Below are 144179 nucleotides of genomic sequence, written 5' to 3'. Positions count from 1 at the left end.
AACGTCACAGACCAACGAATATCAAATTATTTTACAAATTTTAATATGCAAATTATGTGCAAGCTAAATAACGAGATCGCGTTTTTTCTGCATTTTGGCTTTAAAATACTCTAATCTAATTTTATCGTGAATCGTTTCTTTGTGTAAGTAGAAAGAAAAAAACATTCCCATGGGTATTCATTAAAACCTTAGAAGAACGACGCAAATGTAAGTAAAGTGACAGGCTGAGATATTCCTGTGCACGAAACACTTTCTATTGATTACGAACAGTTAAATATGAAAAATAAGATAACTGCTTTTGATGTCCGACGAACTTTTTCTGTAAGGGAACAAAAGTGAAATCATTTTTATATTCCCACGTGAATAAAAAAATTGAATACATTTGAGTGAAATTAACTTACATCGTTCAAACGCAAAGTGACAGATAGTTACGTATTTGTGAAATAATATTTGCCAATGATTGGTTTCTTATGTCTAGGCCGTATTCGATTTTGCTTTGTATGCCTGTTACGTTGGGTACGCCAGGCATGAAGACTTGCTGTTGTTTTTCCATAAAGTATTTTAAAACGGTTTATATAGGTGAAAATAATATTTCGCTTGTATGGTCAATTTTATGATGACAGTTTTTTTACTACATCTAAAATTGCGAAACAATATTTATATTACAATTTACAGTTTCAAACTATTCGTACCTTTGTACCAAAATAGTTATTAAAATTACTGAAATGAACATAAGTACCTGCTTCATGTGAAAGTGAACTATAAAGTAATGATAAACCAAAGTGGAAAGAAGGTCGTTAGGACCTGAATTCTTAATCGTAGGGTCGCGGGCTCAAATCCCTGACACTGAACAGGGGCGTTGTATCAAACTGATTTAAGTATCTTATTTTATTTTGTACTAATCTCTCAAACGTATAATGATTTCCTTTCGTACAGCTTCTATCTTCAGCTATCTACATTATTCAGTCAATATTGTTCTTGTTTCGAAGGAAAGTCCTAATGGTGCCTATTTAGGCCTAGGCTTTAATGCACATTATATGAACACATCAGGAAAAGAAAAAATAGTAGTAGCAGGCTTGAAAACGTTTATGGCAGATAGGAGGAAAAGGAGATTTGATACAACTCTTTCCAACATGTCTGTAGAATGTGTAGTCAGACAAGTACAATGAGAAAATTAGATATGATACAAATCTTTCTGACCTGTCTGTAGAATGTGTAGTCAGACAAGTATAGTGAGAATATTAAATTTGATACAACTCTTTCTGACCTGTTCGTAGAATGTGTAGTCAGACAGGTACAATGAGAAAATTAGATTTGATACAAATCTTTCTTACCTGTCTGTAGAATGTGTTGTCAGACAAGTATAGTGAGAATATTAAATTTGATACAACTCTTTCTGACCTGTTCGTAGAATGTGTAGTCAGACAGGTACAATGAGAAAATTAGATATGATACAAATCTTTCTGACCTGTCTGTAGAATGTGTTGTCAGACAAGTATAGTGAGAATATTAAATTTGATACAACTCTTTCTGACCTGTTCGTAGAATGTGTAGTCAGACAGGTACAATGAGAAAATTAGATATGATACAAATCTTTCTTACCTGTCTGTAGAATGTGTTGTCAGACAAGTATAGTGAGAATATTAAATTTGATACAACTCTTTCTGACCTGTTCGTAGAATGTGTAGTCAGACAGGTACAATGAGAAAATTAGATATGATACAAATCTTTCTGACCTGTCTGTAGAATGTGTTGTCAGACAAGTATAGTGAGAATATTAAATTTGATACAACTCTTTCTAACCAGTCTGTAGAATATGTAGTAAGACAGGTACAGTGAAATATATTCAATTGGCGAAGAATATTTAATTTGTTATAGGGGTCATGATGAACATGGTTTTCATTTTAAATGTCTGGTAGATCGCGGGAAGAGGCTGAAACAGGTGAAATTATTTTTTTAGAACGTAATCGCACTGGAATATTTGATGTTGATACTGCTGATGGTTCTCCTGTACCCAGTGTGTGTGAGGATATGTTACATTAGGTAACAGTTGAACAGATTCTTGGTACATATAAATGACAATACAGGAATAAGATTCCTGTTTCATACAAATGACTATACAGAATAAAGGTTCCTGGTACGTACGATTGATTATACAGGACAAAGATTCTTGGTCAAAACAAATAACTATACAAAGTTAATTCATTTGAAATTTACTCGACGTTTTAAGATTGTATCTATGTAAGATAAAGAGTGAATCTTGGGCTTTCTAACCTAGTAAAAAATTACACACCACTACACTTACAAAACACTAATTACTATGTGATTCTAGTCAAGATGTTATGTGCTGTTCTTTAATGATATTATAACATTATAGCTTTTCTAGTTTTACTTAAAAGAGAAAAGATTGTTACTTTGTTTATTCATCAAATTAAGGTACTACGTCTTATAATTGCCTCTTACCCTCACTTTTCTCTTGTAATACTACAGGTTTACTTAGTAGAAAAACAGTGTAATGCAGCTAATGTAAATTAATTTCTATTTAATTTTTGAAACAAAGAATAGAGATACGACGTTAGCCTGCTAGAAGCCCACGTATATTGTTTGTTTGAATGACTTTGCGTGCTTTTCAAACGTCAAACTTATAAATGAATTATGATCAACCAGTGTGAAACGCTGCTTCTTTACATTCATATATAAACCAGTAATAATCAAGGTCCGTGAAAGAAAGTTTTTTTTTTTACGGTGAGTTATAAATGAATTATCTATTCTAGATGTGAAAATCAAAGTTGCAAACTTGATGTTAACATATTGCATTGTGCACTTGTTTTTAGTGTTCCTAGAAATTGTCTAACATTAGTCTCCGGGTAATTCTGTAACTTGAGTTTCTTTAACAGACAATTTGTTGTTAAGGGAGATGTCAAACCTGTTTGTTGTGAGGGGAGCAGGGCGTAAAGTAAAAAGTGATTAATCTAAAAGTGTTTTACAGACTGATTCTGCACGAGCACGTGATCTATACAACAGTATTCAGAGTATAGTACATGTAGATAAGCGATTATTGCCAAACATTCTATAACTCTAAGGATAATTTCACGCTTAAAGTAATAAACTTTTCCATCTCTTTAAAATATGATATTTAAAAGCTTTTAGAAACAGTGGTTTCTGTTTTATAATTATCATCTCATGAGAACACCAGACGAGTTTCATCACAGACAAAACAAAGAAATCATCAAATTTCTTAAGTAAAACATCTGCTTTAAGTTTTGTAGAGAAATAAATAAATAATAAAAAATACGAGCATTATGTGGAAATTATATGGAGGACCTATACAGTAAATATTTATATGTGGAGGACTTATATAGTAAATATTTATATGTGGAAGACCAATGCGGTAAATATTTTTATATGGAGGACCTATATAGTAGAAATTTATATTGTATCTATAAGTCCGAATACCTATCTACATTTCTATTCTACATTTCAGAAATTTTTAATTATTTTTAGATGGCCTGACATCAAATGAACTTCACTAGTACATTTTAATAAACAATATATTGACCAAGCGTTCAAGGTTTCGAAGGAGAAACTTATTAATTTCTAACAATATTATTTAATTTTACCCTTATATAAATATAAGATAGTACTAGTAATCTCGAGTCTTAGCAAAAGTTATAGTTTTAAACTTTTCAAACACTCAACTTATAAAAAAAATAGCAACTGAGCATTTAATGTAAACGTTATCTAATATTTTTCAGTTCCCCTTCTTAAAGACATGAAATTCACCAAGTCTCTTTATAAGCGAACGATAAATAAACAATAATATACGGACTATCCTGGTCCACTGTTCGCTTAACAAGATTATAAAAAAATCTGTATTTACTATACACCCATGAGGACAAAATCCCATTTACAGATATTCTGAGTAAATATTAATTTTATTTACATGTGCAAAAACACAAGAGAAATTTTGTTTAAATAAAGTTCTATGTTATATATATATGTGTGTGTATATATATAGAGACAGATATATGACCATTTCCATCGTAAGATAAGTAAATATATATTATTTGATTTCACAGATATCTCAACAAACAACGTAGAAACAAAGCCATTAAAGTTTACCACCAGGAATGCGACAAGGGGGTTTGTAAAATATTAAAATCTACCATACCCAATCTATTTTACGTTTCAATTCTCCAGAGAAACGTCACAGACATCACTTTCACGATAAAAGAATTTGGTTTCAGTTTTTACTTTTTGTGAAATTCTTTCGTTTCATTCCTATTATTTGTTGTATTGTTTCTCTTTTTTCACAGTGTTTGTTTCAACTCTAAAGAGACTAGCACGTCTTAATTTTAACGGCGCCTGTTGCTTCTATGTTACCTCGGTGTTGAAGTTGGCCATCTGCAGCACTACGTAATTGGTGGAAGGTTTGGTTTGAATTTCGCGCAAAGCTACACGCGGGCTATCTGCGCTAGCCATCCCTAATTTAGCAGTGGAAGACTAAAGGGAAGGCAGCTAGTTATCACCACCCACCGCCAACTCTCGGGTTACTCTTTTACCAACGAATAGTGGGATTGACCGTAACATTATAACGCCCCCACAGCTGAAAGGGCGAACATGTTTGGTGCGACGAGAATTCGAACCCGCGATCCTCGGATTACGAGTCTAGTATCTTAACCATCCGGCCATACCGGAAAATTGGTGTAAGTAAAATTTGTAAATTTTGTGAGTAAGTTGTGGTAAACTTTTATAAAACAACTATTACATACAGATTCTTATGATGAAAAGCAAGCTAGTTATGAAATGAATCAATACGTTACGACTATAGCTTGTCGCTTAGTTTAATGTATGTTGAAGCTCCCGGCATTCTCTTATATCACCAACTTTCTAATTATTGTTTTATCCGACTTCACTACGCCGGTGTGATAAATATTGTAAAAATAGAACGAACAAGTGCAGAAAGTCAATCCACGGGCCTTTTTGTTAGTTAAAAACTTAGCTAACTCACAATATATTAATAAGTATATTTCTATTTAATGACAATAAATAAAAATGGTTGCAATTTTTTTTTCAGTATTGTTCTAATATACCCAGTATCATAAGTTGGTATCACATAAATAGGTTTTGAATGTTGAATGTCTAGCCGAGCTAGAGAGGTGTGGTATTAAAAGACAGTTACCATTGTCAACAGAAGACGGCACTGAAGTTGTTACAGTATTCTTACTGTAAACCCGTATAGGTCTAGTAAAGATTTTTTAAAAATTATCAGACACATTTTAATGTCATAGAAAACTATAATTTATTGGTGTTTTCTTTATCTTTATATCTGGCAGTGTATGTAGCTTACTAATAGAGTATATTCAGTACAATATAACTTATATTAGAAACACAGGGGTAAGTGAATTGAACTTGTATTAAAAACATAGGGGTGAGTGAATTGAACTTGTATTAGAAACACAGGGGTACGTAAATTGAAATAAAAGGAAAATAAAAGTACGAATTTCAAATTAAATTATGGTTATATGATTAGGCACTGAATACATATATGCAAATCCCTAGAATATACATCGAATAGGATCTGCTTTTAGCATGATGTGCATTGTAATAGAGTAATATAAATATCACTACAAAAATCAGTGATTTTAGTAGCCCCAATAGCTGTTTACTGGTAAACCTGGGGGCTTAAATACTCGTTGTGTACATAGCCCATTGTGTAGCTTTGTGCTTAACAACACACAAATTACAAATTAGCCAAATTTAACAAAAACAGCTCCCCTCCTGTGGCACAGCAGTATGTCTGCGGATTTACAACGTTGGAATATGGGTTCCAATACCCGTGGTGGGCAGAGCACAGATAGCCCGTTGTGTAGCTTTGTACTTAACTTGAAACAAAGACAGCTCGCTTTCATAAACAATTTATTTTTTCTTTCGAACAGAATATCTTCTACAAATGTGTTAATAACAAAACCAGAGGATAAGTCCTCTTCATAAACTGTTTTGTTTTTTCATATTTAATCTCTAACAGATTGTATTGTGCCTTGTGTAAAATCAAAAACAAAACCTATAACTGTTGTCCTTGACTTAATTTGCAGAGATATTATTAGAATAAGTATATCCCCAAGTTTCTGTTTTCCTGCGATAATGGTCATGTAGAAAAAAATATTTCCCATCGTTGTGTAAAATCAACGGCTTTCGAATACTAATATTTCTATGGTAAGAAATAAAATACTTTCTTGTCCCAATATAATGTTTATTCTATAGAGTCTCAAGGGTTTGTAAACGCATAAATAGGTGATAAAACGTAGTTTATCTTACTTTCCTTCAAATAATAACAAAACAGTTACTGGAAAAGATGAAGAAAAATATAGAAATGAATCAGGACAAGACAAATCTGTAACTAATTCAATGATTTTTGTTATATTGCTAAAAACAATCCCTATAGTACATGAATGTACCTTATTAATCCGTATCACATGTTACCATATGTATGGTCTCAATACTTTCTGTAGTGTATTGTTGCCATATGTATGTATTTTAACTAATCACTGAAATACGTTGTTGTCATGTATATTCGTGTGTTTCTAATCGTTGTAGTATGTTGTTGTAATATGTATGTGTCTTATTAATCCATGTAGTACATTGTTGCCATATTTGTGTCTTACTAATCGCTATATCACATTGTTGCCATATGTATTTGTCTTATTAATCCATGCAGTACATTGTTGCCATATGTATGTGTCTTATTAATCTCTGTGGGCCAGAATGATTTTCAGTAGTTAGCTTCCAAACTGTAAATTTGAGGGTCAATGTTCACGTGTCTTTGTTGCAGTATATAATTAAAAGGGCAATGTGTGTGCATATGTGGGAAGTTTTTTTTAACTTCATTAAACTATGGAAGAATCAAATTATGAGACGCACGACGTAACCATATGCCTGAGGAAGGGCTGGGTGTAGATAGTGTGGAAAAAGAAGGGTATTCGGGGAATAGAACTGTCATCTCTGAAAACCATATCTCAAACACCGTTGTTTTGAACTGAGAGCTAAACCTGATGTCTCTTAGTGGACAAGTCGCTCGGTTTATCAATTTTTTTATTAACCATTCGGTTCAAAGTTCTTCGTATACTAAGCGTATTATTACGTATTATAGAATAAGTTTAATCTCACAGTCATTGAAACGCCCGTACCGGCCATCAGATTCGCCTATAATTCTACAAAACCAACCCCATACGTGAGATTAGTTTAGACAAGTCACTTAACTGTTTTAATTACTTTAAATACACTGCACTGCCTTTACATTTTATCAGCTTTTTACCTTCAAATGTAAATAAATACTAGAAACAAAGAAAAACATTTTGTATGTGAATCACAAGTTTTAGGCCTAGTTTATATTTTAAAATTTTGTAATAATATATTCACTGTTTAACTTCTTCACTACATTTATTATTTATTTCAGAAGCTAAATTTGTCTATTGGCAGTAGATATATTTCTTTATCTTGTGATTTATCAGATATTTGCCTCCACTTCTGGTGTTTAAGTCACTGTCACAGTTACTGTCCGAAATAATCGATGTTTTTTCAGAATTGTTTGACTAAAGTGATATAAACTCAGTTCTTACTTCTGAAACTTTCATAGGGCTACAAAATACCTTAAGTTATTTTTCAACTATAAGTTGAAAGTATCTCATCATTACTAACTGTTAAATATTTTTATTATTTAAAAAAAATTGAAATGTAAACATGTTGATTTTTTAGAACTCATATAAATGACTAAATAAACATTGACATCAAGACTTCTTTGGCACACTTATATAATCTTATTTTTATATCCTGGATATATTTTAACTTCTGATTTATTCTTGTTTGTCTTATTTCACACAAATAGAACTTACAGGGAAGACTCTTGGTTTGTCGTTATCATGTTCTGTGGTTGTGCTGGTTGAATAAACAGGAGTTTAATCTTTGTATCAGACATTGAAAGTTAAACCTAGAAAAATGATGTTATTCTTAGCTTTGAAGCTTTAGTTTAAGGTACTTGTTTATTTGTGGGTAGCTTATGTTAAATATAATTTTGTAACACTCGCACTTGCTTTTACCTTCCTTATAAAGATGTATAATTATTATCAGATATAGTTATGCCTAACTCTTTTTCCTAACAACCTTCCAGTCGTAATCACTCTAAAGGAAGTAAATCCTGAACATCTCAGTTCTTTTATAAAAAATATGGAAACGGTGAATAAAATTGGTATAAAATACAAATATTAGGGGATTGCTACCAGTCTTAGTAGTCCAGTCACATATATGAATAACTTATGCTGTGATTGGCTATCATCCAACCAGCCAGCCAGTGCCATGACAAATTAATATAAAAGTACAATCATGCTTTTCCTAGCAGTAGCGTACTAAATACATTCAAGGTTCTAGGATTGAAATGTCTCACGACAAACGTGCAAAGATCAAAGATTTGGTTGACGAAACTAAGACAGAATTTCATGATTTAATAAGAGTTGTATGGAAACTCTGAATAGGGTATGTGAAAGTAGGGTTGATGTTAATTGAAGAGGTTACAGTAGAAAGTCCAAAACTTTAGGTGATGTTAACTAACTCAGGATATGTTTGTTTTTCTTACATGATATACTAGAATTCAGTAAGTATTGGCCACTGACTGATAATCGTAAGTATACATTTAAATATTGCCTCCAGAAAAGTTGGATTATACATTTACTATAAGTGGCTTCAACCAACTAGTCCACTGTTTAAGACGGATATCTAAATCAGAAACTCAAATGTGGATCAAACTTCAATTCACTGGATGAGTGTACGCTTTACAGATCTTGTCTAAATTCAAATTATTTGTCACCAATCACCGATATTTTTCTCAGAAAGGAAAACGGTACCACAATCAAGACGATGTAAACATGCTGGTGCACCATAGTTTGGGCTACATCTCAACCAGTGGTGTTGAAGATCTTTTGTTGACAGGTATTTCTTCAGGAATAAGACCTGTTAGGTACGGATTCATCTAAAAGATGGAGATGCAAAAAATAAAGTCCTGGCTTGTCCTGTTTGAAGTTAATGTATAAGTGTTTTAAGGGCTCTTTGAGTTTATTTGAAAAATGTGATGGTAAACCAAAATCAAACAACAGTCGCTGTATTGTGTGACGTAATTCAGATAACATGGAACAATATTTTACAATCATATATTGACAACTTAAGGTAGTATAAAAACAAACACAACCTAGAGTATTGTACAACACATTTGTGCCATTTTTGTATTATCTGTGGTAAATTTCGTTTCAACGGTAAATTGCTCATTTAAGTACGGTTACCAACTGTTTGTGATTTGAGTAGTTTCTGTATTTCAGTAGCATTGTGAGAAGAGAACGTTGTTAACACTTCCAGATCTCAAGATATAAAACAGGAGCATATAGAGGGCCGAGCATGACATAGTGATAAGGAAGCTCGTGTGCAGACAGTAAGGTCAAGGCTCGAGCTCGCGACCTGCCACTTTACATTTTCAGTTGTAAAAAAGGTAAACAAATTTACTCTAGTCTATTATGTGTCACTGCACGACAAGTGATACCGACCGTTTTTAGAAGCTAAAAATTAGGTGTAGCTATTCGTGCCTGAACTCTTTAACCATACCTTGTGTACAGACAGGTCAAAGCTCAAGCTTGCGATCGACCACTTTGCATTTTGAATTGTGGAAAAGATACACACAACCGTATCATACCTTAACAGTGATATTTACTCAGAAAGGAAAACGGTACCACAATCAACACGAAGTAAATATGTTGGCGTACCACAGTGTGAGCTACATCTGAGCCAATGGTGTTGGAGATCCACTCAAAACTGATAGCACACTGACTGTTGGCAGTATTTCTTCGAAAATAATATCTGTTAATATATTCATGTGTTTGTTGTCAATAACAGGATTGATAGAAGAGCTTTGAGTGTCTTTGACTGTTCTTTTATATTCTAGAATTAGATTGACTAAGATATTCAAATGTTTGAGTTACACTAATTCTTCTTGAAACAGTTAAAGTTAGGTGTTGCTAGTAAGATTGGAATTGTAACAAAATCCAAACAATTATCAATACCATTAGAACAAAGAAACTTCATTTTATTGTAAAATTGCTGTTTACATTATTCTTTACAAAATTATGTGTATGACAAAAATCTTATGATTTTTGACATCTCTGAATTTACAATAGAAGTAATATTTACATACTTTACTTGTTTAAAACGTATGAGAGGTAATAAACCGGTAAACTAAAAGCTACTTTCTCTGATGACTTCTAAGAATCAAATCAACTGTGTTCACTGATTGAAAAGATTTAACCCTGATATTTAGGGTTATAATGCCTCAAGTTTACCAACGACAAGTTCAAAGTAAATGTTATCTCAACCTTGATTTCAACAACTTAAATATTTAAAAGAATTTTTAAAAAAATTATTACATTCTATAAGCTTTAATTTATTAAACCTAAGTTGGAGTACCGGACCCATGGACTGAAGTTATGTAAATTCTTGATTAGTGAAAGATTATTTTAGGACATGAAAAGTTACTTTTCCAAAAACGACCATAAAATCTGCAAATCACCAAATATGAAACCGCAACTTTTGCATATACCTCCGTATGGATCCAACAAAACTTCATATAAAAATTGATGAAGGTCCATCAACAGAGGGAGTAGTAGTAGTAAAGAAAACTATTCGCAGAAGAGAGCGGAGGTCCGATACGTATTTGATGCACTGAAGTTCTCGTCTTCCAGGAGGAAACAGATTTACCAAAAAGCTTATCTGGCTGCTTCTTTTCTTGACAACTTAGCCTGCTATTCACCTTAAAAATGAAATTACAGTGAAACACTGAAGCAGAGAAATGAGTTCAATCAGTTTCTGTTCTTTCAAACATTTTGATCTTTTCATTAATTTGAAGATCGCCCACTGGCTTTTTTGTACATCAAAAGCTGTTAATATAAATGATTTTTAATCAATAGTAATTCTATGAGTGTTTTGGAATTTCATGCAAAGCGACACGAGGGCTGTCTACGTTGGCCGTCCCTAAGTTTGCAGTGTAAATCTAATGGTGAGGCAGATAGTCATCACCACTCACCGCTAACTCTTGGGCTATACTTTTACTAACGAATAGTGGGATTGACCGTAACATTCTAACGTCCCCACGTGTTGAAAGGGCCAACATGTTTGGTGCGACGGGGATTCGAACCCGCGACCCTCGGATTACGAGTCGAGTATCTTAACCACCTGGCCATGCTACGCAATTGGTGTAATAACGCGTAATAACACCCACACGGCTCAAAGGGTGAGTACGTTTGGTGTGACCGGGATTCGAACCTGCGACACGCAGATTGCGAGTCGAACGTTCTAACCACATAACCATGCCAAGGTATTATTCTACGAATATACCATGAATTATTTTAATGAAATATCTTAATTTTGATTGGCTCACAAAAGAGTCTGTTAACGTTTGATTGCATCGACTGTACTTTTCTTCCTCTTTGTCGGTCAATCTCGAAATCTCAAAATTTGTTTATTTCAATTTGCTATGAATACCTCCATGGACACAATAAACCTCCATACCAAATATGGTGAGGTGATGGTAAAAAACGCATAAACAGCCATAAAAACCGCAAAACGCGAAATTGAAAAAAAACATGTGTATGCATCCTTATGGACTCAGTGAACTTCCATACAAGTTTTAGTGAAAATCCATTTACATCCTGTTACGTGGACGACAACAGATAGTACTATTATTTTTATAAGTACTGAGTGAAAAAGAATATTTATTAATCATTACGTCAAATAACAAAAATTCAGTTATCTAGAGAATTATTACTCATCAAAGAATATTTTTTTTTTTTTTTAATTTTGTACAAAGCTATTGGCAGGCTATCATCCCACACTACATGTCCCTAATTTAGCTTTGATAAGAGAAAGGTAGCTAATCACTAACTGTCAATTTTTGGGCTGCTTTTTTACCAACCTGTTGTGGGATTCATTGTCACATTTTAACGTGCCAATACCTGAAAAGGCAAGCATGTTCGTTGATGGAAAATCGCACTCGTGAGTCAACCCCCTAGCCACCAGACCTAGTAATCACAGGAAGTATTATTCATGTGCTGATGTTCTTACTGTATTTATGGGATGATTCAAGACTCACCAATGACAAAATAGTACAACTCATTGGGAATATATGTTGCCTCAGTAAAACAGATACAAATCACATAAAATATTATGAAGAAAATAGATCGAAATAACCTCGTAAATGTACTGCAATGAAGTTTTGAAAATGTACAAACGAGATTTCACAGTTGAACACATCCGCTCTGACCCTGATACTTGCTCAGCTTTGGTGTTTGTATGCATTTATTTTCAGTTTTAGTAACAGTATTTGCTTAAACATTAATTTGGAAATTTAAATGTGTTTGTTTTTGCTTTTTGAATTTCGCGCAAAGCTACACCAGAGCTCTCTGCGTTAGCCGTTTCTAATTTAGCAGTGTAAGACCAGAGGAAAGGCAGCTAGACATCACCACCCACCGCCAACTCTTGCTATACTCTTTTACCAATGAATAGTGGGATTGGCCATCACATTATAACGCCCCCACGCCTGAACTGGCGAGCATGTTTGATGCGACGGGGATTCGAACCCTCGCCCTTCATATTAAAATACCGAGACTTTTAAATATAATAACGGTTAGTTCGTTAACAACCATTTTGTATAATACCTGTCATGCCTAAATATCCCATGCATTTTGTGTAGTACACCTTGACAAAACAAAGCCTTACTGTCATACCCAATTCAAGAGAATTATTAACTTAAACCAGATCCTAACTTGACTATTTTAAGTAGCGCTAAACCTAAACTGAACTTTAAATAAAATAAATAATGATAACAAAAGAACGTTTCCTTATATCTAACAGTTTGCATTCCTTATTTCTGATCTCCGAACACGGGTTAGCTCCGAGTTCGAACTGGTTCGCTCTCTGCGTTACAACAAAATTTTCCCTATACTTAAAGTTATGGAGGCTATTATAAAAATGACTTTGCCATAAGTACAAAGATACATTCATATGATATTAAGATTCAAGATTATCTTATAGAACTTATAAATCGAACGAAAATTTATTTGTTGTGATAGCTGAATAATTGTAACGTTAGTCAAATAAGTGTTCCGTCTTGAACTTTAGAGGGTAAATAAAATTCAACAATATTTAATTACATCATTTTCCACGTTTTACAGGAATTTCTTGGATTTATTAAGACGGTAAAAATCGTTTCTGGTTTTATTTTATTTTTATTATTTGTTGTAACACTTCACTGAGTGAACGTGTGAGATGTGTGAACCAAAGAAAAAATACTCGAATACTATAGGAATTCCTCCTCTGGTTCATATTATCGTCAGCCTAGATGAATTGGAAAAAAAGTTTCTCACATAAAAGTCGGACATCTATAACCACAATTCTATATCAGCACAGTTTTCACACTTGAATCTCCAGTCGTTAGTCGAATAGAAGATATTGTTTTGTTTTTTGTGTATCGACCATAGTAGATTGAGTCTCGCTAACTTCGACGACCAATCTCGCGATCAAAGGGACGCTAGAAATAAAAGTAAAGACGAAGATAAAGTAGGACAAGATAGTGAAGCGAGTGACAAAGTAAAATTGGTAAACTCAATGTTTAATGTGTGGTTTCGGTAGAGTTACATTATATTAAAAGGTTTGTTATAAACTAAGTTGGAAGTCTTTTTAAAAACTAAACAAGCCTACAGCATACCAACACTTCATATGGGCATACTTAATATTTTTTTAGTCTTTTAAGCCTCCTTCTTTACATGAGAGGTAATTAGTATCAGAGCAAACCATATATATAAATATGTATGTGTGTGTCTCAACACATTTCATTAAGGCTTAAAGTACGATGTAAACATCATTCATACAGGCCCGACATGGCCACGTAATTAAGGCACTCGACTCGTAATCTGAGAGTCGCGGATTCGAATCCCCGTTGCATCAAAAATGCTTGCCCTTTCAGCCGTGGATGCGTTATAATGTGGAGGTCAGTCCCACTATTCGTTGGTAAAAGAGTAGCCCAAGAGTTGGCAGTGGGTGGTGATGACAAGTTGCCTTCCCTCTAGTCTTACACTGCTAAATTAGGGACGGCTAGTGCAGATAATCCTCGTGTAGCTTTGCGCGAAATTCAATAGAAACCGTTCATAGATTTCTGCTTAGTTTGTATTGCAAAATTGATAAGATTTATGGTGCTTATTCTCGTTATCAAGATTAGTTTCTGTTGCCCAGCACCACAGTTTCCATTCTAAAAACGACGTAATATTGTCTAGTAGTTAGTGTGTTGGACTGCGGGTAAAAAGTTCTGGTGTTCGATATGTAATGAAGCTTAACATTAACGTTTGTTGACAAAATTATAGATGGACCGTCGATCCCAGTACTTTATTCACAAAACCAGACAAGGCCCTTTAAACGGCGAGTGCCGCTAGCTGGTCAGTACTTTAAAATTGGAGACGTCTATATCTGAATCTTGGAGTCTCTGACTCGGCCATGTAACCAACGTGAGTATACTGTTTATGTTGAAAAGTCCAATTTCGTTGTGACAAACTTCTACGAAGAACGGTGAAGTCAGTTTAAGATCACACATCCAGAGAAATTTTCCACACATTATCCAATGTATGTAGATATCGATATCAAATAATACATTCAAGCAATCTAAAATTATTGTTTGTTACCTTATTAACGGTATCAGTGGGTGCGTCCAGTTCTATTACAATTGTTTTGGAATCGAAACATTTTCCATAATTATGGACTTTGACAATGACGTTATTGCTCCGGGTTGGTTTGGTTTCGGAGCTCCTTCTAAACCAGGGGCGGTCAAACAATTAATATAAAAGGTATATGAAAAAATTCAAGCTTTATAATTATTTACTAGGTATAAAATGAGAGTCCACTGGATTAAAACATAAGATTAATGTTCATTGTGAGTAAATATATTTAAGAATTTAAATCCTGATTTTAATTCTAGATTTGAATCAGAGTTTAAAGAAATTTCAGATCAGCAAGGACTACAGAGGAATTTTATTGAAAAATCAGTAATCGTACATGACGGTGCTGACAATGTTAGTTTTAGTGGGCGTGGCTTGCAATTGCACAATTGTGGCGTGTGTGGCTGTGTTGCGGGCAACGAATTTAGCGGAATGTAAGTGTGATACTAGGCGTTGTAGCGTTTGGTTGCGTTGCGCGTGTTAGAGCTTATTCTTTCTGTTCACTTGATACAACGACTGAAGCTAGTTTTGTTATATCATGGAATACTGCTCGTGCTAAACACCCATATTCTGCTGGTGAATTTGTTAAAAAGAATATAGTTGGAGTTGTTGCAGTGTTAGATCCAAATAACACAAAACTTCAGCGACTAATAGCACAAATACCAGCTTCACACCACACTACAGAGAGATGCATCTCCCAGATCAGTGCTGATGTTGCAGACAAAATGTAAAATGATTTAAAGAATTCCCTTGCATTCAGCTTAGCCCTTGTCGAATCTACAGACATACAAGACAACCCACAACTGGCGGTATTTGTTTGTTATGTTTCCTCTGATGTAACTGTGAAAGAAGAGATGTTGGATTTAGTGGCACTAAAAGAAACAATTTGTGGTGTTGACATTAAAAATGCGCTTGACAGAGCCTTAACAAATGCTGATATTTCACTGGATAAACTCGTCAGTGTTACAACACCTGCAATGGTGGGGAAAATGCAAGATTAATTGCACTAATGAAAAGTGATCCCAGCTTTCCAGAGTTTCTTCCTGTTCATTGAATTATTAATCGTGACGACCTGGCAGCCAGATAATTCCAATATAAAGATGTTATGAAATTTGTTCTTGAAATTGTCAGTTTCCTACGCTTAAATGGGAAGACCCACCGACAGTTCAAAAAAATTATTAAAGAACTGGAGCTTGAAGATAAGCCCAGTGATGTCTTTTTCTACTGCATTGTAAGGTATATGTCAAACAGCAATGTCTTAAATAGGCTTCTGGAGCTGTTGGAGCCTATCATTACAAATAAAAGATGCTAACCTACCTGGAAATGATGAATGGATGCAAGATCTAATATTTCTTACTGGTATAATGAATCATCTACAAACTCTCAACTTGACACTCCAGGGAAAGGACAAGATTGCTTGTGATCTTCATCAGACAATTTTCAGCTTTCAGAATAAAATAACATTTTTCGAAAGAGACATATTATCAAGAAACTTCAGTTTCTTTCCCAATCTCAAAATGAAAGTAAATACATTGACTGATATTGAAATAAAAGACTACAAACTGGAAGAATACAAAGATAAATTACAAGGACTACTTGATAATTTCCTGGACAGGTTTAAGGACTTGCAGAAGCTGAAGCCCTGCTTCGTCTTTCTTGTAAATCTATTCATGGTTGATGTGATCAATGACGGTTGTGCAATTCTCTAACTTCTGGTTACAGAATCATTTGTTGTGGAAATGGAACTAATAGAATCTCAGGAGGAACTTGGTTTTAAGATGATCCATAAATCCCATTCTACAATTGAGTTCTGGAAGCAAGTTCCAGAAATAAAATATCCTGAACTGAAGAAAACCACTGTGCGACTCATTTCAATTTTCAGCACAACTTACTGCTGTGAATCACTCTACTCTGTAATGAAGTGTGTAAAGTCGAAGCATCGTGCAAGGAGGCATCTGATTAAAATATCTCTAATTTTATTGTTTTACATATTTTCCTCCATGTTTTGACCAGATATTCACTAAGACAAATAAATATGATTAAAAATATTTGTTTTTACGCCTTTTATATTTGGCAGTCTCATTTAATGTTAATGAAAAGCAAATTTGCATATTTTTCTCAGATGTTTCTGTAGTTCATTACCGTATTAAATACGGTCAATATAGTCAAAACAATAATCAGCCAGGATTTTAAAAACATTTAGTATATATATGTGTACTTTGTGATTATTGAAACTAATACAAATTAACAGTTTAGAAACTACGTACATGAACAAATATTATTACGTACATGTATTTATTAATATTTATATAATATTTGTGTAACAAAATGTACATGTAACAATAAAAACGTGTATAATATTTGTTCATGTCTTTTGGCTCTCAAACATCTGAAGTTTGTCATATCTGACTCTTACGTTAAGCAAGTTTGCTCACTCCTGTTACAAACTCTATGTACGTTCTATGAACTTACAATGATAAAATCGGGGGCCTAACTCCCCGCTGTGGACACAGCAGATAGCCCAGTGTGACTTTGAACAAACAAGCTTTGTATACATGTTATGTTTTATTGTGGCTCTGCTAAAGAGGTAGAATAAATTTAATACTGTTTCTATCTAACGTTTACATGAACCAAACCTGCCCTTCTGTAGGATGTCACTCGGTGTAAGGACGTTCTAATTACATTTGATAGAGGACATAAATGTTCACTATTCGAAATCGACACCGAAAAAAAAAATGATTTCACATTCCACGTTTAGCGCAGGTACTGCCTCATTCAGTATGTCTGCGTGACACCACAAGCACGTGCCGTTGCAGTATCCTTGACAAGGCAACGATTTAAATGTTGGACGAGAAATGGGTTCTGGGATTATGCATTCAAATTGATGAACTGACAGCAGTTCATAGTTAATTTTAACCGGCTTTTAGATCGACTGTCTTATGATAAAGTAGTGATAACCCAGTTATATTTGCTCAATCATGCACAAAAATGGGTTGAATTAGGATGCTGTTACACCCAGTTTGTTCTAAACTTTAAATTTTGCTGTCCAGTGACCATTAGTAAGCGCGTCACACAAAGATCAGTAGGATATATCTTCCAAATTGAAGCCGTTCTTCGAGTAGCACGATGTTTAATTATCTAAATTGACAGCAGACATGGAACAGTAGAAAAGAAAAGAACAGGTCTGAACACAATCTTCCTAAATCCCTTTTTACTTTATTGATTTTGGTTGAGCTCGCCTAAATCCCACTTTTTGACGTGGTTTCACATTCTCTTTTTCTGTTATGCTCCAGACGTTAAGATATTTCCATTGCACTCCAATATAATAAAACCACTCGTATACTAACAATTGTCTCGTGTATCAGGAACTCTGTAAGGTTCTCAATCTCTTGAGTGATAACCGAAACCTGTCGCTGAAACGATCACTCTGTTTGTTTGTTTGCTTTCAATTTCGCGCAAAGCTACATGAGGGCTATCTGTGTTAGCCGTCCCTAATTCTGCAGTGTAAGACTAGAGGGAAGGCAACTATTCATCATCACCCACCGCCAACTCTTGGGCTGTTCTTTTACCAACGAATAGTGGGATTGGCCGTCGCATTATAACGCCCCCACGGCTGGAAGGGCGAGAATGTTTGGTTTGACGTGGATTCGAACCCGCGACCCTCGGATTACGAGTCGAGTGCCTTAACCACCTGGCCATGCCGAGCCCGATCACTCTGTCAATCATGGTAGTGGTAAAAAATTGATGGTTGGTGGTGTTCGCTAGCTGCCTTCCTTCTGGTTCATCACTTCAAGTCCCCAGTGGCATAGTAGTATGTCTCTGAACTTGTACCACTAAAAACCGGGTTTCGATACCCGTGGTGGGCAGAGCACAGATAACTTTTTGTCCAACTTTGTGCTTAATACAAACAAACAATCATCACTTCAAAATTAGGAATTGCTAGTGCATATAACTCTCGGGTAGCTTTACCACGAAATTAAAGGAAAATGAATAAACTCTACAAGAAACGATGAAGCAGAACAAGGCTTCGAATGTTTTGTGTACTGGAAGATCACGTGTAATGCTTGTATCATATATTCATTTATGGAACTGTTTTGTCTTTGTATATGTAATAAAGTTCTATTAATGGAGGTGGTATTATTTCATTGGAATATACTGTTTATGTAGATATTGAGCTATCACATACTCTTACTTTCAGAGGTGGAATATAGGTGGCTATACTTTCACACTGTTAAAACTATTTTATTAAAAACATATCCCTAATTTTAGTTCAAAGATAAGCAGGCGTACCGATAACTTAGGTGTAAAGATAGATAAGCTACAAAAATATGGTCTTGAAAAAGGTATCAATATACGTCAAGTATTACTGAATGTATTCCACTTCAAATTCTACACGTTATATGTTTCAATTGCATCACAAGCAGGCAGAAACTAGTTATTATGCTTGACGTATTCGTGGTAATTATTGCTGATTATAGAGGCAGAACTTATAACGTGAAACAGACGAGAAAGATGAAAAATCACATTGGTAAGCCGCGTCTGGTCCTTAAATATAAAGACTGAACTGAGGATTTATCTGCTAAGTAGTTATTAAAGTATTGTACATAACATATTGAAAGCAGGCGGTTTATTGTACATTTTATTGCAAAGATACATTATACAATAGCGAAAGGAACGAAGCTGGATCCTTGAATTATGACGATTTTATACAATAAACAGTTAAAATCATTATTCACATTTGTAACTTACTCTCAAAGGCAAACTAAGCGAAGAATAACTTGCTGAGTTATTTAAATACACGAGAAAGAAAATAACCCGTACAAAGCTGTAGCAATATAGGCTTGTTTACTAGTGATCTATATCATTAGATTACTTTTGATAATAAGGTATTAGTAATTAAACGTTTCTACCCTGTATTCTGTATTACTATTTAGATATCTAATCATACACAGTAAGCCCCTTTGGGTTCAAGAACAACAAACACATGAACTGGATAAGTATTACCAAGATTTACTGGTCTGTGATTTTAGAAACTGCTTTGTTTATTTAGTAGACAGGTTTCTTTGAATTCTAAAAGTCTACAGAATATTGCATTAATTACAAAACAAGATTATAACTGATGTTTAGTAAGAACTGTTTTATTCGGATAACGTTTATCTCCCTTTTAATTAAACATTGTGGGAATTTATCATAGTTAACAAAGGTAATAAAACACAAACAAAATTACTACGAGATAGAGAAAAAACATAAAAAAACACAAAAAATTACTCTGAAATATTTAAAGAACAAATATGATAAAATTATAAAAACCATTGTAAGATATTTGTAGAACAAAGATGATAAAATAAAAACAAAATTACTGTGAGTTTAAAAATTAGAGTCAAATTTGGATTCCGATATTCGCGTAGTGCAAAGCGCTAATAGTTTATTGTTGATTTTGTGATTAATAAAATATTTCAACTATAAGAATTATTCTATGATTTTTAAATCTTTTGCTCTTTTTCGCAAGTAAATCACTCTGTGAAAAATTCAAAATAAAGTTCACTAGAAATTGTGAAATACTAGTTTCACCACTTTATCTTCTTTATTTTCCATTAAACATAAATTAATAAATTAGTACATAATTAACATTACGTGCGAAATAACTAATTAATCAGTTATTCAGGAAGACAGTAAATTACTTTATTGTAGATCGATTTGGTTCAGGATATAACAATGCTTAGGAAGTACAGCAAAGTTCATTGTTGATGGTCGGTTTCATTCAAGATGTAACAATGCTAAGGAAAAACAAACTTTTACTATTGGGATCGGTTTGGCTTAAGACGTAACGGTGTCACATTTCATTTGATGGTGCTCGAGAGCACTTAAAACATGGGATGATAAAATAGTTCAACAACTTGTAATCTGAGGGTCGTGGGTTCGAATCCTCGTCTCACTAAATATGCCGTGGGACGTTGTAATATTATGGTTAATCCCACTATTCGTTGGTAAAGAGTCCGGCATGGCCAAGCGTGTTAAGGCGTTCGACCCGTAATTCGAGGGTCGCGGGTTCGAATTCCGGTCGCACCAAACATACTCGCCCTCCCAGCCGTGGGAGCGTTATAATGTGACAATCAATCCCATTATTCGTTGGTAAAAAAGAGTAGCCCAAGAGTTGGCGGTGGGTAGTGATGACTAGCTGCTTTCCCTCTAGTCCCACACTGCTAAATTAGGGACGGCTAGAGCAGATAGCCCTCGAGTAGCTTTGCGCGAAATTAAAAAAAACAACAAACAAATCGTTGGTAAAATAATAGCCCAAGGGCTGGCGGTGAGTGGTGATGACTGGCTTTCGTGTTGTCTTGCACTACGAAATTAGGGACGGCTAGCGCAGATAGTTCTCGTTTAGCTTTGCACGAAATTAAAAACAAACAAAGAAAACAGCTCAAATACCGCGTCTAGCTGACTTGTATCACAACCATCAGATTTCTCAAATGTTTAAACTAAACATTTTCCAACAGACTATCTCGATTTTCAGGATAACTTCAGTACTGTCTACCAAGACTAGTGGTACAACACCTATCTTAACAAAGGGGAAGTATGCAAAACTCTTATTTTGATTTAAAGGGTCTTGAAAGGAAATTTTCCTGTATCTGAAATAGCAACCTACTCTTAACATGGTGCAAGTTATAAGTATCAAAGGCAAATCAAAGAAAAATATTTTAAGTTGTAAGAGAATTATCTGTGTTATGTAATAATAAACAAGATAAATGGTTGTTAATGAAATTTGAGGGGTGGTCCTTCCAGAGATGAATATCTTCATTTTTTCGTTAAGTTCACTGAACTTTGTTTTATCTATGTTTTATTATTACCAAACCACCATTGTTCAGTTAAGTTTCTATTAGAATTTATCTTCTGCGTTGTTGGTGTAATCTCAGCTTTACGAGTTTCCACGGGATATGTCATAAGACTGCTTTGGTAATGTACAAAGAATTCGTGAATTATTAGCAGAAGCCAGTAGGTCTTCGTGTAATGACGGATCATTACGAAGGGATACTTTAACCTGGTAGATTTATTCGTGAAATCGCAGCAACGTGTTTTGTTTGTTTGTTTTAAGTTTTGCGCAGAGCTACACAAGGGCTATCTGCGTTATCCGTCCTTAATTTAGCAATGTAAGACTAGAGGGAAGGCAGCTAGTCATCACCACCCACCGCAAACTCCTGAGCGACTCTTTTTTTAACGAATAGTGGGATTGGCCTAACATATAACGCCTTCACAGCTGAAAGGGTGAGCATGTTGAGTTTGACGAAGATTCTATCCTGAGATCCTCGAATTAGGGGTCGAGCGCTCTAAACCACCTGGCCATGCCGGGCCTGCAAAATGTTTTAAAACAAAGGGCCTTAGATTATTACGAATTATTTGTTTAGTGAAATGTTAATCGTGTGTTTCAAGACTACTTTTAATTATTTGTTGGTAATCAGTGATGCGTTTATTACTTTCTAGTATATTACAAAATGCCGAAGTTTAATAACTCCATCGCGAACAGTTTTACTCCATTTCTAACTTTATGTTAAAAAGCTGCTACTCTGTTGTACAATTAGTTATCTTCTAATGTACTCTATATCCTTCTAGTTTAGAATCAGTTGAAATATTCCAACAAATCATGGCTCGAAAATTCTTCCTCATATCTCGAAGACTGCGTCTCAATTTAACTTGAATTCTAAAATTACTCTTTGTCGATCAACAAATAAATCAAAGGCAGATAGTTGAAAACTGAAAAAAGGGGTAGATAAATTACGTCTTTCTTTGTTTTTTGTAAATTGTGCCGTAAAGTCAGGAAGAGATGTATATTTTAATTTCGATATGCCAACATGTTACGTTGACATGAATTCACATTTTGTAAGCCGTATTTTCAATTTTGTTAGATTGACGAATAAGAATTACTTACAGTTTTCTTTCGAGAAACTTTTTAACCGACAAACGTTTAATCTATTTTTAGCCATAAGTCTATTGTTCACAAAAAACAATTAAATAGCTATTCGTTAAAAACAAAATTCTCAGATGTCAAGAGCAGACGATTTTGTATTAACGACTGTAGATAATATTGATTCTGGAATTTAGAACAAAAACACTCCTTTGCGACCAAAAACAGAACTAGTACTAGTTCTAAATTATTTTCAGATTATTTCTAAAAAGTAGTTGAATTTTGGGTTGTTATTTTTATATTCTTGATTATTTCACTATAATAATTAATTATATTTATGGGTCGTTATTAATATGTACAAGTTGTTTTAATTATTTTCACTGAAACAGCTTACGTTTAATATCTGTAATAAAATTTAAATGAACAAAGACAAACAAAACTGAAACTACAATTTTGATACCATTCCTGTTTTACAGTCCAAAAGTACCCAAGTGGACCAAGTTTATAGACATCCAACGCTAAAATCCATGATTGGAATCTCTATGGTACACAACGCAGATAACCTATTGTGCAACATTGCGAAACAAAGAAATACGTTCTGTTATCATGTTAACTGTATTAAACTGATTTAATTTAAAATGTCTTCGTAACAACTTCAAATAATTAAATATACGTGTAACTTTCAGTTATTTTAAACTGAGCTAGATTGTATTCGCTTTCAGGATTTGATTTTCGCTCTTGAGCGAAGGACAGATTGAAAAAATCACTTGGAATAATTCAAACTTGAATTTTAGTGTTCATATCTAACAGTAGCCTTGGGGTATAATTCCGCTCGATTTACTCAGAACCACTAATAAGAAAACTTTCATCTTCTACACGCGTGTTGTACTTTTCTGCGTTTCGTTATTCGAATAACGACATAATTCTAAGTTGGTAAACTGAAACGTGTAAGCTTTGCATATATTTACAATGAGCATGACGAATGTAGGTGCGAATATTAATGGTTTGCGTTCCGTTGCTGAAAATAAGTCGTTCTCTCACCTTGGAACCCTAGGTGAGCTAAAAAAATGACACTAAAATTTCACTATTCCAATGTAGTAGCACAACAGTTGGCGGTAAGTGTTGTTGTCTAGTTGCTTTTCCTGTATTATCTCAGTTCAGAATTAGATGTGGTTAATACAGATAGTAATGTCTAAATCGTAAACACTCTCAAAGTTGATACTCTATATAAAATGTTTATGACACACATATATATTTTTAGTTAACCTATCTTGAACTTATCACTCAAAGCAATTTTTTTTTTTCTGTTGCGCCTGCACTTCTTCTATATATTATATAACGCTGTCATATATATCACATATACCTGGTGCCAAATACACCAATATGTTTAACATGTTAGTTCTTTCTTACATCTGTTTCCAATACTGAAGAACTTATTCTAATAAACACTCATTTCACGCCACGTGTTTGTTGAGACAAGGTGTGTAGAGGTTAACCTCTTATAAAGATATCTGAGTACCTCATTTATTAAAATATTTTTTTACTAAAGCTTGAATGAAAAAATTAAAGAATTGCTCTAGTAATTACGTACCTGACCTATTCTAGAAGTTTTAAGCCTTGTTTGTATGTAAGTATATAAGATACCTGAAGCTATGGCTAATGCGATGTTTATTCTGGAGTACATAAGACACTTGAAGCTTTGGATACTATGATTTTGAATGGGAGTGTATAAGATACTCGATTCATTTGTTAATGCAATATTGTTGGTATGAATATGTATAAGATACTTGAAGCATTTTTTAAGACAATATTGTTCGTATGGGAATATATAAGCTATTTCAAGCCTTTGTTAATACAATACTGTTTGTATGGATATATATAAGATACTTGAAGCTTTTGTTAATATATTCCCATACAAACATATAAGCTACTTCAAGCTTTTGTAAATGCAATATTATTTGTATGGGAATATATAAGATACTTGAAGTCTTTGTTAATACAATATTGCTTGTATGGGAATATATATAAGGTACCCAAAGCTTTTTAAATACAATATTGTTTATTGAGAGAGTATACAAGATACTTTAAGCCTTTGTGAATATAATATTGTTTGTTGGGAACTATGTCGAAATGTCTCCATGTAAAGACGGAAACTGAACTTCTAAGAGAAAGCTGTGTGTGATAATTAGTCAGTAAAGAGAATGTGTTCTGGTAATTATTAAATGATTTATGACTAGTTGAAGCAATAAGGTGAATAAGACTTTTATGAAGAGACATAAAAGAATGTTTAATCATATGTAGAGATGAAGTAAAGAGGTAAGAAATTCGAGGAACATCTTGTAGTTTAGATCATATCTTTTTCAAGTAAAGAGGTAAGAAATTCGAGGAACATCTTGTGGTTTAGATCATAACTTTTTCAAGTAAAGAGGTAAGAAATTCGAGGAACATCTTGTAGTTTAGATCATAACTTTTCCAAGAACTTCTAATACAATCTATCCTTCTTTAGGGTCAGTACTCCTGAAACCTTCTACACACTTAGTAGTAATGAAGATGTATCCTTAATATAATTTTCATCGACTGTAACAACCAGTCTACAAATGTATCTCAGAACGGCTGCTGTGAGTATTATCACTTTTATTGATAAGGAGAGAACAACTTTTCGACCTTCCGAGGTCATCTTCAGGTTAATAAAGAGAGAGTTTGCAAGTGACCGTTGCCGGTCATATGTCTTAGGGACAAGAGTATAAATGGGTGCGGGATTGTAGGAGGCGTTGCAATTGGATGTTACGTTATTAATTAGTATAGGTATAAAGGTGTTCCTTTATATTGGTTTAATTGTGGTTTTAGTTGTTGTATAAATATAGCTTCTTTCATCAGTCAGCCGTTTTGAGATGTATTTTTGTTTCAAGTGGATTTCTCGTCATCAATAATTAATCAGTCTAAAGCCTGTTATATCCATTGATTGTGGTGCGTGGATTGATTGCTGCATCTGTCAGACACTGGTTGGAAAAACGATATCGTTAGCTTCTGGAAGACCAAAGAGGAGACTAGGCATATGTATAATTAACTGAGAAAGAAGCTTATTTCTACACTTTTTAACTAAACACCTAATATTGTATATCCAGTAATAGTCTAAGACTCCTTACAGATGTCATTAACTATATTAACTATATTGGTAATATAAATGTGTCAATTTAACCAAAAGTTAGATAAAATTTAAAACTTCAAAAGAGATGGAAACTAAAAAGTAAGGAACAGGCAACAGAACGTATGTAAATACAAAAAAAAATATCTAGTAGTATATGAGTTCCTACTGATGTAAGAGGTACATTGTTTGAAATGTTTTAAATGCTTAGTTTTGTGGATTTAATCAGGCATTTAAATACGACATAACTGTTGATATTAGGAGTGTGAGAATTAATTGTAAGATTCATTTAGTATAAATATTAATAAGGAGTGGTAAGTTATTTAGTTTACCTTGATGTGAATGAATATACTTCGAGAAGCGTAACGCTGAATTCGAAGTGAAAAATTCACATTGGATCACTTAGATAATAAGTTAGATATTACGTTTTGCTTACATTTAATTTGAGTTATTTGGAAACAGTTAATACATTTATGAAAAGGAACAAAACAAACATACCTTTATCAAGACGTTTCGTTTCTTCAACAAAGATTTGTCAGTTGGTAAAAATGAAATAGAATAGAGTGTTTTTTTTCAATGTTTCAAATGGAGTCAAGCACCTTACCCCATCCCTAGTGTCACAGCGATATTTCTGCGGATATATGGCACTAGTAACCGGGTTTCGACACTCGTGGTGGGCAGAACATGGGTAGCCCGTGGTTTTGTAGCTAGTTTTGTTATTTTTTCCTTGCTTCCCAGTGGTTATAGCGCTCGCCTCGCAATTTGAGGATCACGGGTTTGAATTTCCCTCACAACAAGCATATTCCCCTTTTAGCCATGGAGGCGTTATAACGTGATGGTTAATGCCACTGCTATCGCCTGTAAATAAACATATACTAAGCTTAACGTAACAGTAAAATAAGTTGCGCGGATATAAAGACATTGTTGTCGAACAAGACGAACCCACACCAAAAATTAAAGAAGTGGTAATAATAAAAATACACTAAAATATTATCTGAATATAAAATATGGCCCATTTACCTTTATTTATCGCCCTTTAACATACGTGATTTCTCTTTAAACAATACAAGGCCCAACATACATTGTATCCTTTCTTTTTACCCCTCAGTGGCTTAGCGGTAAGTATAAAGATTTATAACGCTAAATTTTGGATTTCGATACCTGTGGTGGTCACATCACACATAAAGCTCACATTGCTTCCCTCGATGAATACAGCAGATAGCCCGATGTCGCTTTGAAATAAGAAAAACACACAGATAGCCCATTACTTAGCTTTACAATTGAAAGCATAAAAGGCACAGGAATACTTTCTCTTTGTCCAACTTAGAAATCTTTGTTGAAAAACGAAACATCGTGGTGTAGGATTTAAGAAATAATCGGATTCCTTAGTTAAAAGTACTAATACGGTTACTCCCGTAGTTAATGTACGAGGCCCTCGCTAGTACAGCGGTATGTTTCCGGATTTACAACGCTAAAATCAGGGATTCGATTCCACTCGCTGGGCTCAGCAAATAGCCCGATGTGGCTTTGCTATAAGAAAACACACACACACGCATCTTAATGTACGTTATAGTATGTGAATATTTCAAACAACTGCAGTACATGTGTGATCAAATATATTTCACTTTTTTCTATCAATGTATACATTTACGACATTTTGAACCACTTCATGTAGCCATGAGACACTTCAGCACATATACATCAAACATGCTGTATAACAGAGAATCTAACATAATCCACCCTGTATAGTGTAGAAATTTTCTAAATGTGCAACTTTAACATAAAAAAATAATTGGATTTATTTTTCTCAGTGTATGTAGTAATTTAATCGACCTTTGAAGCTAGATCTGTAACACGGTTACTCTAGAGAAAAGTATATATATATACTGTCTTACATTTACTAATAAACACAAATTATTACCCGCTGTAGGTGCAAGGTATCGATATATGTTTGCAAATATATTGGTTTATATTTACAAACAAACCCAAATTATGATCCGCGAAAAATATAAATTATCGAGTTGTTTTTACAAATATACTAACTTACATTTTTCAGAAACCCAGATTATGACCTGTATAGATCTAAGGTATCGAGTTATGTTCAAAAATATTTGAACTTACATGTGGTAGCAAAACCTTTCCCCCAGCAGTATGTCTCCGGACTTACAAAGGTAGAAACCATGATTTCGATAACCGTTCAATACAAGAGTACACACAGATAGCCCATTGTGTAGCTTTGTGCTTAGATACAAACCAACGGATAGCAAGCCCTATAGTATGACAGGTAATTACTTTGCTTTCATTAATTCAGCTAGTTCTAGAAACAGTTATTACATAACAATGTATTAAGAATATTGATCTAGTCTTAGGCATAAAACAGACTGCTTTTAAAGTACAGCTTACCATTTAGTTTTCTTAAAGTTACCATGTTACATCTGAATGATATAAATATGTTTAGAACAAATTGTGGAATAAATATTACATTTAAATTGTTAATATGATTTTTAAACCACCAGGGAGAATGAATCTGGGTGGGATAGAGTGAAATTTGGGGGTGCGTAGCTCACCGCGAGCACCCTCATCCCCAGCACAGACCCTGTTAATTATATGTCAAGCTATATTTAGTAATCAAAAATAAAAGAAACTTGACTCGTTGGTTTTTCCCACATTCTTTTCGTCACACTAATATAACAAGACAGGTAATATGAATACAGTATCTTAGTTTAGCCTGAAACCTCTTCAGTTGTCTGGATTGAAATTTAACTACTACTTTTCACTCACTGAATATTTTGTCACGTTCCTGTTTGACTGACGGAAGTGAACTAGTTATAAAGTAAAGGTTCAGTCACTCACGTATACAGGAACATAGAACGAATGGCTCTCTGAGGAACTTGACAAATAACTTTATGTTGAGGGCTGTATCCATGGCGACAGTAATATTACTTGGGGAATGTTATGTTTCTTTTTAGCTGCCACAACCTAAGGCTGACTGGTACACTTAGACTGTCCTCATTGCTTTCAAGACACTTCTCAATAAGGCAATTACTGCACCGAGACAGCTCTTGATATAGTGTGTTCATTTCAAAACTAAGAGACGACGTAAGTTTTCTGTTTTTAAATTTCTCTAAGGTTAGCTTTAAGTACTCACACGATGAAGAATCAATCTAATGTAAAGCTCTCATTATTCTTATTCTAGCCTTCCTCCCCACTCGATGGATAAGTCGTAAATTTGAGACATCTAAAAACTGAAATTTGTGGTTCTATTCCCCGCAGTATATAGAGTGCAGATTACCAATTTTGTAGTAACTTTATGCTAAGAAAACATTTAAAGGAAGTTTAATGATCATGAAGTATTAAAAAAGGACAGTTGAAAGTTAAAACAGTGTTCATACACACTTTTATGGAAAAGTTTAGTAAGCTGTACCTCACATACGTTATTAGAAACCCTGATTAATGATATGCTATCAGTGTTAATACACGTTTTTGTGCAAAAAAAGTTTTGTAAAGTTGTTCTTCACACACGTTATTAGAGACAATGATTTAAATATTTATTATTTGTTCCAATTTGTCTTGGCTTTCGTGTTTCTTTTCACACGCTTTAGAAAATGAAAACTTGATTTACAAAGCTCTTAAACTTTCTTTATATATTATTGAAATTATTTACATTATATAAGATATTTCATGATTCACGTAACTTTTGAAACTTTCATAATATATAATTAAGATATATCACATTCTATAAAATATTCAAATGTTTATGTGGCCCTTCAAACCTTCTTCATATATCATTTAGATTTATTACATTCTATAAGATATATTTCGTAGTTTATTTAGTTTTTCAAACTCAACATATTGTTGAATGTTATTATTGTCTGGAACATATTCCGTAGTTTAAATAGCTTTACGAACTTTCTTAATTTACGGTTAGGTTTTATTCTACCTTTTCAAATCAACTTATTATTAAGAACATAATACAAGCACAGAACACAATGTTATCAGTACGGTATTAGTTATAAACTGTCCATCAGTATCATCGCTAGTGTAACATTATTAGATTCTAGAAAAATATGTGATAATTCCTTAAAATAATTCAACTTCGAAGGGTAAACAACTCAAACGTTTTGTAAGCCCACATTTAATGTAGACCTATAGTTGTCCACCAATACCTTGCGGGTCTCTTGGGCAATAGACATTCAATTGTTAACCGGCGATATAACTATCATAGCGAGTGTGATAAAAGGTACACTTTATAACGCTATAATAGTATAGTCTGGTGCACGCAATAAATATGTTCTTCCTTATAAGCCTTCAAATATATCTTTTATGAACTGTACAACTAAGAATAACAAACTGCATCTCAGAGAAAAGAAGCCCGATAAATCATGAAATATAACCGTCACGAGAACAGAATAGCTTGTGCTATTTATAAAATAAAGTATAAAATATTAGTATGAACATTTTCGTTGAATTTGAAGACTTTTGTTAACCGAGCTTTTAACACACAGAAAATAACTTTCAGTTATTTATATCAGTCACCCAGAACAAGGTATTTTAGTTGATTGTTCCAGTTTCTGAATCAGTTCAAGTTTGTTTTTCTTCTAATCCTGCATTTGTTGTTAATTTTAAAATACAACCACGTGGCTCTTAAATAGTGAGTTTAGCAAATTATTTTGATTTTATTTTTATAGGAAGAATGTCAGTTGCAAGGAAATACTACTGTGAAATGTCTGACTATATCAGTTATACGGAAACACTACAGTTAAATGTCTGACTGTATTATATATTTATAAACGGCTGGTATGGATAGAAAAGGCGCAAGTAGAGGAGCGAACAACGTTTCGACCTTCTTCGGTCATCGTCAGGTTCACAAAGAACCGCCTTCAAACATGTGGGCAACTACCGGTCCGTTTGAAGGCGGTTCTTTGTGAACCTCACGATGACCGAAGAAGGTCGAAACGTTGTTCGCTGCTCTGCTAATGCCTTGTCTATCCATACCAGCCGTTGTTAAACATATAATTGTCTGGCTATATCAGTTATATGGAAATACTACAGTTAAATATATGAGTATATAAGTTTTATGGAAATACAACAGTTAAATGTCTGACAATATCAGTTTTATGTGAATACTACAGTTAAATGTCTGACTATATCAGTTTCATGTGAATACTACAGTTAAATATATGAGTATATCAGTTTTATGGAAATACAACAGCTAAATGTCTGACTATATTAGTTCCATGTAAATACTACAGTTAAATGTCTCACTATATCAATTCCATGGAAATAGTACAGTTAATATCTTTTCTTGACTTTTTTGCTTGAAGTCTTATTTTCAAAAGAAAAGATTTTTAGAAAATGAGGAGAATTTCTTTAACGGTTGCGAAGCAAGTTGTGCATTTCAGATGTGACGTATTTGTACTGACGTCTAGTTTCTTTTTTATGTGAACTGTGTGAGATATATAACAATTAGAAAGTAAATAAAGTAATAGATGGTACAATTGAATAAGTCAGGCATATATTATTTATAAAGAAATTATTGAATTACGTAAATCTGTTTAATCTATCAATTATATTAACATCTGAACATCAAAAGTTTTAAATGTGCGTGTATAACATGCTTTTGATAAAGTTTCTTTATAAATCAGTATTTACACTGTAGGGAGAAGGCATGCCTTTGTAAATGTGCGGATGAAATATACACATTACGTTGAGTTTACTTATAGAGAGAAGACATCCCTTAGTAAATGTGCGTGTGAAATATACACATTACGTTGAGCTTACTTACAGGGAGAAGACATCCCTTAGTAAATACACGTATGAAATATACACATTACGTTGAGTTTACTTACAGGAAGAAGACATCCCTTAGTAAAGGTGTGTGTGGAATATACACATAACGTTGAGTTTACTTATAGCGAGACGACATCCCTCAGTAAATGTGCGTGTGGAATATACACATTACGTTGAGTTTACTTATAGCGAGACGACATCCCTCAGTAAATGTGCGTGTGGAATATACACATTACGTTGAGTTTATGTATAGGGAGAAGACATCCCTTAGTAAATGTGCGTGTTAAATGTAGACATGACGTTGAGTTTACTTATAGGGAGAAGACATTCATTAGTAAATACACGTGTGAAATATACACATTACGTTGAGTTTATTTTATAGGGAGAAAACATCCCTCAGTAAATATACGTGGGAAATATAAATGGTGCAAAATATTCCTACCCATACTTCCCAATAACTTGAAATTAAACAAACAAACAATATTAATTTGACGCGTAACTATAAGTGTTTTAACATATAACAGCTAGTTATTAATTGTTGTCATGTTTGATGATTCTTGAATAAATTACGACAAATATAAACACATTTTTCAATCATGTGCAACTCCTTCATCTAAATTTTGTTCCAAAAGTATATGCATGTATGTATATGTACATATATATATACAAATTTACGCTTTACCATGGTACTAAGTTAAGATTCTACTCAATTTATAATGCTTCGAAACATAAGCTCCGAATCTTTAAGCAGGTAGATGAGAGCTATGACATAGCAGTAGTAAAAAAATGTTATTTACTGTCCTGTCTTTTATCTTATTATTTATTAATCACTTTCTATAGATCTGTAGGCTATCTTCCTGAGAATGATTTATTTTGTATGCTTTCCGGAAATGCACACTAGGTAAAATAAACTTTTTTAAACATTTAGGCTATAACAGCAGCCGACACTTTACCCTACTGTGGTACGTTACTTTTAAATGTTTAATTAGCTTAGATGCACGACTTGTTCTCGCTGTCACTAAATCTACAAATTACTATGGAAACGTGAGATGTTAGAAAAAATTTCAAAATAACTGTACTAGATGATAAGAAACATACGTTTGCTATGTGTTTGATAGTGAGGGCATTTATTCTAAGCTGTTGTATGTGTGTGTTTTCTTATACCCAAGCCCCATCAGGCTATCTGCTGAGCCCACCGAGGGGAAACGAACCCCTGATTTTAGCGTTGGAAATCCGTAGTCTTACCGCTGTACTAGCGGGAGGCTAAGCCGTTGTAATAAGATCAGAAGTTAAATGTCAGCCAATGTTTTGTTTGAAGACTGGGTATAGTAACCTATTTGGAGAAATTGACTGAATACTGTAACTCCATTCTTGTAGGTTTACGTGTTTTCTAAAGAAATCAGGTTGTAAAAAGCAGTGGAAACCAGCTATACTGTGAGTTTATAACTTAATACCAGAGGGTAAAAACGACTTATGTTATAACAGGTACTGGGTAGAGAAATGTTTCTAATCTGATAGAATAATTGTTTATATTAACACATAAAAGCTATTTTTCTAAATATGGCACAGACAATATATGGTAATTTTAAAATATTATTTATTAATAGAAGAAAATCGTTTGTGTTATTTTTTATAATCACACGTTGTGTGTTAACCTTCAGATACTTGATACAGTTAAACATTTGTTTTAGGTAGATAAAAAAATTCTTGAATCATAGAAGAGCTACATAATCAAGCTATATAAAAATGATCAAATTACACAGGGATAAGTTATATAAAACAACTAAGCTAACTATACAGGAGTAAGTTGTTTAAGAAATTAAAGCAAATTACGCAAGAAAAACTAGTTATGCTAATAGTACTAAACGAGTTGCATGAGATGAAGTTTAAACAATAAAAGTAAACTATACAAAACGTGATCTAAACAACGTAATAATAACTATACAGGAATAAACAATGTAAGAGGAATATACAGGAATAACTAATTTAAACAACAATAGTAAACTATACAGAAGTAAGTAATTTCAACAATGTGAGCAAACTATATAGGAAGAAGTAATTTAAACAATGTGAGTGAACTAACTCTATTGGAATAATTACGTTAAACAATGTGAGATGACTATATAGCAAGAAGTAATTTCAACAATGTAAGTAAATTATAAAAGATTAAGTAATTTTTAACTGTGTAAGTGCATTATAAAAGAGTACGTATTTAAATCAAAATGAGAGGGCTATAAAGGAGTAATAGAGTATGGAAGTAAATTGTACCGGAATATATAATTCAAACAATGTTACTAAAACTATAAAAAAGTATTATTTGATAGATTGTTTAGGCAGAGTATTCGTGATGAAATTTTGTTGAATGGACGGTAACTGCCGGAATAAGTAATTTAAACTATGTGAATGAACTATACAGGAACAAGTAATTAATACAATGTGAGTAAATATATAAAAATAATTAATTTAAACGATATTAATGAAGTGTATAGGAATAAATAATTATTCCTAAATAATAAATGAATAAATGTTAGAGAAATAGCTAGTTTAAATAATTTGTTTGAATTATATAGCAATAAGTAATTTATATAATGTAAGTGAACTATAGGAATAAACAGTTTAAACAAGGGAAGTGAAATATATAAGAATAAGTAATTTAAAAAAATGTAAGTAGACTATGAAGAAATATGTAGTTCAAAAATGTGTGAAAACTATATAGGAATATGTAATTTAAACAATGTAAGTGGACCATGTAAGAATAACTAATTTATTGAGTGGGAGTGATCAAAATAGGAATAAGTAATTTAATCAAGGTGAGTGAGCTATACAGGAGTTAGCCATGAAAGAACATTATATAGGAGTAAGTAATTTAAACAGTATAAGTGAACTATATAAGAATTAGTAATTTAAACATTGTAAGTGAACTATAATAGAATAAGTTATTTAAACAATGTGAGTGAACTATATAGGAATAAGTAGTTAAAACAATGTGAGTAACCTACTGGGGAATAATTAACTTAAACGATATTAGTGATGTAGATAGGAAAAATTAATTTAAACAATGTAAGTGGTCTATACCGCAATAACTAATTCAAATGGTGGGAGAGAAAACAATTAGGAATAAGTAGGTTAATCAATGTCATTGTGCTATATATGGAAGTACATTATACAGGAATAAGTAATTTAAACAATGTAAGTGAATTATATATGCATAAGTAATTTAAACAATGTAAGTGAATTATATATGCATAAGTAATTTAAACAATGTAAGTGAACTGTATAGGCATAAGTAATTTAAATAATGTAAGTGAACTATATATGCATAAGTAATTTAAACAATGTATGTGAACTATACATGCATAAGTAATTTAAACAAATTAGTGAACTTTACGAATAAGTGAGTGGGCTATACATGAGTAAGCTATGGAAGAAAATTATTTAGAAATAAGTAAGTTATACAATGTGAATGAACTATATAGTAATAATTAATTTAAATAATGTAAGAGACTATACAGGAATAAGTAATTTAAACTATAAAAGTGGGTTATACAGGAGTAAGAATTTTAATCAATGAGAGGGAGCTAGACAAGAATAATACAAAAAGTATGGATGTAACTCATACAGGAATAAGTAATTTCAAAAAATGAAACTGAACTCTTTAGGTATAGATAACTTGAACATGTGAGTGAACTACATGAAAACATTTAATTTAAACGATATTTGTGGAGTATATAGGAATAAATAATTTAAACGATATTTGTGGAGTATATAGGAATAAATAATTTAAACGATGTGAGTGAACTATATTGTAATAAGTAACTTAAACAATGTCAGTGAACTATAAAGTAATAAGTAATTTAAACAATGCAAGTAAATGATATAGGAATAGGTAGTTTGAACAATGTTAATTGACTATACAATGGTTAGTCAACTCTTGAGGAATAAGTAATTAATACAATGTGAGTGGGCTATACAGGAGTAAAGTATTGAAGAAAATTATATAGGAATAAGTAAATTAAAAATGTAATTGCACAACATATGAAAATTAATTTAAACAATATCATTGAACTCTTTACGAATAAGTAATTTAAACAATGTCAGTGAATTCTTTACAAAGAAGTAATTTAAGCTATGTAAGTGAACTATACAGGAAGAAGTATTTAAACAGTATAAGTGGACTAAACAGAAAAAGTAATTTGAACAATGTAAGTGAAATTATAGGAAAAGTAATTTCGGAAATGTAATTGGATTAAAAAGGAGTAGGTATTTTTATGAAAATGAGAGGGCTATTAAGGAGTAATAAGTATGGAAGTACATAATATAGGAATAAGTAATATAAACATTATTAGTAAACTAAATAGGAATAAATAATTTAAATAATCTGAGTGAACTGTACAGAACTAAGTAATTTACACTATAAGAGTGAACTACATCGGAATAAGTAAATTAAACAATGTCAGTGAGCTGTAAAGTAATAAGTAATTTAAACAATTTGAATGTGCTATAGAGGAATAAAAAATTCTAATAATGTGAGTAAACTATATAGGAATAAGTAGTTTAATCAATGTGAGAGAACTATTTGTGAATAAGTCTATTAAACATTGCAATTGGACTATTGTGGTAGTTTAAAAATGTGAGTGTACTATAGAACAATAAGTAATTTGAACAATGCAAGTAAACTGTGCAGGAGTAAGCTATGGAAGAAAATTATATAGGTATAAATAATTTAAAAAGTGTAATTCCATTATATACAAAAATTAATTTAAACAATTTTAGCAAACTCTTTAGAAGTAAGCAATTTAAACAATGTAAGTGAACTCTACAGAAATAAGTAATTTAAACAATGTAAGTGAACTCTACAGTAATAAGTAATTTAAACAATTAAGTAAACTATAGAGAAATAATTCATTTAAACGATGTGAGTGAACTATATCGTAATAAGTAAATTAAACAATGTCAGTGATCCATAAAGTAATAAGTAATTTAAACAATGTAAGTGAACCATATAGGAATAGGGAGTTCAAACAATATGAGTATACTATAAAGCAATAAGTAGTTAAAACATTGTAAGTGGACTATAGAGGAATAAATAATTTAATCAATGTGAGTGAGCTATATGAAAGTAAGATAAGGAAGTAAAATTGTATAGGAATGAGTAATTTAAAAAATATAACTGTTTGATATAGGAAAAATTAATTTAAACGATATTATTGAAGTATATAAGAATAACTAACTTAAAGTGAGTGAGCAATAGAGGAACAACTAATTTGAATAATGTCTTTGAATTATATAGGAATAAATAATTTAAATAAAGTAAGTCAAATATATAAGAATAAGTAATTTAAAAACATATGTGGACTATAAAAGAGTATATAATTTAAACAATGTGTGGAATTAAAGGAGAAGTAATTTCAACAATACAAGAGGATTATACAGGAGTAGGTATTTTAGTGAGAGTGGGCTATACAGGTGTATGGTTGTAAATTATACAGAATAAGTAATTTGAACAATGTGAGTGGATATATATATGTAGAACTAATTTAACGTGAATGAACTATATAGGAATAAGTAATTTAGTCAGTATGAGTGAACTAAATTAGAATAGGTAATTTAAAAAATGTGAGTAATCTACGTAGTAATATATAATTTAAACAATGTAAGTGAAACATAGAGGAATAAATAATTTAACAAATGTGAGTCAATTCTATGGGAGAAAGTAATTTAAACAATGTTAGTGAGCGCAAGATACTGAGATAAATAACTTAAAGAATGTAAGTGAATTATAAAGGAATAAGTAGTTGAAACAATATAAGTGGAATTTACAGGAGTAAGTATTTTAATCAATGGCGTGGGCTGTACAGGTATAATACAGTATGGAAGCAAATTATATAACAAAAAGTAATTTAAACAATATAAGTCAACTACAAAGGAATAAGTAACTTAAACAGTATGAGTAAAGTATATAGAAATAATTATACTTAAAAGATATAAGTGAACGAATTAGGAATAAGTAATTTAAACAATCTGACTGAAAAATAGAGGAATGAGTATTTCTAAAAATTTGAGTGAACTATATACTAATAAATAATTTAAACAAAGTAAGTGAACTACATATAAATAAATAATATAAGCAATGAAGATGGATTATATTGGAATAAGTAATTTTAAACTTTGTGTGAACAATATAGGAAAAGAGTTTTAAACAATGTAAGTGGACTAGACAAAATAAGTAATCTAACTGTGTTTTTTTAGAGCAAAGCCACATTAGGCTATTTGCTGAGCCCACCGAGGGGAATAGAACCTCTGATTTTAGCGTTGTAAATCCGGAGACATACCGCTGTACTAGCGGGTGACCAGTAATCTAATTAACTTGAGTGAACTCTACAGAAATGAGTGATTTAAACAATGTAAGTTTGTTATGCAGGAGTAAGTATTTTAATCATTCTGAGTATGCTGTACAAGAGTAATATAATATGGAAGTAAATTATATAACAATAAGCAATTTACAAAATGTAATTTAACAATATGGGAATAAGTAAGTAAACCGTGTAAATGAGCTATTCAGGATTAAAAAGGTTATACAATGGAGTGAAGTATAAGGCAGTAATTAATTTGAACGATGTCAGTGAACTATGTAAGACCCCGGCATGGCCAAGTGGGTTCAGGCGTTCGACTCGTAATCTGAGAGCCGTGGGTTCGAATCACCGTTGCACCAAATATACTCGTCCTTTTAGCCATGGAGGCATTATAAAGTTCGTTCAATCCCACTATTCATTGGTAAAAGAGTAGCCCAAGAGTTGGCGGTGGGTGGTGATGACTAGCTGAGCTACCTTCCCTCTAGTCTTACACTGCTAAATTAGGGATGGCTAGCGCAGATAGCCCGCGTGTAGCTTTGTGCGAAATTCCAAAAGAAACAAGCAAAACAAAGAAATATTCTACAATATTTAATTTAAACAATATGAGTGAACTAGATTGCAGTAATATAATCAACGTAAATGAAGTATACAGGAAAAATAATTTAATAAATGTAAGTGGTCTATACAGAAGGTAAAAATTTAAGTGGAGTATACGGAAATAAGTAATTTCATCTATGTGAGTTGGTTGTAGAGGAGTTTGCTATGTAAATAAATTATATAGGAATAATTAGGTTAAACAATAAAAATGAAATATATAAAAATATGTAATTTAAACAATGTGAGTGAGCTATTCAGAAACAACAAATTGCAACAATGTAGGTGTACTATATAGGAATAAGTATTTTAAACAATATGAGTGTACTATAGAGAAGTAACCTATATATATAAATTATATAACAATGGGCTAATTAAAGAGCGTTATTGAATTATATAGGTAAAGTAATTTAAACAATGTGAGTGAGCTATATAGGAATAACCTATGTAAGTAAATTATATAACAATAAGCTATATAAACAATTTAATCGAGCTATGTAGGTAAATTAATTTAAAAAATATGAATGAACAATATAGGAACATGTAATTTAAACAATGTGAGTGAACTATACAGGAATAAGTAAGTTAACAATGATTTGAACTATATTGGAATATGTTTTTAAACAATGTGAATGAACTATTTTGTAAAAAATAATTTAAGCGGTGTGAGTGAACTATAAAAGAATACGTAATGTTACCAAAGTTAGTAGACTGTGTAGGAAAAAGTAATTTAAACAATGTAAGTGAACTAAATAGGAATAAGCAATTTTATATAATGTGAGTGTATTATATAGGAATAAATAATTTAAACAACGTAAGAGAAATATATATGAATAAGTAATTTAAACAATATAAGTGGACTATACATGATTTAGTAATTTATTCAGTGTGAGTGGACTCTCCAAATAAAAGTAATTTGAAGAGTTTAAATAAACTATAAAGAAATAATTTAAAAACTGTAAGTAGACTATTCAGAAATAAATAATTTAAACAACGTAAGAGAACTAAAAAGGAATTAGTAATTTAAACCGTATAAGCGTACTATACAGGAATCTGTAATTTATTTAATGTGATTGAACTCTACAGGAATAAATAATTTAAACAGTTTTAGTGCACAATGAAGGAATAAGTAATTAAAACAATGTAAGTGTATTATACAGGACTAAGTATTTTAATCAATATTAGAGGCTATACAAGAGTAATAGAGTAATATAATATAAAAGAATATTATATAGGAAAAAGTATTTTAAAGAATTTAAGTAAACTCTTTAAAAATAAATAACTTAAACTATGTGAGTGAGCTATACAGGAATAAGTAATTTAAACAATGTAAGTGAACTATTTAGGAATAAGTAATTTAAACAATATGAGTGTACTATTCATAAATTACTGGACTTTATGTGGACTTACAGAAATAAGTTATTTAAGCAATTTAAGTGGATTATACAAAAATAAGTAATTTTATCAATGTGATTGGACTATACAGGAGTAAGCTATCGAAGTATATTATATAGGAATAAGTAGTTTAAACAATGTAAATTAATTGTATAGAAATAAGTAATTTAATCAATGTGAGTGAACTATACAGGAGTATGTAATTTAGACAATGTATATAGACAACTATTAACTTTATACATCAACAACCCAGAATATTTATCTGAAACAACAATGACACAGCTTCACAAACTAATAACGTCAATGACAGCGATTACCTAGCTTTACAAGCAATCGTTGTTTCTCGCTCTTATGAAAATGTTATATATTACTTTCTAGTATTATTTTGGTTACACTTTGTTCTATCATTCAGTAATGTCTGAGAAACATTAATATTGATTTCTTTTGTGTTTTCCGTCATACAGAATTACTTTTTTATATGTTTTAAGGTGTTTTCTTCTTTATATTTTGGTACAGAGTTAGGCTACCAGCAGCTAATTATTTATTCTTGTTTCGTGATTTAAATAATATGTCTCTTCTCTGTGTCTGTGTATTACGATAATCTGCAATTGTAATATTATCTTACATACAACATACACTTAAGAATACTAAGTTTTAAAATAGTTGTTTCTAAGATCTATTCATTACTGAAATTATCTTAAATATATACTGAAGATACTGAAATGTTAAGGAAGTCACGTTAAAAGCATACCATAATTTCTGTTTCTAATAAAACTGTACTCTGTAAGTGGCAATTAGCAAGTTCACTTGATATTGCTACAATTTCTTCTATTAATTCAAGTTAATATTTTATATTACGTATAAATAGAGAGAACAGGACTTGGGAAATAATTTGCTCTTCATCAGAGGCTGAATAAGGTTTAGATTAAGGTAAAGTATGATAGATTAGTATAATTTGTCATATATGTCACACTTTGAAAGAATTTTTCGGAACATAAATTATCTTCCACAATGATTTAGAATTTTTGAATCTGACAATAGGTATTTATCACAATGTTTGTATCAAACTAACCAAGTAATGTAACTACGTATTTGTTCGTCAAACATTAAGGTTTTCTTTCACACTCCTTGATGTTAATAAGACATTTACTCCTAACCAAGCATCTTTTCTATGCTTTATCTTATTTACGTTGACTTATAAACTTGTAGTAATCACTAAGTGTGAAAGACTGGTTTCACGCAGTGTATCTCAGGACAGTTGGTATAGGTGTTAACAGTTTTACCAAAATAAAGCAGAGAACGTTTCGACTTTCTTAAGTCATTTTCAGGTTAACAAAGAAAGAGTTCGCAACAGTGAGTTATAAGCTCATGATAGTCACCCAGTGTGAAAGACTAATTTTGCACAGCGAGTTATACACTAGTAATAATCACCCTACATGAAAAAATGTGGTTAGGGCGCCCGACTCGTTATCCTATGGTCATGGGTTCGAATACCCATCACACTGAACATGCTCACCATTTCAGCCATGGGGTTGTTATCATGAGCTGTCAATCCCACTATTCGTAGCCTAAGAGTTGGTGTAAACTATTTGCTTTCCTTTCATTCTATCACTGCTAAATTAGGGACGGATACATGAAACGTAAATTAGTCAGAAACAACATTCACTGAATCATTACTCTTACGTCAAACAGTCAGAAACAACGTTCACTGAATCATTACCCTTTCATCAAACAGTCAGAAACAATGTCCACTAAATACCACCTAAGGAATAGCCATAAACATTATAGTGTTCTGAAACTTTTACTTTTGAAAAACAACCTCCTCACCTCTTTCTGCGCCACTTAGTGTAATAAAGCTTTCTTTTACTAACTGCATTGTTGATGAACAAAATACTTCAACTTATTTTTATTATCTGTAAAATAATTTATTTTTTATTATATGTAATGTCCTTACTCGTTGTTTCTAAGTTTATCCTGAGGATGTGGTATTTTTGAAAGAATTTTCTCACGTTTGGAAATAATTAGGTGGTTAAACACCAGTAAGATTTCGCATCACCATATTAAAAAAGAAAGCTTAGATAATAATATCGCCTTAAGTATCAAATTACAAACGTAGGAATCACACTAACCCTTTAACTGTAGTTATACATACAGTCTTCAAAGAGTCAACAAATCAAAGATAAAAATATTGGAGTTCAGGGTAATGGATGTACTTAAAAAAAAGGCAAAAACTCTTACCTTTGTAATTATTTAACCATAAAGTAAAAAAAGAGCATATGTAGAACAACTGAATTTATCACTTTAATTTGTGTACAACAGACCTCATGATACATGAATAAAATAGAAACATTTAGATCTTCGTAGACTTGGAGAAACAAACCTTTATAAATTGGTTGATTCACTAAATGTGTTTAATTCTATATTTGTTGTAAAGAATTATGAAAAACAAAGCATTAGTAATTAATATATAACTAACTATTATTTGACATAGATTTCTGTAATTATTTCGTGGATTTCTGGTGGATCATAGCCAGGTGTTTAGGACGCTCGATTTGAAATCTGCGCGTCACGGGTTCGAATCCATGTTCTGTCTAACTTGCTCGCCCTTTCATCTGTAGGGGGCCTTAAAATATGATGATCAATCTCACTCTTCATTGTTAAAAGAATAACTCAAGAACTGACTTTGAGTGAAGATGACTAGCTACTTTCCACCTAGTCTTTCATTGTTGAACTAGGGGCGGCTAACGCAGATAGCCATAGCGCAGCTTTGTGCAAGATTCAAAACCTTTGGAGGGGGGGGGTCAGTGGTAAGTTACAACGAGTAAAATCTTATTTTAAATCCTCGCAGTTGATGGATCATAGATAATCTATTATGTAGCTTCTACAAATCACTTTGTATAGTTTCAGTACAAGCTGGGAAAATTATATTTGTCAATCAGTGTATTTTTACAAAATTTGATAACGTGAATTAAAAAGTTTAAGTACAGTGAATATTAAAATGAAAAGTGTGATAGACGTAATTTTGATGTTGTACATATCGTTCGTTATAGTTAGCATGTGTTAATTAATGCTTTTCATATGTAACCAGTGTTATAAAATAAAGAGCACAACGCTGTATGCAACTTGAACGTATACCTTCTTCTGTCAGTCACCCTGTCTCACTTTCACTCATATTATCATTAATTTGTATAACTTCTTACTCCAGTTTACAGAGGTGACCTTGAACCATAGAGAAAAGCATAACAAATGGTTAATAGTTTGAAAGAGAGTCATTCTTATAAAAGAAATTGTTATATTCCCATTACAGTGACCAAATTTAATTAATTCGATTAAACAGAGCGTTTTATGGCAACCATAATTTTCCTTCACATAAAAGGAAAGCTACTTTGCAGAAGTAACCGCCACCACGTGCAGGAATGTAGCAACTGTGTAGATTCAGTGGGAAAATTAAAACGGCAAAGCGATAAAGATCTTTATTCCAGAATCATGTGATGAAACGTTTAGATTGTTTGGAGCTATTTTATAACATCATTCTTTGTTATTCTTGTAGAAGTTTCATCTCATACTTACGTAAAGATAGTCTGTCAGATCTTTTATCAGTCGCTTGTCCAGAAGTTCAGTTCCAACATCTAAAGAGGAATTATTTCCTATTTTCATTACTAATAACAATTTCACAAAGATGTAAAACACTTAATGTACCGAATATGGGTCTTCTTAAGGCCTAATGATGTTACACTTCCAGTAATTTGTGATATCTTCGTTTGTAATATTATAAACATATCCTTTTATACAAACAATAGTTCACCTTTTGATGTACATGTCTTATTGTCGCTCGTTAACCATATTTACTGATTTCTGTTTAACATGAGAAGTAATTAATTTAAGTAGTTTTATATATCGTGTTTTACATATTGATTTGAAGTTAACGGTTTATTATTATTCATGTAAGTATTACAGTTTATGCTGTTTTATATAGACATTTCTAAAAAACTTGTATTGTTACTTAGCCAGAATAAAGTTTACTTTATCATAATAGACTTAGCCTGAACATCTGGGAAGGAATCTGTGTTGTGTTAATCAGAATAATCGATGCAGTTAGTAGAAGACAGGTGGTTTATGTCGTACATAGCTGGATGTATATCACCGAGTGAAAGTCCAAACGATTTCTTTCACAAAATACGTAATTTAAGGTAAATCAACCCACTGAAGAGTCAGTTTCTCCCAATGATAAGATGACAAGTAATGACAGGAAAAAGGAAAACAATACATTATTTCACTTTTGTTCCAGACAGTAAATAAGTGAAGAAAAAATATTTTAATTGTACCTTCTTTCACACATTTAATCAATTACTGCAATGTTTATATTTAAACCAACTTAAATAGTTATCTGCTAAGATTTTTCTTTATTGTTAGTTATGGAATTTAAAGTTTAAAGCACGATTGTTTTCGTTGTGTAATAGAATTGCTCGGGGACTCCACAATTCATGTAGGATTTTAATTTTAAATTTTAATTTTTGTGTTTTAATTTGACAGAGGGAAATTTGACTTAATGTGACATAAATATGGGAATTCATGTAAAGATTTAGAAGTGTTTAAAAATCATAAAAAAGTGATTACTTTATTTGTAATTAAGCACAAATTGACTACCTGTGTTCTGTCTACTACGAATATTGAAATCCGGTTCGTAGCATAAAAATTCCTCAGACATATCGCTATGCCACGGGGCCAAAAAGGCAATTAAGATGGAGTATTAATATCTAATGAAACTATTAACACGTTAAACTGAGTTTCAAGTAAAGACTTACTGTCTGACCGAGTTAGTTAATTCAGTTATGGAATAATAAGTTTATTCCATAATTTGAGGAAGGTACACTGTTATAGTAATGTCCTGCCTTATTAGTATGCGGAACGTGTAGTAATATAGTAGTGTCCTGCTTTGTTAATGTGAGGGACATGTAGTTATATAGTAGTTTCTTACGTTATTAATATGAAAGACATGTAATTATACAGTAACGTCCTTCTCTATTAATATAAGGGTCCTATAATTGTCTAGTAGTGACCTGCTTTATTAATATGAGGATCTTGTTGTTGATCATTAATATTTTGCATTAAGAATATGCAAACTTGTAGTTGTTTAGTAATGTTGTGCCTTAAGAATACTAGAAGCTTGTAGTTGTTTAGTAATGTTGTGCCTTAAGAATACTAGAAACTTGTAGTTGTTTAGTAATTACGAGGGTCTTGTAGTTTCTAGTAATGCTCTGTTTTAAAAATACAAGGAGCATGTATTTGTTTGGAAATCTCCTGAGTTAAAAATACAAGGGAATTGTTGTTTAGTAATGTTCTGATTTTAAAATACGAGGGTATTTTTGTTGTTTGGTAGTGTTGTGTCTTAAAAAAAAAGGAACTACAAATATTGTTTCTTTTGTACCTCTAATTTACTGTTGATGGAATTGTTAGGATTTCAAGACGTTTAATAAATGGTTTCTATTGTCACGTTCGTGTTTTGTTTTAGCGCGAAGAACTTGTATTTCTTTAGTAATTTCCTGCCAGAGATGTGTACTTCTTTAGTAATTTCCTGCTTTAAAAATACTAGGAATGTGAACTTACGTAGTAATGTCTTATTTTAAAAATATAAAAAAATGTGTAATTTTATATTATCATCTTGTTTCAAAACACGAGGAATGTGTTCTTTTATGGTAATGTTCTTTTTGGTGTAAAATGAACGCATCTGGTATCAATATGTGGAGCGCTTGAAGGACCAAAGGAGACCAGAAAACGTATACAATGTTTCTCATGCATGTTATTTCATTTTGATGTACCTGTACCCATGAAGTCTTAGATGTGTAGATCTGCTGTGTTGTGTTGGCGTGTTTCATTGAAATACCCAATAAATAATGATCGTTTCCATTCATGAAACACGTTTTGTTCGCATAGCAAAAAAAAAAAAATATGTTGGGTAATTGAGTAGACGAAACGTGATTGACGTACTTATGTTCTTCATTTGTTTGTGGCTCACTTGCCGATTCCTAGTGGTATTTATTTAGTATTTTCTCACTTTATGACATCTAATGGCATCTAGTATTTTATCACTTACCGCTTCTCAGTGGTTTTATGTTTTTGTCCACTCTCTGCTTTCTACTGGTATTTATTTTTTCTCGCTTCCTGGTTCGTAGTTGTATTTAGTTTTTACTCACTTTGTTTACAGTGGTATTTAGTTTTTACTCACTTCGTGGTTTACAATGGTATTTAGTTTTTACTCACTTTGTGGTTTACAATAGTATTTAGTTTTTACTCACTTTGTGGTTTACAGTGGTATTTAGTTTTTACTCACTTTGTGGTTTACAGTAGTATTTAGTTTTTACTCACTTTGTGGTTTACAATGGTATTTAATTTTTACTCACTTTATAGTAGTAATCAGTTTCCGCTCACGTTCTGGTTTCTAGTAGTGTTTAATTTTTGCTCATTTTTTGATTACTAATACTATTTAGTTTCTACTCACTTTTTTGTTTCAAGAGGTTTTTAGTTTTTGTTTAATGAAATCTAGTGGTATATAGTTTTTATTAACGTTCCACTTCCCAATAGTACTTAGCTTTTGTTCACAAACTGGTTTCTAATGGTAGTTACTTTTTGTTCACTGTCTTGTTGCTTGTGGTATTTAGTTTTTGTTCACTGTCTTGTTGCTTGTGGTATTTAGTTTTAGTTTACTGTATGGTTCCTTGTGGTATTTAGTTTCTGTTCACTGTCTTGTTGCTTGTGGTATTTAGTTTTTGTTCACTGTCTTGTTGCTTGTGGTATTTAGTTTTAGTTTACTGTATGGTTCCTTGTGGTATTTAGTTTTTGTTCACTGTCTTGTTGCTTATGGTATTTAGTTTTTATTCACTTTGCCGTTCCTAGTGATGTCTTAATGAACTCATCTTATCTTGTATTTTGTTTTAAGGATTATAATTTAACTTCTGATTTCCATTTTATTCAAATTTCGGGTTGTTTGTATAAAGACGAACCATCGTATTACATGTTTCTTACAGCGCTTCGTATTTTTTTCAATAAAATTACATGAAATGTGCAACGACTTTTATTTGACATCTTTTTTAATCTTAGTTAATCAAACGTTTTTCACGGAATAACAGAAATATGTTGCTACTTTTCAACGTTAGAAGTAAGCATGAACGTGGCCAATAATGATTAGGGATAACTAAGTAGACCACGAATGTTTTGTGTTCATGTTATATTTTAATCGCCATCTGGAGGTTACTAAGAAGTAAAAACTATAGAATGAAAAAGGGATAAAAGTAACAACTATTAAATCGGCTTGAAATTGGCTTATATTTTTTATGAACAATCTTCTCTAGTTTTTCATTTTATGATAAGTTACGTGTCTCCGAAGTTTAATCTAATAGCTTTTCATTAATCTTATTTTTTATTTCAAAGCTAGACGTGACCCATGATTAGGAAGCCGGACAGAGATTCTATGGGTCTATGATTTACGTTTCAATGCTGCAACTTTGTGGCTATGAGTGTGTTAGAAGAGCGACCATCAGGTCTCACTATTCGGTTATAGTGGCCTGAAACTTGGCGGTGGGTCATATTCACTAGTTATCTTCCCTCTTTTCTATCAGTTCACAATTAGTGAATGACGGCTAACACAGATTATCCTCGTGTAGCTTTTCACAAACACCCAAAACAAAAACAAAAAAACCTGCTATTTTACTAATTCTTGCATACTTTGCGTTACTTGAATTCTGGTAAGATAAATGTTCTTTCAGTTGTGTATGAAAAACGTAAAAACAATAAAAAATATTGTCCTGATTAATGTGACAAATATGTAACAAAAGAAACGTAATTGTTCCTGCAGTTTAATTGGTGCTATAACACGTATCTTTAACTTGTATATAATATAAGTCTATTTCCCTATTGTTTTATTTGTATTGTAAAATTTGCACCTACTGTCTTGTATAAGAATGTTTTTGTGATATAGGGACACAAACCATGAATTCTCTTAAAAGCTTATCACTAAGGCACACTCTAGATATTTTACACTACATCTCATTATTTTTGAAGTCCAGTCCAATAATGTAAAAATTACCTGTTCTATTGCAATAGCATAATCATAAAACCGACGCGACGTTTGCTAGAACCTCTTCTCAAGTAAGACTAGTAATCTAGTTCATAGTTACCGTCAAAATTAATGTGAGGCCAATTCAAGGGTGTAAGCTTGAAGGTAAAATGATTTGATAGTTACAAAATTTAGCACTTTACAAAAGAACTACTTTCTAAAGTTCACTTGAACCTCATTTTAAACTGTATTTCTTTCATTGTTCAGTCGAACATGGCCTAATGTTTTGCATGCTCAGTTTATTAATCCAGGGTTTATACAGTTCGAGTCTAGTGTTCTGGAAAACGCCTTCCGAGCTTTGGGCTGTGAGTACGCTCTAAGAGTGATAGTCAAATCCAACTGTTCAGTCTGAAGTATGTTATTAAACTAGTGGGTTTTTTTTTCTGTTGTTAAACTAGGATTAAATTAGTGGATTACTTCTTCTATTGTTGTGTAAAATATGTTATTAAAGTAGAATTAAACTAGTAGATTGTGGCTTCTCATATTATCTGCATTATATAAACTAGTGGATTGTTTTCTCTGTTGTTTTCTCTACTGAGTTCTTGAAATCCACTCAAACACTGCTGAAGAATTAGGCTAGTGTATTTTCTGTTAAGGGTCTCGTCCAGATAATACAAGTTTAACGCTTTTGAAACGTTTGTTTGTATAATTCTTTCACACATCTCTTTTAGCTGTTATTATTGACTTCTAAACACTGTGGAATTCCTCTTGGACATTAGACTTTAAAAACTGAAATTAATGTGTAGTTTTTGTTGCGCAGTTTTATTGTACAAATAAATATATATATATTTCTTTTTTGTGGTACTAACTTAGAAAGTTATTCAAAACAATTTTTACCTCAAAGATTATTAGAAAAATCAGACTTAATAAACTAAATCATGGGCGTCAGCAGACATTATTCCAGGGAGGGACAATGTAATGCAAAACTGTTAACTGAATAAGACATTCATATGTTTAAGGTGAATGAATAAAAAAAGAAATTATTTTACTCATTTTCCAGAAGGAAAGTTCTCCTCGTCCCCTTACAGATGCCCATTGACTCTCTCGCTTTCGACCCTGCTTCCAAGTTAATGTTTCACTTGCGAACATTTTGACCAGACATTGTTACATTACTGTCTTTTGTGTGCTTTACTTGTGAGGATTTAAACTATACTATAAAATTAAATCCATTTACATTCTTTAAGAAATCGGGTATTTGATACATTTATAAAGTCCTGAATTCTGAGTATAACATCGATGTTAAGTGTAAATTAGTGTAAAGACACTATGTTCAACCCAGTGGACTTTAGTTTTCTAATGATACCGTCGGTTATAAAGTAGAAAGTTTTTTTGTAGCTGTTATCATCATGTCCTTAGACAATTGATTATAAAAACAATGTTACTGTGTTCTAAAAAAAATCCACTTACATGTTAAATGTCACGTTGTATATCGTGTACCTTTCGACTTGTATTTCAATTTAAAGTTGAACCACTAACGTGCAAGTAAACAATACTGAGCTTGTGACAAACAGTTTTAACACCTACTAATTGTCTGTTTTGCTGTTAATAATATTCCACTATTAAACACGAATTTGTATTTACTTTCACAGAAGAACTATTAAGAATGACATATCCTCTCTGTTAGTCTGAATGAAACAAAGCCAGATCTGTTCAAAACCCAGACTTTATTATGTATATTTCAGTCAATTATTACATACTGACTCTGTCCAGGTAGCGGGTATGTTTCATCAAGCTTTGTCTAAATATTCACAGGTTATTAGGTTTGAATTATTCACATTAGAAGGGTTTGGTGAAAGGTACTTAGTTCACTTTGTGCTTGTTTCGTAAGCGAATATTAAATAATAAACTCCTTATCTATTCTACTGTTTTTTCTCCCCCTGTACTTATATCCTCTGGCATTTTATTTGTGAATTTATTTTATTTTTTAAATTTATGTCTTTGTTTGCAACTATTGCCTTAGGTCACAAAACAATAACTTATTCTTAACAACTTGGACAGTTTACAAAAGCAATAAAAAATATTTAAACCTTCACATTAATCTGTTTCGCTAACTTCCTTTCTTAGATTCTTTGTCTACTATTATTCCTACATCTCCTACTCGGATTAAGAACACTAATGTTAAATTACTGTTTATAATACCTAAATTATCTGTATATTACTAACTAACTGCTTTCTACATCATATTAGTAACACACACGCTACATTTGAACATTTGTTTGTCTAATAGAATTGCACACAAGTAGTTGTTCTCAACATTATAAATGACTTTCAACTGCAAATATTCTTTCTCAACAGAATCATAAAGAAGATCAGAATAAAACCAGTTCGACGAAGAATTGGTTCACCTCCAAGGATCGGTCCTCAATTTTCCCACCTGATGACGTCACGTTCAGCATATTCCATCATCTGTCGACAGAGGTATGTACTTTATTTTAACAGAGGGTGTACACAATCCGGATCATAAAAAACAGAAAGGTCTCTTAGCTTTTCTGAAGAAGATTCTAGAAAACGGTCGTTATACTTAAACAGTGATTTGATAGAATTGTGTATGTCCACTTTTAAATGGCGAGTTATTTGACCGCTTTTCACCAAACGGTTACATCAACTACTAGTATTCATTTGATAACGGACTTGGAAGTAAGAAAGTTAATTTTTACCTTGAATTAATAACCTTGAAACTGTAGTTAAATACTGAAGTATAGCAAACTATGATTTCTTTTCTTTTTTGGTTTTACTTCGTAATAACTTGTTTGGCTCTGCATGGAAATGTGGTTAAGGCGCTCGACTAATAATCTGATGGTCGTGGGTTCTAATCCCCGTCGCACCAAACATACTCGCCCTTTTAACCGCGGGGGTATTATATGGGACGGTCAATCTCACTATTCGTAGGTAAATGAGTAACCCAAAAGTTGACGGTGGGTGGTGATGGCTAGCTGCCTTACCTTTAGACTTACAGTGCTAAATTAGGGACGGCTAGCGCAGATAGCTCTCGTGTAGCTTTGCGCGAAATTCAAAACAAACAAACAAAATAACTTGTTACGTACCCTCTAAAATATCGTATTTTACCGTTAGTAGATAAACGTCCCCCAGTTTCAGAACTGAGAAGTCATACATATCGGTGCAGAAACATATATTGAACCCCATGCTTTTATAATATAAAAGATCATAAAGTTTACCATTTGTTAAAACATCTTAACGCTGTCCTTTCGCTAAATACAGATATTACTTCATTCAAATTAACATTTCTTATGTTTTCAATTTCAATAAATAATGTTAAAGGTCCACTAAGTCTATTTTTGAGCTATTGTGTTCTAACTAACTTGTACTCATTCAACCTCAATTTTAAAAAGGACAATTCAGCACTCCTTGCAGTGTAATGCGTTCTATTAAAAATAATATAATCACGAAGTTAAACTACTATTTTTGCTTATTAATAATTTCGATAACTGGTATAACCATTGATACTGTAGTAATTTCTGATTTGAGACATGCTCGAAAAAGAACAATCCAGCCAAGTGCCAGAAAAGTATTTATTTTAAATATAACGATGGACTGAAAGCAGTTCTCCACTTCACCTTCGGTGGCAGGAAGCAGTTTTTTTTTCTTTCGGAAATACTACTTCGAACCTTTCAGGGACATGTTTTAAACCTTCATATCTATTTTTAGTTGAGGAATGATGATATCCAACCAACTGTAACATACATCTATTTTAACTTTTTTAACTTTCTGACGCGCGTGTCCTGAAATGTCGAATCTTCCTCCCACTTGACTGAAATTTCTGGAGCCGTTTGTTTAATTTTGGCAAGGTCCCTGAGATGCCATAAAGGTTCGATATCATCGTGAATAATTTTACAACTTTGTCTAGTTATATATCTTTACTCTAAAGGCATTTAAAAAAACACACGAATAATTTCATGTAATTTAGTTTGAACTACTGATAAGAATACAATATCTAATTTTTAAAGATTTTTTTGAAATCGAAAACTTTTGTTTGTTTATTTTTTATAGTAGGAAGAGTCCCTCAGTGGGTCAGCGCTAAATCTATGAATTTACAACACTAAAATCTTGGGTTCGACTTCCCTCGGTGAGCCCCTCTCTGACTTCAATATAACAACATGCACGCTGCGAAAAATGTTAATTTTTAATAGTTCCATTGTGATATCCTAATCTCAAAGCAACTATAGAGCAGTGTCTGGAAAAACATAGAGTGGAAATGGTTTATCAAGTGTAATAATTTTCGTCTTTTATTTGATGGATAAAATATTTAAATGATCCTGTTTCCTTTTTAAGACGATCTTTAAAAAATGAATCGTATTAATAAAGCCGAGAATATTATAACGGAAAGAGATTTACCATTCTTTGGTTTATCCGTTCTTTCTCTGTGTCCTATAAAATCCAGTTTAAAAATGTCATTGTTAAGATTATATTTATGATACGTTCTAAAATATTCTTCCAGAACTTTCTAATTTTTTGTATTTTTTTCATGTCGCTCATCTATAGTTTCATCTGAACCCTATTTTCGTCACTGTTGTGTAATTTAATGGCTTATTTAAGTTTTATTGTAGTCCTATTGTAAAGTGTAAAACATTTTATTTATAAAACCAAAATATTCAGGGCACTTGACTAGAAATTGTTTTCATGCTTGGCTCAGATAAAAAATATAATTCATGTTTGATGTGATTGCACAGACAGTTATTGCACCATTGAAGTCCCCTGATGGGTCAGCGATAAGTTTACGTACTTCACAATGCTAAACTCTAGGTTCGCATCTCTGCGGTGGACAGTTCGCAGACAGTGAACTGTATAGCTTTTTGTTAAATAGACAAAACAGTTACTAAGTAAATGTAAGGCCACCGAACTGATATAACCGCCACTATTATTTATAAAAGGCCCAGCAAAGCCAGGTGGTTAAGGCGTTTGACTCGTAATCGGAGGGTCGCGGGTTCAAATCCCGGTCGCACCAAACATGCTTGCCCTTTCAGCCGTGGGGACGTTATAATGTTACGTTCAATTCCACTATTCATTGGTAAAAGACTAACCCAAGATTTGGCGGTGGGTGTGATGACTAGCCGCCTTCCCTCTAGTCTTACACTGCTAAATTAGGGACGGCTAGCGCAGATAGTCCTAGTGTAGCTTTGCGCGAAATTCAAAACAAACAAACAAATTGTTTATAAAAGAAGAAAAATACATATTTTTGTCTAAAACGATATTTCATAATTTCTGGGTTTAATTAATTCTTTAAAACAGACCAGTATCGCTCTAATACTTTATCTTAAATGAAACGTCCGTTGTAAACTGTTGTTATTGCCTGCTACAAGGTTTCATATGAAATATTTTAGAAGCCAGTAGTTTAAAAAAAACACACACCTGGGATTGACAGATTCTGTAAGAAAGATTCGTGATTATATTATAAGATTTACACTGAACTTTTGTTCTGTAATTGACAACGAATCTGACTTGTTAATTTATATATGATATATTTTCAATGCTATACATATACAAACAATGTATAACTTCATAAAAGAGAGCTTCACACAGAGAAGTACTTCACCTGCGTTACCAACTCTTACGTTTTAAGGTATTATCTATGAAAACGGTTGATAATTAACTTGGTCGTAAACATAACCACATTAATTAGACACCCGCCATTTATGTGATTTTGTTAAAGAAAATTAAAACAGAAATTTAATATACGTAAAAGAAAAATATAACTTAATTTTCAAAGAATAAAACTTGCTATTCACTAACTTTAATTCAACCAATCGCGTTGTAACACGTAGATGTTTTAGTGGAATTATTAACTTCTTTTTCACGATTTATCTATTTACACATTTCTTATCTTTCTTGATGAAAATTCGCGTGTTTAACGCATTTTTAGCGTCTTCTTTTTATGAATGTTTGCATCTTTTACATACTTCTGAAGTGTCAATGTCTTTCAAGCGAGTATTCGTGCGTTTCACGAGTTTCTTTACGAAGGTTGTCGTGTTTTACGCAGTTGTAACTTGGCTTTTATGATAAAATCACAAGTTCATACGCATTTCTTAACGCACCTGTCTTATTGCACTTCACGCACTTCTTGATAGGCCTTTTTATCTCCTTAATCTGGTAGTTACATATTTTCTTATTCAAAACTGTTGGGCATAAATACAGGTTAGCCTGGCATGGCCAGGTGGTTAAGACGCTCAACTTGTAATCTGAGGGCCACAGGTTCCAATCCCCGTCACACCAAACATGCTCTCTCTTTCAGCCGTGGTGGTGTTATAATGTGATGGTCAATCGCATTATTCGTTGATAAAAGAGTAGCTCAGTAATTGCAGGGGATGATGATGACTATCTACCCTCCCGCTATTTACACTGCTTGATTAAGGACGGCTAGCGCAGATAGCCTTCGTGCAGCTTCGTGCGAAATTGAAAAGCAAATAAACAAAGAAAGATACAGGTTTAACTAAGGAAAATGGTCCAGAAGGTAACTAAGTTTCTTTATCTTAACTGTCCACATTACTACGACATTCACCTGTGGTTTCACTTGTACTTTTTTGTTGGAAAAGTCACTGATACTTATATTCCCATCTAAAGATAAGGAATTTCCCATTGCTAGCTGGATAGCGCAAGTGCGTTGGGAAAACTGGCGTTATAACTTAACCTTCTGAGACTGAAAATGATCCACGAATGTGTTGAAACTAATTTTTCCATCATCAACACTGATAGTCTGCACCATATCCTTTTCAATTCCATTAACTGCTACACACGATATTGTGTTCCTTTACTACTGTATTTTTTTCTGTTTTTGTGTGGCTTAACACCCACCCTTATGCATAGGTAAACAAATGCACTATGAACGAATGAAAATTATGAAATAACCATATTTTAATGTCCTGGTGAAGTAATTCTTGATGACGAGAAACCCACTTGAAATAAACATGTATCTCGGAAAGGTTGGTATGGGTATTAACACTTTTATTGGTAAGCAGAGAACAACGTTTCGATCTTCATAGGTCATCTTCAGGTTAACAAAGAGTTTGCAACTGCCTTTTGCCGGACGAGACATGTGTCCTTTGTTAACCTGAAGATGACCTCGGAAGGTCGAAACGTTGTTCTCTGCTTGCAAATAAGTGTTAATACCCATACCAGCCGAACTGAGATACATATTTTAATGCGTTCTATCTTAGGGCACTTAAGATAAAATATTTTTTTAAATAAATATTTCTTTTTAACGTCGCTCTAAATGCTGCTTTCGAATATTGTGCAAGGTTACTAGAACGCTACATGCGCTAGTCGTCCTTCATTTAAAGTGATAGACTAGAAAGAGGGCAGCTAGGGAACATCATCAACCGCCAAGTCATTGACTACTCTAATCGAATAATAAGGATTTATCGTCATTCTCATAACGCATCCATGACCTCCAAGTGCACAATGCATTTTTTTACGGTAAAAAGATATGAACAACGGAATCTGAAGTCGTCCATATTTCGGAATATTAACCTCTGAGCCTCATACTACTACTTTGTTAGTATTTATTGTCTCGCAGAGACTGGAAGTTCGAAGCGACAGTTCAGTTCTCTTCCACCAAGCTTATCGAGTTGATCCAGTATTAATAGAAGCTAAGCGAACTGTCACAAATAGTCAGTTGTACATCAATCAATATAGATTTGATTTTCTTAACAAACGATGACTTTTCTATTTCTCCTGTTTGTTACTTTACAAGTAGTGGAGAGCAGTCCTCGGAAGTAGTGAATTTCTAACACATACCGGTAAACTCTGCAACATAGGCTATACAAGACCCGCTAGGAGTTAAAGACAACATGAAAAGCTGAAAATGAAAAACTGATTATTGACTTTTGAGTCTCATTGTGATTCGTATTGATTTGTATACCTCTATATAGATATAGATATATATTAATATGAATAGATAGAAGTAAACAGATATTCTGTTACACACTATTCCATGTTTCTCTTATTGATTCTCTTATGACTTTTATGAAAACCTTTATTTTTTTTCAGGATAATTATTACAAATGCTTTTTCTCTGACTTTAAACAGATATCGTAAATCAGTTTTATTGCTAACAAGAGACTTTGAACTGTCCAGCAATAAGCGGAGATACTTTCACATCAGCTTCGCCATCAATAGAAACATTCTTCAGAAGTTTTCAGAAAAGCAGAAAAAAAAGAAATGTATAGGATTATTTAAACGAACAAAGGATTTGTTCTCTATCATAAAAGTACCGAAAGCGCTCTTTTTTTAAGTGGAAAGAACGCTATCAATTTACGAATAAAAATGTTAGAACCATTGGCTAGACACTACGTAATATTTTGGACCCAACACCACTACGCTTATGATACTGAAAATAACGTATTTCATCTCTGGAAAAGCTTAGAAAGGTTCTATAAGGCTCAAGACAGATTCGTGGAAAAGGTAACTCTGTTTTTATTTAAAGCAAGACAAACTATCTTTCTTATTGACTTTTACTAAAGATCTTGTGCTGTTGTAAATACGGCAGTTGTTTTCGTAATGAGAACATAAATGCACAAAATAATACATGCACTTACCGACACTATTTTCATTATTTGTATCGAAACTATACTCGGATGAATTGTTTGTTTGTTTTTCACCACTTAAAGACTTTTAATTGTATAATAATATATGATTCTATTACACTAGCATTAATAAATTACTTTCTTAACATAATATCACCTCAATAATAAATACCCTTCTTAATTCTGGAATAGGTTGCCTTCCTATGTTGTAAAAGCAGTACATTTAAGTGAAAGCTTAATAATTATACGAATGAATAGTTTAATTTAGAGGATGAAATAGCGGAGAAAGACCAATAGGTCCCTTGATGTACCTAAACATTATTTTATGTTAATAAATAAGTTTCTTAACACAGGCACCACCTTAATTAATAGCATTCTTAATACAGTAACACAACTTTCATAATTAACCTTCTTAACACAGTTATATTATCTTAATAAATAGTCTTCTTGACACAATGACACTACTTTAAAAATAGTAGTCTTAAAACAGTGACACCACCTTAAAGATAACCTTTTTAACACAGTGACACTATTTTAATAAATAACCTTCTCAACACAATAAACTTACATAATAAAAAACATTTTTACCATTGTACAGTAACATTAAAAACTCTTTACCAGTCTTTTCACACTTTTCTTGTTTCTTATAATTTTTACGAGATTGTGCAATAAACTACTGTAAATAGTTAAGAACAATATGTGGAGTAAAGTGACTCAATCTCGAAACACACACACACACACACACACATATATATACATCTTTATGAATAAACCAACCGTGACAAACGTATTATAGCAGATGATCAACAAATACTTGGCCAATACGAAAGTGTTCTCTGGGTAAGAAAACATAGATTTAAGAATAACGTCACTAATGTGGTTACAGAGGGTGTTTGCTGTTTTGATATTTAGTTGACATCTCTCCTTGGAGCACGAGGGATTGAATGACGTAGTGGTGAATTCATGACAGCACATGTCGATTAGGCGCTTCTTGGTTTCTTCTCTTGCACTTTGTTACCCATTACCTTCCAACAGATTTTGATGAAGTTGATATTTTGGCTGTTGCCGGGCCAGCTTAATGTGTTAAACTTCTCCCATCAAAGATAGTCCTTCACCTGAAGCTATGAAATGAAACCTAATATGCCTTTCTTTCCAATGCATTGAGGGTGAGATTTGCTTTTTATTTTACATCTTCTGCATAGAGTGCATGATATTACCGTCATTTGTAGCTCTGTGGCATACAACAGTCATTATGGAACGTAGACTGGTTAGTCCCACCGAATTGTTGGGTTTACCCAAAACCAAAAGATATCGATTTACGTGTCAGCATTAATGGTGCCCTTCATAAAATGCTAGCATTTCACATCCTGATGAGAGATAAATTCTCATATGACCTGCATCCAAACATGCTGACAAAACTCTTCTTCACATCGACTTCTTACAAAGTTCTTCCTATCAGATCCATACTTGTTAAAGTGTTGTTTCATCTGACTTTGCTCTAGTCTAGTCATCTTGTTTGTGAGGAGGAGCTTCCTTCTTGGTTGTCTTGCCAGGAGATCGACTGAACACAGCAGAGACCGGATGGTGTGCACAGTGACAGTGACACATGAAGTTTCCTGAAATCAGGAGACGACAGTGGACGATATTGTATCAGAACATGATCGTCAACTTCTTACATAAGGTTCTTTCCTCCTATCCATTCTCTTACCACCACTTCACACAGCCAATCTCTTTATATATATATCTGCACGAACAGGCTCTCAGTACACTGTCTAAATTCAACCCTTCTAGCAATCTGCCTTATCAAAAATGTTTCTTTGTCTAAAGAAACAATGACAACTTTTTTCCGTGGAGCTAACTTGCAACCTTTGGTTATGGTAACATCACGCGCATGTTGTAGCAGATATGCTTCTAAACTGATTCTCAGTAAGAGCCTATATTTTTAGTAAAAAAATGGCTGATGCAATACCCAAAACAACCTATAAATTTGTTGATGTGATAACTAGAGAGTACTGTATCATTCATCAAACTCGTTTGCATCTAAATGCATTAGTGTCTCAAAACAGACAAATATTTCAAAGAAAAGTGTAAACAAATTAGTTAACACAGTAATTTTTCATCCACCTATTGAATCACTAAAACTTTTAATATTATTAAACACATAGTAACAAATTTCAATACATGTTCTTCATTAGCAATATGGAAACAGCTTTTTAATATAAGCTCTTTATTAACGACTGTGACAAATTTACTATTGTGTATTTATTTTAATATCGCTGTTTGTTTCAGTTAGAAACATATTTACAAATGCATCTAACTTATACTATTAAGTAGGTATTGTAAAATGTCTACTATTCACTAAATGTAGAAGATTTTCAAGTGCAAGAATCAACAATATATGTTTTATTACGAAAACTCTAGCATATCGTCAAATATTGTTACCTACTGAAATTCAGAGAACCTTGATTAAAATTTATAAATTGAAGCGCTAAGAGATAGTTTTATATTGTTGGGTTGCTACAGTTAGTATACTATAAACACCAGAAGCTATAACTGTGATGAGTGTGTGTGTGTGTTTCTTATAGCAAAGCCACATCGAGCTATCTGCTATTTCTACCGAGGGGAATGAAACCCCCTTATCTTATCATTGTTAATCCGAAGACTACTGTGATGAACGCTAATTAGTTGAGAAACTATAGATACGTTACCAGAAACGTTTATAAATTTTGAGCGTTACAAAACATTTAACTTCAGTAAATTCACATCGGAGATAAATATTTTTAGGAAGACACTATATTTGATTGTTTGTTTTTTGATTTCGCGCAAAGCTACACGAGGGGTATCTACGCTAGCCGTTCCTAATAAAGCAGTGTAAAACCAGAGGGAAGACAGCTAGTCATCGCCACCCACCACCAATTCTTGGGCTACTCTTTTGCCAACGAATAGTGGGATTTACAGGTCACATTATAACTTCCCCACGGCTGAAAGGGCGAGCATATTAAGTGAATCGTTTACATAATGATGCCTCCACGGCTAATGGCCAAGCGCGTAAGGCGTGCGACTCGTAATCCGAGGGTCGCGGGTTCGCGCCCGCGTCGCGCTAAACATGCTCGCTCTCCCAGTCGTGGGGGGCGTTATAATGTTACGGTCAATCCCACTATTCGTTGGTAAAAGAGTAGTCCAAGAGTTGGCGGTGGGTGGTGATGACTAGCTGCCTTCCCTCTAGTTTTACACTGCTTTATCAGGAACGGCTAGCGTAGATACCCCTCGTGTAGCTTTGTGCGAAATTCCAAAACAAACAAACTCCACGGCTAAAAGGACGTGCAAGATTACGAGTCGAGCACCCTAATCACCTAGCCATGTCGGTCCTAAGACATTATATATCTTTATCAGTAAAAAAATCATTTTATAAACAGTATTTGACCAGCCAAGAATACAGAGCCAGCTTTCTACCGGTTAAATAAACGGTTCTGATATCAACTCGAAACTAATTCGCTCATCGTAAACTGTCAGTGAAATATTCAGTTGGAAGACTTAATATTGTTTGTAACTTTGAAAACGTTTGTATATAAAACATTATTTGTACTAACCGTTATTATAAATTGTATTATTGTTTGTATATTAAAATATATTTGGGTTAAGAAAGAAAACTGTGTCTCAGTCTTTTTTGGCAAATATCATAAATTTGATACTTATTGAAATTCAATTAACTTCGAAATTAAAATTAAAATTTCAGACTATTTTAAATCGTAATACGTAACATAGTAAATCAGAGACTCGTTCGGTATGAATCATAATTCGTAACGATATAGCAACAATTTTTCAGTATTAGCTGTTTATTAACGACATTGTAACAACTTTTAATATAAAATCTTTATTGATGATATAGTAACAACTCTTGATATTAATTCACGTTCAGTAATATCATTACAACATATCTAAATAATTATGGACGATATTTTTCATGTTGCTGTAGACCCATACTGTCTTAACTTGGAACAAGATGTAACATTATGTTTTATATTCCTTAACATTTTCAGAATCAACCGTGTGACACATTAACTGTGAAACATGCTATGTCTTATGTGTTTATATTTTGAGAGAAAGTTCGATATACTCAGGAAATCTATTTTAACTACTGTTGATTTTCTTGTTTGCTTTTGTAGCTAAAAACATGAAAAATAACTATTGGATAATAGCTTTGTATAATTCTATAAAGAGTTAGTAAATGGTTCGACTTAATTGTATTGTTCTTTTAGGTTTACTGTATTGCCAGTTTCTTTTACATTGAGCACTAAAGACAGGCTGTAATAATAACAAAGTCAACGCACAGATTGTATATAGCCACAAAACAACACTTTAGTAAAGAAAGCACGCCAACGATCAGACTTCTTCTGCATCATAACGGGAACCAAACGCTAGATGGCAGTGTAAAATATTACCAACAGCACAGTGGGGTGCTGGTGAATGGGGAATTCAAAATGTTCGTTTACCAAAAACGACGAGTTGTTCGAGACTAAGTTTCCTTTCGTCGCATATTTTACCTTTGCCTAATGAGATTTTCTATCCAACGGAGGTCTTTGTAGAAAATTTACGGACGCTGGCTGGCAAGCTTGTTAAAGAACTTTCTCGTAGCCTTGTGTCGTAGCTGTCGTCTGCTTTATCGTAATATTTCAAAGTACTATAGAGGATCAAAATGTATTTTGAAAGTAAAATACATTTGAAGATTATAAGATCAAACAGCGAATTAACAATTACTAAGCCGAAATACCCGTGTTTGGAAAATCAGAAGAGCTAAAGAAAACATGTTAAACACACCATGATCTCTGAAAAGTAGGTGTAAAAACCGCTGACGTAGACACTGCTAAGTAACTTACAGCATCTTTTAAAACTATCGTGAAAAAATAACAGTAATAGCTATACAAAAAGTGTGTTTAAGGCGACCTATAACCTTATGATTACTGTCTTATCAAATGACCTATAACCTTATGATTACTAACTGTCTTATCAAGTGACCTATAACCTTATCAAGTGACATATAACCTTATGATTACTAACTGTCTTATCAAGTGACCTATAACCTTATCAAGTGACCTTATGACTGTTGTCTTATCAGAGATTATTGATGATATCGTACGTTTTATGGTATATTTTATTTTTACTACCACCATTTTCAAGACATTTAGGTTTCATAGTTTGATAACCATTAACTCTCATTCTTAGCACGAATTCAGTGATATTTATTCGTGTTTACTGGCGAACACAGTTATTTCTGCATGTATCACTAATACATTTACAAGTCTAAAGATGAAGTGGTAGTTTAGAACCTTTCTGTTTTCTTAAGGTCACGTTCTAATGATGCACACAAGAGTCTAGAAAATAAGGGCTATGTAAACACAAATGATTTGGCTGATTCGATTAAGGAAGATATTAAGATGTGTGTATTGTTAAATGAAAAGCTACTGAATGGATTATCTGTGTTTTGTCCACCACCAGTATCTAAATTGAGAGAAAAGGTAGGTTCAACGTAGCTTCTGCGTTTGAGTAACTTGTTAGTTGTAATCTACAAAGTTAGCTTACTTTTTTCTCAGAAGCTACTAAAACATTAAGTTCATCAAAATAAATATCTTATTTCATTCGACAGGGGTAAAGACGAGGATTTTCTGAAAGGCCTAGAGCTAACATAAGCTACAGAAACAAGAAAAAACTGAAATACCGCAGCCTCTAAAGAGTAACAAAGATTTTATTACGTATATAAAATATACCCAGTGAAAAACATTCGGCAGAACTCCAAATACACAAAGAACACAAAGAAAATAAAGTATACGAAGTTCGATCATAATATTACATTGGAATAGGGCAAAATTCACGTGGAATATTTGAGAGGGTATTAGTAAAAAAAAAAATTATAGGAACCTCAACTATGATGAGTAATATTAAACAGTATTTGTTGGGAAGATGTAATAATGATAGAGTAAGAAACTAGTAAACTACTAAAGCAAGTTTTTTCTGTATGCTTCTAAACGTTTCTTCCACCATTTGATAATTACGAAAATTTACAATATTGCTAATGAAAAGTATATCGGGTAGTAATAGAGAGGCTCAACCAATAACTGAAATTAATCTTTTCAGTTTTCGTTCTGCTTGGGTGTGTTTGCTCAGACATGCAAAAATAAGGTTCAGTGAGTTTTGATTGATCGTAGAAAATATTGTAAAAAACAATTACATTTGATTGATTAAAATAAACACTGTAAAAACAATTAGATTTTGTTGATTAGAAAAACAATTAGGTTTGGTTGATTAGAAAAATACTGTAAAAACAATTAGTTTTGAACTATTTAAGATGAACACTTTAGAGAACATTGAGATTTAGGTGATTGATAATGAAACTGATGAAAAATTAAAAGGTAACATGTTTATCACCTGTCAAGTTATTCGGTTTTCAGTGATCTTTCACTTTACGTAACTTCTATAACATTTGAACCGTTCGTCTCTTCATTTTATGTCTGAACTGTTACTTGTTTACGTGCATTTGACACAGTATTTTTTAAAACTGTTGTTACGTAACATCTAGCTTTAGACTGAAGAGAGCTCCAAAAGGAACCGAACACGAAGCCTATACTGACTTACTATTACTAGTTATCACTACTGAATCTTTCACCCTATTTATTATTACGTTTCTCCTAATTTTCGGGAAGGGGGGAATCTACCAGTTATCCACTTTATTCTACCCGCTCCTAGCCCAGTTCTTTCAATAGTTTAAACTATAAGTGGCTTTATAACAAATATTCTTGTTATAAACGTTTATATATATATATGAAAACTATAGTCATTTACAATGGAGTCTAAACTATCTGTCTGACAATTTTCGAAATTACCTACTCTAGCCTAGACTTTCAAAGAAAAATTCCTAAAAACCTGGAATGAGAGATTCTATGAGCAGCTGAGCTATTATATAAAATAAATACACACACACACATATGTTTCTTCTTTAACATTCCAGTGTTGGAAAATATGTTTAGGCGCGAGAATTTACTGTTGGGTTAAATAAATAGTTATTTATATTCATATTTGTACTTCCACCTTAAAGCTATAGTGTTTGGAAATTGGTTTTGGCACGAGAGTATACTGTTTTATATGTTGTATTGGTTAAATACATAGTTATTTATATTTCAATCTCAAGGTTCTACCGTGGTATGAAATAAACAGTTACATTATATGTATTTTCACCTCAAAGTTCTACTGTTGGGAAATTGTTATAGGTGCGAAACCTTAAGTTTCCATTAAGAGCTTATCTTCATGATCAGATTTAGTAAGATCTGCAAAAATTAAAGGAAAACTTTATAATTCTCTTATAGCCTGAACCATTTCATATATTCCTGTAAACTGGAATTTCATTTTGGTAGTGAAAAACCAAAAATGCTTGAACATTTTTTTATTATCTCTAATAGTAGTGCCTAGTTAAATACAATCAAGGAACATTCTGAAACAGTCCATATAATTAGAAATTCCATTACCGAGGGAACAAACTATTCTCTCGAAAATATTAAAACTTTACACTTTGTTTCGCTATAGCTTCCCAGCCGTGATTGCCTGCTCAGTTTTCAAAACACGTTGCTGTGGATTATTAAATCGTCCTGTCAGTCAGAATACTTCAAGACGAGAAATTTGTTTAATGAAATGTTTGAAATGAAGTTACTTAGGCAATTGTAGTTCTGTTGAGCTATTAATAACGTAACATGTTTTAGCTGTCGTCTACTCTGTTGTTCCCAGTTTTAATAACGAACAAAAATATATTCATTTTACGCCAATCAGTGTTAATAGCCAGTAAATGTTCATTGATCTACTTAAAGAATTCTTTTTATAACTGACATATTCGTTTGTTTGATTAGAATTAAGCTCAAAGCTGCACAATGGGCTATCTGTGCTCTAACTACCACGAGTATCGAAACCCGGTTTCTAGCTGTGTAAATCTGCAGACATGCCAATGTGCCACTGAGGGGGAGGTACAGCTAACATATAAATATCTCTTTCATCTACTCCAGATATCCTTCCTCGTGTTAATAACCAGTAAATATTTATTGATTTTTACCCCAAGAACTCTTTTCGTAACTATCAGATAAACACCTACTGAATTTACGCCAGAAATTCTTTTCTGTCTTAATAAAAATTAAAACCTTTTGATTCTACGCCAGAGATTCTTCTTTTTGTGAGGAACTTATAATAACGTACTGGTTCTCCACTAGGGTTTATTCCTCTTACGACTAACAAGTAAAGTATACTGATTTTAAGCCAGGGAATATTTCTTTGTGATTGACAAGCACGAATCTATTGCAAACACAGGCGATTCTAACAAACTTTTAAATGTAAATGGAGTTTTAGTTGTCAGTAGAATGTATGTAGAGAAAGATTAAGGGATAACTAAAAGTGTGGTTTTTATGCCTTAAAAAGTGAGTTCAACAAGAAACACTGGATATGTTTACAGAAAACGTAGTTTAAAAAACCTCCAGATGAAGCGAGAAACAGGAAGAATAGCGGGAAGAATTCTTTAATTATTAAGATGAGTAGGAGAATGAAAATATATAATCACAAAACTCAATATGTGTATAGAAGCGATGGATAATCAGAAAAGCTAATAGCAAAAATTCGTTGTTATGCATAAGTGAACAATAACTAGGAAAGACTGTGGAAAACACCTAGATATATATACATGTATATAATAGAAGAGACGGAGAACCAAAAAATAATAGTATAGTTTTTTTTTAATTTCGCACAAAGCTACTCGAGGGCTATCTGCGCTAGCCATCCCTAATTTAGCAGTATAAGACTAGAGGGAAGGCAGCTAGTCATCACCACCCACCGCCAACTCTTGGGCTACTCTTTTACCAACGAATAGTGGGATTGACCGTCACATTATAACGCCCCCACGGCTGAAAGGGCGAGCATGTTTGGTGCGACGGGGATTCGAACCCGCAACCCTCAGATTAAGAGTAGAACGCCTTAACCCACCTGGCCATGATGGGGGCCAACACAATAATTACACTTTCATAAGTAACCTAAACACCAAGTGACAACCTTCAAATATAATCTTCTTAATAATGTGGCACCACCTTGGTAAATAACCTTTTTAATACAGTGATACCACTTTGGTAGATAGCATTCTTAACACAGTGATACCATCTTTATAAATATTCTTTTAAAATCTAGAAAGGGTTTGCTTTCTTTGTTTTGAAGGTGGTAAATAGCCTTCTTCAAAGAGTAACACCACCTTTGTAAATACCCTTCTTAACACAGTAGCATTACCTTAACAAATAATCTTCTTAACGCACTGTCATCACTGTAATAAATAACCTCCTTAATTCTGGAATAGGTTGCCTTCCTATGTTGTAAAAGCAGTACATTTAAGTGAAAGCTTAATAATTATACGAATGAATAGCTTAATTTAGAGGATGGAATAGCCGAGATAGACTAATAGGTCCCTTGATGTACCTAAACATTCATTCATTCATTCATTCACCATTAGATTCCATCTAGGAACATAGGGCCGCAATCGCTTGCGGATTCTTCAACAGGTATTTAAGTGAGTAGGTTGTTAGCCCACTGCACCACCTAAACATTATTTTATGTTAATAAATAAGTTTCTTAACACAGCACTACCTTAATTAATAGCATTCTTAACCCGCAACCCTCAGATTAAGAGTCGAATGTCTTAACCCACCTGGCCTTGCCGGGCCCATAATAGTAGAAAAATCAGAATTCTTAATGGGAACACAAAATATGTTTACAGGAAAATGTGTGAATCTAAAAGCCCAATGGGAAAAAAACAATATTTATTATTAATGAATATGTAAAAAGACGTTAGGTTTAAAGACTTTCCACTTAGTGAAAGTAAATAACAATAAGGCAAGTGTTTCTCGTGTTTTTTTTTTTATTCTATATTATCGTATCTAAAGTAAAATGTTGAAATAAGTCTCCGATTTTTGTTGTTTAATCTTTGGGTATCTGACAGACTTAAGAATAGTATTTGCAGAATTTTCTTCTGTTAACCCTTCACATCAAACGTGCTCGTCCTTTCAGCCATGGGGGCGTTATTATTTTTTGACCAATTCCACTATTTGTTAGTAAAGGGTTGGCGGTGAGTGGTAATGACAATCTGCCTTCCCTCGAGACTTACACTGCTAAATTAGGAACGGCTAATGTAGATATCCCTGGTGTAGCTTTGTGCGAAATTAAAAAAAAACAGACAAATCTATTATGACCCTCACTGCTCTCTGAAATGTGGAATTATAGTTGGGTATTAGCCACCATTTTTTTTCCATAGTTTTGAGTCATACTGCCTAGAGTAAAATAGTTATTAGTAACGCAGATTATTACTTGAGACACTAAATCATTGATTTGATATATTAGGTTGAGGAATAATTCGTGAGCGTTTTTAAATAATTTCATTCAAGCATTACATGCAAGACTATACAATACTTCAATACATGAACACATTACACCCAAAACATTTATTATGATACTTTATTTCATGTAATACCTAGGTATATAGTATGCATTGTTTTAAACGAAATTGCAAGAAATTAAATGCGAAAAGCAGATGGTGTCGAAAATGCTCGATTTTGTCCACTTGACATTCCATTTAATGAGCTGAAAATAAAAACAAAAATTAAAGACATATGAAAATCAAACACACCATCTATTAGAGCAAAAAATTATCTACCAAATGACATGAAATATTTTGCACAAGCGTTTCATTTATGAATATATTTTTTTAACTTAAAAAACGCTCACGAATTATTCCTCAACCCAATAGTTCAAACTAGTGGGTCCTTTGTTTGTAACGAGCAGTTGAAGTTCGTTTATTAAAGCTACAATGCTGTAATAAATTCACCTAGATCAGCAAAAGTTCCAAGAAACTTAATAAAGACATTAAGTTATTAATCAATGGATTTCGCTAATTTTGAATATGCTGCGTAATGGTGCTCAGAGTACGTGGACAGATTTTATGGCTGACACTTGTGTTCGTGGATTCCCCTCTGTTATAAGACACCGCACTTTGCTTAACATTGATGGGATACGACTTGTTGCATGTTTCTTTGTGGGTGACCTTGATCTCCCTATCAGACCCATATTAATTTGTTAGCATTAAGTACAAAGGATATCCTCGTCTTGTAAATTCTAAACACCCAATTTCAACAGATTTTTGTAGTCTAAGTGTATGACTGACTATTTTACTCTTCCATAAACTGACCAATTTTCGATGGTCACTCTATCAACAAAATGACAAACAGTGTCCAAACGAACCTGAACTAGTTATTATTATTATTAAACTAGAAATTCCTGTGCCAGCTCGTATTATTTTTGCACTAAACACTTTCTGGCACAACTAGTATTATTATTGCACCAGACACTTTCTGGCACAACTAGCATTATTATTGCAATAGACACTTTCTGGCACAACTAGTGTTATTATTGCACTTGACACTTTCTGGCATAACTAGCATTATTATTGCACTAAACACTTTCTGGCACAACTAGCATTATTATTGTACTAGACACTTTCTGGCACAACTAGTATTATTATTGTACTAGGCACTTTCTGACACAACTAGTATTATTACTGCACCAGACACTTTCTGGCACAGCTAGTATTATTATTGCACTAGACACTTTCTGGCCTACCTAATATTATTATTACACTAGAATCCTTCTGTACCAGCTAATATTATTATTGCTCCTGACACTGCATAAAGAAACAAATACTATTATTGCACCTAATATTTCCTGGCCTAGTTGATATTATAATTTCACTAATACTATTATTGCACCTAACACTTCCTGGCCCAGCTAATATTATTATGGAAATAGAAATTCGCTTGGTCAGATAGTGTTATTATTGCAATAGACATTCCTTGGCCCAACTAATATCATTATTGCACTAGACACTTTTTGCGTCAGCTAAAATTATTATTACTTATAATACTCATGTTGGCCCGGCATGGCCAAGCGCGTGAAGGCGTGCGACTCGTAATCTGCGGGTCGCGGGATCGCATCCCAGTCGCGCCAAACATGCTCGTCCTTTCAGCCGTGGGAGCGTTATAATGTGACGGCCAATCCCACTATTCGTTGGTAAAAGAGTAGCCCAAGAGTTGGCGTGGGTGGTGATGACTAGCTGCCTTCCCTCTAGTCTTACACTGCTAAATTAGGGACGGCTAGCACAGATAGCCCTCGAGTAGCTTTGTGTGAAATTAAAAAAAACAAACGATACTCATGTCATTAAGTTAAGCAACTTCCGTAATTTTCAGTCGGCATTCCCCGTCCCAGCTCCCCATAGTTAATATATGACTGCTAGAGAGCCTGAATTTTCTCAAACTTTTCTCAAAAAGCAGGAACAATGGACTGTTCATTACATTTTAGAAGTTACGAATTTTCATTGACAATGAATATTCAGACCAGAACAAAATCCATGTTTTTTGTGTTATTTTTATCCAGAACTTGAGTTAATAAAAATGTTTATACGTTACTTAACTACACTGTATATGTCGTCAGTAGAACAAAAAGGTCGAGCTAAATGTACTTCCAAATTAAAATTTCATTAAAGACGCTAAAACTGTTACTTTATACATACACACCCATAAGCGTAGGTTTACAGTTTCCTATACGAGACACACGGGTATATGTTTACATATAGCGGTTGTTCCAGAAACAAGCATTATATTATGACATAGGAACAGTGTTATATACAAAATTGGGTTACATCGATATCACTCTGACATGCACACAAGTATAAAGTATGACTAGGTGTAGTCAAATATATAAACATTGATTTATGAACATACATAAAAACGTGGATTAAGAGAATGGATGTAGTTCCACTTTCTCATAAATCAGGATTTTGTCTCCAACTTCTTGAACGAGTGTCACGTTTGAATGAGCTCCAACACATCCATAACTCTTGAAGAGTAAAGTCAGGTTAATAGTAAGAAAGCATTCTTCTAATGAGAAATATACGAGAAAACCGAGCACGTCTCGAACAGTAGTGTATTGCTTAGCGAGGTTTTTTATGACAATAGTCGGTTGGTTTGGTGTTTTATGGCGCAGAGAAAATAGGCTATCTGCGCCTTATAACAGTAGATAAATATGTATATACTGAGACTTGCGTAACATCGCTCTTAACGGAAGAGGTTTTTTTTCATAAGTTAACTACATGCATGGGCAATGTGATGGAGATACTCGCTAGAGAAAGGGAGAACATTTTCATAATTTATTTATTTTTTCTGGGATAAAGTTATTTTTACTAGTGTATACAGTTCTGAAGAGTATCGCCCCTGGACTAGTAAACGGGTTTCAATACCCGTGGTGGATAGATCACAGATTGCTCATTGTTTAACTTTGTGCTGCATTCTCCACAAATAAACTGAATTGTAACTGCAAGGCCGTGAAATAATGAATTTAATTTACTTTGTTACAGTTTGAATAACATTTACTGTTGTTATAATTGTTTATTTCTGATTCATCTGCTTTTCCATTTGTTGTTGTTTTTCGTGAAAATTACTTACTTGTTATAAGTTTATTTTACACATAATTTTGAACCTTATCCAACGTGACAATTTTTTATCCTGACTCGTCATGTTATGTTTACCTAAATTGTTTGTTTCCGTGTAAAATTATTCAAAAGCATTTGCACCAGCCGTCTTTAATTTTAATTTTGATATAATGAGTTAGAGATGTGTTTGTTCTTTGTTTGTTTTTTTAATTTCGCGCAAAGCTACTCGAGGGCTATCTGCTCTAGCCGTCCCTAAGCAGCGTAAGACAAGAGGGAAGGCAGCTAGCCATTACCACCCACCGCCAACTCTTGGGCTACTCTTTTACCAACGAATAGTGGAATTGACCGAAACATTATAACGCCCCCACGGCTGAAAAGGCGAGCATGTTTGGTGCGACGGGGATTCAACCCGCAACCCTCAGATTAAGAGTCGCACGCCTTAACCCATCTGGCCATGCCGGACCTATGTGTTAGAGAAAAAGAAGAAGTCATTAGCACTTACCGCCAACTCTTGAATTACTTTTGTCTGACCGAATAATGGAATTTGACGATCACCCTTTTAACGCATCTACGTCCCAAACTGCGGAGCACGATATATTATTATTATTTGCAGTAAGGGAACGTAAAAACTAATATGCTACAGATCCCTAGTTCGACACTCTAATAATAAAGGTGAAAACGGTTGATAAGATGAAAAGCATTTTTACTTACATCGAACGTTTCAGAATTCACGTATTTTACCTTAATGTATTCATTTTGGCATATGGTTCATGTTAACAAAAACGAAGTTTAATAGTAAAGATAAAGACGGTTGATAAGATGAAAAGCATTTTTACTTACATCGAACGTTTCGGAATTCACTTATTTTACCTTAGAATAATTTGAAAATAACATCATAATTACACTTGTTAACTACTGTTGTAGTAATTCGAAGAACATGTGAGTAAAGCAAAGAAAACTAAGTTACAATGTGTAACGAAGCTTCTGTCATATCCGGTACCGATATCAGGGCTTATTAAGCGACATCTATAACATTAGTTTCATGTGCCTCCCAGTGGCACAGTGGCAAGTATACAGACTTACGTTACTATATATCGAGTTTAGATACCCGTGGTGGGCAGAGCACAGGTAGCCCTTTGTGTAGTTCTTGCTGAATTACAAGTAACAACAACAGTTTATGGTTAACAAAAATTATTATGTGAACTAGAATAAATACCTGACTTGTATCTATTGCACTATGTAACAAATGATTTTAATTTTTCTTTTTCATGGGCAGAAAGTGTTATTTCCCAATTGTTTATGCTTAAAGTAAATGGAAAAAAAAAAATTTTCTCTTCCAACTTTGCTTTTGTGACATGGGAAATTAAATTTTCAAATTTACCCATTTTCCAGAACATTCCAGGTTGATTCAGTGCTGAGTAGCTGATAGAGAATTTTTTCGAACTTACAAGAATTAAGAGAGAAAACAGCCATTCTCAGAAGAGAGCAGCAAATCAGAAGAGGAGGTAGACGTTGAAGATCCAGCTTACAATTTCAGAGGTGCAGCTGGTGAGAGAAACCCATACTACCCCAACCAAAGAAACCTGAATGACTTGCTCAGAGATCTTGGTCTAACAGAGTCAAGTGCCGAGCTCTTGACATCTAGACTCAAGGAGTGGGATTTGTTAGATGAAAGTGTGCAAGTCGTAAGTCAGAGAAAGCGTCACCGACAATTTTGAAGCTTCTTTATTCGTCAAGATGAGCTCTGCTTCCGCCACAATGTATCCAGTCTGTGAGAGGCAAATAGAATTACCTGTAACCCGAACGAATGGCACCTCTTTATTGAGAGCTCATCCAAAAGCCTCAAAGCTGTGCTGCTCCATAACGGGAATAAGTATCCGTCTCTTTCCCTGGCTCATTCGGTGCACCTCGAAGAGGAATACAACAGCGTCAAAACCTTGCTAGAAGCCTTGAAGTATGATGACTATGGCTGGAAGGTTATCGGACACTTTAAAATGGTGGCATTCTTGATGGGTCTTCAAGGAGGCTTTACCAAGTTTCCCTGTTATCTTTGCCTTTGGGACAGCAGGGACACCACAGTGCACTATAACAGGAAGCACTGGCCACAACGGACCGAGTTCTCTATGGGGAGACACAATGTCAAGTGTGAGCCACTAGTGGACCTCCAGAAGGTGTTGTTCCCACTATTGCACACAAAATTGGGTCTTATGAAACAATTTGTCACAGATCTTCGTAAGGAGTCTGCAGCCTTCAAATACCTTCGAGACTTCTTCCCTAAGCTGTCTGAGGCAAAGTTCAAAGCTGGTGTCTTCACTGGACCACAAATAAAGAAGATCCTGGAGTGCACAGAATTCTCCAACAAGCTCAGTAGGAAGGAAAAAAAGCTTGGAGCAGCTTTGTCGCAACGGTTCGGGAATGGATTAACGAGATTCTCACTGTCCCTATCTACTATCTAGCGAAACCATAACCAAGGGAACGTGTTGGAGAAATCAGCGGGGAATAAATACCCTGCGGCCCGCTCTCCACTTCACCGAGTCATTAACTGGGCAATCACAAGGCCGAAAATTATGTGGAACTGGTTGAGGCTCTGGTGCAGAACTATGGCAAAATGGGCTGCAAGATGTTCCTCAAAGTCTACATCCTTGATGCTCATCTTGATAAATTCAAGGAGAACATGGGAGCATACTCCACTTCCACTAATATATACTGGACTTTGAACGCCGCTACCAAGTAGCGTATAACGAAAACATGATGGGAGACTATATTTGGGGTCTGTTACGTGAAAGTGATTTACATTACAGTCGCAAATCTCGAGAAACTACTTACTTCTAAACATTTTTGTATAACTTTAGTATAAATACATGTAAATCTTGATTCATATGTTGTTTTATTCAGACCTTATGTAAATGAAAATGTGCAAACATAGAAAATATGCTAATTTCATTATCCAGGTCACAAAAGCAAAGTTTGAAGGAAATAATGGCCATTATCTGTACTTTTACAACATAAGCGATTAAGAAATAACACATACTATCCAGGAACAAAATTTGTGTTACATAGTATTGTTAATTTAAGATATTTTACAATTAAAAATTTGGTTAAAGATTAATAACACAAGACTATTTGATTAACTCTTAATTAAAGCTAATTTTTTTACTATAATTATTTTATTTTAATTAACATCAATAACCCATTTATTTGAAATATTCAGTTAAGGGGTAAGAGAAAGGAAGTGTACGTGTTATGAAATATGTAACGAAAGTAACAACATCCCAAAGTACACATGACCTCAAATTTTACGTCATACTAATATCGCCTGGGTGTCAAATAGAGATAATTATAATAACTTTAGGTCTAAGGTTGTTTGTAAATAATGGAAAATTTTCTTTAATGCAAAGTTTAAGATGTGAAGAACCTGTAATGATAATGAAGAAACCACTAAATGAAATATTGTGACGTGGGGTTTCAGCATATGAAGTAATAGCTGAATTGCTGTGTTTAAGTAATTCCTATTGGTCAGTACCAAATATTCCCAGACTAGTTTCTCAATGTAACCTTTTCTTTTTGCCGATGTAAGTGACCTTACAGTCACTACACGTTGATGCAAATATAGCATCAATGTATGAGCAAAAACAATAACAAAACACAATAAATATCATATATACTTTATCATTATATGTTGTTTCATCTTATTCTCTCGATTTGACATGGTTACTGGTGAGGGATGGTGAGTGAATGATAGAATGAGCCTCAAATTTAATTTTCAATATTTAATACAACTTTTCGGTTGAATGATTTACAAGAATAAATTAATAGTAACAACGCCGCCTATTATTGAATTTCGTAAATAAATATGGAATTATTTTTTGAACAAAAAAAAATTCAAAATGTACTGCGTACAAAGGCTTTGGAGTTTAATTGGACAAATTATTAAAGTCCCAATCGATTGTATTTTTCTGTAAAAAAAATTAACTTTCCCAAATATGAAGAAAAACGATCAGACTTTAACCGTGGAAGTTATTATGAAAAAGTGTTTATTGAACCTACGAAACAAGGGTCTATTTCTTTTCTTACAGAAGAAAAGAAAAAAACTGATCCATATTTTTATAAAAACACAAAGACTTAAATCTTGAAAGTTTAATAAAGAAAATTAATTATTTTTTAAAACCCATAATTGCACTTATATGTTTTCCTAGAATCGATTCAAGATGTAGAATCACAAAATGTTGGTAAAATAAAATAGAAATGTTGATGAAAGATTTAATATTTTAAATAAACTTTTAAATTAGGGTAACGTTTTATGCAGCATAAAAGTAGTACTGAAGGTGGTTAAAATTCGAATAAAAACACTATTGCTGAAGGTTTGAGAGTACAATGATTGAAACTGATTTTTCTTTTATTAAAAGTCGCAATCAGATCCAATTAAAGTTAAAATTAAAGATGGTAGACAACATTTTGATCAAAATATCGATAAATCTTAGGAATTTTTGTTGAACAAAAAAGTAATTTTTGAAACGTAAAATGTGATCAGCATAAGGACATAAAATAACTTAATTTTAGAGGTTCTGACGACACATAAACGTTTTTTTTTTGAAAAGCCTATATTAACTTTGTCATTTTTGCAAAATAAACGCAAAATTAAAAATCCATCAAAATTATACTAAGAAAATTGAGACTTGCGCTTTGGGATTTCCAATGAAATAATTCATTCTTAGTTTAAAAAATGACCAAATCGATGGTATCTTTTTTGTAGAAGCTCCCCTGTTGAAATCAAAGGTTCGATTATCTTCCATTGACAGAACGCAGGTAGTGTATTGTGTAGCTAAGAGCTGTAATAACAATATACCGTGTTTCTCCGATAATAAGACCTACCCATAAAATAAGACCTAGTGTGATTTTTGGGGATAGTTTTAATATAAGCCCTACCCTTAAAATAAGCCCTAGTTAAGAGTGGCAGGAAGAGGAAAGAAATAAAAAAAATTAATTTATTAATTAGTTTAATAGTTAGTTAATTAGTTTGTTTAAGTATTAATCAGTTAGTTTAATAGTTTAATAATAGTTTATTTTAAATGGTTAGTTTAATAGTTTTACTTTGTAACTTCATTTTTTTAATATATCAAAATAAGACATCCCCCGAAAATAAGCCCTAGTGTCATATTTTGGAGTGAAAATTAATATAAGCCCTGTCTTATTTTCAGAGAAACACGGTAGATAGTTCTAGCAGAAGGAAATTAAAATAAACGATTGTCAAAATTATCAAAAAATATCAAAACTTTAAGTTTGTGATAAAACGAAATGGATTTTATGAAAATTTTCTGAGGGGTTCCAGCAGAAGTAGTGCAAAATATAAAAAAATAAACAAAATTCTGTGAAAAAAAAGCAACTTCCGTATATTTTTTTCATCTAGCATATAATCTAAGTTAAAGATGGTGAAAATTCTGTCGAGAACGTCAAATCTGGAACACTTTCTCTGTACATTGAAGCCAGTGAAGATGTAACAAAGACAAACTTTGAAAGATTTTATGGAGAAAAAACTGTTATGTAAAACGGAAAAACCTTTTCCGTAAAATATACTGTGAGGTGGGTAAGGGTGGTTAACATTAATATAAAAACACCCACCCGTAAGTCTTCTATATGTGTTTTGGGGGGATGGGGCGGGTGATGAAAACAAAAGATTTATAAAAAAAAGTTCAAATTAGAAATAACTTTCCTCAACATGAAACAAATTTGTGGTATAACACCAAACTGTAATAAAGTAAACGTTGAGGACAAGGAAAGGTTTATTTTGTAAAAGTTCTGATCGGATACATCTGTCCTGTAGAAGAAAGACAAAATTGGCAATGCTAAAACCATTTACAATTAAATATTTGACTGCTTTTTTTTTAAATTGTGCTACGATCCCTTAATATCTTACATTATTTTATCAGTATCTGTCTGTATAAAGACCTATTGGGTCAATCGCAACTAAAATTTGTATGTAAACATGATGAACTGTTGAGACGTTCCTTAGGGAGTCAAACTGAACTAACCCTACTTCTATTTTATACATTCTGTTGATTCAATCTCAAACAGTCTTGTCAGATTGATATTTCAGACAATGTTGAATATTCTAAAGATATTCAAGGTCAAAGTATGAATATTGCTGGACTGTTTCTCACACAACCCTGACTTTCTTATGGTCAGTAAATCAGGGTAGAATAGCCGCGGCTCGACATGGCCAAGCGTGTTAAGGCGTACGACTCGTAATCTGAGGGTCGCGGGTTCGAATCCCCGTCGCACTAAACATGCTCGCCCTTTCAGCCGTGGGGGGCGTTATAATGTGACAGTCAATCCCATTATTCGTTGGTAAAGGGGAGTAGCCCAAGAGTTGGCGGTGGGTGGTGATGACTAGCTGCTTTCCCTCTAGTCTTACACTACTAAATTAGGGACGGCTAGCAAGAGATAGCCCTTGAGTAGCTTTGTGCGAAATTCCAAAAACAAACAAATATAACAGAATAGCCGCAAAACATTTATTTTTGAAAAACACATTGCTATAATTTAAAAATTTTGAGATAAATTTTATATTCAATTATTACTTTGAAATATATGATTGCTGTTAAACTTACATTGTTTTAGTTAATTTTTCCTCGTCAGTTGACGGGTATTTGATCTTCTCTTACACAATGATATATCATTTATTTTCTTAACTGTTTCTTACAGATTCAGTATTTTGAAACATGTTGGTAGTGAAGTACCTACAGAACCGCTTTTTATTGTCAGTGAAAGGGTTGATTTTACTGAGAGTTATTGCAAATAAAAAGAAAGGACTTGTAATTAAATGCTTATATGTTTCAAAATTAGTGTTTTTCAACTTGGATAAAAAATCAAGCATTCGTATGAAACAAGCAATTTCAGACTATATAACTAATATTAACATGAAATATTATAACCAACGATCTTGAGTGTCAGAAAATATAAAAACACATAGGCCTGGCTTAGTTAGGGCATTCTACTAGCAATCTGTGGGCCATATCCTTAATCCCACTATTTGTTGGTAAAAGAACAGCCCAAGAGTGTCTTCTCCCCAACCTATTACTGCTAAATTAGGGATGGCTAACGCTATAGCCTGCGTTTAGCTTTGCGCAAAATTAGAACTATTACAAACACCAGTAACAATGTATAATTATTTTGTGTTGCATACTAAGAAGAAATTACATGGTGTTAAGTTTGTGGTATTATCTATGTGTTTTAGCGTCAAGCTGCAAAATGAGCTGTTTACATTCTGTCCACCACGAGGATTCAAATTCCGGATTTTAGTGTTGTAGGTCCGTAGCTTTACCATGGACTCACAGGAGATAATGTTGTAGTTATGAAATAGATTGTAATAACTACTATTTGTTGACATTCTAAATCAAGTTCAAAGTAACTGTAATAATTTAATTGTATTAATGTTTAACGTTATAAACACATAGACTAACGGCTAAGCCATCGGTGAGCTCAATTATATAGAGAAAATCACTAATTTCTAATGAATTTTCAACAGAATACAGTTGTTTTTTTTATCGCAAACCACATTTTTTATATTTTTCTTGGTTTTATTCTTTTAGTTTTTCAGTTATTAGTTTAATATTCATCTCCGTAACACTTTATCTTTCTTTAAACTTTTGTAAACATACTTCTTTCCTGGTACTGGGTCCGGCATGGCCAGGTGGGTTAAGGCGTTCGACTCGTAATCTGAGGGTCACGGGTTCGAATCCCTGTCGCACCAAAAATACTCGCCATTTGAACCGTGGGAGCGTTATAAAGTGTCTGTCAATCCCATATCATTGGTAAAAGAGTAGCCCACTGCAAAATTAGGGACGGCTAGCACAGATAGCCCTCGAGTAGCTTTGCGCGAAATTCAAAAAACAAGCGAACAGTGTGATACTGTGTTTTCTTCTTTTGTAGATTCATATCTTAGCACAACTATATTGTACTTATATTGTACTACATTGTACTTACTTACTCTTTACTTCTTGTCTCTAATCCTGTATAATAATAACTGATCCAAAAAGTAATTGCTAATGGAAGAAATTTAAGTTTTATATTTATTTTTTTACTGTGTAACAGCACCACGTGATAGCTGAAAACCAGTTCTAGTTAAAAACTATCATTATTATTTTTCCTTTTTAATATTCTTCCTCAAAATAATCAGCTCATAGCAACACCAAAATCACAACAAACAGTCTTGTTATTACGCAAGATGTGACAATTCATTCTTTAGCAACCGATAATCGTATCACATGAGTCGTGCACACGCTTACGTTGGAGAATATATCAAGAACTATAAGTTAAGAAACCAATTAAACAATAGTAGATTACTGTTAACTCAAATGTAGTGAAACTTTAGTGGGCGAAATCTCGTCTTTGATTGCTGTAATTAGTGAAACAAGGAGTTTTGATCGCGGTTTCATTCAATAAGTAAAACAGTTTGTGTCTTACTGACTTTCTCGAATTTTTTACTTATTCATAGTTTATAAAAAATTATTGCTGATATTAATTTAAAAGAAATTTAATAAGGACTTACTCAATAAAACGTTTTTGATAAGCATACGCCATTCGAGTTTATCATGATTTTAGAGGACAACGCTAAGGTTCCAATTGGAGTTTTGTTCCTGAAGAAATTATGTCCATCCGTGAAAGTTAACAGAGATGTAGCGTAAGTTTCGTTAGTGTTATAACCATGTCCGTGCGTGAAAATCAACCGAGGTGTAACATAGGTTTTTTTAGTATTATAGCTAGGTCTGTGCGTGAAAGTCAACAGCTGTAGCGTAGGTTTTGTTACTGTATCTTAATACCAAATTCATCGATGATTGAAATTCTTTCAATTTTTACAAGTTATTTTCCTAAGATAGATAGATAGTAAATGCATTTGCTGAAAAAAAGAAAAAAAACTAATATTTTGTCTCGTATCGCGTTAGTAGTACAGAAGTTTTTGTTTTAAAAGCATTCCGAAGTCAAACTAAGTGTGACAGTACTTTGAACGATTGAATTCCTTAGTCTAAAAATATTAAAGTTCACACATTAACAAAGAAACCGTTTGTTTGTTTTTAGTTTTACCTATTTTCAAAGATGATTATTGTATTGAACAATAGTAATGATGTACATGTTACGCTATCTTAATTGAAGTTAATATATTTTCGTTATTTTCAGGAACCATATTTATTACCATGGTTTTGGTGTCCGACTCCATAAACATTTATCTTATACTGTTACCGTAGAGCACAAAATTGAGTTCTTAGTTAATAGTGACTCACTTATTGTCTACCACTAATTTCACCATTAGAGTAAGAATAACTGATTTATTTGAAGGTTAACTCAATAACCAGTTTTTAAGATATTTCACAAACACCTACCATATTACTGCAAAGCCTAATAGGTACTGAAAGGGCTCGGCATGGCCAGGCGGTTAAGGCGCTGTATTGTAATATGAAGGTCGAGGGTTCGAATCCCTGTCACATCAAATATGCTCGCCCTTTCAGCCGTGAGGGCATGGTTATGTGACGGTCAATGCCACTGTTCGTTGTTAAAAGAGTAGCCCAAAAGTTGGCGGTGAGTGGTGATGACTAGCTACCTCCCTTTTAATTCTACACTTTTAACTTATGGACGGCTAGCGCAAATAGCCCTCGTGTAGCTTTGAGCAAAGTTAAAAAACAAACAAGTAAGCAGGTATTGAAAGAATTAATACGCATTAAAGAAAGATGTCCTAACAAATATATGATTGTTTTCACTAGTTCTATACGACTTCATTGCATATATATATATATATCCAATACTTCTTAAGTAACACGAACAACTATTATTACGAAGAGCCACGAGTACAGACTATCACGAAGTGATAACTTTATTCCTGATATCTTTTGAAATGAGTAGCTGACCTTTTACCACAGTGCAAAATGCACTTTAATTTAATTGTTATCACGCGGTGTGATAAAATACCACTTGTAACAGTTTGATACTGTAGTCACGCGCCGTAAAACGTGTACATTGTTTGGAACATTCATTCCGTACTATAACAAATATTTTAGCGTTTTTAATTGCGTATATCTAAACAAACAATCGATGAAAAACAGTTAAATATATATAGGGCTATCTGTGCTAGTCGTCCCTAATTTAACAGTGTAAGACTAGAGGGAAGGCAGCTAGTCATCATCACTCACCGCCAACTCTTGAGCTCCTCTTTTACCAACGAATAGCGGAATTAACTGTAACATTATAACGCCCATATGTGCTGAAAGGGAGAGCATGTTTGGTGTGACGGGGATCCGAACCCGTATGTTTCAGAGCTCTCGATTTTAGAACAGACGATCCACGTTCGAGTCTGTGCGAAACAACAAAATATATCCTATACATAAGCTGTGTGTGCGTTATAAAGAGTGTTTAGAATCCTTTAACAGGGATGGTGGATGATAAGGTGCTGCTGACTGGCAGCAAATACCCTTAGTAGTGTTGCTATAAATATAAAATACTTTACTCAGAAAAGGAGTAATACAAAATTCTGCGCATTAGTTATGCTATAACTTGTGACATTCCCATAATTTTGTTTTATCTCTTTAAAATAAACAAACTTCTTTCCAGTGTAAGTGTGCAAAGTTTTTAAGCGGTATTTAGAATGATGTTTTCCAAAAGTAGCGTAATCGACTTGATAAACATGTGCAAAGTTGAATGACGTGTATCATCTTTTGTGCCACATAATTTTTTATTTGTTTTTTACAGGGCATGGCGTGTTTGTTTGTGTGCTTTTCTTATAGCAAAGTTACATCGAGCTATTTGTTGAGCCGATCAAGGGGAATTGAACCCCCTTATTTTAGTGTAGTAAATCCGTAGACTTTTGTCCGAATGGGGGACCATACTCATTCATAGCAATTTTAATGAAATATGTAAGGAAAATGATAAATATCTTCAACAGAAGATCGATATACATAACTTCTTTCATATAGAGGTCGTGATAGCTCTGTTTGTTTGTTTGTTTTTTGAATTTCACACAAAGCTTCTCGAGGGCTAGCTGTGCTAGCCATCCCTAAGTTAGCAGTGTAAGACTAGAGGGAAGGCAGCTAGTCATCACCACCCACCGCCAACTCTTGGGCTACTTTTTATCAACGAATAGTGGGATTGATCGTCACATTATAATGTCCCCACGGCTGAAAGGGCGAGCATGTTTGGCGCGACGGGGATGGGAACTCGCGACCCTCAGATTAGGAGTCGCACGCCTTAACACGCTTGGCCATGCCGGGCCGAGAGCTCTGTACGTATGCATTATATTAAAGCTGTCTTCCACTTACGATAAATGATTAGACATTACTTCAGTAAAGAGATATACATTTTGCTTTAGAGCAAGGGTTGGAACTCATTGCATAAAATTTTGGTTCCAAAACACACTTTTATATACCTTATGTTAAAACAGAAAATATGAAGTGAGTAAATGAAGTGAGTCAATATTTTAATTCCTCGCTCATCTTACTTTGAAAAATATTTATTATTACATTATTATGTCCTGTAATTGCAGACACCGAAATCTACAGATTGGCCCCTAAGTCCATTTCTCTTAGGCCTAATATCAGTTAAACATTTACTAAGTACGTATATTTAATAGAAATAAACTAACACTATAGTTTTTGGCTTTTGTTACGTCTCCCGCTAGTACAGCGGTATGTCTCCGGATTTGCAACGCTACAATCAGGGGTTCGATTCCCCTCGGTGGGCTGAGCAGATAGCCCGATGTCGCTTTTCTATAAGTAAAACACAAACACACAAACGCTTTAGTTAGCGTTATACTTTACCGTTCTTAGTAGTTGACTTCACAGCCTAATGCTAGACCTTTCTAAGATCTTTCATGCATTTTAATATGTTGCTGTAGAAAATGTTTAATAAAGTATAGTTACATCCTCCATTTCTTTACATATATTAAAATAAAGTGCGCGCGCCTTTTTAGGACAAACAAAACTAAATATTCTTTAGCAAAATAGTAAAACGCCTGTTTAAATACAGGATTTCTAGAATAATACAGAATAATTCTAAGTATAGACATCGCAATTTATAAGTCCAGTGTATGTGTTTTTGCTCAATTCGGTTAGCATTAAGCTTCGGAGTTTTTGGTTTGTTTTGAATTTCGCTCAAAGCTACTTGAGGACTATCTGCACCAGCCAACTCTCGGGCTACTCTTTTACCAACGAATAACGGGATTGACCGTCACACCTCCACGGCTGGAAAGGCAAGAATGTTTGGTGTAACAGGGATTCGAACCCGCGATCCTCGGATTGCAAGTCGAGTGCCTTAATCACCTATTCATGCTGTGCCGACAGTTTTTGGTACTGTCAATAAATAAACTTATAAGGTTATCCTACGAACGAACATTAAACCTATTTTTAAAACGTTTGATTGAGTTTTGAATATGTTGTTTGTATAAAATGTCTATTAAAGTTTATTTACATCTATTTATTTGCATCCATAACGAAGCGTATTTCCATTTATACAGTAAGTTACTCGTTCATTTTTAGGACAGACAAAATTTGAAACTTGCGAAAACATTTGTTTAACAATGACTTTCGTTATTGCAACAGTACTTCTTTAAATATAGGATTTCTAGAATAATGTAAATTAATTCTATTAACAGATATCGAAATCTCTAAGTCCACTCACCTTAGGTCTTTATTAGGTTTGAACTATATTCGATAGAGGTAACACTGATTTGTGTAAGTTTTTGCTTTAGTTTAGTCAATAAACAACTACTATACCGTTCTTAGTACTATCAATAAATAAACGTATAATGTTATTCTAAGATTTTAAGTTAGAATTTTTTTAACATTTGATAAGATTTTAATTTATTGTTGTACAAAACGTTTACTTTAAAGTATATTTACATCCGCCATTTCAAATTTAGTTAGTTAGTTATCACTATTAGATTCCATCAAGGAACATAGGACCGCAATCGGTTGCGGATTCTTCAACAGGTATTTAAGTGAGTAGGTTATTAGCCCACTGCACCGAGCCGTCCCTAATTTAGTAGTGTAAGACTAGAGGGAAGGCAGCTAGTCATCACCTACCACCGCCAACTCTTGGGCTACTCTTTCACCAACGAATAGTGGGATTGACCGTAATGTAATAACGCCCCCACGGCTGGGAGGGCGAGCATGTTTGACGCGACGCGGGCGCGAAGCCGCGACCCTCGGATTACGAGTCGCACGCCTTACGCGCTTGGCCATGCCAGGCCTATTTCAAATTTACATCCCTTGAAATAAAGTGCACGTGCATGCACATTTATATAGTAAGGTGAGTGCGCATTTTCAGGACAAATAACATTGAGTATTGTTACACTAGATAATGTGACTAGGGAAATAGTAAGAATGATTTCATGAAAAATATCACCATGGGTATTAAGATACCCGAAAATTAATAAAGTTGCTTAATAATATGAATCTACGCATGAGAAAATATTCTTTTCTCAGACATCTATAGTTTTCTCAGGTCCGGCATCACAGTAGTCTTAATTATGCTTGTGGGCCCGGCATGGCCAGGTGGTTAAAGCACTGGACTCGTAATCCGAGGGTCGCGCGTTCGAATCCCCCATCACACTAAACATGCTCGCCCTTTCAGCTGTGGGAGCGTGATAATGTTACGATCAATCCCACTATTCGTTGGTAAAAAAGTAGCTCAAGAGTTGGCGGTGGGTGGTGATGACTAGGTGCCTTCCCTCTAGTCTTACACTGCTAAATTAGGGACAGCTAACGCAGATAGCCCTCGTGTAACTTTGCGCGAAATTCAAAACAAACAAACTAGAGTTTCCTAATTTAAATTTGTTTAGGTTGTATTTTAAATTGATTTGATGTGAATTGCCCTACAATTATTTCAAACAAGGAGGTCTGAAAAGTGGCGAATCATTGAAAACCGAGACGCCTAGCTGCGATGATAAAATTTCTCAAACTGCCATTTTTTTATTTTCATTTTTTTTTACATTGTAATTAATTATTCCGATGTTTCACCAGCTTTCAGCATTTTCAACAGGAACATTATAGATTTGGAGTTGTATCACATCAATAACTAGCATTCCAATTCTCTGGAGACATGTGAGAAGGAATGGTACATAAACTGCATATTTTTTTCAGAACCTTTAATTTGTTCAATAAATATTCTAAATTAACATTCCAAGGCAATTAATGTATCATTCCTTCTCAACAAATAATATTTGATATTTTAACATTAACTATTGTAACATTTTCAGCAATTGTAAAACTGCTTAATGTTAGAAAAATTTGAATAGATTTGTTAAGAAATATCAATTATTGGCAACACTGTTGCATTTTGCTAAGAATTGTTGTTTGTACCTGTAATGTTAATACGAATTTAAGTGATACGATGCATTATATTTGACCCTTTAAACCAGATACCGTGTGTTTATCCTGGGAATTACATTTGTTTCCTATACGGCGTACCACTTATCTAGAAGACCTCTCAGTGTTGTCAAAGTAAGTTCCATGTGCATCAGCATTATATGTATATATTTATATATTCCATAGAAGTAAGACTTTTTATTATTGTTAAATTCTGAAATTATTGTTTTCATTACCACTTTATCAGTATTGACATAAAATACTTACTGTTTATTACATTGTAGCATCAAAAAATGTGAACTAATTATTTTAGTCGTAGTAAGTAACTTTAAAGATATTTATAGTTGTGTAGTTTGTTAACTTGTTTTGTAGATTAATTAAACTTACGTTTTTAATATATACGTACTCCTAATTTTGTGCTATATATGTGTTTTAAATGATATTTAAACGTACTTAAGTTTTTACCTTTTCATAGATGATTAATTAAATTAATTGAGCTTCTTCAAAACAAAAGAGAAATTTTGATTAATATCATTATAATACTTTGAGAAATTAGAATCATATAGTATTTTTTTTTTTGCAAAGTATGGTGTAATATGGTGTTGTCGTGTAAGGTCTGATGTTATATATTATTGCCATATGATATTCTGTATTGTCACACAAAATTTATGTCATATGGTGCTGTGATGCAAAAACAGGTTAACTCTCCACTAACATTATCTATAGCAGAAATGTCTTGTTAAGAGTTAAACATATTTTCTTGTATGCAGTAAGTTTGACCTACAAATATGTGTATATGATCAGAATTAACTTGCAAGCTATTTTATGTATACCTACCTATGTATATTCATGTCATTTTGATAGCTCTATAGGTAACCTGTGTTTATGTTCTTACTTATTGAGTATTACAACTTCTAATTCTGCATACGTGTAGTAAACTGTTCATTTAGTTGTTAAGGTCATTAAAAGTATTAGCCTGATTCATTTCTATAACTAAGTTTTGTAAATAATACAAACCTTTCTTTTAATTGTACACTGTACAGAATGTTCTCAGCCAAAACTGTAGTACTTTGAAACCTCCACCAGATGTTCATATTACAAGCCAGAACAAAGATACATGGTGCAGTTGGGCTCCTTTTGGTGAGTTAAAATACTTTGTTTATTAAAGTTGTAACAGAACAGTAGATTATCAATCAAGGAAGCTATTCTTTATAATTGTGTATTTGATTTGATTTTACACAAAGATATTATTGTCTCTTGTGTGAAGAATATTGATGAATCAAAGTATGTATTTGTTTTATGTTATATGAAACTGATGCAACACTGGCCATGATTGATATGTACATAAGTAAACATTTTTAATAATTCCCAGCCAAATAATAGAAGGATATTTGACTTAATAACATTTCTGAAACAAACATTTGATTTATTATACAATTAGTCAATAAAAAGTTTTAAAAAATTAAATGTATTTACTACTTCAGTAACTTACTCTCACAGATTCTGTTCTTATAGGAACTTAATTACACCTTATATCCTATATTAATAATATTTCATTAACACCTAAAAAAACAATTCCTTAAAATTGTTGTAATACTTTGATTACTGTTTTTCCTCAATATTATTGCAGGACTGTAATACGATAATTACTTAATAAAGTAAATTGAATATTTTAGAAACAAAAAATGGACAAATGAATTAATGAATATTCTAAAGTTCTCTATAATTGTGAAAAGAAAAACTTTAATCTGTATCATCATTTTTATTAAATTTATTTCTTTGTCATTATAACTTTCAGTTTTTGAATATATAAACTTATTTCTTATCCTTTTTTTCAAATAGATGGAAAAGATGCTAATGAGCTATTAGGATATTTAGATTCTGCTTTTTTGTTTATGTATGCCTTCTTTATGTTTGTAAGGTGAGTTAAAACATTAAACTTTAGTTAAAAATAATTTATGATTTTGATTTAATTTCTATTTTGCAGAGATTCTGTAGAGTTGCAATGATTCTAAATGATGTGCTTTGACAAATGTATGTGTGAAACAGCCAGCTAAAAAGATCATACTTGGTGGTTGATGGGAAAAACTATATAAACTTTTTAGACAGAATGAATGCTTTATACTTTATAGTATATTTTGTTGTTTCCCAAAATTAGATAAAGTTTGTAGTTGATCTGTGTTATTATATTATGCTTTGAAAACATGTGAAAAAATTTAAATGATTTTTTATGTCCATGAAGGTCAGAATTTGTTTCTTCTGGCATTTTACTTACTTTTAGAAGTACAAAAACAGTGAAAGTGGTGTCTAATGTTGGATGATGTTGCTGTTTTAATACACATTTTTCTATTTAGAATTTGACCTAATGATGTGTTCTCTATCCATCTTGATTTTAGTATATCTGATCAAATGGCATTAAATTCCCCCTTTTTTGGGGGAGGGAGGGGGCTCATTTTACATTACACTGAATAACTTTGCATACTGAATAAACATGTTCCTTACTAGTTTGTTGTAAATTAACTAGAAAATATTAACTCACAGTTTCCTTAAACATACTGTAAGAATTGTTTCACCAAAATAAAATAAATATTTTCATTTCTTCAATCTTTTTTGTTCACAAAACTTTTGTACCTATAAATAGTGTCTAGTAACTTAACTTGAAACTTTAATAAAATCTCTTCAATTTCATTTAAATTTGACATTAAGAATTGTATAACTGAATTTAGTTTATTGAGTTCTGTTTTCCTTTGAAGCATGTATGGACAAGTTTTAAATTTACTGAGTATTTGAATAAATTTAAAATAAACCTCTAATGCATCAAAATATAAGCATAAAAACTAAATATCTTTGTTAAATTTGGAAGTAGTTTCATCATTTTACAGTATTAAGTTCTAGAAATGTTTACTTAATAAAGTGATTTGTAGATTAAATACGTCAGTTGTTTTATCTATCAAGTTTATTCATAAGGAATATTCTCATTTAGATTTTAAATGAATTTTATATTTTTTCTGACATCTGATTCTTGTATTTTAATGTTGCTTTCAACATGGTTTGATTAGGTTGTTATAAGAATACATTATGTGTACATATTATTATGAGTTTAATTTAAGATGCGGCTAAATGTACTGCTCATGTGTTAGTAACCTAATGCTTGTTGCTATTAGAAGTACATTATGAGGTATGAAAATATAATGTATCAGTATTTCCTAGACTATTGCATCACATGACAGTCACAGGAAGTGGTGACTTGTTAAGAAATCCATAGATCTCAGTTTATTTTTGTAACAATTTTTTTTACAGTTTTGGTTATGTCCAGTACATTTAGACAATCAATTTGAATATAGTCATGCATTGTTGTAAAAGTAGTTATAGTGTTAGCTGTATTTAGTTTTATATATGATAGAGGAAAATAAAAATATTGCAGCTCAGCTGAAAATGCATTTCTAAAATCAACAAGAGTGCTTCATGATAAGATAAATTTTTACTTGTTCCAGTAGTGAGTTTTAGCTATTACAAAGAATAATAAATGATTTTGCAAACAGTAGAAAGTATCTCATAAGGGTTTTCCAGAAACATCTGCCTGCATTTCACATACCCTACCATTGTTAAACATGTGTTTCTATAATTACTTGATGGTTGGTCCAACATACAGACCTGCCAACTTTTACGATTTTAGTGTTATTGTCCTGTTTTCTTTAAAACTTTTGGTGTTATTTTAAAATGTTTATGTGAAAATTACAGAATCTCTCTTTCAATATTTTTTTTCTTCTAGTACTTTTTCAGAGAGAATTCACCAATCTACACTCTACATATCCATTTTTCAAATGCATGAAGTAACCTATTAAAAAAGCTTGTAAATAGTAAATCTAGTGTGCTCATTATTTTTTGAAGGGTAAAAATGTGGTTCTGCTTTTTCCCAATGACTCCAGTGAAGAAAAGAAAAGTAAATAGCGAGCTGGAGCTCAGTGATTTTGGATTATTCTCAATGTGTATGAATTATGCAAGATATAGAATTTGTGTTTGTGATTTCTTTATTGCTCAAGGCTGTGAAAGGACTTAAAAGAGTATTTCAACACCTCTAAACATCACCACAGTTGTTTGGTGATGTCTGGCATTAATAAACTGGACTAATTTGTTTTGTAAAACCTGATATTAAATCAGAAAATTATGTGAATGTTTATTCACCTCTTCTATTGTGGAACACAAGCTTCCTTTGATTGATTTGGAGCATAATCTTTTTGGATTTGGAAATCACTAAAACATACAGATATTATAGAACCAAAACCTCTGTAGTATTTGTAAAAATGTTCAGTAGTGTAACTGAGTGAATTTTGAGTAACATTAAAATAGGGATTCCAACTTGTACACTGATGGCAGTAATGACATTGACAGTATACTGTACATTATTGTAGTGACATACTTTGATGACAAGGGAGAAAAGGTAGTAAATAGATTACTTTATAACCTTTGTACTTTAAATTTGGAAACTTGTATGTCATTAGTTGTTCATAACACATACGTGATAAGAAGAAGAAAAGGAGTAAAAATGTTGTATATTTTCTTCTGAAACTTAACCCTGAAATGTTGGTTTGGGGATACTCATGTTGCTCCCTTATCTGGAAAAAACAGCAAATAAATTTCAATGTCAATTTCATGAAATTCTTGTTCACATTACTACTATTTGAACAATATTGCAAATAGAAAACAAGGACCTAGAGAAATCCAGAGTATATGGGAATATGGGATGTGGAGACTCAAAGTGTTCTGAAGGGTGTTTTTCTGCCTCTTGGAAAATGCTTACAGTGAGTAATTGAGTAGTGAAGAACTTTCAAGTAATATTTTGTAGCCAAATATGATGAAAATAAAAAAAATGAAATATAAGAATCCATGTGAAGGTAGAGTCTGTTCCTTGTAGATCAGAGATATCAGTAAAGAAAGAAAATTATTGTATGGAAAAACACATAGAAACAACTTCCAAGCCAAGGCAGTCTGTCAGTGTATTTCCTTGGTAGGGATCTGGGCCTTCTATGGATGGTTCCTCTAAGAAAGTTGCAGATAAAATTGTAAAGGCAAGTGAGAGGGTATAGGATGCACCTGACACCAAATACCAGGAAACATATTTGTGAGAGGATAGACTGAACAAGTTGCTTACATAAAAGAGATATGTTGTATATGCATTATTTCTGAACAACTGTATTAAAATGTTTGCATTATTTAAGGAATTTTAAGCAGACTTGTGACACCACACACAATTTCAAATTGTTCAATTATTTTAGATTTGAATTTGAAAGACTTCAAATTCAATTTAAAATTAGAAAGTTGTAATTGGTTATGAAGTTATCTCTTTCCTTTCAAAGCTTGACATAGTAAACCGCATCTCTTTGTATGAAGACATAACATATTACCATGAAATTCCCACTTCAGGACACAACTTTGAAACATGCAGAAGCAGCAGACATATCTGTCAGAAAAAGTCGTTATTTGGAATTGTTTAAGTAATGTGTTGGAAAATTGAAGCCATTCATTGCAGGGATGTATCAAGGGCCAGTACAATGAATTGCCTTTAGCAGCAACTTCTCACTTTCCAAGCTGATCCATTGACTGAAGTAAATCTCAGTGAGCCAGCAGACAAGTGTTGTTATAGTATTGGAAAAGTGAAAAATGAGCTGGACAACTTTAAAAACTCTTCAAAGTAATGAAGTATATTCTTATAATATCACATTGCAATATGGGTTGTGAGAGGGTTTTCTCACTTGTTCACAAATTCAGGATGGACTTTCGAGGACTCCACCTTAGAATCAGTGCTGATAAGTTAGATAGAGATAGCACAAAAGTCATGTTTCTTCCAAAAATTTACAATTTTTTTCCTCAAGAAAGCCAAGAGCTTTACTTACAGGGCTCTTGATTAACAGAATATTGTAATTAGTAAGTATTAGATAAAACATAATTAATAGTGACACCAGTTGTGTTTACATATTTTGAAATTTTTACCTTGTTCTGGAAGGATTACTATTTTTTCAAAATTTATTGTTGGCAAGTTTGTATGTACCTTACCAATGGCAGATCAAATTTATGCAGTTATGCTATGAGTGAATGCAACATAGCAATACATCACAGTTCATTTGAGATGCTTGCTAAATAAAGCTGTGATGTAGAAAAGTTTATGTGCAACAGAAACAATCACTTTAAACTAATAGCTTGAGACCATCACCTAATGTAATGTTACAAACATGAAAAAATATTATCTGTATTAATAAATACATAATAACTGTAATTTTATATAGGTTTGCTAATGTTTTAATTTTAGGTTTCATAGATTTATAAAGAAATATTAAGAAACCTGAGGTTATTAACATTAGTTTTGTGCACAAAGGTTCAAAAAGAGTTGGATAACTTTTTAAAAGATATGAGTAAAAATTTTTAAATATTGCAAAGGAAGGAAAACAATAGGTGAACATACTGTGAACATTTGAATTTTATTTTAGTGGTTTTGTAGCTGAACGTGTGGACCTGAGATATTTTCTAGCTATTGGCATGTTAATGAGTGGAGTCTTTACTTACTTATTTGGATTGGCTTATAGTCAGGGGATTCATTCATTTACTTATCTGATTATTGTTCAGGTAAATAAGCAACTTAATTTGATACTGTTTTATTTGAACCTAATCAAAAAGTTTGTAATGTGTATTGTGGTGAAATTTCTTTAACTTATGAAACTCTGTACTTGGAATATGAAAGTTTCAAGTTCTATGAATGTTTTAAATAATATAAATTAACCATATAATACTTTTTACTTTTATAAACTGTAAAACTGATTTTTCAAAGTTCCAAAAATTTAAACTTATGTATGCTAACCATGAAATTTGATTTTTTATTAAACTAATTCATTTTCAAATCTGTGTGTAATATTTATACATAAATTTGCAATTTTACTGGAGACTTTGACTAGTAAGTGACACAATCCCAGTGGTTGCTCCTGAAGGTGCTAAGCCTCTCAGGCAGTGGAAGAGAATTCTTGTATCAATGTTACCAGTGACCTTCTGTCTGTATACTGTCTTACTGATTCCACATCTTTGTTTTTCTTACTTATACCATACAGTACTTTATTTTCCAGCAGTCTCATTCCCTTTATAATTGCTGCTTTCACCTTACTAGTGTATAGTAGGCTCATATCCTGCAGCAGGATGTGACAAAGCTCTTTTGAGCTTGTCAGCTTCTTTTGTGTAGCTTTACCTTTCCATAGCTTGATACATGTATTCAGGTGATTGTCTTAGCATACAGTTTGCTTTCTGCCACCTGTTTGGTAACAAAGCCCTCTGAATTTCATGTTGTACAGCCTATGAGTTGCAAATATTTCAGTTTTACTAGAGGCTCTGTACACCAGAATGTTATCAGCTTCTGGTTTTTAGTTGGACTGTTTAAGGTTAGCAGTATAAAGTTGGATTGTCAAAAGTTAGCACCTGGTATTTAGTTGGATTGTCAAAAGTTAGCACCTGGTATTTAGTTGGACTGTCAAAAGTTAGCACCTGGAATTTAGTTGGACTGTCAAAAGTTGTACCTGGTTATTTAGTTGGACTGTGAAAGGTTAGCACCTGGTATTTAGTTGGACTGTACTTAATGGTGTGCATAAATTTTCTAAATTTGATATAAAACATGGTTTACTTGATTATAATTTTTGTTTTAGAGAAAAACTTGAAGACATTTGTTCTTAATAGGTATATGTTTAAGTAAGTTGTGTATATCAATAATGTTTTGCAGTTTTTATCAGACAAAAAAATGCTGTATGTTATGCTCATGCATTCATGTAGAACTGGAGAAAAACTGGTTTCACATAAATTAATTTACAGAACAAAAACCTTATTTATGGTAAAATTATGTTTTAAAAAGCATATCCAGTCCTATTAATTGAGAATCAACATTATTGATGTTTGGACTGAAATAGCCATAACTAGTATAGAATGAGTATACCTTTATTTGGGTCAGTTCAATTACGCTATGTAACACACATTTTGTTCCTGGATAGTATGTGTTATTTCTTAATTGCTTGTGTTGTAAAAGTACAGATAATGGTCATTATTCCATTCAAACTTTGCTTTTGTGACCTGGATAATGAAATTTAGAAATTAACCTATTTTCTATGTAAAAACGGGCAAATTTGCACATTTTTCATTTACATAAGGTTTGAATAAAACAACAAATGAATCAAGATATACATGTCATTATACCAATGTTATACAAAAATGAACAAAAACGTTTAGAAGTGAGTAGTTTTACAAAATTTGTGACTGTAATGTAAATCACTTTCATGTATCAGCTCCCAAATATAGTCTCCCATCAAGTTTTCGTTATATGCTCCTTGGTAGCAGAGTTCAAAGTCCAGGATATTTTGGTGGAAGTGCTCGCTTTGATCCTCTGAGTATGCTCCCATGTTCTTGAATTTATCAAGATGAATGTATTGATGGACATGGATGATATGGACTTTGAGGGACATTCTGCAGCCCATTTTGCCATAGTTCTTCACCAGAGCCTCAACCAGTTCCACATAATTTTCGGCCTTGTGATTGCCCAAGAAGCCTCGAACCACTGCGACAAAGCTGCCTCAAGCTTTTTTTCCTTCCTACTGAGCTTCTTGGAGAATTCTGTGCATTCCAAGATCTTCTTTATTTTTGGTCCAGTAAAGACACCAGCTTTGAACTTTGCCTCAGACAGCTTAGGGAAGAAGTCTCAAAGGTATTTGAAGGCTGCAGACTCCTTACGAAGATCTGTGACAAATTGTTTCATAAAACCCAATTTTATGTGCATTGGTAGGAACAACATTTTCTGGAGGTCCACCAGTGGGTCACACTTAATACTGTATCTTCCCATTGAGAACTTGGTCCATTATGGCCAGTGCTTCCTGTTATAGTGCACTGTGGTGTCCCTGCTGTCCCAAAGGCAAAGATAACAGGGAAACTTGGTGAAACCTCCTTGGAGACCCATTAGGAATGACACCATTTTGATGTCTTTGATAACCTCCCAGTCACACTCATCATACTTCAAGGCTTTTAGCAAGGTCTTGATGCAGTTCTAGAAAATTCTCTATCAGCTACTCAGCACTGAATATACCTGGAATGTTCTGGAAAATGGGTAAATTTGAAAAATTCATTACCCAGGTCACAAAAGCAAAGTTTGAAGAGAAAAATAGGTCTTTTCCATTTACTTTATGCATAAGCAATTTGGAAATAACACTTTCTGCCCAGGAACATGAAAAAGTAAACAATTTGTTACGTACTGTTATTTTTTTCTAAATTTCTTTGCAGTTTGTGTTGACCATATGTCTCAAGGTCTTTTACATGGGAGAAGGCTTTATGCTGCAACTCTTGTTTTTAAGTCAAAGAACATGAATGTGTTTCTGTATAAACGTCTTGGAAGTTAACCTATTCAAACAGAAAATACAGAAACTTGTAAGACTGGCTTGGTCTAAGATTGCATCTAGACCATTGGCTGAAGTGTATAACCTCTGTACTTGCAGGATGCTATCTGTGTTTATTTCACTTGGGGTTATAAGTTAGGCATTTCCATAGTTAAGTCTACTAAATTTTCTCAATCTTTCTTGTGTTTTTGATTTTCATGGCCCCATAAACTGGATGTTACCAAACAACAAAACATGATTGTGTGTAAAACAAAATGCAAGATCTAGCTAACTAATGAACAGATATTTGCTGTAAATTCTTATCATTTCTATTTCTTTGGCTATTGTTTTTAATTACATTCCTTTAATCCTTTTTTGGGCTACACTGTTTTTGACTAAGTAGCATTACTTTTTGTCAGTGCACACCAACAAACTAAGAAAGTGACACTTGGTAGTAACCAGCATTAGTTTAGGATTCCAACCCTATTATTCAAAACAACCTTACAGAATTAGTCAGATTCTTTAAAATATATAGTGGAAGTTTTTCTTTTCTTAAACAGTGTTAATAAGTTCCTTTAAAGTAATGCCATAGAATCTGGATTAATAGTTTATTATCATCACCTGCATGCATTCAGTACAGCCATATCAAGCATCATAATTTATGCTTATTGCTTAAGATAATATTATTTGACACTAAATGCTCTTCAATAAGGAGAGTTTCATAAAATGTAGCACATTTTCGCTTAAAACTTGGCAATGAACTGGTATGATTCTTTTGGAAGCTTGAGTTAGAAACTGCTAAATCTGAATTGCTTGGCCTAATCAATACTTATGTACATGCATGCCCTTTCACCTAATAGTTTTACTGCTCTAAATCAATCATCTTTAGTCCAAATGGCAAAAACTAAAAATTGGCCACTTGCAGTAAATATTAGCTGCAGTGAAAAATTCAGACCAAATTGTTGGACAAATTTGAATGCTTTTTGCTGAATAACTTTGCACATATAGCTTTTATTTAAACCAAATTTGAAACCTAATTGTAATGTTGTAAAGATCTATCAATATATGAAATTTGAAAAAAAACAAAAGACATAAAGGTTAAATATGTTTTTTTTATAAAATACGATTTCTGTACTTTCAGTGTGAAGAAAGAAAAAAGGAAAAAAATCAGTCAAAATTTGAGATATTATATCTATTATATTTCTTAATGACTTTTATTGAAATTTAGTATGTGAAGTAATGGTCCAGTAGAACACATTCACAGAAAATACCACAGTCTCAGCTACAGGTAAATTGTTGAACTGTCACTGCTGTTGATAACACAAGGTTTGTTCTGAAGGTCGATTTGGCCACACAACAAAGTATCACATGCCATGATTTTTTGTGTCCTTGTTTTTCTTAACTGTCCATGTTTAATTTGTTTGTTTCTTAACAGTCATGAATCTGTGATTAACTGGCTCTTCTGTTAGATGTCAGTTTACTTGAATATTGCTGTGTAAAATATCTTAAGATAAACTAAATTTTGGCTAGGCATGCATACATAACTTTTGTTTACTTCATTCAGCCAGAAAATAATTTGTTAAACAAATTTGTAAAACTGGTATGACTTGTTTGTCTGTAGCTTCTGTACTAAATGTTAATTATTTCCTTTTGTCAAAATGAAATACATTTATTCATCTCTTAGGAAAGACTTGTTTAACTATTAAAATAATCTAGTACATCTATATGATATATGTTTATATATATATATATGTGTGTGTGTGTGTGTATGTAAGTACTATGTGTATTTAAATATGGTTTTGACTGATTTGTTGTAATATGTATTATTCTGTGTACAATTATCACTGAGTATTTTTTACATTATCATAAAAATGATATATTATCTTTACAATAGCTATTTTGTGGAGCATTTCAAAGCACAGGATGGCCAAGTCTTGTTACTTGCCTTGGAAACTGGTTTGGGAAAGCTAGGTAAATATATTTTACAATAATTACTAAAATAAACTAAGTTGTATCAGAGAAAACATTCACATTGCTCTAAAATTAACAATCTAGTTTTATTAAATTATAATTTTTTGTATATACACAGGTTTTTAGTTTTGTTTACAAATGATACAGGAAATAATATGTAATGTACATTTTTTGAAGTTTTATTTTGCTAATCTGTGATGTTGTGATTTGTTTATTAAGACCTTAACTCAATATTAAACTAAATCATAAAGTTTTTTTATGAAAAAATAAAGTATTGTAAACAACTGTGGCAGTAGTGAAAGAATACCTGATAATATCATGAAATCTTATAATGAGATTTTCTAGAAAAACCCAGTGACACTAAACAATCTGTGAAGTTTTAAAATAAACAGAAACTATTACTATACCCAGATGTTTCTTGTGTCAACCTTTTCATCAAAATGAATAGCAGACTGACACTGTCACCACAGATATAATACATGTTAGTATGTCATTGAAATTACTATATTTACAGTCTTTCATCATGCATGGTAGTGAAATATGCAGTTAGGAAAGGTATGAGACAGACCATAGTGGTCTTAGGTTGTCTCAAAAAAGACTTTGAAATTCCCTGTGCATAAACAAGTCTGAAAAGGTAGGATTTTGTTTTAATACATGGATTTTAACTGTAGTTTAATTTTGATGGGTGTAAAGCTAAATTTATAAAACCATTTTAGTTAAAAGGCATTATAACAATTGGTCTTTTGCTCTATTTTTTAACAACACCTGGTTATTAATAGTTCCCAAATTATATTTCTAATACCTGAAACCATCGTAAAGCTGGTTATTTGTACCCAACTCTTAAGGGTGAATTTTCATTAATTTAACATGACACATTGATGTTTCTTGTATCTGTATAAAAGTGTTATTGATCACAATGGTTTATTAGTAATATTGCATTTTTATTAATTTAACATGTAAATAATGTGTTTCAGACGGGGTCTTCTGTTTGGATTATGGAATTCTCACCTTTATTTAGGAAACATACTTGGGGCTTACGTGGCAGGGGTTTATGTAGAAGAAAACTGGGGCTATTCATTTATTATTCCTGCAGGCATTGTTGGAGTTTCTGGTTTTTTAATTTTTCTTTTCCTTGTACCTGGTGAGTGCTAAGTTCCTTCTTTATATTTTTTAGTATTAAACCTTTTTACGTGTAGTTTTATTTTTTTAATAAAATCAATAAATGCTTCTTGTAAATTATTGCTTTTTGTTATGAATAAACATGATAACTGTATAGTTGTGTTTTTGCAACAGTTTAATTATTTTGTGAGGAGTTACTAAGAAACTTCAAACCATTTATGACATGACAGGTATTTAGTTGGACAATCAAAGGTTAGTACCTGGTACTTAGTTGGACTATGTAAAGTGTCATTTTGAATGTATCAGGTATAGTGCCATGATATATTGCCTAAACAAAAAAACAACAGGATTTCATAAATGTTTTACACAAGATTTACATATATATATTTCTAACATATTTTACAGTTAGTCTTAGATGAATACTTGTACAAATTATTTTGTCATTTGTATGCATCTAATAACACATTGTTACACTCAGTGTTACAATAATTTTTCTACAAAATATTTTGTCATATAAACGTGGAATATATTAGTAAGGTTTTTATTTTTTATATAGGCTTTTAGATTTTACTTACATGTTTGTGTAATATGTTATTATTTAAACATATAGACAAAAGTTGTCATGTGTTCTACTTAGTTGATACTGAAATTTTAGTTTCATTAAAAATATCACATTACAGACAGCATATCTAATATGTATAGCATCTTATGTAATTTAACTCATTGTGGAATACTTGCCATTAAACTGCCATTTGTGTTTTCATCTTTACAAAACAAACAAAGAAAATGAAAAGAAATTTCATTGTACAGTAAATTCGTTTTGTAGATAGTGTTTCACATTGACAAGTTCTATATTGAGAAACTTAATCAATAATCCATACATTCATGTTATGAATCCAAACAGCTATTTATTATAACAAACATGCAGTTCCTGTGGATAAATGATTCAGTAATCTGTATGACTCCAGAGAAGCCAAGTAGGGGTGACTATAACAGGAAATGAAGTAACATGTATGCAATTCCCATGGGTACATGATTTAGTAATCTGTATGACTCCAGAAAAGTCAAGTAGGGGTTGACTAAAATAGGAAATGAAGTAACAGATATGCAACTCCCATGGATACATGATTTGGTAATCTCTATGACTTTGCAGAAGAGTCAACCAGGGATAACTATAACAAAAAAGACACGAGGTAACAAACATACATTTCTTGTGGATACATGATTTGAAACCTGTGTGACTCCAGAAGAGTCAAGTAGGAGGTGGCTATAACAGAAAATGAAGTAAATGATTTGGTAATTGGTATGACTCTACAACACATAAGAAGGGGTAAATGAAAACAGGTGGTAATTACTGACCACAAAGTGCCAGTGGGTACCAGTGTATGGCTGTTTTTCTGAGAACAACCTTTACAGTATGGATATACATAGAAACTATAACAAATATTGAGATGTTATTAAAATTACTTATGTTACTGTCATGTCAAGTCACAGTGGATGTTGGCATAATCAAGACATTTAAAGCTTAGTGAAACTAGTGATACATAAACAGTGAATGTCTATGAGAGACTTTACAAATGGTGCTGTTGTGAACATTGCTTCAAGCATGCCAAACTTTTGTTGCAATCTGGACAGGTTAAGCAGTTGTGCAGAGGTCATTAATGAGATTGCTTTGGGAATTTATGCCTTAAATATCAAGTATTAATGATACATTGTCAGCTGGTTGATAAATGACTCAAGATTAAGTTGTTAAGGTGTCAGAGCTCAAATTTTTTAGTTACATCCATAAAGAAATTTACAATTTTCTATCCAAACTTTTACAGTTTTCATTGTTATTTGAATACTGAAAACTGTATTGAAAAATTAAACCAACAAACTCTTATTCTTTTAAATGCAATGGAATTGGTTGGTTAATAATGTTTTAAACAGCCAAATTAGGGTGGCAACGTTAGTATATTAAGATGAATAAATAACTGATGTTACTAAGTTCAGTAAATATAGTAGTTTTTTTCTATTATTACAGCTCCAGAAGATGTAGGCTGTAAAACTCCAGTTTATCATCATGGAAGTTTTGGAGAAGTAAGGAAACATTGTGTTTGGAAGTGAAACTGTAGTTATTTTTCCTGAACTTTTAGGTGTATCCTCTGTGGAGATTTTGGAACTAATGTTACTTGCATATTCCTTGAATAACTTAATCTTATCATAAACATTTCATGAATTAACTTTATTGTGTTATCTATATGTTTTACAGCAGAATTTGAGGAAGATATTACATCCCTGAGTTATGATTTTAATCCAGTACTTGGACATTATGTTCAATACTGCTTAGCAGAATATATGCTCGGTAATAAAGGTACAATATAGGGAATATGACTCTTTGAGAATTCCCTGATAAATACTGTACAAAAAAACAGGCAAATAGTAGCTATGTGCAACATGTTACCATCATCAGATGACTTTATTGTTAATGGTCTAACATAAAAGTACCTTTGCTGTATCTCCAGGTAGACTGAAAAACTTTGACAAACTTATTGCTCCAAGTTTGTGATGCTTTACCAGATGACTATCTTCATAATGTCCTTTTAAGATTCTTTATCTTTGTTTTTGTGACCTCAGTTAATTAAGTTGAAAAACCTTCAATTAATCAAAAATAATATTGAGAAATCATAATGGTAATATTTTGATTACCTGGATAATTTGATAAATGGAGTACAACAGTAATTGGAAGCATGAATTCTGATTAGTTGGTTATTTATGTTACAGTTGATTTAATCTTAATATTATTTAGTTGGTAATTTTATGTATCACTGGTCAATGTTAAAGAGCTGATCACCCTGGTGTTCATTTACAAGACTTAACTTCCAGAAAATATTCTTTGGCTGGACTAATAATAAGATAATTTAGGCCTTTTGTGATCATTGTTGATTTTTGCTTTAATTGAGTCATTTATTTATTAATTTTGTGAGTTGTCAAATACTTCGACACGAATCAAGCATCATAAAGAGTTCCATATATCTGTAATACATACTTTTATCTTATATCAGTGGTATAAAACTATTTATACTTGTGAATTTGTTACTTTATTGTAAAGAATAATTTTGAACTGAATACATTAAACAACTAGTTTTGTTCTGTTTGTGTCCCATAATGGGAAGGTTTGTGTGGTAGGGACACAAGTTTTGGTGGCACAGTTGGTAAGAGCATTCTCATAATACTAATTTAAATTGAGTGTTCCAGGTTCAGGGCAAATTTATTAACATTCTAATACATTATAGCTGGAACTTAATAAATGACAGGGCTTGAAAAATTGAATATGTGCTTCAGAATAATATTTTAGTGATATTCTTATTTCATTTGATATGCTTATGAATTTTTAGTCCACTGAAACTGCACCACTAATTGATGAGAAGATAAATCCCAATTTAGAATTTCCAAATTCAAACAAGGCCATTACATTTTGGGGAGCATTGAAGATACCAGTGAGTTTTCATATTTGTTTCTTTTAATTTTAGAACTCCTAGAAAATTAAGTTTTTAGTATTTAATGTATCTTTACTATAAATTTATCAAAAATATTACTTTAAAATTTGTCTATTACTTTTTTTATTTCTCTAAAAAAAGATTTGAAACAATACTTCACAGGAAGATTGAAAAATATGTTTTTAAATTATCACTTATTCAAATATAACAACCACAGCAGAAGACAATTGCTTTGTCTTCTGTTGTATTAACAACCGGCTTGAATAGTAATAAAACTAAACTGTTCTTGATGGACATCTGAACACCTCCTCACAGACTCTTCCAAGAGATTACAAGAAACTGTGTTGTATGTTAATATAGTCATGTTTTACTTTTGTTAACTGCTCTCTTCATATAGTTTTCTTTATTCACAAAATTTGATATTTGTAAAGATACATTATTTTAAGGTTCTGTGTGGATTTCAGTGTACATTTAAGTCCTCTAATAAATATTCACAATATCTGTAGAACCAACTAGTACAAAATATCTCTCTATAAATATTTCAGGTTGAATTATTTTATCTTACTACTTTTGGAGATATGTTTTGAATACACCTATCAGGAAACCTTTATGTGATGTAAATTAATAATAAATTGTATCATACATTCATCAAATGGGTAACACAAATAGAAATACTTTACATCATAACTATTATAAATTTTCTTCAAATCTTTCATGAAAATAAAAAAAATAGGGCAAGTGTAACTTTAATGAATAAGTAAAATTTAGCAACTATTTTTATTGAGATTTTAATATTCAGTTTCCTGTCTTGATAAAGTACACAACATTAAAACTGAGATTCTCTTAGTATATTTGGCCACTATATTTTGTTAATAAGGAAATTGTAGTTGTTAAATTTCATTACTTGCTTTTTAAGAAGTACTCACTTAACTTACAAACAATGTAAAATTTTGAAACAGGTATTTGTTTCATCTCTGATAGTCACACATAATCACTTACAACATTTTAGGTATAATTACTTGTGACTTAAATGATGTAGAGAAATAAATCTATCATTATCACAAACAGGCGTTCTAAAAATCTCATATGGCAGTTATTGAAGGTCTTAATTTTAAATGTTTACAGTTTTAAAATAGAAGATTTGATTGATGTTATTGTAGGTTATATTATTTATAAAAAATTACCTTAAGTCTTTATCAGTTAAACAACAGCCCCTTTTCTTCATTGTAACTCTCTTGTATGACCCTTCTTATATTTTTATATTTTAGGGTGTGATTGACTTTTCATTATGCCTATTCTTTGCCAAGCTAGTCAGTTATACATTTCTCTTTTGGTTACCAAAATATATTGCTTCCTCAAGTAAGTGTAAAATTTGTATAATCACAATTGATAAAGTTACTATAAGTTACCCTTGCATGATTTTTAGTCTCTAAATAAGATCAGTGTAATGTTCTTTACAGTTTTGGTGGATATGTGATGCATGATGATTTACATAAGAGACATGCTGCAATAATTTTATTTCAATAGGGGAGGCGAGGAGGGCTTTTGGCATACATAATAAAAAAGTTTGCATATAGAAGGCAGCAATGAACAAGAACAGCTAATCTTCTGAGCTGCAGTGCTATTAAAGTCAAGTATACATCTTGCAGTATAACATTAAATATTAAGATTTAAGTCATGTAGGGATGACTTATGCACACCTGTGTCATCACTGTATTCTTTTTGATAGTATCATTTCTACGTAATTTTACATTCACAAAATGTTTTTTATTAGTTGTTTTGTGATGTTTTTGCTCTGACTGAAAGTTTGTGTATTCTCTGGGTGTATGAAATAAAATTGAATATTATTTATATTCATTGTTTTCTACTTCATACATAATATAGGAGTTAGCTTTCTAAAGATGCTAATTGTATAATGTACAAAGCATTGAGTATTCTACATGTTACAGTAATCTAATGTACATATATTATTGGCTGGTAATTCCTGTTTCACCCTGTACTTAACTTTTTTATAGGAATATCCTATTTCTGTAAGAAAGCTCATTTCAAGGGACAATGATAACATTGTTTGCACTAAAACTTTTTTTTTTTAATTTACTACTAGTTATTTATAACTATTTGATGACATCATACAATTCTTTTGCTATGGAAACAAGAAGAAAGTTGAACAGTTCTGTTGGTTAGTCTTTTTTTGTTTGGTATTGTAGGGATGGTTTCTTTCCTTGTGTTTTGACTTGTAGAGTAGAGAAGTAAATGAAAGTAAGTGGCAATAATCTGTTAAAGTAAGATTTTGTGCCAGTGTAAATTTTTTACCATGCATATTAATCTTATGACTGTTGATATCCTGGCCATCTCTACATGTAAGGTTTACAGATTCCATGACTGTAACATACTTCAACTAGTTTATATGACTAAGCAGTATTTGAGAAGTGTATTCACCAAACTACATACATTACCATATTAATTAAAATAAGAATGTTTTGCATGCTTGCGTTCAAAGTTAGTGATAACCATTATGGTCAAAACTGCCCAAGCAGTCACCTTGATTAAGTAGTTCTCTGTTTTATGCAGAACCACCTAATGATTTCTTTATATCAGGTCATCCCATAAGTAATGTCCAAAAATTTAATACAGATAGTGCATCATCATATCTGTCTTTGTAGAAGGTCTTTAATGACTAAAATATGTAGTAGAACATATACAAAAATGTTCAGACAAAGTATATGTTTTTAGATAGTTTAAAAGGATTTTGTTTATGATTGTATTTTAAAGACAATATTTTATGCAAAATGGCCTTGCCTAATCACAAAGTATTAACTTTAAATGAGAGATACAAAGTTTTAGAACTAACGAAAAGTGGATCATCATCCAGAAAATCAGTGGAGCAGTTTTAAGTGGGAAGAACACAAATCCAGGATATTTTGAAGAGAAAGGCAGAAATTCTTGATGATTATGAAAACAATGCTCCATTTTCAAAAAAATGACAAAGATATGCTACAGGTAATGAAGGTATTAATCAACTTTCTCTTGAGGTAGATTCCTACATGTGGTGAGGGGACTTCCCAGAGAAGGTTCTGTACTTTCAGTTTACCTCCTCTAGATTTTGAACGTCCACTCACATGTTTCACATGTGTGACAATCTATGAAGGGGAGGAGAAGATCCTGGTGGTTAAGGGATTTAAACCTAACACACCATTTTGGCCTTGAATTGCTGTAGACGGGCAGCCTTGGGCTAAAGTAAACCAAGTAACAGTATTGGACATTCTCAGCAGGTTTGATGCTGGTGTTTTGGTATAGTGCTTACAAAACCCTGGTGTTGCTGCAGTGTCCTGATTTGCATTGCAGTGCATCATCTAATGGGGCTCTATTTTATTATGGATACTCCATCCATGAAGAAAAATAAATAAATAAAATTGAGAATAAAATGATAAGTAGTAAACAGCCTCAAGTGGATGAGTGTTCAACAATCATCATCACAGGCAGTTTCTATACTTAGATTTTCTCATTTTGCATCAATTATCTGAAAAATCCTTAGGGCAGATGGCTCCCTTTTTTATTCAAAAGGGATTAGAGAAGCTTACTTGCTCCCCCAAGTCAGTAATAAAGTTATGCTCTGGAGACATTTTGGTGGAAACATCTTCACCACAACACACTAAACTTCTCCTGAATTCAAAGAGCACTGGGGATATACTCATTGAGATTACTCCCCATGCTACCGTGAATTGTAAAGAGGAGTTATTGTTGAGAGAGACTCAAAGAATGTTCTTGAGTCAGAGATCCTTGCTGGTTTTCCATCCAAGACATTTCTGTGGTGCACTGAATCTCCACTAGCAAAGATGGAATTATAATGTCTACTAATTTTCTGATTTTGTCAAGGTAGGTTATCTGAACTGTGAGGTACAGCCATACATTCCCAACCCTTTGAGATGTTTCTGATGTCAGCATTCTGTCACTATAAGACATTATGTCATTGTTCTTTAACTAACATGATTGTTGTGGTGGCAAAGACCTGATAGTTACAGGTGCAAACTGGAACCATTCTGTGTTAAATGTAGTGATTCACACACCCCTTACTCTCATTCTTGCTGTAAGTAGGTAGAGAAGTAAAAGGTGCAATATTTGAAGACTGTGAACAATATCTTCTACCCAGAGGATCTGAAGGTCGTATGCTGATACACTCTGTTCCATTGTTACTGTGGACATGCAGACCGATCTCTCCATGCCTCCAACAGTCATATGCAAAGCAACTGAGGAGTCTTTTACCCTCCTTGATTAAAAGAGTTGATGAGTACACTTCTACTCTCATGTCTTTTCCCCACCACTCCTTCCAGTGGCTCCCTGGATCCACTTTTTTTAGCTCTGGGTATGGACGTTTCCTCAGGTCCATCTTTGTCTCTGGCCTTGGTCATTGGAATATTTGCTCAAAGACAAAGACCTCTCAACTTGACTCATTTTATCCTTGGAGGCTGATAGACCTCATTCCAATAAAGAAAAAACGTTGTTGAAAGCAGAAGGTTGCTCTGCCCAATTTTTCTCCACCTAAGTAAAAATGGCCACTTTGATACGGTGAAACTGTCAAGAATTTTGTTCGAATATAGGTGACATTAAAGATTTTAGTGATTTTTACCATTCTGTGTGTCTTTTCTTATAGGAAATGGATCTGAAACCTGCCGATACAGTCACCTTTTGGCAGTTTTCTTTGTACAGAAATGACAGAAAGTGTGATGGACAAGCATGTGGAGGGATGGCACTGCTGGTCAAGCAGCATGTGCCCATCCTGTCTTTGCTACTTGATACACTCTTGGAGGCTGTAGCCATTTATGTCTCCTTGGGTCATATTATCTTTATTTGTTCTCTCTACCTGTCTCCTGGAAAAACCAATGATCAATCAGACCTTAATGCCATCTCCTTTTTCAATCCTAGGGGATTTTAATGGACATATTCCCCTCTGGAATGGTGTTGATATTTTTAATATGGGTCAGTTGGTAGAGCATATGCTATCAGATCATAACCTTTCTCCCTTTAATTGTGGTTCTTATACTTACTTTCATGCACCTAGTCAGTCTTTTTACTGCTGTTGATCTCTCTATCTGCTCCACTTCACTTTTCTCTTACTTTTATTGTAGGGTTGACAGTGACTCACAGGGCAGTAATAATTTTATTATCATTTTGAGAGAGAGAGACTTGCCATGGTTAGTGCCACCTGACCCACATGCCTAAATGGAGTGGGACCAGGCTAACTGGCCTTCTTTCATTGCTCTCTCAGAACTTGATCTTGCCATTGTCTGTAAGCCATCAATTGATGACTGAGTGTCAGCAGTGAATGACTGTATTGTCCAGGTAGCTGCATATTATGTTCCTAAAACCATGACACATTTTACATGGTATTCCTGTCTGTTGTTGAATCTTGCCTGCCACATGGCACAGAAGGCTCAAAACTGAGCCTGGGATTCCTTTGATGGGTATCCCACACTTTTAAACTTCATCACTTTTCCGTGAGCTCATGCATATTTTTGGCTAGAAGACTAGCATTTCTTTTACCACCAGTTCCAAAGTCATATGGGGCAAGATTCAGAAAGTCAGTATACTTTCAATCTTGCTTTCTGTTGACCAAGAAGTTGCTGATGTCAAGTGTATAGGTGATGCTTCACCCATCACCTTCCTAGCCTTCAAGACTCAGGCAGAGTGATTCTCTTTCCTTTTAGGATGATCATCTCTATGATTGTAATCACCCCTTTACAATGATGTAACTCAAGCATGCTTTTCATTGGTCTGGTAATAAATCAGTCAGACCTGATGATATTCACTATGAAATGCTGCACCATCTCTCAACTGCCTCTCTTGCCATTCTTCTGGTTGTTTTAAATCAGATCTGACAGGAGAATGCTTTTCCTGACACTTGGTGCCAGCCAATTACCCTCCCTTTTTCTATGCCTGTGAAGGACCCCAAGATACTATTTAAACTGCCATCCAACTGCTTTTATGAGCTGTCTCTGTAAGATATTAGAGAGGATGATTAATGTTCATTTTATTTGGTTTCTTGAGTAAACAACCTTCTCTTGCCCATCCAGTGTGGATTTAGATGACAGTGATCAACATCAATCATCAGGGAAGCTTTTCTCAAGCGACATCTTGTTTCAGTTTTTTTTTCCCTTGAGAAAGCTTATGATACTATGTGGAGGTATGTCATTTTTTAAGACCTCCACTCATGGATTGTGTGGCCATGTGCCCATTTTTTGCAAAAATTTTTTAATGGACCTGCAATTACAAGCTTATGTGAGTTCAACACTTTTTCCATTCTTTCCCACAGGAACTTGGAGTCCCTCAGAACTATGTTTTGAGCAGCACACTTTGCATTATAAAGATTGATGCCATTACTGGACAACTCTCTCCTACAGTTGCATATGGGAACTGTGTTGATGACTTTCACATCTTATGTCATGAGTGGCAGCTACAGACTGTCATCAATCATTTAATGAAGTGGACCACAGAAAACAGTTTTCAGCTTTTCTCTCTCTGAACTCATTTGCATGCACTTTTGCCACCAATGGAGTATTCACCCCGATCTTGAGTTTCATCTTAGTGAAGTTGTGCTTCCTGTGGTCCCTAATGTATAGTCCTTAGGGCTTATATTTGACCATAAGCTGGCCTTTATTCCACACATCAAGCAGCTATGTGTCCAGTGTACAATGGCACTGAACATCTTGCATGTTTTCTCTTCATCCTCTTGGGGAGCAGATAGATGTTCTGTGCTAAAGATTAATAGTGCCCACATTCAATCAAAACTGGACTACAGGTTTCTGAATTATGGCTCTGCCAGGACCTCAGCCTTGAAAATGTTAGACCCTGTTCACCATCTGGGGCTTTGGCTCTACACTGGAACTTTCCACACTTTACCAGTCCAGAGTTTGTACACTGAGTCTCATGAACCTCTTCTACACCTCCATCATTTGCAATTGTCTTTACTGTGTACTTCAAAACTTCAATCCTTACCACAGTGTTCCACCTGGGGTTGTGTTTGTCTTCCTCAGTGGGCCATGTTTTTTCAGAGTAGATGGTCTGCCATTGTTACTTTTGGCCTTCATATCCAGGCTCAGCTGGTTGAATTGGGTCTGTCCTTGAATGACATTTCTGTCTCCACTGGTCAGCCCATCCCCCATGGCTTGTTACCATTCTAAGGAGTGGCCTTTCTTTGAGTCATCTGAAGAAGATGGGTACTCCCAATTGGAAGAGCCATCTTCTGTTTGATGAACATCTTTTGAACCATCCTTCCATTCCCATTTATACAGGTGGTTGAAAATTAGGTGTCTCTGTGGGCTCTGCCATGGTTTGTTATGGTTTGATAGATGCGCACAGGATTCCCTCTACCGTTTTTGTGTTAACTGCTAAATTGTATGCCATTTTTCTTTCCATGGCTCATGTAGAAGCTATGCGGTACATGAACTGTGCTATTTATACCAATTCACTTAGGTCGATCTCTACTGACCCTGGAATCACTTCACATTAATTCTCACCCTATTTTCATTGATATTCAAAACTGACTCACCCACTTCTCTTTATCGTCCATTTCTATCCAGTTTTTCTGGATAGTAAGCCAAGTCAGTATTCGCAGGAATGAGTTCGCTAACACTGCAGATAAGTCTGTATGCTCTGATGTTATCACTGTCATGCCTGTTCCAAACAGATTATGGTCCTTTCTTCAAGGCTCTTCTCCACACCAGTTGGCAGTTGACTTGGAGTGAGCAATATGATAACAAGGGTTTTCAGGTAAAACCTTCTACTGGACTTTGTCCTTCTTGTTTCCATAAGGATCAAAAGGTGGAAGTTGTCCTGACTAGGCTACGAAATGGTCAGTTTTTAACTCATTATTTTCTTTTATTTTGTGACACTTTTGACACAATAGCTCACATTTTACTGTCATGCTGTTGTCACGACCATGAGTGACAGCACCATTTTAGACATGTTTTTACTATGGGTTTACCCCTGACACTGGACAGTGTCAGTGGTGATGGGGACACTGTCCACCTTACACCTAGCAAAATTATGTGAAGGCTATGAATCATAAAGTATTCTAAACATGGATGAAACTGGTCTTTTCTTTGGGGTTGGAAATGACAAGGAAAACATTTCATGTCAGAGAAGAAAACTATACTGATGGAAAGGCTTCCAAGCTTAGAATAATACTGTTGGTGTGTATGTGCTTCAATGACGGGAGAAACGTTCAAGCCCATCATTAATGGTAAAGCAAGAGAACCAAGGGCTTTTAAGAATTTGAAAATTTCCAATCTGCTTGTAATCTACAAACACAACAAAGCTTGAATGAGAGGAGACATTTTTTTTTACCAGGTAAGATATTTAGACACAAATATGAATCGAGAGAATTGGACAATGCCATTTCACACTGGAACAGACAATGTAAATTTACACCCGATAGAACCTGTTTTACAAAGCCAGTGGATCAAGGCAATCATACAAACCATCAAGTTGAAATTTAGAAACAACAGGTAAGAGATTTTTTTCTAAAATTTTAAAACATTTTAATTAGAAAATATTTTTGTATTCTTGATTTGAACAAATTACATTTTATTTATTTGCTCTATTTTATTTTATTTCATTTCATTTTTGTTTTGACAACAATCAAATCTATACATTATTTCATAATCAATGTTACTTGCAGATCAGTCATTTGATAAATGAAATGGACAAACAACCAAATGCAACAGCAGTGATATCCTGAAGCAGATCACAGTTTTGTATGTTGGTGGAATCAAGCATGGAGGGAAGTTAATGACTCAGTGATTGTGAAATGTTTTAATAGAGTAGAATTCATCTTGAACAACAGTACTTGTTATTCAGTTTCTTGAAAGACTGTTAAGGGCCTGAAGCCCAAGATGATGATGTGCCACTCTCAGTGGTCAAGCTGACCTGTGAACGTTTTGGTTGTAGTTTCACAGAACATGTTGCTATGGGCACTCAGTTGGCAACCTCAGGGAAGCCATCAACCATTGATTGGAACATTGACACCAATGAACTCTTGTCAACAAGCTTAAGAATTGATGAGCACTTACGTATAAGTAACAATGAAATGACACAAGAGGAAGAAGAAAAAGATATGGCATTGTCCAAATGTAGAAATGTTGTGAATATAATAAAGAAATATTCCTTGAAATATGGCTATACAGGACATCTGGAAATTGCAGTGGATGTGGTCTCCTTTTTAGACAAAAAATCCCATTCTTTTGTGCAGTCAAACATCACAGATATTTTAAGAAGTGATTGTTTTGAATTTTTCAGTTACACGTGTTTTAAATTTTATTCTTTAAATTCTTTTATTCTTTAACTGTGATAATTAAATGTAACTTATACATCTGTCTTAATATTTGTAATTATGCTGTTAGTTTGCATGAAGTAAATAAATCATTGAACTGAAAGGAAAACTTGCTTTTCATTTCATCTTTAATAAGAGGCCACCTGTCTTAAACAGCATATTTTTGACAGTGACAGTCCATTAGGTGACAACTAATGCAGATTGACTGTGTTATTAAAGTTAAGCTATAGGCTTTATATTGCACTTTATAATTCATATTAACACAAATGGTGTACTGCTTATAATAAAATGTAAGAGAGAAGACATATGTTCATTATTAGATATTCATCCATTTACTTTATTATAATAGTATTACTTGTGTACAAGAGTTCAATTGTGATTTTACTTCTTTATAATAATTCTATATAGCACCGTTGAGCTCCGAGCAGTCAGCATATCTATCAGTGCCGTTTGACATAGGCGGTATTATTGGAGGAGTACTTGCAGGTTACATTGCTGACCATACAGGTGCCAGTGCAGTAACATGTGCTTCACTGCTTGGAATAGCTGTGCCTACTGTAAGTCAGTTTACTAGATTATGAAGTAAAACCTGTATCTATTTTTTAGTGTTAAATTGTAAGTGAATAACTGATTTGCATCAGTATATTTGATGAACATTCAATATTGAAATAACATAAATGTTAAGAATACAAACATACAAATACCAAAACTATTTGAACATGTGGAATTCTGTAATAAAAATGAATAAGGAAACTTATAAAACATCTATTCATAAAGATAGAGACACAAGAAAAAGAAAAATTACACTGTTTTAACAAATATATTTGTTCTCATCAGGCTCAATGTATGAATTAGTTTTTCAAATCACAGTTCAGGAAGTAACACTTTAAGTAAACCAATAATAAATCAGCTGAAGTACAACTGATGAATAAATACAGTGGGGAGCCAAGATATGTGTTTATAAATATTTGTTATTCATTATTAACACAGCTTCCTTGATTTTTCTTTTGCAGTTGTTGTTTTCTATATAAATTACATGAAAAGAATAAGAGGATCACAACAATGTTTGAGTTTTTAATTCATTTAAATACAAAAAATATAAAACTAAGAACAAAATATAAATAGCATTATACATTACTGAGCATTGTTCTTGAAAAAATATGTAAAAAAAAGTACAAATACAGCAGTATTTTTGAGAAAACTGTAATTCAATAAAGAAATATCTGAGAAGTTTGACATAAAAGATGTTGTTTTCAAATCTAAATTTCCAAGTAATAATATAACAATTCAACTGAAAATTGATGGTTTATTAATACACAAAGTGTATAGAGAGAAACTGTAAAAAGTGCTATTCTTATTATGTGAGATATCATTATCTCGACAAGAATGAAGTTTCTGCATACTGTTATGTACACTTAATTTTTGTTTTAACATATACAAGCAGTTTTTATGTTACATTTTATAGTAATTAGTACTTTTCTAATGTTAATTAGTAGCATGAAACTTGAAAATTAAGAAAATCAAAGTTTGTATTTTCAATGAAACATCTTATATTCAACAGTTTGAAGTAATTCTCAGCATCATAATATTTATTTGCTTCTGTATAAATTCTTATGAATGTATACATACATAAATCGTTTCTTTTGTAATGCACAAATACATTCTTTCTCTTGTAATATGACTGTTATTTCTCTTATAACGTAGCTATTCTTGTATGATGCCTTTGGACAAACCGATATGATTAGTAATATAGGTATGTAACTTTTTTTTGTGATAATTTCCCTAATCTCTATTAGCTATAGTATTTTATATCATAGGCCCAAATCACTTTGGAAAAATAATGATTAGCAGAGGAATAGCATAAGTTTCAAGCAATATCAGTTCTCCAAGATTAATATAAGAAAAGGAATCAAACGGAATTATATTTATCTTAAGTTTTGATTTAATGGTGTGGACTAAAATTACATTAGCATGACCTCCTGTGACAATTTATATTAATGCCTGAAAAAAGCAAGTGCCATGTTTACTAATCTGATTAAGATCAAATGTTATACTGACACTGAGTGATGTTTACATTCTGTGTTATTAATGTTAAGAGATATTACTGTTCTCAGAACAGAGAATGATTGTACATGAGTAGTGTTAAAGGGTATTATTGTGATATTGGTTTGTGGAGTTTACTTGTCATGGTGATATATATTTAGCATCTATAAGTAAAGACTGAAGGTATTGTTGTGATATTGATTTGTTGAGTTTATTTGTTATAATGATATATGATTAGAATCTATAAGTAACCATTGAAGGTATTGTTGTGGTATTGGTTTGTGGAATTTAATTGTTATTACATTATATAATTAGTATGTGTGACAGTAATGCAAAAAGTACCATTATGCTGTTGGTTTTTGAAATTTACTACTATGTTATACCTTTAACATGTAAGATACTAACATTAGGGGTTATTGTTAATTTATGGAAGTCTCTGGCTAAGATGTTACATAATCTAGCATCTCCTGTAGTGTTCAAATTGTTGGATTTTATTGTGGAGCCTAGTGGTTTGGATGTTACATAATCAGCATCCTTTGTAAGTATAATTGAAGGGTAATATTTTGTATTTATTCGTGGAGTTTATTGTTTATGATATTACATAGTTAGCATGTGTCATAGTAATGCTAGAAGAAATTACTGTATTAAAAATTTACTGACTGATACATCCAGTCAATAATACTGCATAACTGAGCTCAAAAATATTATTGTGTTATATGTGTTTATGGAGTTCACTGGCTAATATGGGAGTACTGTGGCCTAGTGGTTATTCATCTGAACATTCAGTAGAACTGACTGCATGTTTGAGACTTGCCCATGGTATTTATTGTGTCTTTGAAGAAGACACTTCTGCATCTTCAGCTGTATCTGTGATGGACTGGCATCTAATATGTCACAGAAAGTAGGAGTTAACCACCAGCCTTTTGTGACATTCAGAGAGATTACAAAGATTAATTTACCAACTTTTTTACTGGCTGATATGGTTGTCAAATGAGGTAACATATTATAACTGTGTCAAAGAGTTTAAGGTTTCATACTGTTATATCATGTGAGTATCATCCACCTGTTACACTGCACAACAGTTTTTTTGAAAAGTTTTTGCTGATTGTGACAGGTACCTGATGGGTATGCACAAATATAGTTTTGATTTTGCTTCATCACGTAGGAACTCTGAGAAATAGACAGTTAACTGTTTACCGGCAATAATGTATTTAATTGCGTTTATGTTTCTAATACGCTATTAAGTTAAACATAATTAAAAGTGTTTTGCTCCTGATTTTCGTTTGTATTCAATGTCTGGTACATCATGTTGCAGTGTCCAACAGTAGTCAGCAAGCATTGACAGATTCCAGTTGTCCTGATATCGTTTTTCTATTGTAGCAATGTCCTGGTGAAACTGAAGATTTCGATGAAACTGTACGTGATGGGCAAATTTGGATGTGATTTTCGTAATCAGCAGCCAAGAATCTATAAGGAACACCCAATAGTGTTCAAGTAGCAATAACTTTGTTGTGCAGTGTTATTAATTATTCTTGAGTTCAATAAGTGACAGATTGTGTTAATAATGCACTCTGTTATGTGTTGTTTGGTTGAGTAGGGTTCACTAATGTGACCTTCTTTTAGAAATTGTTAGTGAAGATGAAAAACAGTGAAAGTAATAGATATTTTAACATTAATTCGATTTGTAGTTCTTCAGGTGATAGGGGGAGCTGCAGTAAATGGACCCTATGCTTTGATTACTACAGCAGTTTCAGCAGAACTGGGAACACACAAGTCACTTATGGGAAATTCTAAAGCATTAGCTACTGTTACTGCTATTATTGATGGAACAGGATCTGTAGGTAGGTTTTTTATAAGACATTTAATATATCAGTTTTACTCTTATTTAAAATAATAACCATTTATACACTATTTCCATTAAATGGAAATAGGAATTTAACCTTTTTGCTTCAGGCTTTATGTAATATACATGAGTTCGTCTACATATTTGTACACATTAAGTATTTGCACAAAAACTTGATACAGCATATGTATCACCACAAAATTTGGTAGACTTTCAATAAAGATTACAAACTTTTTGAACACAAAAATCAGATTTTCTAATTAAATATTTTTACTAGATTTGTTTGTGAAATAGAGCCTGTTTTGTTACTCGTCTGAGTGCAAAGTGATTTCATGTTATGAATTCAGAAAAAAAAACAACTATTCTCCATTCCAAAAATCTCAAATATTATTTAACTAATCTCTTAAATCTCCTAAATATATTTCAAATGTATGTTTTTAGTAAGACTTTGTATTTTATATTATTTTTTATACTCTAACTATGTAGGGTCTGCCACTTAATCAACATCTTAGCCATCATGAAAAAATAAGGAAATAAATATAAATTATTCATTTTTCATGTTAGAATGACTACATATTATAACACAAAGATACAAATGTTTAGCCAAAGTAGCTTAAGTCTCATACTGCTGTATATGAACTTGCATGTTTATTACTTATTAATATATATTGACCTTTCAGTCATGTCTAACTAACATCACATAACTTGTATTGACACGATGTATGTGCACTCATGTCACATATCCAGTAATATAAAACTGACATTTAGTCTTCCTTGTCTTGGCTGTATTTTGTAATATACACTCATAGGTCAATTATTATACATTATATATATATATATTACTATTTAGAAATAAATTATTAAATTTATTTTTCTTATCACTACAACCTGTGTACTTGGTTGCTAAGCCTTTTAAAATTCTGCATGTGGAGGATATCAATTTTTTTTTTAGGTTTTATATATACAGTTGAATAACCAAAATATCATTAATAACTTCACTGATACTACAGAATTTCACTATAATTTATCAAGCTTAGTAACTAAGATGTATTTAGATTAAAAAAAATATGAAACTCAAACAGATTAAAGATACAATCTACTTTCTTAAAAACTTGGATCAAAAGAACATGGTAGACTTTTCACAGATTAAAATATCTAAGAAAGCCACTCTGTGGACTTTTCTAAGCTGTAGATTGATTATTCACATGTGATATGTTAAAGTAAGTGTATATAAGGGACCATTTTCAAAAACTGAAGAGGTGAAAGGGGCCACTTTGGTTGATTCAGTACATGAGCAATATCTCAGCAAAATAAAAAGATATGAATTCCTTACTTTACATTGTAGCTTGATGATTTTAGTAATTTGATTCCTAATTTGTAAGAAACTATGAACTTAGTGTTTTGACATCAGAAACATCTAATTTTATATATGTTGGTAAAAACAAGAATACAATATATCAGTAAAAACAAGATTACATTATATTATTAAAACACCACAGTATGTTAGTAAAAACAAGACTACAATATGATAGTACAAACAAGACTCATTCTGTCAGACTCATAGAATTTGTAAGCCATTGTTTAGTAACTGCAACAATTTTCATTGAGTTATAGCCTATAGTTTTGTTCATTATATATAAACAAGAAAACTGGCTGGTTGTGGCCAACTGCTCATTTTACTCATAGGTGGCCTTACATATTGGGCAATTTCCCAGGGCCCTACATATGAAAGACCCCCCCCCCTAGTGCTATGCCTTTTAATGTACTCCTTAATTTTCTTATCATTATGTGACCCCATTTACTGAATTCTGCTAAGGGCTTCAGAATGACTAAGACCATCCATTATTTTTCTGACAGGTTGAATGATATAAAAATAGAAATAAAGTTGACTACCATCAGACCAACTAGACATTACAATTTAATCAGGATTGAATAAAATTAACCATTAGAAAGATTATGACAGAGATAAATTAGCAAGCCAGTACTTTTGTTAAGAACTGGTAACCAGGAAATTTTCCTGTATATAAAACTGTTCTATGTTCCCACCTATCAATTCTGGAGATTCTTATTTCAACTGATAAATCTAGATCAATACTCCCAGCCCTTAACAAAAACTATATCTCAGCCATAATAACTTTTACATTTTGCAATAATTCTGGCATGAAATCACTACATTTTATGATGGAACTGGAGCTCAGGCCTGTAAGTCTTTATATAAACCTGGCACATGTTAAATGGCCATTCCTTGCCTACCTCATCTGTTAGGACAGCAGATTGCAATGCAGTGTGTGAAAACTGAGGTCAGATTGCCTAATATTGTCCCATGGTACTGATGATCCATATCTCATTAACAAAATTTAGGAAAGCACCTGATATCATCATCAGAGTTCAAGGGTTTGATAATTAGTGATGATTTTTGATAACTTGTCATTATATTTAATTTCCTTTATAAGTTAAAATTGTTAAGGATACCAAACACTTAGTGTTTGGTAATTATTGGTATTTGGTAATTTAGTAATTATCTAAAATAATTATTTTTCACTATATATTACATTTCTCATATTTTATTACATATTATGAATAACTCTTCCTGTTACAAAGCTATTTTCTATGTAATGGATGTGATCTATAAGAATCTTGGCATTGACACACAACCTTAGCATGATCTCTTTGTTTTCCAACAAGCTGCCATCTTGCATTCCTTGACAAGGATAATGTTTGTAAGATGAACCATAAATTACCCTGATTGCATCTGCCTTTACTCAGTGTGACTGGACACATTTATATCTGTATGACAAGTGACTGAATGCTCAAACTTGAGACAGTCAGAACTGACCTTATGCTAGTGCATCTCAGAATGGCTGGTATGCATATTAACAATTTTATTGATAAGCAGAGAACAATGTTTCGACCTTCATAGGTCATCTTCAGTTTAACAAAGAGAGAGTTTGCAAGTGATCATTGCTGTCCATGTCTTAGGGATGAGACAATAAATGGGTACGAGATTGTAGAGGGCATTGCAGTTGGATATTAGATTATTAATTAGTATAGGTATAAAGATGTTCCTTTATATTGATTTAATTTTGGTTTTAGTTATTATATAAGTAGGGCTTTTTTGATTTTGTATTTGTTTATATTTATTTCCCTACTTAGTATCTCAGTGTTTTCTATGGTTATGTTTTATTTATCTAATTTGCAGTGTTCAAAAATGTGTGAAGGTGTTGTTTATTTTTCTGTTCTTTAAATCTAGTTTTAATTTTTCTGCATGTTTCTCCAATATAGAAGTCGTGGCAGTTGTTGTATTGTATTTTATGAATTATGTTGGTGTTGTGTTTGTCAGTGTAATTTTTACATCGTATGGACTTTAGTTTTGTACCTGGTTTTTGAATAAATATGGTGTTTACTGGCATGTTGTGTTTTGTTACAAGTTTTTTTTCCAAATGTTGGTTATTTTTTTGCTGATGTCGGGAACATATGGTATGCAGCAGTATAAGGTTTTGTAGTTTGTTGTATCTTGGGATTTATTGTTGTTCTAGGTGTGTGAGTATATTTTCAACAGTTTTTGGAGGAAATTTGTTGAAGTGTTGTTTTATTTTGTTGATTTCATCATTCATTTTATTAGGTGAGTATAGTTTCGTGGTTGTATTTATTTGTTTTTTTTTACATGTTGAATTTTTGTTTTGTTTCATGTGCTGAATCGCAGGGAATGTATAATCCAGTATGGGTGATTTTTCTGTGAATTTTGTTTTGAATTGTGTATCACTTCTGGTGATCTTGAGGTTAAGAAATGGTATTTGTTGTTTTTTTCCTGCTCACAGGTGAACTTAATGTTGGGGTGTATCGGGTTAATGTGATTGATAAAACTAAGTGTGTGTTCTGTAGATGTGAATCTAGCAATTGTACCATTGTACCATCAGCATACCTGTATCACTATGGTGGTGGGTGTAAGGCTGAATTGATCGCCTGAGATTCAATCTGTGCCATAAAACTGTTGGCTAGAACTGGTGACATGGGATTTTCCATACTTAGGCCATTTATTTGTAGGTAGTTTTGGTTACTGAATATAAAGTATTCACATGAAGATGTTTAAATGCCAATTTAGAATGACTTTCCTAAGGTTAAGGGTACTAACACAGCCAGAAAGGAGTCATCCAAAAGTATAAAAGTTTTAGTCTGTAGTCAGTGGAGTTTTTGGAAAATACATTAAAATAATTCAATATTTTGTGTGAACTGATGTTTTATCAAAATGGCTGAACATGGACCTGAAACAGCCATAGACATTTGTTATGGTGCCAGTCACACTGTGAACTGTCAGTTTACCTTTGATAAGGTTCCAATTGCCAATCTGGAGTAGTAATTTAAAACTAATCCACAATTTCACATACACAAAGAAGTGAATGTATTATTAATAAGATTCCTAAAACTGTAAAATCATTTATTTAGAGAAAATAAAGAAAAAAAGATATAAATTCTATGTAGGCTCATATACCCATAACTTGTAAAGCAAGTCATCATTAAATGTAGGTCATTTTGAAGTTAATGAGTCAATATACATTAATTGTTTTTCATTTTCGTGGCTGCAACAACTTTATATATTTAACAAGGTACACGCTCATTGAATAGTGTAATTTATAAGGCAAATCACATGTAAAGTTAAGCTAGAGATGGCATTATTGATTATTCATCTGGCAAACATGTTTGCCAGTTCAATGCTGTTTTTGAATGTTAACTGCTAAATTAGGCCTATACAAATATTGTAGAATACAGATAAATAATAGAAAAGGCTATATGCAGAAGAGTAGATTTACCATAAACAAAAGGTTTAGTTTCCATTTGTGTTTCACTATTTCTCAATTAAAACGTCCATCTTACACTTTACAGCACCATGTGTTAGAGATGACTGGTCATAAATCCTCTATTATTATCCATAAGGCCATAATTCTTAACTAAATTAAATATGTTTTACTTTAAACTAGGATATTTAGATTTCCAAGTTCATCTCTTTTATAGATGTAAATAACTGGAAGTATGTGTCATCAAATTTTGTGACATCTCATTTCATTTGTGTATATTATATTTACAGAAGAATGTAACACGGAACCATTGTTTTGAACAGACCTTAGATGGATAACCTTGTTTTAAAAAAATTACATAAACTTATTTAAATGTATCAAAAGACTATTTTTAAAAGAAAACAAAGCAAGCAGTATAATAACATACATACATTCATATAATGACATGAAATTATCTGCCTTGCCAAAAAATTATAGTAGCAGGAGATAAAACCATAATGCAGAACTTGACACTAACCTTTGTGTGCTTCTCTAGATCAAGTGCCCTTTATTTTACTGTCTGATACGATAATTTTGCATTAACTTTTCCTATGCTGTATTTAGGTAAGGGCTAGAGGAGATTCAGCCCCAGGGCCAATGTCATAATGGGGACCCATTAATAATTTTATTATATTTAAAATTATGTTGGATATAGGGCCCACACAACCTTAAATGTGCTATGCCTATAGGAGAACTTTATTAAACTGTTAAAATGCAATGCATGCTTTTTTATATTTTATTATGAAAATCCAAAAAGTTGTATATTACCTAATAATATATTTTGTCATGATCAAGTCTTTGTGTACTTTCTCCAACCTTCCATACAACTGTTTGAGACTTTAGTGTGAAGTCCTGATAATATACAATAAAAAAACTTCAATCTTATCTGCTCATACATAGCTTTAAGAGTTAATTGCCATTAATAACGTTTTTTAACTAATTGAAAAATTATTAGAAAGGAACCCAAGGTCAATAGTTCAATATAAAACTGTATTGCACAAAAGCTTACTACAAATGAGAATGTCAGATGAAAAGCAGATTAGTAATTGTGGTACAGAACTCTTGTTCTTTTGTCTTGGTTCATCCCTATGTACACAGGTGAATATAATATTCCTCTCAATTGAAAAAGGTATCTGGTTACGTTTTGATGAGGGACTGGTAGCAGTGTAGCCACATGTGTTGACAAATTATACATTTTGGTAGTCCACCCATAGTTTAGTTAGGCTCATATTTCTTGAAAGGTTTTAACTCCACTCTCATAATATTTATCATGTTTGGGCATTAAAAGTACAAACAGTCTGCCTTTCTGGTTGTGCTTTGTAAGTGTAACACAATGAACTTTATACAGATAACCATTCTTCCCCAACATATAATATTGTTCACTAACTTTGAAGCAAGTTAACAGTTTTTCCCTAATGCTTGAGGTGGATACACACAAAATACATATGTGCATTTTTAGTAAAGGTGAACTTAAGGGAATTTAGTACACTTGTTCTTTAGACTATTGTATATTGAAAGGTTAGAAAATAGTACAATAATTCTGATTTGTTTTTCAATCAGGTTTTTCTTTACTCCATTCTTAAAACTTCAGAATTAGAATTATGTTTGTAAGTAGCAGCTGGCAAACTAATGATAAATGCAAGTTGAAAAGCATAACTTTATTTCAAAACATATTTTTAATGTTATTGGTTAGTAAATCGTAATTTGCTTTTGGATATGACGTCAACCAAAGATAAATGTCTTATCATTTTGTACTTATTAACTTTACATTATGGTAAATGACAAAGGGGTAACTTTCACTTTTAGATCAAGTGAAACAAAATTACAGAAGCAAATTACTAATTCATCGTAAGGAATGAGAAACTAGTTCAAAAGAAAATAAAAAGGTTTAGGACTTTAAGACAGGGTAAACTTTCTATACCATAATCACATACACACATTAATTGATAAATTTTATTGTCATAAGTTGGATTTCCTTCATAAAGTTGGGTGCAATTCAGTAAAATGGCTTTGTAGCTAAGAGCCTTAGAATTATGAAACACTTCACAAAAGATATACTTTTAGATGCACTTTTTTAAAAATGAAGTTCTGTGTTAAAGCAGTTCCCAGGTTAATTTTTGTTTTTGTGAAACAGGAGCTGCTATTGGTCCACTTCTGGCTGGTTTTGTCTCTGAAACTAGCTGGAATAATGTTTTCTACATGGTCATGGTGTCTGACTTTCTAGCTGTTTTGGTGAGTTTAGCAATTTTTTAAATTGTAAAACTAAGCATAATTACTGATAGTATGTTTCCTATATTTTTTATAAAATTTTAAAAATCTACAAATTCAAACTTTTTTTTTTGAGGCAAACTTCCATGTATTTTATAGATTAATAATAATGGTGCTTAATAAACAGTGTTGATAATTTTAAGTATCTTTCTGTGCATTCTTTGTTTAAAAATAATTACCTGATTTTCACAAAATTATTTAAAACAAATTTGGATAGATTACGTATTTTTTAGGTTTTCATTGTTAACATTAAGAAAATTGATTTCTAAACATTTGTGATGTCTACTAGGCACTACTAAGAGTTGTGTGGCATGAAGCTCGACGTCTAAGACGAAAGGGAAGCTGGTGTTGTGTCATCTGTGCATGCTGTTCTAAAATATGGGTGTAGTAGAATTAACACAATCATTACATGTTTCTTTCTCAAGACAGCTTGACAATCACATTCTATTGTCATAAGCTGGATGGAATTCAGTAAAAATTGTACCTATATTTTCATATACATACATATATTTATGTATTTTAGTTTTTTAAACAATGATACGAAATCTTCATTATGAGCAAACACAATGAAAAATTCAGAAATTTATCTATTCAATTCATATCTTGTTCCACCTTGTGTTTTTATTTACTCTTTTAGAATGCAAAAAATATTATTCACACAAAGTGTTTTCTTAAATGTCTGAAGTACCACAAGATATAATAGTGAGAAGAAATAGGTTACCCAGCAAACAAACGTTTTTTGCTTTTTTTCTCATGTATAAAGGGCAAGTACCTACATTTCCAAAAGTGAATGTAACTTACCACATAGGAATATCTTATTTTATTTGTTGTATATATTAACAATTACTTATGACTTGTGTAAAATAATCTGAATATTTTTCACACATTTACTGTATAGTGATTTAGGAGATATTCACCATATTACTGTTAGAAATGTTTAGTTGAATGTTAATATATAAAATATTTTATGATGAGTAAAATATTTATGAAGACTGATAATGTTATACATGAACTTGTTTTTATATACAAATCAGTGCAATGTGAGTTATATACAACATTAGAAGTTTTTGCATATGAATTATACTTTTACCATTTATCATTGTTACTTTTTATTCATCTTGAAGCACATCACCAGACTAAACAGTTCCAGTTTTAATCTGTAAAATGCTTTGGATAATTTAACTTTGAGGTTTTAAAGAAGTACTAAACTCATATGTATTCCACACCTACATACATAAATACATATATATATTCCAATTATATCTACTTTTACTTATGAATTTAGTTAAAAAAAATACATACCTGTAATTATAACTATTAAATTTTGTTATAGTAGTGTTATTAATATATTTTTGGTTTGTATGGAAGTTACCTAAACAGATTACTTAATTTTCAAATGTCATTACCATATGAGCTGAGTAATTATACTTTTCAAAATAATGGAGTGACCATTATATTAATGTGACTGAGACTTATTAGGCAACTGAAACCATACTCCAATTCCTACAATGAGATTATATATCATTCTGTAAAACATGAAAATTAATGAGCACAGAGCATGTGGTTGTAAATAGATGTTTTGAAAATGTAACACTGCGATTTAATGAACAGCCATTCATGTGTATGCTTGACAATGTTTACTCTAGGCTGTTACATGAAGTAGATACATTTTATACATAAATGCTACAACAGCATACAATATGCATACTTTGAGTTTTATAATTAGGACCTGAATGTGTAAAAATCCCATGTAGGAAGAAACCAAAGATGTAATTTTCATCAGCACAGTAATTTATTGAAACATTCATTTCTGGTCACCACTATAAATACTTCTAGTAAGTAAAATATATTCATTTTAGATGCTTTCACTGTACTGTTGTTATTAGAAACTATTACACAGATATAAGCCACTTGAACTATAGAGCAGTCATTCAATGATTACTGCACAATTATATCAAAAATATAACCTTAGCAATGATCTGCATAAGCGTTTAAAAAAATCTGAAGTTTAATTTTTTATGGGGCTTCCACTATATGAAGGAAGATCCATAAGTTTACTTGTGACTATCAAACAAACTTGAGATGCTAAAAAGTTAAAAAAATAATAAGACAAATGTTTTTTTACTTTAATAATTAGCTTTGATTGGAAACTTCAGGTTATACGAGGGCTGTTCAAAAAATATGCGGACTGATGTCATAAAACAAAATGTACTTTATTTAGGAGTTACAGGTCTGGGATCCCTTCAAGGTACTCTCCTCCCCAACGCACACACTTATCCCAACGGTATTTCCACTTGTTGAAACAGTCCTGGTACGCTTCTTTTGTAATGTCCTCCAGCTCCTTCGTCGCATTTGCCTTAGTCTCGGGAATCATCTCAAATCTTCTTCCTTTCAAGGGTCTTTTGAGTTTGGGGAACAAGAAAACATCGCAAGGAGCAAGGTCAGGTGAGTAGGGGGGGTGGGGAAGAACAGTGATCAAGTGTTTGGCCAAAAACACACGAGTTCTGAGGCACATATTTCGCAGCAACGCGGTGCATCTTCAATTTTTCGGTCAAAATCTCGTAACAAGATCCAACTGATATCCCACACTCTTCAGCAAGCTCCCTGACAGTCAGACGTCGATTTGCCCGCACCATGGTGTTGATTTTGTCGACGTGTGGGTCGTCAGTTGACGTGGAAGGACGCTCATTATCTTCAATGGACTGTCGACCATCCTTGAAACGTTCATGCTACTTGAAACATGCCGTACGCTTCTAAGCAACATCACCGTAAGCCGTGTCAAGCATAGCAAAAGTTTTAGTCGCAGATTTTCCAAGTTTAACACAAAATTTCACAGCAAGTCGTTGCTCCTTCAGGTCATTTATTCTGAAATCCGCCAAACGAAAAAATCGCACTTCACTTAAAACCGCATAGCTAATACACAAATGAAGATATCTGCAATCGGGAAATGGCGTCGTAATCAGCTGATCTGTGCGAACCTAGCAACACCAAGCGGATTCCCCTGGAACCAACTGGAGCCGCGCAATTCAAACAGTCCGCGTATTTTTTGAACAGACCTCGTATTTGAGGAATTTTGTCATAGTTTTGCTCTCTTACTAATTGTTTTATAAACATTAATTAATCATAGCTTAAAACCAAGTGACTTAAGGTAGTTTAATGTTTACAGACCAAAAATAAAGCAAGGGGGAAGTCTTAGGTTTATCTTCAAAGCCTAGGTTGCTTATTTTCTTATAGAAACAACCCAGTTACTCAGTATGCATGTTCAATAAAATAACTTCATGTAGTTATAGTGTGAAACTTACTTCCAGCCTACTTTATGGTTGGATTTTGATCAAGTTCAAACATCTTTTTGAACTCTATCACTTCAAACATAAAACATAGTGACAAACTATTTTTTTACATAATTATTTTTATTAAAGGCAGTATTTTAGTTGAAGTAAAATTACTAGGTGACAGTGGTGATTAATTTATCCCTAATAAGTTATAACACAATGTGTAAAGAAGTATCATACAAAATCTTTTATTTTGTGGATGATTGAAAGATAAAATGCTAGGCAGGACTTATTGTTATAAAAAAACAAAGAACTGAACTAGTTTTAGTAGTGTTTGTTTAAAAATCTGATCATCAAATAAACTGTGTTGTAAAATGGTTCAAATTACCATTCAATTTGGTAAGAAAATGTATATGTACATTTGCTCAACAATTTCTGAGATGAATACAAAAAAGTAACAACTGGCTTGTTCTACCAAATTTGAAAGTGTTACAAATGTTTCACTGTATAAAACGTATAACAGAGAAAATGGATACTGTAAATCCCATAGAATATTCTGATATAAATAACCGGTTTGATTAATGTAGTTGTGTTATATGAGTAAGTTATGTTCATTCATCGTCACAGTTTTTTCACAAAACTGTATATACACACACTACAGAATAATTTGCTTTGAGGTTAATTTTCCATAATCAAGAAAATAATATATACATATACATTTGTATCATTCAGAGTAAGTTTTCAGAAAGTGTTGCATCTTCTAAGGCAAACTCTCAGGGATATTTACTGCTGATTTATTTTTTTAAATATTCATCAATATAATCATATCTTACTTCACATGTCTGTTTAATCTTGATGTCTGAATTCTGTAAGAGACAAGTGAAAATAAAGTGTTATGTCCATACTGATTTTTTTTTTTTTAGTTAAAAGCTCTTTTCTGTACCAAATGTATGTTATGAGTGTTCTTCTGTAGCTATGTAGTACTTTTTGAAGGCTCTATGTATAATTTATACTTTGCTCAGTTAAATGTAAATTGCACTGTTTACATTAACATGTATATCAACAGCAATGGCTTTAGTACTCAACACATGGGCTTGGTCATTTTGACCAATCTTGTGACCAAACCATGAAACTATATTTAGTGTAATATGTGTAACTTCACACAACATAGTAAACTTTTAGTGAAGATTACAAGTAGTTTGTACTTTAAAAAATTAGAATTTTTATTAAGTATGTTTAATAAGAATTTATCTTGAAGTATTTCTTGACTTCTTTAAAGTGCAAGGTGAATTTCATCTAAAGAACAAAAATATTTTTTTAACCTCAAGTATTTCATATTTTGTTTGCATAATCTGTAGAACTTCCTAAACGAATATCAAAAGTTTTTCAGTAAAACATCACACATCTTTTATTTTCTCTTGTAACAAATAATACAAAATAAATCTAATGAATACATGCTACATGAAACAATTACACACTATACTTACAGCTAAAGCTAACACATTTCAAATATCTCAGATAATTGTATTTATTGCTTTACAGCTGGACTTAAAACAAAATTAATTTATCACAATTGGGCATCTTTTTGTTAACAAAGGATTGAGTTATTAGCATGTTACTCTTGTAATGTGTGGATATTCATTTTTTCATTTACATTTTATTATCTAACCTAATGTTTCTAACTTTTAAATAATAAATAAAAGAAATACAAAAACATGAAGTTCATTATTCATATGCAAATCTTGTACTTTTTCAAGTTTTGACAAAACTTTATGCAATTTAGTCCACAAAATGTTAACACGTATAGAGATGCAATGTCATAAGTTTATTAAAATTTAACTACCTTCTTAACTGAACTATAAGTCAATTAAAAGATTATAATAAATTGACAAGTCTTAAAGAAAAAGTTTTATAGTTTTATTTTGTGTGACATTTTAGGCAGTAAATAGTGTGTTACTATGAGACAAGGTCTTTACTTCTCTCTCAATCATCTTGTTCAAGATCCTCTACTCTAAGGAGGCATCAAACTAGTGGTTACCACTTATATGGATTTTTATTCCCACCTCTTTGTGTTTCCCAAAAAGATGGGTGATTGGAAATTAATCATTGATCTGTCCCAGTTGAATTCCTTTCTGGAGCACCCTTTCTTCACCATGGAGTCCTATCTTTCACTTTGTTGCATGTTTTCCCCAGGACTCTGGATGACCAAATTTGACATGAAAGATGCCTATCTTCACATTCCCAATGCTCCAGAGTCGTTTTTCTTCAGTTCGTCTACAAGGGTCAAGTGTTCTATTTCAGGTCTCTGCCATTCTCTCTTCAGCTTGTGTTTTGTTGAATGGTTTATTTGTTTGTCCATCTTCTTCACTCACTACGTCTTCACACTCATTTTTATGTGAACGACTGACTCCTGTTCACAATTAGTGAATTACACCTGTTTATTTCTGCAAAAAAGCAGCATAAATTAGTTTTCTGATCAAGTTGGAGAAGTCTTCATACCTCCACTCAATACCTTGTTTACTTTTTCAAATCACACCTCAGTTATGCCCACCCTTCTTATCATCTTGGGGATATTGAACAGGCAGTTACAAAGGCCCTTACCTCTCCTTTTCTCATAGCTTTAAAGATTCTATTACTTTAGGTGAGTTAGACTTCCATGGATTCTCTCATTCCCATAGGTCAGGCTCAAAAGTGTTCACTTTTTGCTCAGTGGAACTTCTCCCTGAATGCCTTGACCCATCCTGTTACCCTTCCTTCCATAATCAAGGTGGACCTAGTTTGGTAGTTCAATGGGGTACAGACCATGGTGAGGATTCCTATTCCTTCACCTTATCCAAAGTTAAATCTGTTCATGGATGCATCTATCTATAGTGGGACAAGGGCTTTCCTCAATTTTCAAGAGATTTCCAGTCTGTTTAGAAGTCTACATGGAGTGGTCCTTTGTCCACAGTTATTTTGGTAGGTCTGTTCTCAATTGAAGACATCACCTATCAGTGTGTTTACCACATACTTGATTACCACACTTTGTTCCTTATGGCCTTTATTCCACACACCGATCGGCTCTGGCTGTATATGCGTTAAGTCAAGATAGGATGGGTCTTCATATCTATTCTTACCCCACTCCTCATCTTATCCTGCTAGTTGTTCCTGCACAGCCTTGGTACCCTTTGCTTTGGCCCTTATTTGTGCAATGTCTCTTAACCTTTCAGGGTTCACATTCCTGACTATTTATTCTTTGGAACCCAACTGTTTCCCATGATCTGTCTCTAGTAACTTATACTAGTTAGATAGCATAATTGTATTTGTCCATGACAGGCTGCTGCCTCCACAAAGTCTCTTTACATCAATACTATTACCATGTCTTTCATCTCCCTTATAAGAAATTGTCCAAGATGGACAATTCCTGAAACCTTTGTCACTCATTATCTGCATAATCTGGCTGTTCTTCATCTGATGGATATAGTCTTCTTCTTGCGACAAATCTATGTATATCAATTTTCCTTTCTTTTATGTTTTCTTTTCAGCTTCCCAAAGTTTCTTTATCAAAACCACCTCATGGCTGATCTTGCCTGGTCAGGTATGCTTTGTCTCACCTCACCAAATGCAGTAACCATATAATGCTGTATAATGAGGTGGGCTGTTTTGGTAAGCATAGTTTTTCAGTGGTGTATGCATATACCCATGCATTAAATTTTGTTTATCTGTTTATGACCATTTGCTCAATTCTTTGTAATTCTGGTTGCTTGATATTATACCACTCCAATTACTTACAGTCGGGGCTGTCCAGTATTGAAAACATAGTCTACATGCCACTTCTTTTTATATTTTTTGTATCTAATTATATGTTCCATTGAGATGTTAACATTTTCTCACACTAAAAATGTATTTCCAGTGGGTACTTACCTCCTCTCAAACACTTCCTGCCCACGGTAACAAGTGTTTTTATTCCAATACCCGTTAAATTTCAAAAGTAAGGATTGAATGGAAATAACAGATGGAGCTAGTTATGTTGTTACACTATTGGTGGAAAATAGTCATATGATATTACAATTCTTTTATCACTGTTACTTAGAAGGCAGTAAATGATTGAGATGGCCTTTTGTGTGAAAGAGGTAAATACATATTGGAAATACATTTTCAGGATAAGAAAATGTTAATCAGTTTGGTTGGAAACACTGTATCTATAATTTCTCTTTCAGGTAGTTAATCAATCCAGTATTAAACTACACCTGTACAATGGGATAAACATTTATATTGGTTTCAATCACTTAACTGCAAGCAACTAAAAGTTTATGTTATGGAAACAATTCTTACAGACAAATAGCAGATAAAGTTTGTATCATTCCAAAACAAACTGCAAATTATCAGATAGAAACTTCTAGAAATGAATGAGAAATGATGAAAGTTTTATATTATTAGTTATTCATGTTAAAAATTTAATACACATTTTTCTGTAAAGCACTTTATCTGACAACTATACAGAACTTAACTAGAGACCTACATCCTCAATATACAATGATAATATATCCACATATTTCTACATTATGGCCAAAAATACACCTTCTAGTTCCTTTAATTTACATACACCCTTTTAAATAACTATCCCAAACATCTTCATTAATTTGTGTAGAAATAATTCTATATCTTTATTTTGAAATAAATTTCTAAATATTTACAAATGGTACTTTTCATCTCACACAAGCTGGTTAAAACATAGCAATAAAAAACATTTTAGATTAACTTTCTGCATCAACAATTGGCACATGCCCCATGCAAGTGACTGAACAAGGGAATCTACCAATAAAGCAAACATTTTTATGCTGCTTTATAAGTATTAAAGTGATGATATCTTGCTATACACTATGGAAATGTAGGGGGCGACACTGGTGTTCTAAATAGATGAAAAAAACAATTATTCCTACAATCACCTAGATATCTAATGAAACACATACATAATTTGTCAAATACCTTTTTAAAAAAATTGATATTTTTTATAACTTCTAATTATTAAAGAAACATCCAAAGAAACTTGACTAAAGTTTGGCATATTGATATCAGACTTCATAAAATAGATCTCTTTATATGAAACAAAATCACCAATGATATACACAGCAGAGCTCCTTAATAACAGCTGTTAAACAGAGTTTGTGTCTATTTTATCAGTAATGCTAATTCCTTGTTCTTGAAGTTGTGCTTTAAACACCTGATTCTCACTCTTCAGTACCTCACATTGCTGCCTCAATAACTCTGCATGTCAAAGTGAAGAAATTCAATCAAGCACAGGAAAACAGCAGGAGTAACTATGACTTTTAAATTAAAATTATTCAGAAACCCCTCATGTACGACCAAGATAGAGGAGAACTATGTAAGCCAGACTTCATAGCAATTGATGATAATGTTATCCATATCATTGAAGTAGTAATGTCTTGGGAAACTGGTCAAATATATTTAGATACCAGATATGATAGCAAAATGAATTGTTATAGGGGAAAATCAAGAAACATCTCAATAAATAAAGGAAATATAAACTACTATGTACAGACTTGTAAAAACTTAAAATATATCAATAAGCCTACTCAGTGGCATTGGAAACGAGCCCTGAGGAACAACACCTCATTTCCATAACATCTTGTTTGTTGTAAGAAAACAAAGCCAAATGCCTCGTTATCTCATTAGTGACGTGCATGAATGGATTAATGAGATTTCCACTGTTCCCATATACTGTATAGTGAAACCACAGCCAGTTATACATTTTAGAGTCATAAGCATTCAGAATTACTACTAATCCACTGGGGTGCAGAAAAGTGTCAAAATAGTCTAAGTTGTTTAAGTAATGTAACTGAATATAAATTTGTAATGACATGGGATATTCAAAGTGTGTATTTAATGATTAAATAACTTGAGAACCAAAATCATTTATATAACTTGTAGATAAAAATAACACATTTCACACATCTGCAGGATAACACGCTTACCACCTTCTTTAACTCATGATTTGGACTCGTTCACAGGCACACAGAGTTAGCACATTTTATGCATCTGTAGGATAGCATGTTTACCAACTTCTGTAACTCTTGATTCTGATTCACAGGTATATGGAGTGTTAATGCATTTCACACATCTGTAGGATTGCATAATTACCAACTTCTGTTAACTCTTGATTCTGATTCACAGGTATATGGAGTGTTAATGCATTTCACACATCTGTAGGATAGCATGCTTACCAACTTCTGTAACTCTTGATTCTGATTCACAGGTATATGGAATGTTAATGCATTTCACACATCTGTAGGATAGCATGCTTACCAACTTCTGTAACTCGTGATTCAGATTCATTCACAGGCACACAAAGTATTATCACGTTTCCACATCTGTAGGATAGCATGTTTACCAACTTCTGTAACTCTTGATTCTGATTCACAGATATATGGAGTGTTAATGCATTTCACACATCTGGTTCCCATACTTCTATAACTCTTAATTTACAATAAAGACATATGAAGGGTAAAATTTGAGTTGGTGTTAAATAAATATTGAAATCCTAAAGCATTTTAATATTTTCTTGATGTTTCTTAGCTGTAATTAAAATATTCTATTATAGATGAAGTGTAAATACTGCTTTACTAATTTATATAATTTAGAAATAATAATACTCAACTGTTCTGTTATGAATACTATCAGTTAGTTGCACAGTAATTTCTTGACAAAAATTCTCTTTTAATAATATTCATTTGGTGGTCCTGTTTCACTCACCTGCCCTTGTTTAGGGTGATCAGATGAACGCCAAGGCACAACTTTGGATAATTTCACTATCCAATTATTAATTTTGTCTCTCCTTTTTCTCTCCACTGTGAACAGCAACAAAAAAGTAAAGGATTTGAAAATAGAAAAGTAAATTAGAATTATGTTTTTCTAGCACTTCAAGAAAGCAGACTAAATTATTCTCTAAAAGTTTTTAAGTTTATAAGTTTGAATGTATCCATTTTCCAATAGTAACAATACATCACTCCTTCATGATAAAGAAAATAAAGTTTCCTACTTTACACGTAAACGGCTACTTCCTTGGATGTGTGCAAATGCCAAAGAAGGTGCAAACATTTGTGACAATGAGAAACCCACTTGAAGTAAAAATGCATCTCAGGATGGCTGGTATGAATATTAACACTTTTACTAATAAAGCAGAAAACAATGTTTTGACCTTCTTAGGCCTGAGATACAAGATGCAAATATATTAAAAGATAAATCAAAGGTTCGTTTCTTTTACAAACTTCCCTTTTCACCCTGGAGCTTGTTTTTAGTTATCACATTTTATCGGTATTACAAGTGTGGTTAATTATATATATAAAAAAATAATTAAATATATATCTTAAATGTCAAGGTTTGTTCAGTTTAAATATTCAGCCAATTATGAATCTTTACATTTTCGCATTAACTGCACATATTTCTTTTATTAATGGTCTCCTCTTTCATCTTCTACAAAGCAGTAACTTTTAAAGGGTTCATCTCAAACTTAGTCATACAAGAAATCAGACTTTCAATATTTAGATCACCAATTTCAAGTCAGACTGCCTTCTTGTGTTCATATTTGACCAATACAAAAATATATCTTTAATTACCCCATGCATCACTTGCAAAAGAATATTTAGAAACCAACAAGCTTATCTTGCATGGAAAACTCCATTGAAAACACAAGATCTCACACATACTAGAGCTTATCAACTTTCTTGTTACACAGAAATAAACTGTTGGCCTCAAGATAGACATCCCAATCCTACTTGGGGTTTCTCCATTAGATCAACTACAGTAGAATGACCCAAAAACCTTGGGTTCAAGTATCACATATTAGTCATGATGTAAAATATTTTAGAACTTCTAAACCTAAAGCCATGTATGAATAAATCTGCAACACTAAAGTTCTTTTTTCGTATCAAAGCAGCACAAAACTAGGCCATCTGCCCATTAAACCATTCTATTCTGGAATACATCAAAGCACATTATATAATCATCACAAAGATGCAACTTTCAAATAATTTCTTTGGGAACCACCGTTCCATGCTAAATGTTATATGTCCAGTGGCCTGTATTTTGGATTTTTTTATCTATTTTTTTTTTACAAATTTGTGTTTATTATTAGAACAACAAAAATTATTAATAATTTTCCTTTGTATATTTTGGTGGACAGGAACAAAGTATTCAGTAGATTTATACTTTGATGAACATATAATTTATGTGATTTGCTGGAGAACTGAAACACCAATTTTAGGTAAACAATAAATAGTTACCTGCTAACAGTCTGAAATGTGTTTGTCGTTATGACTCTTGTGGCGAAAATGACATTTGTCAGAATGTTCATATTTGCATGCACTTTAAAGCATGTCTGCTTGTTTACTCTGTGTTTCTTCTAGACTAATACTAGTTTTACTTTAGCATACAACGTTGCATATACACACAGACTTGTGTTTTACATTTATTCATGTATCTCATGTAGTGCATTGTATTTTCTAAATAAAACAAGTTATTTTTATGCATTTGAATAATATAAAAGTAGGATGAAAATTTGACAAAATAATTATTATTTTTTCAAATAAAACCTGGAAAAGGTTTGAGTAAAACTGTTTAAACAGAATGTGCATAGTCCCGTTATTAGTGTATTTAATCCCGTTCCCGTTATTAGTGTATTTAATCAATCCAACTACTCAACATGCAGGGTCCCGTTATTAGTGCATTTAATCAATCCAACTACTCAACATAAAATATTTTTCCAATATTTGAATCTACAAATATGTACATAAAGATTTACAAACAAAAGTAAATCTCCTAAAACAGGGCTGTTTCTTCACTCTGAGTCCATAAAATTTCTATGAGTTGCTTTTTTCTGTATGTGCAAATGGAAGTAGGGAAGGAACTGAAGTGAATGTTGACTTGATACTACTTCTCACAGTCCTTTGAACATATTATTTCTCCATCTTTTTTCTTGTGGAAATCATGTTTTTTGTTGACACCTCCTGGTAAAGGCTGTTACCCACTTTATCAAGTTCGTTCTAACCAAGTAATTACTTTTTATTAATCAACTAATCATTAATCAATAATTAATTAATAATAATTAACCAACTAATGATTTTTATTTTGGTCTACTAACTTCAAGTTATTAAAATTCCTCTTACTTAAAAAATGTAACAGTCAACTAACGTATGATTATCAATGGCAAAATTAACATTAATGTCAATCAAAATGAATTAACACTTAAATAGCATGAATGTTGTAAGTAGAAGCTCATTACAGCTGTAAAAAACAAATTATTAAACATAATCTTTAGGAATTTTACTATGATTCTGGAACAAAATGTAAAAGAAAACAAAAGTAAAATCATAATACTTATTTATTACAAGTTTGAATGTTTCTCAGGGTATGAAAATCACCACAGATGTAAAAACCTGGGAAAAAATTTCTTTAATATAATATTTAGCATTTTTATTATGAATTCTGAACAAAATATGAAAGAAATTTAAAAGAAAAAGCATAATAACGACTTATAATAAATAAGTTCAAATATTTTTTTAGTGAGTGAAAATCATGAAAATATTCTTTAATGCACAGTGCTACTTTGTACCAAGTAGTCACCATTTTTCACTTCTTTTCTTCTCTTGTTTTATGCATACATACATGACTTTGTCTACTTTTTCTAGCTTCTAATGATTGAATGCTTTTTTAAAAAAGTGCCAAGAAAATCCTTCTTTTCAACAAGTCTATCAGGAACAGTAAGGCTATGTCTTCCTGAGTCTTGTAACCCCTCCATACCTATCCAATAATTGGTAAATTACATTGCAACTAAACTATCTCAATGATAGCTTCTTGACAGTTTTTACTAGATATATGTTATAAGAATTCAAAATTAAGATATCAATTAGGTTGAAAAAAAAAAGAGCTTTTTGTACCACTTCACACATTTATGAAGACAATCAATTTGTCCAATTTGCATGTCACTGTTGTGACATCATGTTGATAGTATAATCTAAAACCACATCAGGTTTGGTTATTGGTTGTTTTGTTTTGTAATCATCCTTTCCACTGCATTTCACTTCACTATTATGTACTGTACAAAGCCAAGTAAATGTTTGTCTTCCCATTTAAGTGCTAAAATATTCCCTTGGTTCTTGGTCTCAAAATATCTTTCTTCAGAGATGCAAATTTAAGCATGTTCCCCTGATTAGCTGTAACTGTTCCATAAATGTCAGCCTTATTTTCAAAGAAAAAGTTGCATAATTCCAAACTTGTATAACAATTATTAGGAAGGTAGTCTTTCATCAACTGCTTGACAACTGATCCTGAGAATCCTAATCAGAAATCTCTGAGTACATCTACATCGCTTGCAGAATAGGTAATCATATCTACTAAAATTCCTGTCTCAGAATCACATAATACAAATGATCTTTATTCCAAATCTATGGTGACTGCTTGAAAACAATGTAACCTTTAAAAATAATCAAAGATTCATTGATATTTACTTCTTGATATGGAGAACACGATTCCTCAGCTTTATTCTTCACCACTGTAAACACTTCTCAAACTTTCCATAGTTGATCGTTTGTTTGCATTTGGTTCTTTGTTATTTGCAAAGTACAAATATCTAAGAATCTACCTGAATCAACTTCAAGCAATGTACTTTGGAAAAATTGTGGAGTTCCTATAAGGCAGATCATTCTTCCAATAATCAGCCAACACATGCTTTTTTACATGTGGCACAAGCATCACCAGAACAAAAAAGTGTCCATTTCCTCAACAGTTGTATCTTCCCCTTTCTTACTTTATGATTTAGAGGAAGTATTACTTTTACTTTTTTGGAATTCAATAATTTACAAAACTCATAAAATCTGTTTGTTTCTCACATAATATGACTCATTAAACTTTGATCAAATATAGCAGTAAAAAATTCATATTCTTTAGATTCATCCATGAGCTTAAATTTATCTGTGAGTCCAGCATTTCTACTATTAAAAAATTGAATAAATGGATCAAAATTGTGACACCTTACCCATTGGGAACTAATGGATTCTAATTCACTTATGGATTCACTATCTAAATCATGTTCAGAGCTTGATGAAAAATCTGAAAAGTTTTATTTTGCTTTGGAATAATTATCATGTGCTAATACTTCAATTTCATTTTTGATGAAAAATGTTGATGTACCCTTCTTTTTCTGCTCCATGACTTGCACTGAAAAAATGACTCAGGTGCAAAGCTTTAAGTGGGTACGGTCACTAAGGTGTGAGGGAGTTGCCAACTAATGTTTTTAGCCTGTATCATCAATTGATGATAGCCACCATTCAAGGGCTAATATTATGCTATTTTGAAAACTATGAACAGAGAAATTCTTCAACAATCATGATGATGAGGTGATGAACAAGTGACCAAACTGTAATCTTTGTTTCACAATTATACTAAAACTGACACAAATACCATTGCTATTCCCAGTCACGTTTACAACAATTTCTGAATTTAGAATTCTCTCAAAAGTTCCTAGTCTTTTCCTGCAAAAAGTTTAAAGAAATTTACTGTTTTCCAAATCCAGCAGCTCCCCCTGTCACATTTCAAACTTTGTAAAAAACAAGCTACTTGTTTGCACCTTACAATAAAAAGCTTAATATTTTAGTATGAATTAAATTTCTCATAATGCAAAATGTTTTGTTTGAGTGACCAATTCATCATATTTTTACTCATTTCTAAATACTTACCTTATGATCAAATACTGAATTCCTGTTTTCCAACTTAAAAATACATTTATTTTAAAAGGTACGAATACAGAGATGAACTTATATTTACAAGATGTCTTACAAATTATAAGTACAGTTTCTGAAATGACAGCTACTTTACCTTAAGTATTATCTGAATACTAATTACAGTCCTAAATATAAAAATTTATGCTAAAGACAGACTAGTGAGAATTTGTGATTAAATCAATGTTTGTTAATTCACAGAGCTTTTATCAGATTATGTATATTTCATTACTTCTTCTCTATGCAAGCATTGGTTGGATTGATATTTTTTTTATATCTCTTGGTTCTTAACCATAGTTCATAACTGAATGGGAGAAAACCAATAAACCTTTAATGAATCTGATTTATCAGTTCAGCACCTAGTCTATTCTGATATTATAACTGGGTAAAATGTTTGTGATACGATTCAAATTTGTTATTTTATTGTACTTGAAATTATTTTATCCAATTCATTTTTCAACATACAAAGTCGTTATTTTCTAAAAACAGTTCAAAACCACATGCAGGTGTCACTTTCCAATTAACAAACAAAAGCTCTTTCAAAAACTTGAGAAACAATTTTCAAAATTCCTTTTTACTGTTGTCCTGCATGTTGTGTGAGAATAATGCAAACAATGCAACAATGTTTAAACTACCTTCATTGTGAGTTGCTCTACGGTACTTGTCTCTTGCTGTTCTAATTACTTCCACTTTTGGACTAAATTGATGTGTTCTTGGAGCAAGAGTTCTTTGTCCAGGATGGAGCATGTCTTGTGGAGACATCATCACATAAAACTGTCCTAAAAATGTTAAATCACTTTTTGTGTTTAATTGGCTCATGAGTTTTAACTACTGATTGTATCAGAAACTGATATCACATTTGGAAAACATCTTGCACATTAAACAAATTTAATACAAATTTATTAAAAACTAGTGCAACTATAAATCATGAAAAATTTAAAAAATGAACAAATATATATTTTTTTTCAATACTTGATGCAAAACAATTTATTTCTGATTAATATTTATATATTCAGGATGCATTTGTAGTAGAGTTAAATTACAAAACTTAATGTTGTATGAAAATATTAATATAATACAGTGGTTGTAAGAGATCAACAAGGCCAATACCAATCAATGGTCTCACCTCTGTTATACACCAATGAGGATCTAGTATTCAAAAACACATTTTATATTTAATCACTCACATTATCAATATGAACCTTCTATTAGTTTCAGCAAGAAGAATATGATCTGACTAAACTCTGTACTTTTTTTACTGAACACTACTGACAGATAAACTCTTTGACATTAATCTGTAATTTGTTTGGAGTTAACCATTTTTACAAACAATTTTTATTTAATTTTAAATTTAATACTAGATTCAATGACACCCATCTGTAATATACTCATTTCCTGAATTTAGTCTCACAAACTTGAAGACTCAATGTTAAATATATGCATACATGTGTATATTTTTAAAAGTCCATATATCCTGTAAGACAATATGATTTTAACTTTTCTAGAAAAAAAATAATGTCCAGATGAACTGTGATGTATGTTGTATTATGTTTTCCAACACAATAAAATTGCATGATAAAATGTCATTCATTTATTAATCCACACTTTTTAAACTCATCTTTTACATCTAAATTTCATTTCCAAGAGAAAAGTCGCACAATCCATCTATGTGTTTACAAAAGTAACTACCTCAACTGTAATTGTGTACGTAACTTAAAACTACCTGCCTTTCAATCTGAATGTGGGACAAATTTAAGTTGTACACTGTTGCAAGCAAGTTCAAATGAGAGACACACCCATAAAAGTGTGAAAAAAGTTTAATTACTGAGTTCCATGATTTTTAATCATCTTCAGATAGAGAATAGTTCTTATTGGTACAAAAAGTTCTATTTCAAATGTAACTAAAACAATTAATTTTAAGTATGTTTGGGAAAGCACATTTCTTTAATCATTGCTTCGATATATCAAATACATCATAGGAGGAGGATTTTTTGTTATTACTGTTTATCAATGTTTCTCTACCATCAGCACATGGCAATAACCTTACTGATCCATAGGATTTCACAAAAACAGACAAATAAAAAACAAACAAACAGAATATACACATGCATGTCAATATTTTTTCATTGCACTCACACTTCGTGATCCAGAAAACTTTAGGGAGACAGTAAACCAGTTCCTAGTTTTGAGAAAGGGTGATAAACTCTTCCCTAGACTACATAAAACAGATGACTGACCAGTTGAGTTAGAAGATTCTACTTTCATTGAACACATGAGAAAGAGAAGTAAATTTAAGTGTTTCAATAAAATATTAGTGTATTCCACAACTGCTACAACTCACCTGAGTTTGATGCTACAAGAGCCGCTACTTCAGACTGTGAAGTTGTTATACCCCATCTGTAATGGCAGGAAAGTATGTAAACCTTGTGTCTGGAGTTTGAACATTAGCTGTAGGACTACCTCCACCACTAGCTACCGAGTAGCTAGATATAATTCTTTGAGCAACTTGCTGGCCAATTATTGCCAGTGCTGTAGTTACTATCTGACCAGTACCATCTGCATTTGATTCACATTCTTGTGTGATTTGTACAATGCAGTAAGTCACAGCACCTGTTGAATTATGTAGAGAAAAATACCAAAAACTGTTCATTTAACTATAATTAACAGTTCCCATTATAGTACTATGTAGTGATGAGAAGTACAAATATAAAAGTTGGAACAATAACATTAAGTAGTGAACCACAAATTACTGACACTGTATTTTTACCTCACCATTTATTAATAACTTCAGCTTTCTTATGGTTATGGCAACAAACACTAAATTGTTTGAGACTGAACAAAGTTTGAAAACAAGATAAGTGTTAGTTTATTATAACTTGTTATTTATGGTGATGTATGTTTGTTGACTCTAGTTTACAGTCACCTAAGTAATTAACAAGCCTAAACTTCATCCACAGGATACTACCTCATGGTAAGACCCTTTGGTGATTTGCTCATGAATCACATAATAAACACCTGCCTGGACATTTCTACACAGATGTCTCTAATTGCCTCATAGTAGTACAGTTTGAAGGCATTCACCCATTAGTATGACAATACTCAAATATCCATCCCAGTAGAATATTTTCAAAATACTGCCCTCTTTTACCACAGAGGTCACAGGACCTCTCAACTTTAAATGATGGTCCTACCTAAGACAATCAATTAGTGTTAAACATCACATGGCTAAATCAGTTTGAGGAGGCTGATTAACTATTCACTCAGTTGTATTGCCAATATTAGCCCTAAGGTATTAAGGAAAAACAGGGGATGTAGACACAACCATTAAAAATAGAAACAAAACACTGGTTAATATTGACACAAGTTTGGGCAGATAACTTTTCTTTTTTTGGGGGAAGGAAGGTACAATACATAATAGAAACTTTCGATCTACTAAATTAATCACCTTCAGAAGATGAACAAAAGTTTTGAATAAATTTGGACATTAAAAACTGTTGTAAAGAAAGCTTTTAATTTTCTACGTTGAGAGAGAGATTTATATTCTTTAAACAGTTTCGATAATTATGATATAATTTCTTTCAAGTGCACCACTTCCATTCTCTGCTCTATACTGGTAATGAACCATATGGTCAATAATGTTACTTGTCTGCCAAGTACCATTTTCAACTGTATTTACTGAACTATCTACAGTGAGAAAAAGTAAACACAGTTGGAAAACAAATATCTCCAAACTTACAATGTCAGGTATCTGGCATCTGCATATCTTTCATTCACTAAAATTATTTATAGTTTTATATTATGATGGCACAATAAATTTTCAATATTTTATCAAACATTAAGGCCCATTAAGAACTATTGAAACTTCCAGTTAGTTGACCCATAATGGGTGTGAATTTCATGTACCGAGGAATATCATACCATCCATCTCTCTCAAGAAACAGAAAACTAATTGTGACCCTCCCTGTATTCATCAACCTATTCTTTACTCATTGCCATACCTTGTCATCATACCTATTCAAAGACATGTTTGTAATCAATTTGGATATATATACATACATAAACTATTATTTAGGCTTACTTTCTTATAATCACACACAGTATTTTGCATTATTTATTACAGGTTGTTCATTATTCACAAAAAAATCTGTTCAAATTGGTTAAAACTGTAAGGAACAAATAGAAAGGCACTGGGTTGAACGTAAGTAAGAGAACAGCCTGTATGGCTATAAATGTGTCCCTCAGATTTATTAATCAACCTATTATGGAAATGAAACTACCTCAGTTGAATTTGTGCCTGACCTTTCTACATTTTACATTTATTAATGATCTGATGTCATAGCATCCTCAACATTCAATTATGAAAAACCTGATAACTCAATCCAGACTGACAAGATATGAAGGACTTTAATACTGCTTTTGAGGCCTACAAAATACATGGAAGAAAATTTACCTTAACAAATATGTAATACAGAGATTTTCAGATTTTGTACTTCAATTTTGATCCAATTTTTAACAAAAAGTAATTAAAGAAACTATAATCAGTAACAACTACAATAATAACTACCTATAGAGTGATTAGATATTAAACCAAAACACACTCAGATTTATGAACTGGAACCAACCCCCTCTTATACATGAGAAAGTTAAAAATAATTAGTTATGCAAAAAATAAGCATCATTAGGTGAAAACGATATTTTCACTTGCATTACTGTCAATATCAAGACCTCTCTAAGGAGCAAAGCTTCTCATGCAATTTCTTGTTGTACAAGAATGTATTATAAAATTCAGAGTATATGTTATTAATTTTCATCTTTCAGATATTTTCAAGAAATATTTAAAAACTTTAAAATTAAAAATTTACAATGAAAAGAACCTGTCATTTGCATCCAACTACTTATGTTCTGGTTGGTGTAAAGTCCTGCATCGAACTACTTATATTCTGGTGGGTGTAAAGTCCTGCATCAAACTACTTATGTTCTGGTTGGTATAAAGTCCTGTGCTCAACAACATAAATGACAATAACCTTTCGTTTGCTGCTGCTGCCTACCTTATAGCTTACTTCAGACATAGTACAGGCTGTGAGAGTTATTATAAAGTGCTGTAATTTCCCAAGCAAAAGTAAAAAAGAAATTATATTTATTGATTCATGGTGGTTAGAGGAAAGTATCAAAAATCTTAAAAGAAGTTTGTACAAATTAAATATTAGTGACAAAAATGAAAATCAGAACATTTAGGCACCATGAAAGAACCCATTGAGATAACTTTCAAAATAACAGGATTGTTCCTGCTAAACCCACACTATTTTTCCATACAAGTGTTTTAAAAAATTGAGCAATCAAATTTCTACTAAAGACACTATTCAATAACATAGAAGTAGTAAAAATAACTGAATCTACACTCCAAACTTTATTAAAACCCTATCATAAAACATTAAATTGTCATTTGCAGAAAATGGCATTTATCTTCAGAAATTATGAATGTTAATACTCTTACATATTATACATCTTCATAATATAATGTAAAAGCTGTAAATTATGATGTACACAAGCTTATAAAACTGCCCAAATTTCATGCTTACATCCTGTTCAATTTTCACCTGGATGTGAATGAAAAAAATGACTTTTTGTACTTTTTTTATGTATTGAGTTATTCATAGGAAAGTAACTAATGTAGCTAATTTTATATACTGATTGTGGCAATCCAGTTCTGTACTGACAATAGCTTTAACTAGCTCAAAAATTAAAAATAGCAAGTTATCCAGGAATGGTTTATTAATATACAAATAAGAATTACACAAGACAAGTCATAAACATAACATTTAGGGACAACAAAGGACCTATTGCTCCATCTCAAATGTTTCATCCTTGGAACTATTAAATAAATAAATTGAAAAAAAAAGGAAAAATAAAAAAAATCTTAAAGTCAACTATTATCATTCATATAGTCATCAAGCTTTCTTTCAAACTCACTTAAATTTAATGCCTCCACAACATCTGATGGCAACCCATTTCAGAAGCTAACCACATTGTTAGAAAAATAAAAATGTCTTAGCTGACATTTACTTGTTGAGGTAAGAATCCAATCAGGCACTGGTAGGTTAAAATTTGGATGCTAATGCCTGTTAAAGTAATAGTAATGAAAACCATTAACCTATGAACTATCTCTTAATTTTCAGTTACTACTTATCAACCAAAACTGCATATATTGATGTTTAAATTTGTTAGTTACATAAGACTATAACACAAGCCAATTAATTTATTGTTATAAATACTTTGAACAAAGCATACAACTGTTGAGTTACATTATACGCTGTAGTTTAAGCTAAGACAAAATGGTTATACAAAATACCAGTAGAAAAGTTTCAAGTTATTATGGATAGAGGCTATGTGTTGTGAGAGTAATAAATATGAGTAACAATGATAATATACCAACATCTGACAAAAAGACACAATAACTTAATTCTGGCTAGAAGTACGCTATTTCATAAAACAAAAACTTGTAATGATTAAAATGCACTGATTCATGAGTTCAGAACCTTCATGGTTAGCAACATGTTCTGACATAATCCAAAAAACATGAGATGACACAAGTTTAAGATTCAGATAAAAGATACTTTTCTAACAAGGTGATTGGCTTATAGAATGACTTGCCATTGGTAATAGTGGAAGCAGCATTTACCAAAAGTTTAATGGGTGAAAAACAAAAGATGGACTTTTGCTTGTCCATATATTATGTTCAGCCAATTTGAAATACTATGGTTGTTATAAATCCATAGAATATGCAAAGTGCTAAATAGTTTTCTTAACAGGATATAAAATAAATATTAACACACACACATAAACATTTTAACCAATACTGTTAATAAAACTAACATTAAAGATATTGTCACCGTCATCATGAAACTTATGCTTAATGACATCACAATATCTTTGTTGTTAATGTCAGATTTCACAGATACTTTTGTTTACTGTGCACACAGTATACTGTTGTAACTTAAATTCAACATGTATCACATAACACAGATTTAGACACATTTGGTAGTGTTTTTGAATATACTATAACATTTTGAAGCTTAGCATCAGCTTGAATGCATGAGGTATCATCAGATGCTCCTGAATCATTTACCTTCTCACCACTGCTGAAAGAATACAACCAAAACACTACACTGTGCAAGTGCATTTAAAAATCTGAACATGGATGCATGAAAACAAAACAGGAAGACATAAGAGTTTGGTAAAACAAAAATTAGGAATTATCCACACTAATTCAATGTAAACAAAATGTGGCTGTTCCAGTTTCATTAGAAATCAAGAAAAAAATCTCAAACACTTGATTAAAGAAAAAAAGATATATAACCATACTCCGTGTCAAAGATCATACTTTGTAAATATCATAAATTTAGAACAGACTTCAAAAGTCATAATAATATATCAGTTAGTACATGCCAAACCACCTACATATCTGGTAGACATCAACACACAATACAGAAATCAAAAATTCAAAAACCCAATAAACAAAGAATAATGTATATTAATACTACACCAGCAATGGTCCATTATTTTAGGAAAAAAAGGTCACACAATTAAATATAATATTAAGATAATGGGTAACCACACAATAAAATATAAAAGAAGCCTTTTACATCATGTAATCAATAACACAAGACTGTTAGATCTGGATTACATTACCTAACCAATAACACACGACTGTTAAATCTGTATTATATTATCTAATCAATAACACAAGTATGTTAGATCTGGATTGTACCATCTAAACAATAACATAAGCCAATTAAATCTAGATACCCCTCTTAAAAACATTTGGACAACAAGTGACGACTCTGTGGAATGACAAAACAAAGTGAGGATAGCATGTGCACAACTGCCTTTCTGACAAGTGAACCTGGTTTCAAGTTCTAGTTCCTGCCACCAAAATTAGTGCTTACTAAGAATTACCTGAAGATGGCAACAGAAATATGACAGAAAAAGTGATTAATAATTATAAAGTACAGGTTCACAATCCCCTATCCGAAGTTCCAAAAAGCTCTGAAAACTGAAGTATAATAGCTGACCCAACTCCATACCCACTTGACCCACGTCACTCAGGTGTGGTGTGGTCCAGCCACCCAGCCAGCAGTCTGACAGGCACATCAGTTATAACTCAGTGCTCCTAATAGTCACATGTGTGTCTGCTGTTTGCTGATATTTTTTTATTGTTTTATGTTTAATTTCATTCTAAAAAATGTCCTAGAGTATTTACATTCTATATTTATTCCACTAAATCATTTACCAGTTTATTATTACAGCATATAAATAAACTGTAATACTATTTATAGTCTTCATTTATC

General features: G+C 32.5%; 1 protein-coding gene across 2 annotated transcripts; it reads left to right on the top strand.

Annotated features, from left to right (window-relative positions):
* Nucleotides 1-28779: 28779 nt before the first annotated feature.
* Nucleotides 28780-124962, top strand: LOC143255441 (glucose-6-phosphate exchanger SLC37A2-like). 2 transcript variants are annotated; one of them, XM_076511112.1, is made up of 16 exons: nt 28780-28939; nt 50381-50503; nt 84567-84648; nt 85557-85653; nt 86356-86434; nt 90999-91134; nt 95797-95873; nt 96848-97014; nt 99016-99071; nt 100370-100471; nt 101740-101830; nt 110208-110356; nt 111504-111552; nt 113531-113683; nt 120652-120749; nt 121075-124962. In XM_076511112.1, the coding sequence occupies exons 2-16, from the start codon at nt 50463-50465 to the stop codon at nt 121171-121173; spliced, it is 1476 nt and encodes a 491-aa protein (XP_076367227.1). In that variant the 5' UTR covers nt 28780-28939; nt 50381-50462; the 3' UTR covers nt 121174-124962. The 2 variants fall into 2 exon arrangements, with proteins under 2 accessions (XP_076367227.1, XP_076367226.1); XM_076511111.1 differs by lacking the exons at nt 28780-28939; nt 50381-50503 and adding an exon at nt 78492-78845.
* Nucleotides 124963-144179: the final 19217 nt, after the last annotated feature.

Source organism: Tachypleus tridentatus, chromosome 7 (genome assembly GCF_004210375.1).
Source record: "Tachypleus tridentatus isolate NWPU-2018 chromosome 7, ASM421037v1, whole genome shotgun sequence".
NCBI lineage: Eukaryota > Metazoa > Arthropoda > Merostomata > Xiphosura > Limulidae > Tachypleus > Tachypleus tridentatus.
The sequence above is the reverse complement of the archived record's forward strand: the minus strand, read 5'-3'. Positions and strand labels throughout refer to the sequence as shown.

Excerpts from the sequence above, each read along its gene's own strand:
- LOC143255441 (XM_076511111.1), top strand. The coding sequence starts at position 78,757 with ATGATTTTAGAGGACAACGCTAAGGTTCCAATTGGAGTTTTGTTCCTG. Across the intron at positions 86,435-90,998 it reads GCCTTCTTTATGTTTGTAAG|TGGTTTTGTAGCTGAACGTG; the intron begins GTGAGTTAAAAC and ends ATTTTATTTTAG. Across the intron at positions 97,015-99,015 it reads TTTTCTTTTCCTTGTACCTG|CTCCAGAAGATGTAGGCTGT; the intron begins GTGAGTGCTAAG and ends CTATTATTACAG.